General features: G+C 42.9%; 5 protein-coding genes and 1 long non-coding RNA gene across 12 annotated transcripts in view; 3 read left to right on the forward strand and 3 right to left on the reverse strand.

Annotated features, from left to right (window-relative positions):
- Positions 1 to 14,199: 14,199 nt before the first annotated feature.
- Positions 14,200 to 20,449, reverse strand: LSM3 (LSM3 homolog, U6 small nuclear RNA and mRNA degradation associated). Its single transcript, XM_008168026.4, has 4 exons — positions 20,253 to 20,449; positions 18,194 to 18,304; positions 14,977 to 15,072; positions 14,200 to 14,615 (listed from the first exon to the last, which is right to left on the reverse strand). The coding sequence occupies exons 1-4, from the start codon at positions 20,271 to 20,273 to the stop codon at positions 14,535 to 14,537; spliced, it is 309 nt and encodes a 102-aa protein (XP_008166248.1). The 5' UTR covers positions 20,274 to 20,449; the 3' UTR covers positions 14,200 to 14,534.
- Positions 20,450 to 21,034: 585 nt separating this feature from the next.
- Positions 21,035 to 42,277, forward strand: XPC (XPC complex subunit, DNA damage recognition and repair factor). Of its 4 annotated transcripts, none has more exons than XM_008168025.2 (16): positions 21,035 to 21,251; positions 25,117 to 25,324; positions 26,398 to 26,522; positions 28,119 to 28,242; positions 29,641 to 29,725; positions 31,235 to 31,392; positions 31,617 to 31,737; positions 33,366 to 33,455; positions 34,548 to 35,441; positions 35,951 to 36,111; positions 36,248 to 36,329; positions 36,823 to 36,957; positions 37,640 to 37,809; positions 38,185 to 38,278; positions 39,081 to 39,170; positions 40,604 to 42,277. In XM_008168025.2, the coding sequence occupies exons 1-16, from the start codon at positions 21,035 to 21,037 to the stop codon at positions 40,814 to 40,816; spliced, it is 2,967 nt and encodes a 988-aa protein (XP_008166247.2). In that variant the 3' UTR covers positions 40,817 to 42,277. The 4 variants fall into 4 exon arrangements, with proteins under 4 accessions (XP_008166247.2, XP_042705784.2, XP_005288490.2 ...); XM_005288433.3 differs by lacking the exon at positions 21,035 to 21,251 and adding an exon at positions 21,429 to 21,567; XM_042849850.2 differs by lacking the exon at positions 36,823 to 36,957.
- A 1,232-nt stretch (positions 42,278 to 43,509) lies between these two features.
- TMEM43 (transmembrane protein 43) lies at positions 43,510 to 61,241 on the reverse strand. Of its 2 annotated transcripts, none has more exons than XM_008168024.4 (12): positions 60,659 to 61,241; positions 59,574 to 59,723; positions 57,742 to 57,876; positions 56,694 to 56,788; positions 54,208 to 54,257; positions 52,735 to 52,804; positions 50,583 to 50,653; positions 50,245 to 50,366; positions 49,416 to 49,490; positions 49,222 to 49,323; positions 47,195 to 47,312; positions 43,510 to 45,998 (listed from the first exon to the last, which is right to left on the reverse strand). In XM_008168024.4, exons 1-12 carry the CDS (start codon positions 60,668 to 60,670, stop codon positions 45,796 to 45,798), a joined length of 1,203 nt encoding a protein of 400 aa, XP_008166246.2. In that variant the 5' UTR covers positions 60,671 to 61,241; the 3' UTR covers positions 43,510 to 45,795. The 2 variants fall into 2 exon arrangements, with proteins under 2 accessions (XP_008166246.2, XP_023960759.2); XM_024104991.3 differs by having other exon boundaries at positions 60,653 to 60,894.
- Positions 61,190 to 81,060, forward strand: CHCHD4 (coiled-coil-helix-coiled-coil-helix domain containing 4). Its single transcript, XM_005288431.4, has 3 exons — positions 61,190 to 61,410; positions 67,861 to 67,959; positions 79,884 to 81,060. Exons 1-3 carry the CDS (start codon positions 61,389 to 61,391, stop codon positions 80,174 to 80,176), a joined length of 414 nt encoding a protein of 137 aa, XP_005288488.1. The 5' UTR covers positions 61,190 to 61,388; the 3' UTR covers positions 80,177 to 81,060.
- Positions 81,061 to 96,345: 15,285 nt separating this feature from the next.
- Positions 96,346 to 143,508, reverse strand: part of LOC101947474 (netrin-4-like) — a 70,324-nt gene continuing 23,161 nt past the window's right edge. The window contains exons 3-10 of one of the 3 annotated variants that reach the window (XM_005288428.5): positions 136,706 to 136,969; positions 123,079 to 123,205; positions 120,713 to 120,901; positions 111,060 to 111,273; positions 109,508 to 109,641; positions 107,820 to 107,888; positions 104,025 to 104,195; positions 96,346 to 96,965 (exon numbers count right to left, since the gene is read on the reverse strand). In XM_005288428.5, coding sequence (XP_005288485.1) covers positions 96,829 to 96,965; positions 104,025 to 104,195; positions 107,820 to 107,888; positions 109,508 to 109,641; positions 111,060 to 111,273; positions 120,713 to 120,901; positions 123,079 to 123,205; positions 136,706 to 136,969 — 1,305 coding nt within the window. In that variant the 3' untranslated portion in view covers positions 96,346 to 96,828. Of the gene's footprint in view, positions 96,966 to 98,037; positions 98,223 to 104,024; positions 104,196 to 107,819; positions 107,889 to 109,507; positions 109,642 to 111,059; positions 111,274 to 120,712; positions 120,902 to 123,078; positions 123,206 to 136,705; positions 136,970 to 143,508 lie in introns of those variants that run through there. The other 2 variants (XM_042849845.2, XM_008168023.4) reach the window with 2 other exon arrangements.
- Positions 124,860 to 143,508, forward strand: part of LOC135972547 (uncharacterized) — a 31,221-nt gene continuing 12,572 nt past the window's right edge. Inside the window, exon 1 of the long non-coding RNA XR_010589040.1 lies at positions 124,860 to 124,992. This is a non-coding gene — a long non-coding RNA (uncharacterized LOC135972547). The remainder of the gene's footprint in view (positions 124,993 to 143,508) is intronic.

A 143,508-nucleotide genomic window follows, 5' to 3' on the forward strand; every position in this document is an offset into this window, starting at 1 on the left:
AAACAACAAGGAGTCTGGTGGCACCTTAAAGACTAACAGATTTATTGGGCATAAGTTTTCGTGGGTAAAAAAACGCACTTCCTCAGATGCAATCTGCTACATTTTACTGCACTTAGACAACCAAGTACTGCCATTGATTTCAGTGGGAGCAGCACTGCTCCCTAGGTGTGAACCAGAGATAGCTACCAAGGTGCTCAGAGGGCTCTTAGTTGCACTAAGTTTGCTGCCCTGTAACATACATTTTCACCCTTTAGTCCACTGATTCTTCGTATGTGCTGCATATTTATGAAGCCTTAGCATGCCAGAACCTCTTTGTTGGTGCACCAGCTTCATCCATGATATTGGTACAGACGTTCAAATAGCATTTGTGAGTTTATTGCCACTGTAGAACCAAAAGGAATGGATAAAAGATTGTAATGTTGTAGGGTCTAAAATATTGCATATTGTAATTTCTCTGCAAATGTATGGGGCTAAAAAAATGTGAGTTGTGGTCTTACAGTATTTTAGTAGTGTGGGAAGAAAAAAATTGTGTGTTATTTTGTCCTTATAATTGGTTCCTTGAGGCATTAAAATGCCCATGAAAATTATAAACATAAATACAAATGCAGATTTATTCAGCTTTATTTGGGTTGTTATGGAATCCAAAGTATCAACCCTCCCGTAAAGGAATGTAAACAGATATAGCCAAGAGATTACTAAAGATCAGAAATTTTCATCTGGTACTGTAAATTAAATATTATTTCAGAGGTAGCTTGGAGGGTACTAGAAATGACCCTCCCCCCTTGCAAAATTTGGATCTAGATGTAAATTTCCTCAGTGTTTAGAGGTGGTCCAGATTTTCAATTCTGGCCTATCTATATAGAAAATATCTGACATTATGTCAAAAGGGATAAGCAGTTAGACAATTCCTGTGCTGCAGAAGAAGTGTTTTTCTCCACTCTCATAGAATCATAGAAATGCAGGGCTGGAAGGGACCCGAGGAGGCCATCTAGTCCATCCCTCTGTGCTGAGGTAGGACCAAGTATATCTAGACTATCCCTGACAGGTGTTTGTCTAATCTTTTATTAAAAACCTCAAATGACAGGGATTACAAACCTCCTTAGGTCACCTGTTCCAGTGCTTAACTATCCTTAGGCTTGGCAGGATTTTATTTTATTTTTATATATTTTTTTGTAATTTCAACAGATATCAATATTTATTTGTATTTTGTAATCAATTTAAATATTCATGGTTTCATAGGAGGGGCTAAAGGGGGATCCTGGTGCAGCTGTGGGGCCAGTGAAAGTGGGGTTTGCAGGGGGCTCCCTGTGCAGCTGAGGGGCCCAGTTTACTGTATCCCTGCAGCTGCTAGGTACAGGGGAGGCTGGGCTCTCCAGAGAAGCGGAGACCCTGTTTGATTACTACTGATGGATTTTTTTTCACTGATTCATCTATTTCTGTGTGTGAAATTGATGTTTAAAGATGATTAATGGTACAAATCGAATCCTACCAAGCCTAACTATCTTTGTATTTAGAAAGTTTTTCCTAATATCAAACTTAAATCTCCTTTGCTGCAAACTAAGCTGATTCTTCTTGTCCTACCCTCAGTGGACATAGCAACAATTGATCACCACCCTCCTTATACCAACCTTTTACATATTTGAAGACTTATGTCCCACCTCAGCCATCTCTTGTTTAGACTAAACATGCCTAGTTCTTTCAACCTTTCTTCATAGGTCATGTTGTCTAAACCTCTTGTCATTTTTTTTATTGCTTTCCCCTGGTCTCTTTCCACTTGCTTAATATCTTTCTTAAAGTTTGGTGCTTAAAACTGAACACAGTACTTCAGCTGAGGCCACCAGTGCCAAGTAGAGCGGAAAATTACCTTCCACATCTTACATACAACACTCCGGCTACTACATAACAGAATGACATTTGCCTTTTTCTGAGCAGCATTGCACAGTTGACATTCTATTTGTCATCCACTACAACCCCCAGATCCTTTTCTGCAGTACTGCTGCCTAACTAGTTATTCACCATTTTGTATTTGTGCATTTTAATTTTCCTTCCTACACGTAGCACTTGGCACTTGTCTTTATTGAATTTTATCATATTGATTTTGTACCTATTCTCCAGTTTATCAAGATCTTGAATTCTAATCTTGTCCTCTAAAGTGCTTGCAACCCCTCCTAGCCTAGTGTCATCCACAAATTTTATAAACATACTCTCCTCTCCATCAACCACGTCATTAATGAAAATATTGAACAGTACCAGACCCAAGACAAACCCCTGCAGGTCCCCACTTGATATGTCCTCTCAGCTTGACAGTGAACCATTGGTAACTACTTTTTGAGTATGATCTTCCAAGCAGTTGCACACCCACCTCATAGTAATTTCATCTAGACCATATTTCCCTAGTTTGCTTAGGAGAATGTCATGTGTGACAGTGTCAAAAGCCTTAATAAAGTTCAGTTGTATCACATCTACTGCTTCCTCCAGCCACTATTGTGGTTACTCTGTAAAAGAAGGCAATTATATTAGTTTGGCATGATTGGTTATTGACAAATCCATGTTAGCTATTACTTATCTTCCAGGTTTGAACAATTGATTGTTTAATAATTTATTCCAGTATCTTTCCAACTTAGGCTGAGTGGTCTGTAACTCCCAAGGTGCTCCTTCTCCCCTTTTGGATGACCCTGTTTAGGACCATGTCTGCCTTTCATGAGTTATCAAAAATAATCGCTAACGGCTCAGAGTGCTTCAGCTAGTTTATCTATACTCTAGGGTGAATTTCATCAGGCCCTGCCAACTTAAGAACGTCTAACTTATCTAAGTATTCTTTCATTTGTTCTTTCCTTGTTTTGACGTGAGATCCTTCTCCCTTGTTAATATTAATTGTGCTAAGCATAGGGTCATCATTAATTTTTTTTTTAATGCAAAGCTGAGCACTTCACGTCAGCATCTTCTATGTGATCTGTTATTAGCTCTCCTTCCCTCATTAAATAAGGGACCTACACTTTCCCCCATTATTCTCTTACTCCGAATGTATTTATAGAACCTATTCTTTTCCTTGCTAGGTGTAAGTCTTTTTTTGCCTTTAGCCTTTCTGATTTTGTCCTTACCTGCTTGTGCGATTCATTTATACCCATTCTTAGCAATTGTCATTGTTTCCACTTTTTTATTATTTTTTTTATTTTCAGGTCCGTAAAGAGCTCTTGACGCAGCCATATTGATGATTTCTTATCATTCTTCCTATCTTTCTTTTGCATGGGGCTAGTTAGAGACGATGTAGAAGAGGAGGAGAAAGGGTTGCCCAGCACAATCCACACAGATGTAGCTGGAAGACAGAATTTTCTGCTGTTTCATTTGCATGACAAGTTTCACCACTAACAGACTTTTGATAGACAAATTAACACTTGAAAATTGAGGTTCAGAGTTCTGATTCCAAAACAGATCAGTTACCTTAAAAGAGATCTGCAAAATAGGCAGGGCTAGCTCTTGAACAACCTCGGCTCCAGTACCATGGTATCTGTCTGCCAACTGAAGCTCTAATACAAAATCGTGGCCTCTGTAATTTGTAAGGAGTGTAGCTCCAGGTCCTTTAAATTCCACAATGACTCACACAGGACCTGATAATGCAGCCCTTACATGTAAGACTCAGTGGGACTCCTCTTGAGGAAGGCAGTGTGGTGCCAATTATGGACACTGGCTCTGGGTTCTACTCCCAGCTCTGCCACTGATTCACTATGTGATTTTGGGCAAGTCCTTTAATCTCTGTGCTTCATTTACCCCATCTATAAAAACGGAGATAATGAGGCTTATCTTTGTAAAATGCTTTCATGTTTACAGATGAAGTGTGCTTAAGTCCTCAGTATTATTATTCACATGAGGGCTCGTCATCTCTGTAAACTGGCTGCTACTCTAGTCTAGCATTCTGCTGAGCAATCTAAAACTGAGAAGAAACCCCTCCAAGGTACGAGATGATGGTCAGGAATTGTCTCTATCCGTCGGATGATTTAATACCAAAGCAAGAGGTGAGACAATCTTGCTGCCCCTTGCCCTGAGCCAGACAGCATCAGGCTTGCAGTGTAGCAAAACACAGAGTATATCCCATTCTTATGCAAACTCACAAAAAAAAAAAAATCTTTATTTGTAGGAAACTTAGGCTAGTGACCCAGTGGAGACCAGCCCCTGCTACTCTGCCTGCTATTGCCTCAAACTCAAACCTCTCAAAATTTCCAAGGGCCTGCTGGTCCCTTAAAGTGGAAAATGTTCTGATTAATTCCTCACAAATATCCAGCTCATACACACAAGAGCCACACTGAAGGGAACAGTTATGCAACAAGGCCTTATGGAGGAGAAAAAGTGCTCAAGGCAAATTGGCCATTTACATCATAAATTTTCATGCTCTGTTTGTAATATCTTGCTGCAAGATTTTCACATTTCTGTTGCAACTAGAGATGGGTGAATAGGTTTGGATGAAATAAATAAAAATACCTTACCTGAACCTTCACCCCACACTTAATTTGAACAATTTACTTTTAAAGCTCAAACACATTTGGTGATTTCTGCATTTTTTTAGGTCATGTGCCCTCAATATCGTGGTTTCAAGTGGCAAAATTTGGTTTGATTTCAAATTTCCCCAAAATGCCGGGAGGTGTGTGAGTGGGAGGGAGCGTTGGCCTCATCTCTAACTAGAAGCAGAAGCAGCAAGAAATCTATTTCTGTAGTATCAATGGCTCTTGCAAGGAAGCCAGATTTCCAAGCTGGAGGCTCAGAGAGGCTTCCAAAAATCTGGATATTCTTTGGAACTGAAATGCCACAGCTTCAGAGATTCACCCATCATTAACTATAACCAGAGGAAAAAAGTGTTAAAAGGCTAAAGTATTAACGAGATATGATGGCTGCTGCCACAGGGTAGGGCTACTTTAAGCACAAGCCAAGCAATCTGAGAGCTGCTGGTTCAATGCATGTTCTACAACTCAGTGGCAGGTCACATCTCCCTTTGGAGCAGCTAAAAGAAAGTTGACACCTCTCACTCCCTCATCTTCTCTTTTAGTATCAGAAAGGGACTGGGGAGGCAATCTACTGGCTGATCTCTTCTTTAGCAACAGGATCAGAGAAGGCAGCTTGTTACATAATTCCTTCCCTTCCCCACTGTGGCAGATTGGAGTCCTGCTTTTGCTTGGGGCCCCATGAACGTCAGACCAGCCTCATGCATCGCCTTTCAGTGCGCAAGTATTATGTTCAGATTGAGAAAGCAGTTGTGTCTTACGTATATAGTTTAAATAGCGCTTCAGAGATTTGCTTAATGTGATAGATCTAGGCTGCCCATGATTCCCACTCCATCAGACATCACTTCTTTGAAATTAATGCAGTGTCCATAGAAACTTGACAAACATCTGCATATTGATCAAGTGCTTACTGATGCTTATGATTGCTCTCCCTTCTTGGCTGCTTATGAGTCAGAAGAGTGAGAAGCACAAATGAATGACTACATCTGTTGCAATGTAGAATATGCTGCAGCTGACAACACTCTTACTAGCCTTTGGCTACAACAGAAAGAGCCAGAGAGATTAGTTCAATGTTTTTGTTTACTTTCTTAAAAGCTCTTCTCTGTTAATCAGACAAGAGAATCACTAGTATTGAATAAGGTGAAGGATTTGCCTCCTTTTCAAATAGGAATTAGAGATTACAAGATGCTGTATTATACTAAAGGACGCAGCAGCATAGTCCAGTGGATAAGGCACCGGATTGGGAATCAGCAGATCTTTGCTTTCTACATTGACTCTGACCTATGGCAAGTTACTTCATCTCTTTGTGCTGCGGTTTCACCAGCAGTAGAAGGAGAACAACTACGTGGGTGAAACAAACCAATCACTACGCTCTCGAATGAACTCACACAGAAAAATTATAAAAGACATAACCACCATATCACCTGTGGGTGCATGCTTTTAATACAGTGATCAATCTCTATCTGAGCTCTCGTTCTCATCCTCAAAGGAGACCTACACAACATCTTCAAAAGATGAGCTTGGAAGCTTAAATTCATAACTTGGCTAGATGCTAGTGTGACAAAGTCAGGCTGGGCAGCTATAAGAGGGTGGTAGAAGGCATATATATTAGCCCCAGAATGATAAAGGCTCTTTTCCCTATAAGTTGAGAAGGGGTTACCTCAGGCCGATTCAGGACTCCCGAATCCAATTAAGGGCTGCCTGAGACCTTTTAAAAACTCTTCCTCAGGTGAGAGGGGGGGATAGCAAGACAAGCTGCTGCGGAGCTAGTAGCAATAAGGAAGAAAGGCTGCTCCAGGGTGGAGGGCTGCTCTCTTCCCTACAGGGGAAGCTACAAAACAGACTGACTGTCTGGGGGAAGGGCTGGCACCCCAGGGCCAATAACAAGGCCACCCACCCTAGTGAGGGGAGGGAAAGGTATTTTCCCTTGTCTTCAGTTGGAATTGGTTTCCTTTTGTTTTGGGGTTGGGTTATTTTTGGCAGAGGGGCATTCCCTCAAGCCCACCCCAGGCTTCTCTGGAGAATACTGGGAAATAAACTGCCAAGTGGGAGAGTAAACACTGTCCAGAGTGGAGGCCGACTTACCCCAGGCCCTCACTGCCAGAGAGGGAAGCACTGAGCCTCTGAGCCAGAGGAGGTGCCTTGCCACACTGGATACTAAAAATCATGGACTGAATGAAGACACAGGATTTATGTTTATTACAACAATCTATAATCCACTTACCCCTGCCCTCCAAACTCCCACCCCCTCATTTCCCCCTACGACTGGAGAGGCATTTGCAGATGACTTCACCTTGAATGGTCCCTTGAAATATGTAAGCTCAAAAGTTTGTCTCTCTCACTGCAGAAGTTGATCCAATAAAATATTACCTCACCCACATTATCACACATGAAAGAAAAGACAGACATGGTAGTTGGCTCTTGGATTAAAGAGTGACTGGAGCACTCATGCCTAGAGGATGTCACAAATCTGTGGGCTGCACATATGCAACCACAATGGTTTTCATTTAAGATTACAGATGTGGTTTGGGGACTGAAATCAGGACAAGCAATTGCCACAAACCTTACCATTTGACCATAAGGAGAATTTCCATTTACCATACCAGTATTAAGTCGTTTAGCATATATGTAGGGCAGCCATTAGAAAGCAACATAACACTTGAGCAGGTCTGAATTGCACCAGCAGAGGGCAATAGTGATCATCTATGGCAGGGGTGGGCAAACTACAGCCTGCAGGCCGGATCCGGCCCCTCGGGGCTTTGGATCTGGCCTGCGGGATTGCCCCCCCGTGGCGCCGTGGGCCCCACACCACTCTCAGAAGCGGCCTGCATCACCTCCCTGTGGCCCCCGGGCGGGGGGGCAGAGGGCTCCGTGCATTGTCCTTGCCTCCAGGCACTGCCCCCCGCAGCTCCCGTTGGCCGGGAACAGGGAACCGCAGCCAATGGGAGCGTCGGGGGAGGTACTTGGAGGCGCAGCAAGAGCAGCACATGCGGAGCCCTCTGCCCCCCCTACCCCCAGGGGCCGCAGCGTTTCCTGGAGCGGCGTGGGGCCGGGGACAGGGCAAGCATGCAGGGGGCCTGCCCTAGCCCCAGTGCACGCCGCTGCCACCCTGGAGCCGCTTTAGGTAAGCGGCACCAGGCCAGCGGCTGAACCCCTCCTATACCCCACCCCCCAATTCCCTGCCTGAACCCCACACCCCACCTGCACCCCAACCCCCTACCTTGAGCCCCCTCCCACAGTCCGCACCCCTCCTGCACCCCTGTCCTGAGCCCCCTCCTGCACCCCAACCCCCCTCATGTACCCCACACACCTCCTCTGCCCCAATCCCTTGCCCTGAACCCCTTCCTGCACACCACACCCCCTCCCACACACCACACCCCAACCCCAGCCCTACATACAATTTCCCCATCCAGATGTGGCCCTTGGCCCAAAAAGTTTGCCCACCCCTGATCTACAGCTACTCTAACTAGTACATTATAAGGACCCTGTTAAGAACTACGTTTAATTTTAATATAGTATCTTCTGTTGGTTTGCACTGGAACTTCCTCTCTTGCCTTAATTAAGCAGGCAACTAAAATTTAGCTTGGAGGAATGTATCATAAACATATCAAATTTAAGACAAATCAGATTAGTTTCCATGCTTATTGTTAACACCTCAGTTCTTCTCCAAATTCTGCTGATCAGAAGCATGCAACATCTGTACACCGGGGAGTGGTAGCAATTTTACTTTAAAGTCCCGGAACTGGATGATCTAGAACATAGCAAATCATTTCACAGACTTTCTGACTGCAAGATCCACAGCCTTCGATGGAAGCCATCGTAATTATCTGAGGCAAAAAAATTAAATGATGTTCCTTTAAATTGTGCCTAATCTGTGTCACTGCTATGTAAAGAAAAGAAAAACAAACTGTCACTTTTATGATGTTAAAAAGAAACATGATTATAGCAATTAATCGTGAAGGATGAACATGACAAAGTCAGAGTCATCTGATGCAGAGACAATTTAAACAGCAGCTCAAGCATTAGTGCACCCTTTCCCTGGTTCAAGTTTTTTCCCTACAGTCATAATTGGAAAGGTCTGGAGGAAGACTGGGTACACAGCTACAGCTAGGCTGATGCTCAGAATTATAAGCCTTTTAAATTAAGAAAGTTTATAAAGGAGAGACTCTCAGTTTCAACAACAAAAAAAATCAAGGTTCTCTGTGATTTACATAGAGTGCAGTGGGGAAGCCATTAAGTGACTCGTTACAAAATTTTAGACAAGCATTTTGTGTTTGGTGTTGAGTGATGCACTCACAAACACATTTGGAATAATGATTTGTGTGGCATTTGTGATGATTTTGTTGCCCAAAGATCATAAAATGAAATTAGAGCAAAGGAAAATTTAAAAGAGCAAGGAAAGTGTCTCAGTTGTGAGGTCTGTTAGACAGTGAATGATGGAGAATCCCTTAATGCATTGGCACCCTTGACAGCTATAGGATTTTGCACCCTCCCAATCCCAAATTAGAGATCCTCCACCAAGAGAACACCTCCCCCGACCCCTTGCGTGCAGCAGCTGGAGAGAAATGGCCTGCTACTGGGAGACCAGGCCAGACCAGGGCTGCCATGAAGTTCCTTTAAATGAGGAGCCATATGCTGCCAGTGGCTAAGTCTGTGACTACAGTCAGTCCATAAAAAATATCCCCAAAGAAGTGGTGGAAGCCCCATTGGTTGAGTCATTTAAAAGTGGACTAGTAATTATTAGAGAATATATTGTAAAGAGCAATCCTGTATTGGCAGGGGGTTGGATTACATGATTCAACTGGCTATGATTGGAGGAAGTTATGCTTGTAAAGCACTCTGTTGCTAAGGTGTTAGATGAATAAAGTATAATAATAATGAAAAATTTGTTTTAAATTTTAAGAAACTAGAGATGCAGAATTATTATTTATATAGCATTAGGGTTGTAACAGGTATTAGACTAAGACAAGCTCTGTGCCCCCATAGAGTTCACAATCTAAAATATACAACAGCATATCTACAAAAATGTTATAGGGCCAGACCCTTAGCTTGCAAGAGTCAGATAAAGCTTCATTGAAGTCAGTAGTGCTATGCCAATTTACTGCAGCTGAGGATCTTGCCCACTGCAAAATATTTCAAACATCTCCAGAAATAAAATCATTTGGGGTCCAATAATGTTAATGCTTTCTTTTCAAAGTTTCAACTATTTTAGTAATTGCAATACGAATGTGTATTATGTGACTATAAAGCAGGGGTGGGCAAACTTTTTGAGCCGAGGGCCACATCTGGGTGGGGAAATTGTATGCAGGGCCGGGGCAGGGGGTTGGGGTGTGGGAGGGAGGGGGCGTGGTGTGCGGTGTGCAGGAAGAGGCTCAGGGCAAGGGATTGGGGCAGAGGAGGGGTGCGGGGTGCATGAGAGGGCTCAGGGCAGGGATGCAGGAGGGTGCAGACTGAGGAAGGGGGCTTAGGGCAGGTGGGAGGGGTGCGGCAAGGGGCTCACGGCAGGAGGTTGGGGTGCACAGGGAGCTCAGGGCAGGGGCTTGGGGTGCAGGAAGGATGCGCCAGGGGGCTCAGGTGCACAAGGTGCAGCAGGGAGCTCAGGGCAGGGAGTTGGGGTTCAGGAGGGGTGCGAGGTGTAGGCAGGGGGCTTAGCGCAGGGAGTTGGGGGGTGGGGTGTAGAAGGGATTCGGGCTCCGGCCCGACGCTGCAGGGGGCAATCCCGTGGACTGGATCCAAAGCCCTAAGGGGCTGAATCTGGCCCACAGGCTGTAGTTTGCCCACCCCTGCTATAAAGCATTATATGCACTAAGGGTCAAATTCCCCCTTCTGATTCACACAGTAGGTTTAGATTCCACTATCCTATTATCCTCTATGCATGGTGGAGTCAAGGTAAGTCCTGTGGATAGAAGAAGAAAATTTTGCCCCAAAGAAAGTGCTCATATGAATAAGTGATTACCACCAAACCTTTTCACAGGATTAGGCAGAATTTTCTGAAATTCCTTATTCTGCCCCCAGAGGCCAGGTGGTTCTGATCCGAAGTGGGTCCTTCTCTCATTCAAACATATTTAGGTAGCAATGCAAAATTTACCTCAGAAGCAGGTAACTGCACCTCTTTCCTTCAATAGTTTGTTTTGCTCTCCAGGCCACATCATCTAGTCCCTTCCTTTCACCCATCTTTGTTTCCCCCCTTCTTCCCCCATAAAAATTTGGATTATATAATCATCTTTTTTCATTTGAACTTTCTATTTGCCTTTCCCATTCTTTTTGTTTAGTATATAAAAGGAACATCCTCTTTAGAAACTTGGAGCACAGCATTGTGCAGCCGAGTGCTTTGCAAACTTCCCTGTTGTGGATGACATGCACATTTCTCCTTTGCTATTCCAGGCCTGAGCCCCTGCATAGCTCTGCCATTGCAGCACATTAACCCACCTGTAGTATATACCCTTACTATTCAAGCCAAATCTCTCCTTTGCAGGGAGAAGCAATCCTGCCATGATGATAATGAGGTAACAGGCTTAGCCCACCCAAACTCACATGTAATCTAACCCAGATTTGAGAAAAGGATATTTAAAAGATGAAGGCTACCATGCAGTTACCCTACCCATTGCCCCTCCCCACCTTAATTATCTCTAAGAGCATGGTGTGGAAACAGAGCCTACCTTAGATACAGAATGAGAAACTCTGTGAACCAAAACATAGACTATACAATCTGTAGGTAAGAGTTACAAACTGAATATTTAATGCTGGTCCTTCCTCCTGCAATTTAGCCAGATTTGATCCAAGTCACTTTCATTGGCTCAGAAAGAAAATAAAGAACAATATGGTGACCATAACTGGAAATAACAAGTGTTTGTCATGTTTTAAACAGAATTGGATACAGGCACATTCAGAAGCTTGACCTGTTTCTAATGCTGAACTTTAATCACATCAAGGCTGGTTTTCTACAGAATATTGAAGTCAATGGTAGCGACAGGCACAACTGGCACATGCATGCTTTCTGTGCTGCTGTTCTTCAAGGAGTGTTCAGCAGCAGCTGAGCGGTTAACCACAATTTTTTTTTTGAAATGGTGGTGTTTCACTGATGCTATTAGCAATGTAGCCAGCCAGGATTTCAGGAGTTTGAATCAGACATAATGCAGGCATGGACGGGAGGGATGGGACGTTGCCCCCTCCTCCTCCAGAACTGCAAACCTTGGGCAGCCATGGAATTTGCCCCCCATGCGTGGCCCCAGTGGCCTGACCGGAGCTGTCCCCCCCCCCCAAATATAGAAGTCAAACTACACCTATGAATGCAGGGCACATGTACTAAACTGTTTTATACTTACTCTGCCCCGAAGTCATTTGTGCCTATGTAAATATCAAGACATATTTGGATGTCTAACTCTACTGCTCAGCATAAGTAATTAGGATCACATTTGATGGCAGTTTTAAATTAAAAACAAATGACTAATTTGAGGAGTATAGGTACAGCTCAAACATACATCACCGATAAAATCAGGCAAGGTGAACCAAGCTTAAACCTGAGGGAACAGAGCACCATCTAGTGTTTCGAATGAGTTAAAATTCAAAGATCAGCTTCAAATTAATCTACACAGAAAAATCAGACAGAGATAGTCATGAAGGAAGAAGTAGTTGTAAACCTAATACCCATCCCACACCTCACCTATGGAGTAGAGGCTTTTTGGGGTCAATTGACAGGAAGTGCTGCACCTGTTTTGAAACACCGCATTAAATACCAGCAGCAGACAGAAATAAGACAGAGTTGCACTGCACCAGAAGAAGCTATTAAGTGAGGAAGTTTGGATGTTTACATGTTATGGGCATTTCCTAGTCTGCTGTGCTGAATGAGGTTTACCTGTTTCCTTGGAATGAGTTTCTCAAGGCAGGAAAGGTTTGAAAACCACAGTGGAAATGGGGCATATTACCTCCACTGTAGATCAGTAGTAAAAGGAAGCTGCAGCCTCTTCAGAAGAGGAGCTCTCCACAACTGCACATAGGAGCAGGGCATCCGAAGGAACTTTGGTGCCACTGGCGTCCTACACCTCATCAAAGGCAATACAGGTAGTGAATGGGAGTCAATGCAACTTGAACAGCATTAACTCTGGATGGATATGAGTGTAGGTCATGTGCTGCAGCTGCTCTCCTTACCTCACAACAGAATTGACTTAGAGCAGCAGAGCTTCCAAGGCAATAACCAAACACAGCATAGAGAGGGAAGCTTGCTACAAACTCACTGGTTCCCTGCTCCACCAACCTTGTTCTGCTCCCTTTCCCTTCAGTAGAAGAGAGCATATAAGGCTACATGAGGTGCCTAAAACACAAAAGCATTATTCTTAGATTAACTATTTTTACATGTGGAGAAGACTGGAACAATTTGCTTACCTAGCATGTTTTTTGCACCACATTCTAAAAGTTCTACTGCTTTCAACAGAAGGCTGTTATTTTTTAAATGGGATAATTAATGCACTGTTGTTATCTGCAGTAATTTGAACTTTGTTTCAGCAATTGTTTCCATTTCACAGAGTTGAAGATACATCTCTCACTGTAAATGTAGGAAAATCATACTAGAGCTCCTCATATTATGAAACATATAGAAAAGTTAAGTTGAGGTATTCCACTGAAACCATAACTGGCTTTCTACCCCGGTTGTCTTGAAATGAAGGGAGCAGAAACATACAGAACAGATGCAACGTGGAGGTTCTCGATCATCCTTGGCATAAAAGGGAGCATTTTCTCTTTTTAGAATACAAACCCAGAAGTAGAGTCTAACACATCTGGCACTCTTATTACTCTGGCCACACAAACTAGGGGTACTGTAGATCAGGAAGGGTGTTCACTTCTAGGAGAAAGCTATTCAGGACAGCAGCTTGTGCTGGCATTTATTACAAACTAAAATGCTAAACATGCACTATTTGAGAAACAGGCACAGTACAGAACCAGCATCCTCAATCTAGCCCAGAGAAATTTATTGAAATGGGAAATATACCCAATCAGATAGCTGGCATTTTATAACTCATTATAAATTGCATAGATACCTAGCTCTCAGGCAGTCCTTTTCAACAGTAGATCTCAAAGCGCTTTAAAAATTTGGTTGGTATCATGATTCCCATTGTACAGATGGGGATTAATGGTTTTGCAGAATCTGCTATGCACTGTGGCTTAAATGAAACCTCAATTTCAGACACAGATGCTATGATTCCCATGTGTCAGTGCTTGCTAGGTTTAAGAGTCTAAAGAAAGCAGGTTCCCATCAGCTACCAGGATCACACTTTCCAAATAGTCTGCAAGACATTGGTGACTACTTATACATATTGGTCAACACAAATGGTTGATGTTCAGAGAACAAACCTTGTCAAAACTGAATTTGGATAATAGTTACTAGGGCTGTCCCAGTGTAAAGCAGAAGACTCTATACTTTAGAAATCATGAACTGTATGTGCATACACAAGGATACATGTTAAGAGACTAGGCACAAAACAGCCATCTGTATCTGAGTGATACAACAGCGCCCTGTAAAGTGTCACTACAAGCTGCAACCCTTGCAAATTAGCAGAAACAAAGATGTAATGCAATATAAAAAAATATTAGCCTCCTCCATAAAATAACTATAAGTGCACTTAATTCCACAATAAGTTGTAACTTGTAAATATGATGCATGTTGAAGAGGTTATTTTTTATATACCAAAAATTGATGACAAATCAATAATCCAAAAGATAAACCATATTTATTAAAAAATTAGAACTCAGCAATTGCCAAGATTGTAAAACTGAAAAGATTAATTTACTGATTTGAGACACACCTGTATTATAGCATTTAAATTTACTCCTTGAAAACTAAACTGTCTCACACCATCCTTTCATCATTTTTGTCTGTTATTTTCAATGATCCACAAGCCAAGCAGGTGCAAAAAAACAAAAACAAAACACAAACCAACAATATCATATAAAAATATGCACAGAGTTTTGCACAGAAGTGTGATCTGAACGGGAGCCTTATCTCAAAGCGAGCAGCTTTCCAACCAGGGAAAATCCTTTATGGTTTCAGCCAACCCGCAATGGAGGAGCTACGAGCACAACGCCGTCACCTCTGACAAAGAGCATTGGAATATTCCTCTTGGTAGACTAAGCGGAAGGAAAGGAAAGCATGATTTATACAATGCATCTGAGAAATGTAACCAACTTTAAATTCATGTTCAAATAAATAGATATCAGAAGTTCATAAAAAGCAAGTTTTGAGGACATACAACTTAGAGTCTTATTCACACACTGAAAAGAGCAATACAGTTAGCAGGCAGGTTTGCTGTAGCTTTTACTTTGATAACAATTTGCCTGAAGTTGCTTTAACTCAAATCCTGCTCAAATCTAGCTATCAAAAATCAATTTTCATCTGTCACCCATTTTAAGTTTAACTAGATAAAACATTTAACTTAGAAAGCACTTTTAGTTTTTCTTTTCTCAACCATAAGTACATTTAAACCCTTACTTTATAAATCTCTTCATAGGTTTCCTCATCAATCTCTATTGTTGTCACAGTCTCTTCAACATCACCCAAAATCATATTTAAGTGCTGATCATAAGCCTGTGAGAATGAGACCAGTTTAAATTATTTTCTTTACAATCTGTACCACACACAACAAAAAAAAGTGTTTAAATATTTGTAGATCAAAGCAGTTCAAATACAAACTGATTAAAATGAAAGTACCTTTTCTCAGCGTATTTCAACTTGGACTCATGAATAATCAATTGCTTTGACCTTCAAATATACCAGTATTTTAACATTAGTGTTAATTTACTAGTGCACTAGTGAACACAGTACAACTTTTATTTTTACACATTAATTTTCTTTCAAATAGTTGTTACAGCTGTCACAAACTTTAACCAAATTATAGTAGCACAGGTTTAAGATTACTAAAGTTATATAGGTAGGGCCCTACCAAATTCATGTTCCATTTTGGTCAATTTCATGGTAATATGATTTTAAAAATAATAAATTAATTGGTTTCAAATATTTAAATCTGAAATTTCAGGGTGTTGTAACCGTGGGGGTTTCAACCCAAAATGGGATTGTGGGGGTGAGGTTGCAAGGCTATCGTAGGTGGTCGAGGTATTGCCAACCCTTACATCTGCGCTGCTGCCTTTGGAGCTGGGCAGCCGGAAGGCAGCTGCTGGCTGGGTGCCCAGGTCTGAAGGCAATGCTGCCACCAGCAGCAGTGCAGAAGTAAGGGTGGCAATACTGTATGATGCCACCGTCACTTCAGCAGTGCTGCCTTCAGAGTGCGGCTCCCAGCCAGCAGCTGCAGAGCTTCCTGTAGCCGGGGGAGGTTCCTAGAGGTGGGCCTAACCTGGCCCTGGAAGCGGCCCATGCAGGGGAAGACGAAGTCCTGTCCCTCCCCAGCCCATCCAGGACTAGCAACTGGAGCCCAGCGCACAGTAGGAAACCCTGGCTGGGGCATCCCCAGCCCTGACTGTACTCAGCTCCAGGCTCCGTGCTCAGGAATTAAAGGGGCCTTGAGCTGGCTGTGTGTGTGCAGGGGTGACCACAGTGCCCTGGGCAGTCGCCCACTCGCCCACCCTTTAGGCCAGCCCTGCCCCCCTTCAAGCAATGACCTTCTCCCCCCGTACCTTGCTACCCTCACTTCTGTGTTGCTGCTGGTGGCAGTGCTGTCTTCAGAACTGGACTCCCGGCCAGCAGCTGCTACTCTCCAGCTGCCCTATGTGAAATCAGGTCTCCGCTACAATAGCCAAATTTCACAGGGGAGACCAGATTTCACAGTCCATAACATGTGTTTCATGGCTGTGAATTTGGTAAGACCCTATATATAGGGCCTAATCTTGAAGGTTTCACCTAAGCCAAGATCCCCACAGAAGTAAATGAAAGCTTACAAGAGTAAGGCTGCAGGATTGGCAACCTAGTGTGGGTTTTGTGTGTGCACTGATCACAGATTGGACATAAGTGTGCGGTATCTGCAGGTTATTTTGCCCTGACACCGTCTCTAAGTGAAGGAACTCTTTCATGAACTATCATTTTCATGTGTATAGAACCTCACAGTAATGACGTGGTGGATGAACAACAGACAAAATGTTGACCCCTCACTTCCACCTTTAACTATCAGAGGGGTAGCCGTGTTAGTCTGGATCTGTAAAAAGCAACAGAGGGTCCTGTGGCACCTTTAAGACTAACAGATGTATTGGAGCATAAGCTTACGTGGGTGAATGCCCACTTCGTCGGATGCATGTAAGCTTATGCTCCAATACATCTGTTAGTCTTAAAGGTGCCACAGGACTCTCTGTTAGAATTACATAGTTAAAGGTATTTGAAGTATTCCTTAGAAAATTCAATGAGCTTTTTCCATTAAAAAGCCATCAAGGTAGAACTCAGCAGTACAATGACATAACGCCTATGTATTCATGAAATAAAAGTTCCTACAGGAAACAGATTTGAAGCTTTCAAGATGTCATAAAAGAACATAGGCAAAAGGCTTAATGTGACCTTTTTAATTTAGTCATTTATGAACAGTAAAAATCCACACAATCATCTCCAGTAGGGATGTAAATACTGTTTAAAAAGTTAAAGTTTAAATGATTTTAAAATATGTCATTTAAACAGTTAACTGTTTAAGTGGCTGGGGCCCATCAGGCCAGCATGGCTCAGGCCGCTCCGGGCAGGGAGTGCGGCTGGGCCTGCTCCGGCTGGCCGGGCCTAATGGTTAAGGCAGTTAACCAGTAAGACTATGCTTACCAGTTAACCTTTTACATCCCTAATCTCCAGTATGCCCACTGAAACTGCATCTACCTGGGGCCAACTCAATAAGCCACATAAGAATTTCAGCTAGCGTAGCACTCAGAAGGCCTAATCAGAGATGACCATTCCCAACACATTAAACCAACATGCCATGAACCACACTTGTGCTGAAGCCATTTCAAGGTTATTGTCCTTGGGATAGCCCGTTTGGGACTTTGAAGATGAGGACCATACCACATTGCAGTGTTCAGGAGGGATGCGCTTTGACAAAATGCCAGATATCTACTTGTGAGAGCAAGGAACAGGCCATTATCACTGAAAGTTGCTTGAATACAGAATAGACTTCTGTAGGATATCACCTTGATCCCAAATACCATTACTTTAAGAGAATGTTTCAATACCTACCTTTTATAAAGCTCTTTTCATCGGCAGATCTCAAAGTACTTTATAAAAAGGTTGGTATCATTATCCCTATTTTACAGATGGGAAACTGAGGTATAGAGAGTTGAAGTGACTTGCCCAAGGTCACTCAGGAGGTCAGTGGCAGAGGCAAGAAACAAACCTGGGTGTCTACTGAGTCCCAGTCCTGTGTTCTATCCACTAGGCAACATTGCTCTAAACTAGTTTAAGCTAGATTTCTCCTAACCATCATATTGTAAAGACAACTGGTAATGGCAGGAAAGAAAATCCAGCATCTTGTCATTCTAAGATAACAGAATAAAAGACAAGGATTTCTATCTTTTACCAGTACTGGTGCTCAGATACCAAGAAATGCTCAGATAACATGTCAGGCAGAAAAGAAATTTCTATACACTTTAAACAGACCATAAAAATGAACTTGAATGGAATACCACAAAGCAACCAACCTTTATGAGTATAAGTTGCCTTGACTTTTATATCTACTGTTTCATAGTTAAAAGTACACCAGTGTTAAATCTTGCCACAGTGTTTTACTTACATGTAATCTGCCTCGAAGTTCTCGGTCATTCCTCATTTTCACATAGATTCGTTCATCTAGACTGAGTCTGATCAGATCCAGTGGCTCCTCTACAGTATTTGTTGTTTGTTGCTAAAAAAAATAGAAAGCAGTTTTTGCAATATACACAAAAGCCTCTGAACTTTTATGTTCAAAAGCAGTCTCTCTCTCTCTCTCTCAGGGATAGGATAAAGTACCTTTCACCTTCAGGTCAGTTATTTGATCCTGCCCAAGCTGGTAGCAACCAAAAATCATTACCATAGGACGAGCATTTGGTGGCCTGTATGAAGTTACATGAATTTCAGTCCACACTACCATCACAATTGGTACCCTTTACTGGCAGTCTTAGTGGACAGGCCAGAAACCTGAACAGAAAGGGAACCAAATATGCCTTTCACTCTCAAAGTAGAGCTCACATGGTCAGGTCTGAGATACTTTGGCAGGGGATGTAGAGAAGTTTACATTGTCACTAACTATGCTGTTCTCATTGGTGGATAATTATTATTTGTATTATTATAGCACCTAGCAGCTCTAGTCGCGGACCAGGACCCCTCTGTCCTAAGCATTGTTCAAACAGAACAAAATGGTGGTCCTTGTCCCAAAGAGATAATATATTGGGGTCTCCGGGGTAAGTGTCCTGTATTTTATATTCCTTCACAATTATTCCTTCAGCTTCACTTTCAACAAAACAAACTGCAATAAAAATAGGAAACATAAAGCCATGCATCACTTAAGCTTGATAATAGCACTGACAATATTAAGGTTCCAGGAGACTTAAAACAGCACTGAAATGGCACTAAGACCACAAGGAACAATTCAAGTTAGATTTTTATTTTTTAATAAAGCAAAGATCATAGTAAAGACTGAAACAAAGGAAAAAGTTTTGATGTAAAATGCAGTAGTGAGAGTTTAAAGATTTGCTGTTCCATAAGGAACATGCAGTCTGCCTCACGTCAAAGGCTGCAGCTTTCTGCAATTGTTTTATGTCATGCCTCCACTCTGTCATAGAATCATAGAAAATTAGGGTTGGAAGAAACCTCAGGAGGTCATCTAGTCCAACCCCCTGCTCAAAGCAGGACCAATCCCAACTAAATCATCCCAGCCAGGGCTTTGTCAACCCGGGCTTTAAAAACCTCTATGGATGGAGATTCCACCACCTCCCTAGGTAACCCATTCTAGTGCTTCACCATCCTCCTAGTGAAATAGTTTTTCTTCCAATCTAGACTTCCCCCACTGCAACTTGAGACCATTGCTCCTTGTTCTGTCATCTGCCACCACTGAGAACAGCCTAGCTCCATCCTCTCTGGAACCTCCTTCATGTAGTTGAAGGCTACTGTCCTTTTCCTGCTCTGCCTTAGCTTACTAACCCAGGGAAAAGGAAGCATCTCGTGTCACTCTTGAGCAAGCCCCTCTGGCTGAGCTAGGACTGAGGAGTGGTGGAGGCATGCTCTAGAGTAGTGGTCACCAATCTCCCAGTTGATTGCGATCTCCGGTTACAACGGTCCCCGTGGACCAGGGGGGCGATTCTCCCTCCCCACGCTGCTCCTGCATGCAAGCACCACCCCCGAAGCTCCCATTGACTAGGAGCAGGGAGCGTTGGCCAATGGGAGCTGCAGGAGTGGTACTTGCAGAGAGGGGCAGCTCACAGAGCCATGTACCCCCACCCCCCCAGGGGCATGTTGACCCCTTCTGGGAGTGGTGTGAGGCCAGGATAGGCAGGGAGCCTGCCTTAGCTTTGCTGTGCCGCCGACTGGGAGCCACCCAAGGTAAGTGTTGCCTGGTGGGAGGCCACACCCCAACCTGCCTCCCGGAGCCAGCACCCCATACCCCCTCCTACCTCCCTATCCTCTACCCCAGCCTGACCCTCTCAGAGCCAGCACCCCACACCCCCTCAGGAACCCCAACACTCCGCCCCAGCCCAGAGCCCCCTCCCACACTGCAAACCCCTCAGCCCAGAGCCCGCACCCAAACCCCTGCTGGGAAGGGGGCGGGCCCCAAACGTGGCTCCCGCCAAACAGTAAGAAAGGGGCGAGTCGCTCACCTGGTCCACTTCGTCCGCCATCTTTCAAACGCGAGCCCCGCCTCCTCTCGCGCGAATCTGCCGCCCCTCGGCGAGCCGCCAGGAGCGCGGGCGAGTCGGCGCGTAAGAATGGAGGGTGGTGACGACACGCATTGCGTGAGGGAGGGGGCGTGGCTCGGTTTCCAAGCGAGGCTAGAGTGGCAGTAGCTGGCAGAGGCGGGGCCTGGCGGGAGGGGCGGGGCAGGCGCTGTCTGTGCCCCACAGGCAGGGTGGGGGCGAGAGGAGCTAGGGGTAGCCCGGGCTTGTTCTAGGTGGCTCCTCCCTCACCCGTTGTTCTGCCCTAGACGCTGTGGCTCAGTTTCCCCCTTCCCGTCACAGGGGGATGGGCAGGGTGAGCGCTGACTCCCAAAGGGCGCGGCGAAGACCCACGTTACAGATGGGCAAACTGAGGCACTGCCCGGTCGTACCCACAGGCTCCTTTGGAATTACTTTAGAATGGCCTCAGTAGGCGCGAGAGCTGCCAGCGTGGGTCAGCCCACGGCCTGTCTGCCCCGCAGTGACCGCGCCAGGTGCTTCAGCAGCGTTGCCCCCAGGCAGGCGCACGGGGCAGGGTGGTAGCAGGGCACGTGCTAGTGCCAGGCAGCCTCGGGGCTGGAAGCTGAGTGGCCCGTGGAGACAAGGAACTGGCACGTGTGACCGGGGTAGCTCGTCTAGCCCCTGCCCGCAGTCACTCCCGTCCCGGGGGGCACGTAACGGGGACACGGCGTTCGCCCAGCCTGGAGCACTGGGGCAGAGCGGGCACTATGGGAACAGCCGCTGCCAAGAAGGGGCAATTAGCGAGCGCTGTCCAACAGGCCTTTGCAGCGCCCCGCACAGAGCAACGGCAGCCCCGCGATCCGGCCCTAGGCAGCTCTGCACAAACGGGATGTGGCGGGCGCCGCCATCTCCCGCCCTTGCGGGCTGCAGCCCAGCCGGCTGGGACGGAAGAGACGTCAGGCAGAAGGGGAGGAGAGAACAGAGGTAGGAGCCGGCTGTGTCAGCCCAGCCTCCCCTGGGCTTTTCTGCAGCGACGGGAGGCCAGAGGGTGCACATGAGCGTGCAAAGGCCTTGCCAAAGGAAGGGGGGCTGCCTTCATCATCTCCGCCGTGTTTGCTTTGTGTCCCCCCACCAGTCTCTGCTTGCTGCTCCCCTTGACAGACGCAGCTGTGAAGAGGAAACAGCATGGGCAAGAAGCGCAAAGGTTCCCTGCAGCAAGAGGCTGCCAACAAGAAAGTCAAGGGAGAGCCTGCTGCAGCAGCCACCAGGGCCCCCCAAACTCACAGGCAAGAATCAGAGGGTGAGTGTAGAAATAGACTCTTTCTTGGGCCACAGTCTGTTACAAGCAGTTGCATAAGCATCACGGAGAATATAAAATCAAGGAGAAGCAGCCCCTGGCACCAGATTGCGGGAGGGAGATTCATTTGGAGGGAGTCAGGGAGATTTCCCCTTCCCCCAACATGCTCCTTTGGAATTACTTTAAAAATGACTTTTAAATGATCTATCTGTGCTGATGAAGGATTTTTTGTACCATATTTCTATAGGACATTTAAAATCTTACTTGATTTTTTGGACTTTCTCCTCATTTAAATGTTACTGTTTTTGCAAGCCTCTGGCCTGCTGTCCAAAGTGCATTTCTAATTAGATTGTGAAGAACAAACCAAATTTTCCCCCGTAGTGTTTATTTCTAGCTGCATTCATTCTGTGACTTCAGTTTTCCTGTAAGGTTTTTATAGGAGTTAAAAAAAAAAGGTAAAAGTTTATTTAGAATTGTTTTTGTCTCTATTTTTCTGTTTAAAGCTTAATAGAGCGTTTGGAATATTAAACAGCAGATATACCCCTTTAAAAACACAATCTGTTTTCATAGCCACTAAATAATGTAGTGTTTGTGTTTAACTCCATCTGCTGATATGTTGTCCCTTATACAATGTGTAATCATGTGATCATGACTGATTTAGCTTTTTTTGTACGCCTCATTTAAATTGTACAGATGTTACATAAGCAAGATAGTTTCCTCTCTAGAATTGAGAAAAGTTCTTAGTGCTGTCAGTAGACAATCCAAGATTTCCAAACCTTTCCTTTGTCACAATGAAAGAGGGCAGGATCAAATGAATTGGTCTGGCAGCTGCAGCTAAGAAAAATGAAAGGTTCTAGGGTAGATTGTGGTTGGTGGCTTTTAGTAAGTACAAATCATTTTAACAGATCTTTAGGGCATTATCTTATCTGTGTAAAATATAAGCATGGAATTCAGGCCATTCTTAATGCAAATAATAGAATTTGATTGATTGTACATCTGCTTGTGGAAAAGGCTAACTGAAAAAAACACTATAAACTCTTAAGGCCTGAGCCTATATTTCTTGTGCATCCAACACTCCGGCTCATAATTAATATTATACTATGGTATCGTCTGTTCCTTCACCACATCTTCCGTGCGTATTATTTCTCTCTGGATTTCACATAGGTGTAGAACAGGGATTCTCAAACTGGGGGTTGGGGCCACTCGGGGTCGCAAGGTTATTACATGGGGAGGTTGCGAGCTGTCAGCCTCCACCCCAAATCCCGCTTTGTCTCCAGCATTTATAATGGTGTTATAAATTAAAAACACTTGTTTATATATTTAAGGGGGGTCACACTCAGAGGCTTGCTATGTGAAAGGGGTCACCAGTACAATAGTCTGAGAACCACTGGTGTAGAAGATGATGTGGTGAGAGTTCCAAGCAGTCTATCATTCCTTAACGTGTGAGAGAGACCCTAAATTTTCACAGAGTACTGTCCTGCTTTTTTGTGACTGCTCTGTCCAACATATTGGATTTGGTCCTTCAAAGTGCTCAGCACCTTTAACTCCTGTTCAGTGAGAGTTGAGGATACCCAAAGAGCCTCAGAAAATCAGGCCTCTCATAAACTCACCATTTAAGAAATTATGGTTTTGGAATCAGTGTAGGCCTTGATAGAATGTTATTGGACCCTGGTGTCTATGTAAAACCCTATGAAAGACAGGAGGCTACTCTGTGGGCCCAGGAGTGTGGTGTTACAGAGCAGTTCACAGGATTGGGGCCTTTGTTTTTTTGTTTTTTTTTTTAAATGGAATGTTTAAAGTACAAAAGCCTCTCTCAGTAAATTTTCTCTTAAGGTTGCTTTTTAAAAATTTCATTGAATTTGAACCAATATTACTGGTCTCAGAATTGGGTCCATTGTGGATGCCCACCAACCATTGCAGTATTGCCAACCCCACATGTTCAAAACCATGACTCAGGCCCCCAGAATGCATGGTATTGTCTTAAAAATCATGAGACTGTAAAAACATAAGAAGGTCTTCTTGTTTGCCTTCTGAAGTGGTGGTGTTATTTATTATTTATCATACATTTGGGTCACATTTTCAAGTTTTGCTTGGCTGCCTATGTTATGCTGGGTGTCGTTCTAGCTTCCATAGCAGTCCAGTATGAAGAGGGTGCAAAGGAGGCACCTTAGACCCCCCTCATCCTCCCTCCGGTGTTGTGAGTTCTGCTGTGCCTTGAACAGCAGATACTGCAAGACTTGCAATAAAATCATAAGAGTTGGCAACTCTGCTTCTGATATATATTTACAACTGCACTGGTTTGCAATTGCTTGGTCGTGTATGTACTGACTTGAAATAAGAAAGCTTGTTTCAGTAAAATTAATAAACAGAGTCAACAGAGATCTCTCTAGTTTTCTTGCTTCTCTCAGACTTCCAGAAGCTGTAATTTTATAACTGATAATCTCTACTTATTAGGAAATAAAAATTAGGTCCTAATCCTGCAGCTAGCTCTATACATGCAGAGGATCTTAAAAGTGACCTTGAAAGCTTTCTTCAAGGTGGGATCATTACAAAGTAATGAGCTGAATATCAGATAGCCACAGGCAGAGGAATATTCAGCTAGTAAATTATTGTAAATGTAGCGTGGGGGGGGGGGGGGGGGAATCAGCTCCTTCAAAATTACATCGGCTGGTGTTTCTCTGCTATACTGACCCAGAATGCATTGATCTGTGGGCCTGATCCTGCAAACAGTTAGACACGTAAGTGTCTTCATGCAAATAGCCCTATTACTCATGCATTGACTTCAGAGGGGCTACATGCATGAGTAAAGTAACTTGTATATGTGAGTGTTTTCAGGAACAGTGTGTATGTCACTTGGACACCAGCAGCCTCCCTGGAACATGGAATAACCCATAAGGGATTAGGTAACTGACATTTTTTTCCTTACATAGAGTGGCTTTGGAAACCACTTATAGACATGAAATGACTATTCCTATATACTGGATACCAAATGAAATAAATTATGTGGAACCATGCCATATTCTAAAAAAGGAGGAAAACCTAGCACATTGCATGAGGGGATTGTGCCCATCAATCCAATCTCATATGTGTATAATGCACCCATCACAGTGGGCACAGTGGTTTCACCCAGGTGTGATGAGGAAAGCATCTTGCTATTGTTACGGGAGAATCTTCAGAAAAGAGGTGCTTTAAATCAGTCTTGCTAAATTCCACTTGTCTGGGGGAAAAAGCCTTTTGCAATAGGTGATTACAATATTTGTTTTTCATCCACCATCAAAGGTAAGGGTAGGTATTGTCTATCTTGTGTATTTTGGGCTGCCAAATTTCCCTGATGGTTTTGCTTCAAATGCACTTTTTGGTAAACACTTCACATTTGTTATTAAAATATTCTCATAGGCAGTATGTTCATTTTAAGCCTTCATTTTTCCCTGCAGCCTATGAGTGATATATGCTGGCTCCCTTGAAGTTGTTGGGAGTTTTATTATTGACTGAGTTCTGTGGAGCTAGGATTTCGCTCTTTGACATGTATTTTTCCCCTCTGATCCATTGCAGATGATTTTGAAGAGGAAAAGCCCAGTATGAAGAAGAATCTCTCAAAAGTTTCTGGTGGAAATAAGAAGAAGAAAGGAGATTGTGACACTGAAGTTCATAGCCTACCAGGTAGATCTTCAAGGCAAAAAGGAGCAAAATCAGTAGCGAAAGAGGAAAATAACATAGATGTAAAAAACAAAGGGAATCGTAACAAAGGGGAAATATGCAGGTAAGTTAATGTACAGCATCAGCATAACAGTCTGGAACAATATTGTATTCACTGTTAAATGTGTTTAGTTAGAGCCTGATCTTGCACATACGCACATGTTCCTTTACTCACACTAATAACCTCATAGTTCCAATATGCACTTGAGCATAATTATTCAGGTGCATGGTTGTTTGCAGGATCAGGACGTTGGAATTCATTCTGGGTGGAAAGCTAATATTTGAGACATTTCCAAGTTTTAGTGCAAATAATTGTAATTTTATATGGAAGTTGTCAAGTAATTTAGGTCAAAAATTCAGGTTTGTTTGTCTTTATATGAGGGTAGGGAGGAGGAATGTAACCTATGACAAGAAGAAATGGGCTTAAACTGCAACAAAGGAAGTAATAATCCTGCCTTCTGTGCAGGGGACTGGACTAGATGACCTATTGAGGTCCCTTCCAGTCCTACACTTCTATGATTCCATGACATTTTGTATTTAAAAATGTCAATAGATGCTTTTGTATGGACTAATAGCAGGAAGTGAAACTGATCAGTTTTGTTTCACTGGCCAACCTGAACAAAATTTACTAAAATAGCAAAACAGACACAGTTCTAATTCCTATTTTTTTTTATATTGATGAGGCTTCAGCAAGATTAACAGTTCAGTGCATGAATTCTGTGAGGCCCTGATCCTGCAAAATGTTATATGGAGACAGAACCTCTGCATCTATGTAGAGCCCCATTGATTTCCCTGGGATCTTTTGAGGGTGCAGATATCCATCTCCATGAAGATCCTTACAAGATGGGGACCTACATTACACACTGCACTGGGAAGAATATTTCCCCATATGTACTGTTCTCCCTCTATTTATGGCAGAGATGTTTTACTTTACAAGTACAGATATATTCTTTGCATTTGTGCTTTGCTTGTCAAATATTTTAAGGCTTTGCAGCTGTTATTTTTAATACAGATACATTGTATTTGTTTTTCTATTATTTTAATATTGTTTTCCTCCAATTTTTAAACAAACTAGCAAACAAACTACACACTGTAACTCTGAAAGCCTTTTTTTGTTGTCTTTTGTAATCTTTATAGTGCTTTACCGAGCCCCTCTCAGAAGGAGATGACTTTGAAGAGACAGTCAACTATTAAAAAAGAAATGGATGATGATGATGATGATGATGGAGATGGAAGTGAGGATGAGTGGGAGGATGTGGAAGGTAACAGTCTTTTACAGTGGCCCTATCAACTATTATGCTCTAAATATTGTCATATACTGTTCTCAGTGATGATTTATTTGATTTTGGTGCAACCTCTCTTGGATTCAGATAGTTTCTACAGTCACTATTACAGCTATAGATTTTTTTTATTGAATCTCTTATATAAATATTTATAAAGGATCTAATCTAATATACAGATCAAGATTTTGAACATCCCAGTGTTCATGGGTGTTTAAAGATGGGTCCAAACTAAAATCAATATACTTACCAACAGGTGGCATTTTAGCCTCATATTATTCATGCACAAACAGTGGATAAAGGGGCAGCCTTACCCCTTTTCTGGAATTTCCTTTACTGCTTACTTAAATAACACAAGGTTCCTAGCAGAATTTGCCCCTGAGTTTAGGATTGCTCCCTGCAGAACCTCTCTGTCTTGCCCCTCATTCAGTCTGCCTCAGAAAGACAGTAGGGACCCTTTTATGTATGGTAGTTGGTGTTACTAAGACCCACCTAGTTTGGCTGCCAGTGTCTGTGAGCAGAACAGCTCTGCATCTTTATGCACCTGATACCTATTAACATGTGTAGCAATGCTGCTACCCAATATGTGGCACTCTGAACTATTTGTAAATATGAAATATCACCTTATGCCGAGAGAAGCTTAGAATGAGTCCAACAGAAGAATCAGACTGTGATTTCCTAGAGATGGGGACTGGGCAAGTTAAGTCATTCAGTCAGATACCAGTTAGTTGGCCATCAAACCAGGCTGTGAAGACCAGAATTGTATTGTCTTGTAGCTGTAAATGTGTGCCTACTGAAGTGAACTCTCTACTTAAAAACACTCCTGAGTCTTGCCAGTCCTTTTGAACTGATACATTCAGGCTAAATCTTTCACTAAGACTAAGGCACCAAGGGAAGAGGAGCGCCAAAAGCCAGAGGGTGAAGTCGAGAATACCAAGGCTATGGTAGAATTTTGACATTGTTACCGTACGTAATAATATCTCTCTACCACAGGACACATGGTAGAGTCCCAGAACATGTTACTTTAAATAGGGCTGCAGCGCTGTAGAGAAGGCTGCATTCTCAGCTCCTACCTAATGTGGAGCACCCAGTCCACGAAAATATTAATGAAGATTATTTTACAAATAACTGTCTAAATGTAGTGTTCCTGTAAGGTGCCATAGAGACAGATCTGAAACCCAAGTGCTTTGTCCCCACAACAAACGCAGCATGGCCCATAGCAAGGCAAAGCTTCCCTTATGCTGCTCCACCAATGTTTCTCAACCCACTTCGGAAGTAATTATTTGTTCTTTCGACTTTCTGCTAAAGTGATGTGATTGTGATGGTAGTGTAGTGAAAGGGAGACCTGTCTGCTAGAAACTGGTCTGAGTCAATACCTTGATACTAAAGCGACTGGCATTCCATGAATACCTTAGATATAGAATATCCGCTCATTTAACATAGGTTACTGAAGAAACACCAAATGGCAGCGACTTTTGGCAGTCCAACTTTGGCTATGTTTGAACAGATGAACTTGAGAGGAGAGACTCCCCAGGGCCTTTGAGTCTATGGGTATTAATTTTAACTTTCCATTTCCAGAGCTCGAAGATCCTGTCCTGGATAAGTCAGGAGAAGCTGCTGCCCTTCCTGCACTGATGTTGCCCAGCAAACCAGTTGAGATAGAAATTGAAACTCCAGAGCAGGCAAAGAAAAGAGAGAGAAGGTAAAGATCAGTTATACAGGGGAGGCAGCATAGGACAGTGGGTAGAGCAGGAGGGACAGGAGTTGGGAGACCTCTCAGGTTCCAACTCTGATCACTGTCTAGCTGTATGACTTTATCATCAGCTGGGGTAAGTAAATGGTCATAGCTCCATTGACTTGAAGTCACTGGAGTTATGACCATTTAGACCATCTGAGGATCTGTCCTCTGATCTTTAGATGTGCTGAGCATCCAAAACTTGAACTGAAGTCAATGGGAACTCACGGTGCACAGCACCTTAGAAAATCAAGCCCTTAACTTTACTGTGCCTTTGTGTGTCCCCAGGTATAAAATAGGGATAAGGATACTTTTATAAAGCGATTTGAGATCTGTGGCTGTTGTAATGTAATTATACAGTACTATAACTGTATATATCGGGGTGGCCAACCTGAGCCTGAGAAGGAGCCAGAATTTACGAATGTACATTGCCGAAGAGCCACAGTAATACATCAGCAGCCCCCCATCACTTACCCCCCTTCTAGCGCCTCCCACCCACTGGCAGCTCCCAGCACCTCCCGCTCCATCCCCGCACCTTCTGATCAGTTGTTCTGTGGTGTGCAGGAGGCTCTGCGGGGGAAGAGCGAGGGCACTGCAGGCTCCGGGGAGGGCACGGGAAGGGGTGGAGTGAGGGCAGGACCTGTGGCAGAGCCAGGGTTGAGCAATGAGCATCCCCCGGCACATTGGAAAGTTGGCACCTGTAGCTCCAGCCCCAGAGTCAGTGCCTATACAAGGAGCCACATATTAACTTCTGAAGAGCCACGTGGCTCTGGAGCCAGAGGTTGGCCACCCCTGGTATATACCTCCTTTGTCTTTTCCCATTTCCATAAGATTTTTTTAATATAGTAGTACCCCGTCAGTAAATTCAGTTAGGAACAGCCCTCTTAGATCCTGTCACAAATTCGGGTAGCCAGGCTAAGAATTTACATCTGGTCTTATAGATCTATGAATACTAGTTACAGGTAGAATCTTGTTACCTGTATGCTGAATTTTTCTTTCCTAATTCACATGGGTATTGGGAGAGATGAGTAGTTAGTTAGTTAATGAAAAGTGCTAAATAAGTACTAAGTATTTTTTATTGTTAGTTTGCTGTACCCCCTTACACTGACAGCTCTTTAAATTAAGGCACTAAGTCTCAGTAGTAAGGTATGTAGAGCTCACAGTTTTTTAATCACATCTGCACCTCATGACTGTTTGCATAGAATTGACTGAATTCTCCCAAAGCATGCACGGGTCTCCGTGTAAAACCCGGAATTGATTCTCTGACGCATTCTTTTTTTTGATTATTCAGAGTCCTGGTCAGAAACCTGGAATGGTAGGTCCATAGGGCATTACAGCATACATTTATTTTATAACACTTTGCAGAGAGAAAAGGAAAGCCGAGTTTGAGACCTATCTCCGGAGAATGATGAAACGCTTCAACAAGGAGGTTCATGAAGATACGCATAAGGTGAGGGTCACAGAAGCAACATGGCAGAGAGGGTACAGATCATGAAGACTTCAGAACAGTTGTGGTATGTGATTGAAAAGGCACAATGACATTTAGAGCCAATTCTGATCTGTATGATCCATGGGCATGCCTAGAAATTAAAAGGAAAAAGGAAAGTAAAGTTCCAATCAAATTCACATACAGGTTTCTCTCTGACCATCATTTGGAATTCCCTGCCGCTTGGAGAATCTGCATTACTGGAATTCAGGAACAAGATAGATGTCAGTGGTGTGTATATAGGATTAGCTACTGAACTGGGGTGATTCCTGCTCATATTCCTGGAGTTAAACTGTTCATCACATTTGGGGCTGGTGATACTGATGAGCACCAAAGGGATTTTGATCCAAATCCTCAAAGGTATGTAGGCACCTAACTTCTATTTACATCAATGGGAGTTAAGTACTTACATATCTTTGAGGATCAGGGCCTTTATCACCTTCCTCTGGAGCACTGAAGGGTAAGATGGCCTTGTGTTCAAGGCACTGGGGCTCAGGAGATTTGGGTTCAATTTCTGTTTTGACACAGATTTCCTCTATGCCTCAGGTCCCTATTGCTAGATCCAAGGATACGACTTTCCTACTTCACTAGAGTGTTACAAGAATAAACCCATTATTGTGTAGTGCACAGATATGGTGAAGGTAGCCAGATTATTACCTATATACATGGAGTTAAATTAGGAAGGCATATGTACATGATTTTATCATTGTTTTGTTATTGGCGGATCTCCTTCCAGCTTCTGTTTCCGTACTGGCTATGGGAAAAGGGTGGGAAATCCAGTACAATGAAAAGTATTTAAAATAAGGACTAGCTTTTGACTTTGAAATTGCCTTTGGAGATTAATATTGCTTCTGCTCTCAGGTGAAGCAATGACAGTTGTTTCAAATGAACAAGACACAAAGTTGGTTTTGTATCTGTTTTGTGCCTAGTCCTAGAAAACAAATGATGGGAAGTGTTTAAAACAAAGCTCATCAGTGTTTCCAGATGGTAGATGGATGCATGGCTGTCAAAAAGGGAACTTAACTGGCATTTCATTTTGCATTAATTTCAGGTATAGTTTAAAATTTGCTCCTCCTATTTTAGCTATCGTTATTTCACTTCCCTAATAATTGTGTCATGGAGAGGGAATTGAAACAAAAATCTTAGAACTGATCATTTGAAAGACAGAATTTATGCTGTTCCAACGGAGGCTACAGAAATTGTAGTCACAAAAGGCCACGTTCTCCTCTGGCTTACATGGCCACAACTCCTTTGAGAATCTTGGCATCTCCTTCCTCATATAGCTATCGGGTCAGATTCATGCTGGTATGTTAACTGTAATGGTGTTGCACCTGAATTAATATGGCTTGTTGTATTAGCTGAAGAGCCTTTGGATTTGCCCTATCCCTGGCTGTTGATGGAGGAGTAAAGTCATTAACTGTACCAAAAACACTGGCTGTTTCAATCTTAAAACCTATTTTCTATCTCCTCCAGGTTCACCTACTATGTTTGCTAGCAAATGGTTTCTATAGGAACAAGGTCTGCAACCAGCCAGATCTTCAGGCTATTGGCCTTTCCATCATCCCCACCCACTTCACTAAAGTGCCTGCAGGTCGTGTAGACCTTCTCTACCTCTCCAACTTGGTGAAATGGTAAGAATCTCCCTTATAAACCAGCTCTCTCATGTTAATTTTTGATGCAGCACAAGGAGAGAGATCAGGGTTGATGAGTGTAGTCACCCAAGCTCAAGTGATTTATCTTGTTAAATACTAGTTTGGGGAAAATCCCCCCCCCCCTTTTTATTTTTTTAGGGGGGTGAACTATGAAGAAGTTATTCAGGAAACTGGACAGTAAGGTGAATTTGTCATTCTTCAAGGTTTGTTGCAACCTTCACTATCAACACTGAACTCTCTGTTGATGATCGAGAGAGCCTGCAGTCCACTTTAGAGAGACGCTTCGCCATCTACGCTGCAAGAGATGATGAAGAGTTGGTCCATGTGAGTGACTTGAAGTCTGGAAGCTCCCATGGTTGCTTGCTGGGTTTGGATGCCAGATCACTGGGGCAGTATTGCTGCTGTAGAGGTCGCAGGTTAGGCTCAAGGGGTGGGGCTGGATTTGAAGAAAACTGATAGATCATCTCTGGGCCTCGACTTTCTCTTTATTTTTTTCTGTTTTGAACGTAGCCTCTGTGCTTTGAATGACATATGTGCCTTATAACCTGAACAAGCACCCACTGGGGTTCTGCTGTGATTAGGCCCTGGTTCTAAGCTGTACCCAACTGAAGGCCTGGTGATTTTGACCCTCTGTTCTAGGCAATATCCAAGTGGGTTAGTGTAATTGGTCCTGATGCTGGTGGCTTCACAGATAAGTATGTGCATTTGTTCAAAATCATTACCCCCGAGTCTGCTCTGGCAGTGCAAAGCAACTACAGAGACAAATTAACCAGCTCCCTAAGGATTCCTCTTTTGTAAAGCGATTCCTGGGGTCACACAGCCCCTTCTTGGTCCCTGGTTTAAGGGGTTTACCTGAAAAAACAGTTGTGATCAAGGTGTCACTGCATTGAGGCAATCCTCAGCAGTCAGAATGACCCCTTGAGGCCAAGGCAGCCAGGTGTGATTTAGAGCAGCCTGAAGGCTTTAACTGACAACTGTTTTTTAAGGCATCTGGCAATAAGTCAGCCTGTGACTTTGGAACTGGGGTAGGGGGGCAAACTAGAGTCATGTCTTTCCAGTTCACATAGGGGTTGCTGGTTAAAGAAAAATAATTCATGAGTATAAAACTGAACATTGAGGGAAGGTTTCCCATTCTTTGGGAGAGCAGCATGTGAACTGCCATTTTGCAGGCATTCTGCCCCCAAGTCCATCATGGTCCTTGGAAACCTGGGAAATTGCAGCCTTGATCTAGTTGTAGAATGTCTTTACTGTGGCTGGAGATGTAGAAGTACCTCTAGCTAGGAACTGAGGAATCATGTTTACATACATTGGCGGGAGAGGAGCACAGACAAAGTGAACCATGCCTAAATTTGAATGCTTCTGGTTTGAATTTATCTGTTCTTGCCCATTTCTGCTGAACTCCCACATAACACAACAGTCAGCAGGTCACCACTGATACTAGGTTACAGTTACTAAATTACCATTGCAGTGTCCACATGAATGGCAGATGTTTCTGTATAGTAACATCTTGTTAGCATACATAATTTACTCAATCCGTCCTTGAAAGAGGTGCCACTTTGTCTTCTTTCATTCCGTTTACCTCAGGAATGAGGAACAACGGTTCAGTGTTGGAGCTCTAAACTAGGACTTGGGAGAACAGGGTGCAAGGCCCTGCTTCACCACAGACTTCCTTTGTAATCTTGGGCAAGTTATTTAATCTCTTTGTGCCTCTGTTCCCCATCTATAACATGAGGATAAACACATATATTGTGAGACATTGACATTGTGGTAATGGGCGCAATGTAAGTACCAGAAATGAATCTTTATCAGCACACATGGAAAGATCTGGATGAAACTGACTTTTGGGTTAAAATCTGGCTCCAATGTGGTTTTAAGCTGGCTGTTCATACTTAAAAAAAACCAACCCCCTCTCCCCACCCCCAACCTCAAGTCTTTTCTTTTTTCTTAAATAGATGTTTTTACTTATTCTACGAGCGTTACAGTTGCTGTGCCGGCTTGTGCTGTCTATGCGACCCATTCCCCTGAAAGAGCCAGCGGGAAAGGTAGGGTTCATTGGGATTGTGAAAGAAAGGAATTGACTATTTTAGGGGTCCACTCTCTGGCCCAGAGGATGATCGTTTGGAGTCACATGATGTTAATGAAGAAGAAAAAATTAGGCTGAATATCAGAAAAATCTTTGACAATGAGCTGTATTAGGGCAGAGTTGCCAGGGTTTACCTTAAGGTGTGATGTTAAACTGATTTAGCTAACAGTAAAGGCTGTGTGGACACTCTCTCTTATTTTGGTTTGAATGTCTTATTTCAGTTTAGCTTATACATGTTTCTATTCAAATTAAGATGAATAGAAATAAGCCAGGTTTAAACTGAAGTAAGAGTGTCCACACAGCCTTTGCACCAGTATAAATTAAATCAGTTTAAAGCCACACCTCAAGTTGAACTGGTGCGATTGAGACAAGGATTTAAGCTGTAGAATGTCTTCCACCACTTTTCTTTGGAGACCAAGTTGCTTGGGACTTTTAAAACTAGGCTGGATGAAACACTAGAGTTGGACTGAATGATTGAATAGGTCTTTTCCATCTCTGACATCTGTGATGGAGACTAAGGCCTGGTCCACACTAACCCCCCACTTCAAACTAAGGTACACAAATTCAGCTACGTTAATAACGTAGCTGAATTCGAAATACCTTAATTCGAACTTACCGCGGGTCCAGACGCGGCAGGCAGGCTCCCCCGTCGATGCCGCGTACTCCTCTCGCCGAGCTGGAGTACCTGCGTCGACGGCGAACACTTCCGGGATCGATCCCAGAAGATCGATTGCTTACCGCCGGACCCGGAGGTAAGTGTAGACCTACCCTAATTAACAAGCTCAGATCCTTTAAAGCCAGCCAGCCCGTGTATCTAGCCAGTGTTTTCTTCTCTGGGATTAGGAACACAGAGCACAGCCTCTTGAAGCTCACCAAATGGCCCTCCCCAGCTGTTTGACTTATGGTTCCCTAAAACCTGCATATTAACAGCAGTGTACTGTACTCACAAAGCTTTGTTCCGCTTCCACCTACCCCAGTTAGTAGAAGTTGGAGTTTGTCTAACAAACGTTATTTACTCTAGAAAAATCAAGATCACCTCTTTTGTTTTCAGGGCAAGAGCTCCTGCAAGAAGCACTCTGCCAAAAACCCTAAGGCTCCATCAAGAAAAAGCTCCTGCAAAGGAGCCAAGCAACAGGAGAGTGTGTCAGGGAGTGAAGGAGCTGACAAGGAATCAAACACCTCTGGAACCAAAAGGAAAAGTAAGTCAAAGGTGATCAAGGATTGCCAGGAACAAAAGGAATCCAGTGATGATGAAAGCAACCTCGGGGAAGAGGAAGGAGCGCACAGGCCCAGAAACAGTTGCCGACGAAGAGTGACCTTGAAAGTGTCTTACAAAGAGGAGAGTGGAAGTGATGAGGGCAGTGATTCTGAGTTTGAGGCTTCGGAGGAGGAGGACAGTCATTTCTCTGATGAGGATTTTGAAACTGTGTCTAAGAAGCAGAAAAGATCATCGGAGCCCCATAAAGCAAGGATAGCGGTTGAAAACAGCAGGAAAACCAGGTCTTTGGAATCAAAGGGGCCCAAGAATTCAGGTGGAAATGAGCAATTGCTGGCAAAAGCAGCTTCTCCAGGCTCTTCTAATACACCCAGGAAGAGGAACAAAATCATATCTAGTGACGATGATGGGGAGCAGGAGGTGGTGAAAGTGACAGGCACAGATCAGTGGCTGGAAATCTTTGTTGAGCGGGAAGACAGGTGGGTGTGTGTGGACTGCGTTCGTGGCATCGTTGGCCAGCCCTCTATGTGTTTCAAATATGCCACCAAGCCAGTTTCCTATATTGTGGGGATTGACAGCAACGGGCACGTAAAGGATGTAACACAAAGGTATGACCCAGCATGGATGACTTCGACAAGGAAATGTCGTGTGGATCCCCAGTGGTGGGAAGACACGCTGGAACCATATAGAAGCCCCTTTGTGGAAAGAGAGAAGAAGGAAGAAAGGGAGGTAAATGAACACCAGATATTCGGGTCATTTCATACCAAGAGCCAAATCCTGACATCCTGAATCTGGCAAAACTCCCTGGGAGATTTTCCCTGAGAAGGGATGCTGGGATTTGGTGCCAGAATATTTGCTGTATTCATATCTGGGTGTTTTAAATCTGGGATCACTAAGGGGAACATATATATGTTAGTTACAAGAAATAAAATAAAATGGAGGCTGTTTAGGAGAGAATCTGGGGAGAACAAATGCAGAGGACAGACCCATTTGTAATTTGTCGCATAGAACAGCATTGCCCTTGTCGTTAAACACTTTGGACCAAGTTCATCTGTGGTGTAATTCCATCAACACCAAAGGAGATACACCAGGGATGCCTTTGGTCATTTGGATTACCTGCTTTTGTATGGGTTTCTGATTCTTTTTGGGATCAAGTTTATAAAACAATCTTTCTTCTTTTTGTAAAATGCTGGTGCAAAAGACCATTGAATTCACTATTATTTGCATGGGTCATGCAGTTTCTAGTTAAGCTTCAAGACCAACCGCTGCCGACAGCCATTGGAGAGTACAAAAATCACCCTCTTTATGCATTGAAGAGGCATATCCTGAAATATGAGGCCATCTATCCTGAGACTGCTGCTATCCTAGGATACTGCAGAGGAGAGGCAGTATATTCCAGGTGAGACAGACATGATTGTCATATTGTAAAAATTATATAGGTAGCTAAATTGATTGAACATCAGCAAGAGAGTTCTGTGTATTTTTGCAATCCATTGAAAGAGTGTAGACGGTTGCTTTTGTTCTGGCCTCTTTAGAGACTGTGTGCACACACTGCACTCCCGGGACACCTGGCTGAAGCAAGCTCGAGTGGTGAGGATTGGGGAAGTGCCCTATAAGGTAAGGAAGCTTGGAATCACGTCCTTGCACTGCCCTCTCTGGATAAATAGTCATTGCTTTTATACCTTTTACACAGACAAGATTTGCACTGGGGGCGGGATTCTTTCTCTCCAGGCTGCAGGGAGCTGCCCAGCTGCTGTGGATCCATCAGCCAGCCATGCGCCAGCTCTAACCAGAACTCCACTATGTGCTCTTCACACTCTCAGGGACCATCCCTGTTTGGAGGCCTCCTGCCTAGCAGAACTGCACTCGTTAGATTCTGTTCAGAGCCTTCAGGATCCTTCCTTGAATTGGAGGATTTGGCCCCAACTTGCTCACAACGTGCCTAGGTGCATCAAGCATAAGCTATAAGTTACAGATGTCAAAGCTATAGAATGAGCGCTCCTTTCCTCCCATACCCTTCTCTTTCGGTCTCCCAAATAAAATCTGAGATCCCTGATTAGTGTCCGTTTGTTTCTAAAGTGTGACAAATGCAGCCATTGTGTTTACACAGATGGTGAAAGGATATTCCAACCAGGCAAGGAAAGCACGACTGGCAGAGCCTTCAAACAGGGAGAAAGACGATTTGGGGCTGTTTGGCCTGTGGCAGACAGAGGAGTACCAGCCTCCTGTGGCAGTGGATGGAAGGGTAGGCAGGAGGGAAGAGAGGGTGGTGTGTGGGGTGAATGCAAAAATCTGGAATGAAGACACAGGCTTTAGTTTTCTAGAGCATCTTTATGTGTTCGAGGTAGATCAGTCTGCAGCTTCTGGATCCCAAAGTTCTGGGATTTGTAGATTATATTGGTTAACTGCCCAAATTTTAGTCACACCTTAAGTAGGCCTCCATTTTTATGATTGGAAATAATTATGGAGTTCTGTGCCTGTAATTCAGGGCTTGCAAACATGGGGAGTTATTCTCGATTAACTTTAGAAGTGAATTAAGTTAATTTGGAATAAGGCAGTCTTGTTCCGGTGTAAGAGCATCCACCTATGGAGAAAATTGGAAATCGTTAATCTGCTTGAAATTCACACCCCACCATATTCTGGATTAATTTTTATTTTTAATTTTCAAGCCCTTAGTTACGAAGCACAGATGGTAACCATAAACCAGGGTTATCAGTGTAGTTGCAAAGTGTAGGCCAATGCCTGAAAATATGGCTTGTGTCCTGAATATTAAAGAATTGTTGCCAGGTGTCGCTAATCAGACATTCAGAATAAGGATCACTAAGCAGACACTCGTAATGTATCTATTTCTGAATGAGAGGAGAAATTTCCATTCATCTTCTGACTGAGCATGAGCGTCACTTTTTATTTTCATTTTTCAAAAACAGGTTCCCCGGAATGAATATGGAAACGTGTATCTCTTCCTGCCCTGTATGTTACCAATAGGCTGTGTGCAGCTAAAGCTTCCCAACCTGCATAGAGTGGCACGGAAACTGGACATTGACTGTGTTCAAGCCATCACTGGATTTGATTTTCACGGTGGCTACTCACACCCAGTGTATGTGATGTGCCTGCTTTCTGGTTTGTTTGATTTGTGAGGATTTTGTAAACTGCATGGTGGGTGCTCCATGCTAAGGGGCTATACCATGCCATTTTCACTGTCCGCTGCTGTAGAGGCAGAACACCTCAGAGCAAGCTGTGGCACGTGACATCACAGAATTCAGCTCAACAGCCTGTCCTTTCATTTCCATTAGCAGCCTGCTCTTGCTCTGGAAGAGTAGGGAAACCACCCTTGCAGATGCATCATGTGAGATACTCTGCTTTCTCTGTCTATGATGCATCAATATGTATTGGCTGGCTTCCTTTCTTCCTCTAGCACTTGGCCTGTTTTGCGGATGCATAAACTGATAGATGAATGTATTCTCCTTTTCAGTACTGATGGCTACATAGTCTGTGAAGAATACAAAGAGGTGCTCATCGCAGCCTGGGAGAATGAACAGGCGGAGATAGAAAAGAGGGAAAAGGAGGTGAGAATTATTTTCATGGAGTCTTTATTTTTATATTGAACAATAAGTTACCTTCACTTACAGTTATGTAAAGTAACAGTCAAACGTGGGGGCTATTCAAGCATTAAACACAGAGCTGAGCCAATGTAAATGTGTAGTGGTCACAGTCTTACATTTCAATAGAACCACTTGTCCAGCTGGATCCCAAAGCACTTTAGTCTGTCCATACCCTGGCTAAATTTTAGGCACAATATAATTCCCCAAGTTGGAATTTGCCAGGGAACGAGGGCCAGCATCCCTGCTCATTCAAAAATAGTTATGAATGGCCATGACACCAGTGTTGTATTTAATCCAAATGATGGCCCCTCCAGCAGCCCTGGTTAGTGGGGCATTGATTCAGTACTTACTTTGAGAAAAGTGCCCAATTCAGTATTGACTCAGAGATGAATGCCCCATATCCTGCAGCATCTATTGACATGTTCTTTTGGGGCTTCCTATATAAGTACTGGCCAATCCTGACACTGCTGGGCTTGTGAGATGTGACATTGCAAAAAGCCATACTGGCTGCTGATAGTGAGTAAAATGGTATAAAGTTATATGATGGAATAAATACAATGATTCCTGTACAAACAGATACCTCTTAAAATATAATGATGATTGGTTAATAGGCCTACTGAATGCGCAGGAGTGATGCAATACATTTAAATTAATATACAGAATTTTTCTGTTTTGTTTAAACACCAAAGACTGTTTATATGGGTCTGAATATATCAGAATTCCTGACTTTAAGGATTTATTTTTTTGAAATAATAATTGCACATAGAAAAGAGAGAAGAGAGCACTGGGGAACTGGAAATTGCTGGCTAAAGGACTTCTCATAAGAGAGAGACTGAAGCAACGCTACTGCAGAAAGGTAAGAATCTGTGTGTATATCTGCTACTAGTAAGGACTAAGGAAAATGATAGCAGTAGAATTTGCACTGGATTCTTGAGTCTATTTTTTTTCCCCTCAGTTCTTACAATCTCTTCTTGTTCATGGGACAGCTCAAATGATTAATGTGAGCAGGCTTTGACCCTTCTGAATGTCAAAGGTGGGGAGGGGTAAGAAGCCCAACTAAATGCTTCCTCGATTCATTTTAAAATATATCTAACATTGTAATTTGTCTAGTGCTCCCTTTGGCCTTTCCATGTGTTAGTTGCAGCCTGTGAAAATACTTCTGGGCTTGTCATAGCAGATGAAGCTAACCGAGCACCATTGCTGTCCTCTCTATTAATGCAGCCTAATTACATCTCTTTCAACACAGCTGCTGGTGGTCAAGATCACTACATGCTTAGTCATTTGATGGATGACGCATGTAATCTTTAGCAGCGTTTGACCCTGTCTTGCTTTATACCCAAAATCTTAAATTTTCAATTGATACATCAGAGAACTTCCAAAATCTCTTCACGCAAAGCTCTCTTCCCCTCTTCTCACACTAACTTTGAATAGGAGTTCATACTGGGTTTTGAACAAGAATTCAGCTCAATCATGTCAGTTGAAATCTCATCCCTATTTAACATAAGATGAGCACTCCGCAACCAGGCAACATGGTTTTATATTATGGCCCTATTCTTCTGACATAGCCACTTCATATTTTGGATTTCTTAGTCCAAACCACACATGTAGTTTTCAGAGGAGCAAAGTGACCTGTGTTGGTTTGGGTTATGAAGTGAAATGATTCTGTCCTTAAATATGTTTTTCCTCATGCTTGGTGATAAGTCAGATTTTAAAGCCGGTTTATTCTTACACTATCTTGACTAGTGAATATTCTTTCTGAACTTGAATTAATGCTGCACATATGAGACATGGACTGATACTGCTTTGTGTAGAGAATTACATAAAATGTACCACTTGTCTGTTAAAGATAACTCCTGCTAACTACAGCAGCATGTTCCATGGTGTTGAGACTATATTATGACAAAAAAGACCCTTAAAAAACACCACCTAACCACAGTTGCCAACTTTCATGTGGTAAATAAGCACCCAGACTTTCACAATAAGCCAAAAAATCAAGCTAATCCCGTTTCAAAACAAGGCCCAAATAAGCCAATCCCTAAGAACCCCAATACTCTATGTGACTAGATCCCCCGCAGGGTGCAGTGTGGGACTGTGGTGGGCCTGCACCCCAGATTCCCTCCCCCTCCTTGCCAGGAGCCGATCGGGGGGAAAAAAAAAAAAAAAGCTACAAGCCAAAAACTAGGCAACAACAACTCACAAGCCAATTAAGCCAAAAACAAACCCAATTTCTGTGGGTTTTTTTGTGGGTTTGGCATGTCTGCCCCTAATATTCATGCTTATTTTTTCCAGAGTGAGGCATCCGGCTCCATGATGGAGAAAGGAGCTGGATTTTCTTCTGATGAAGAAGGGGAGCCAAGTTCAGAGACTCCAGCCGAAGATGTGGTTGTTTCTTGGCCTCAGAATCGGCAAGTGGATGAACAAAGAAAAGAGAAAAAAGGCAGAAAGAGCAAGCGTGAAAAGAAAGGAGAAGTAGCACACTTGTTCCCCTTTGAGAAGTTGTGACCAGAACTGAGTGCTAAACCCTTTGCATTCAATTTCCCGATGCAAGGATGAAGGTGGCTGGCTTCTTTAAAACCATCTTGTAAATAATTTCAGAGCTAGAAAATGTTTGATGTTTTCTACTAGTTGTCTACTTGGGACTGAATGAGTCATAATTATATAATTAGAGCAAAGAGCAGATGTGGCGGTAGATAAAAATACATCACAACAGGAGCATACCAGCCGGTGTGTGTTTTCAGCCCTCCAGTGTATAAGCATTTCTGGTGGTCAGAGGTGGACTCTCTCCATAGTGTAATCTCAAGCCTCTCTCTCTTATCCAGCATTAAGAGTTCTAAAAATATGAAACTGGATTTATTTCTTTTGGAGTCAAGGTAACCTTTTTATTTGTGGAGTTTTGAGGAACAGACTTGTAGATATCATATACCTTCTGAGAAGAGTGACCCATTGCAGCTGTTCTTCCCCTTTGACAAGTATTGTCACCCCTGCAGTATACCTAGTTCTGCATCACTTTCACGATCTCCTTCCCCCAAGTCTTGTTTACTGACAAACAGAAGCATGTGTAGCTGCTATTCAGGAGTCCCTTGTGTACTCTATTATTGGCCTATTATCGCTATAGGTAGTTAACCCATCTTGTTTCAAATCAGCAGTGCAAGATTCTTTTATTCACATTTGTAGTCCATCATCACAAGGGAGGAAATGTAAAGAATCAAGTAGCACCTCAGAACCTGGCAGATCCCTAAGATTTACATGTTTTGCAAAGGACAGAGATTTCTTAAGCGTAGTTTTGACTTATTTTACTTTCCCTGCCTCCATAATCCTTTCTAGAGAGAGAGAGAAAAGTCTTGAGATAACTTGGGACACTGTCATGTTGCATTTTTTTAAAGATTTTTTTTATATTGTCACCACCTTATTAAACTAAAATAACTAACTTGTCACCCTTAATGTTTATTCACTGTCTGTATATGGCATAGCTTAGACAATGAGAGCAGACAAGGAACGTTTAGTTTGGTGCAAAATTTGCAAGAGCACCATTGCCAGAAGTAAAAGTCAGTGGGACTTGGGCACTTTTGAAACTGTTACCCACGATCTATAGCAAGTTTCACTTTCTCTGCAGCACCGTGTTGGGTTTGTATTCTAAACACTGTAAGGGAATGTTTAAATCCATGCAAACTGTTTATGGGATTTTTAAAAAAAGTGAAATGATAGATTGTAATTATTTTTTAGAAAACCTATAGTTAGGCTTAAATGGACCTAAATTTCTCTTTAAGGAAACTCCTAGTTATGGTGGGAATACAGTAATGTTAAGAGCCTGCTGCTTCCTTGCCTTATGCCACAAGTTCAAACTCATTGTAATCCTAGTGGAGAGGCTAAAAATGCAAGAAAAAAAGCTTTAGTACTTATGTATATTTAGAAAAATATTTTTATACTGAATTTTTGGAAAAATAAAGTGTTTGCAAAGATCAATCTTGTGTATGGTCCCTGTTATTTCTATGGGTCATTTATCTGTATTCCCAATGAACAATTATTAAAGGAAAAAAGCAGTGACCCTCAGGTAGCTTAGTTATCACACTTTTGTATTACATCAGCAGTATCACCAGTCCTAAGTGTTCAAAACATGTAAATTTGGGTTTTTTTACATTCTGCTCTTGAAGCTTTTAGGGTTCATATTAAGCTTTTTTAAAACAAAGATTAAAAACTTTTTTTAAATGAAAGCTGAGATTCTCAGGTAATTACTTGACTGCAGATGAGGCTTCAAGAAAAACTATGTATTGCAAGATTTGACAATACTGCAGTAATTACCAGAGGGCCCCTTCAGGGTCTGGGTCCTCCTGTGCAAATACATATGAGGACATGCTCACACTCTGAACCATTTTCAGTGTAAGGGCTAGAATCCAACTCTAACTGAAATTCTGGAGTCTTTCCCTTGCTTTAAATGGGTCTGAAATGGAGTGACAGCTAGGCATAAATGGAAGATTGAATTTTGGACTGCATCGCTGGTGGAGGTTCCTAGCCTGTACAACCAGCATAAGAGAAATTGTATTGCTGCAGTTGTTAGAATAGAAACCTTGGCTGTATATATGCAATGAAAGCACCAATTCTGGCTATGTTGTTTAAAAAGAAAATGCACCTCCCATTACATGGAGTTTTGCTTCACGTTATTTGTGAACAAAGTAAGCTATTGGGGATCCATACTTAAAACTGTTCTGATCGTAGAATTAAGCCCAAAGCCCTTAAATATTTAATCCAATGGAACTAGAACCATTACAATAGTTCTAGTTCCATTGTATAATACCTTTCAAAGAGCTGTGGTGGAGATAGAAATATATGCCAAGGTTTAAGCAACTTGCTGAAGGCCTCACAGCAAGTCTGTGGCAAACTAGGAAACAGACCGTGTCTCCAAGTTCTAGTGCTCTTAAACCACTCCACCATGCTGCCTCTAGTATAGATAAAGTACCTTACCATGGATACTAGTAATTCAGGTAATATGAACATGTCTCCTGATACTGAAATATTTGAATGCAAATCTACAATTAAACAGTTGCCTTTCTCTTCAGTGTCGTTTTAGTAATGAGCTCGTTTGTCTGCAAGCTGTATGTCTCACTGTATTTAACAATCTCCAGAAGAGTTTGGACCAGCTATGGTTACAGCATCTTTAGCATCAAAGCCCAGTTACAAAACCGAAACACACACTTAACCATCTGAGAAACTTTTTTTAATAAAAACATACAAAAGTTCAGCACTTTGACAGAAAACTGTTTCAAGAGTCTCCATTGTACAGTAGCTGAATGCAGGTTGGGGTTTAAGTTTTAATATATGGAGATATACCTATCTCAGAACTGGAAGGGACCCCAAAAGGTCATCGAGTCCAGCCCCCTTTCACAAGCAAGACCAAGTACTGATTTTTGCCCCAGATCCCTAAGTGGCCCCCTCCAGGACTGAACTCACAACCCTGGGTTTAGCAGGCCAATGCTCAAACCATTGAGCATTGTTAAACACATTGTTCCCTAAAAGGAAAACACAATTTGAGGTACTGGAAGATATACTGCAATGATTAAGTAGCAGACAAACACTGCGTAAGTTTATTAATAGACTATTTGTATATCCAGGCAACCTACCTAAGAGCCTGTTCCAATTGACTTCATTGGGAGCAGAAGAGGGTCCTAGAGACTTGAAACTGAACCAACACTGGCTGGATACCAACAGGAATAAAAGGGCACCACTTAATTATTGTTCAGTCAAGAAGCAGCAACTGCCCAAAGTTAATTTTACAAGCCATTCTATTTTGTGCAAAAAAACCCAAAACACTTTCACAAATTGCCCCCTCACTAAAGCCTTGGATTCTTATCGTGTAGTCAACTTTTAAATAGGCCTTGGGCTGTTAGATAAGTTACTAATGCTAATAAACCTAGTACCTACAGAAATTGATTTTAAAAATCACATGGCCTGATTTCTTAAACATGTCAACTGTATGTGTTAAGTGGAGTTAAGGACTATGCCTTTCACATTCCTCAGCTTTGGTGTAGTTTCTCCTGTTTAAGATCCCAAGCAAGCAAAATCCCCTTCTTCATCCGTTAGATATCTTCAAGTAAAATAGTGTAGCAAGGGGAAGGAAGCTTTCTTGAAGTTCTTAACTGGACTTTAAGGGATAAGATTTTGAAAATCAAGGTTGAGGTCCGTGAGCTGCCACGTTCCCGCTTTGTGCATGGAATTAGGTATTCTTCTTAAACATCAGTTGTGCTTACAAAAGTGGAAGCATAGGAAAAGCCAGGCTGAAAGACAGCCCCAAGTTGTTAGAAGCAAATGCACTTTTTAAAATAATACAGAAGGGGTTCCAAAAACAAATACTGGTGTTAGCAGAAAAATGTAAACATGACTCAGTGAGAGGTTAGATGTGGAGTTGCTTCCCCCCTAACATGACAAAGCTGAATATTTAGGTTACTAAAGTTTACAAAACATTAACTAATTTTGTAATGATTTAATTTCAATTAAGGTGTTTAAGTATGAGGCAGTTGCAAACCCTGCAAGAGAGTGTTTAAATCCAAACACTACAGCTTATACAAGTACTCAGTTTGTCTCTGATGCATCTTTCATTAGCCAAATGAAGTGAAATAAATGGGAAAACATTACATCAGTTTTTAAGTACAGGAGTTTACACTAGTTTTACAGGTTACATCAGTTCTTCGTTTCAAGCTGTTATGATTTTTGACCTTAGACTATCCCTTTAAGCAGGTGGAATTTGAAATCAGTTTTCAAGTTTTACAAAACAAGGTAGACATGCTAGCAACTTGAAGCTGTCTCATTTGGGCACCCAAAGGGTTCTGATTCTGAGTAGGTGAAGGCTTTCTGAAAATCAGGCCCCTTTAAAATGTAACAAGTTGAGCAGTCAAAATCACTAATTACTTTTGAAAACCTTACACATTATACGTGGCTTTCTAACTACTGAAAACAAATTAAATGCATAACACAGCTTTCACTCAGATGCAAGCAGCATTTTGTCTACGAACACGTATTTCAAAACATTGTCAACATAAGACTATTTCTCTGTGTACATAAGAAAATAGAGGGAATAGTTAAATGAGAGGCAGGCACACAAAATCTGCTAGAGATTGCACATCATGGATTGCTTAATTAAATCTGTCCCTATTCCCGTGTAAATAGCACACACCACTGTTCTTTTAACAAGTAAGGATTGGCAAATAATTAAGTAACAAATGCTGTTTCCTCCCCTAAATACACAGAATATCACCCACTCCAAACTGCAGCTTCTACAGTTACATTTTCTCATGGATGTATAATAAGCATAAAAAAATTGCATCTTGGTCTCCTACTGGACTCTCTAGTGCAGGGAGTCAAGATTCTGAACTGTAATGTGCCTTAAGCATGTCGTAATAGCTTGAAACATGATAAATGCACTGGGCTTCAAAGGATAATAAAAAAAAACAGGATTCAAGTGCAAGGGAAAAAAAGGAATTCTTCCATCTTCACTGATGCTTCTTTGGTGGAACCCGGGATTTTGCAATCACAATAGGAACGGCAGACAGCAACCCAATCAGTAGAGCCCATAGTGGGCGGTAGAAGAGCCACCCCACCGAAATAGTTAGCAGGGAGAGTGAGGTGGCTATACAAAAGGCAAAAGCTTTAAGTCCAATATCAACCAGATCTCGAACAACAGGAAACCAATCCACTGTGGTTAGGAAGAAAAATTAAACAGAAAATGAAACATTTGAGAAAGTGAACAGCTGTAAGATTTAATACTGCTAAAAATTTGTGGTTAGAGTCCCCATACAACTGCCAGTGAAATCAACGGAAAGACTCCCATCCACTTCAATGAACAATGGATAAGGTCTTTCCACAGTCCTTTCAATCAGAGGATCTCAGATCACTTTACAAACATTGACAAGGAAAGCCTCAACGTCTCTGGGAGGCAGCTATGGGTCATTCCCCTTCTCTTCAGATAGGGAAAGTCAGGCAAAGTAGTTAAATACCTGTTCCAAGATACAACAGTAATTGTATAGCAGAGCTGGGACTAGAATCCAAAGCCTCCTAGTGGCCAAGCCTGTCCCATATCTACAAGGCCATCCTTCTGCTTATGTTTAAAATACATAGGATAGATGTGTGTGAAAGGCACAAGAGGAAAGACTAGGTATAACTGGTCACATTTCACTGAGAACTGGAAATTGCATAAACTTCCTGGAAGAGTCTCAAGTACCATGAATGTTTTTCTCAAAATATGGGATAGATGCTATTTCAGAACAAGAGGTAGCTCTGGAATTCAATTTATGCAAGTTTAATGTAAAAAACGCTCTTTTGCCAAGTTTCTTCTTGTAACATTTGCCTTAAACTAAAATACAAATAATTCAAGGACCATTTTTTTGTTCTGTGTTTGTACAGCGCCTAGCACAGTGGTGGCCTGGGACTCAAGGCATTACTGCAATACAAATAATCACAACAATTCAGACTTCAGACATGGCAGTTCTGTATTTGGAAACAATAGCAGGTCTGATAGAGATGCATGGGGAAAGTCTTTAAAGAACCTGCCCAGCTTGTGTTATCAGTCTCTGACTTTGGTAAGCACCCGCTGGGGACTAGACTGAGAGACGAGACCATGAATTGTGACCTAATCCACATTTTAAATTACATGGGTTCAAGTCTCAAAGTTCTGATCCAGATTTCATATACCCACAAAGCAGACGTTTGGATCTGGGATTTTGGGTCTGATCATTATCGATTTAGAGGCCAATAGCAAAGTTCAGATCCCGATTCAAATTCTCCTCCCCACAAAAATTCATTTGTTTGTGTTGGTTATTTTATCATTAGGATCCAGTGTTTTGAGTCCGCTCCCATCTCTAAACCGAGCTCCGTTTCTAGTAACAGACTTACCCAAAGTGTAAAGGATTCTGGTCATAAGGTTGATGCCTACAAACATCGCCAGCCAGCCAGCTGCACGGAGACCCCAGGTCTTCATGGTGTTACTTTCATGCTCTTTTTGAAACACCTCCTGAAACCCAAACACTGTTATACATTGCCCATTTCTGGGTTCCTCCAAGCCCCAAATCCTGCTGCTTCCTGAACCTTATGAATAAACACATCACAGCTGATCATGCTTGGAAATATTAATGCTTCCCAAGAGATACAGGGCCATTTGCAATACTATATTGGCTGCTAAAAGTGTGGCTTTTTTTCCTAGCCCAACATGTTACAGCAGTGGCCAAACGGCAGGGCCAAGGGCATCTTTGTGGAGTCCTAACTTGGTTCCCAAAATTTTCTGTCACACCTTGTGACTAAAGGTGAGGACACACCTGAAAAGTGCACAATTGTTGTTGCTGATGAACTCAAATAAGGAGCATCCATTTCCCTATCAAGAGAGAATCAGATAACCATTTAATCAAAAACTAGTGTGCTTACACCTCTGTAAAGATTGCTGCCTTCTCTCTCTCCTTATTCAGACACGCACTAAAATCAGCAACCTCCATTGGGACCAGGGAAAATTGTAAAAGAGCTGCATATTAATTCATTTTGTTGTTTTTATTCAGAAGAGATACGTGTGTTTTGCTGACTAGAAATGTGGGCATGTTTCAAAAACAAGACACTGCCTAGCAAACAGTTTTAGTAAAGGAGATTTTCAGAACCACATGTACTACATTAATGAATTAAGTTCACACATGCTTTGAGATGCTCTGCAACTGCTTATAAAGATTTTATAGTAGTAAGACATCTCCTGGAAACTACTTGTATCCTGTTTGGACCAATTTCTACATTGGTGGTGTCTCTGTTTCTGCTGAAGTAAAAATATATTAAGGTTCACATCTTACAATGAAAGTTGTTACTATTTCTTATCTCTTTCCAGATCAGCCTGAAGCAAGAGCCAAGTATCAGGGGGTAGCCGTGTTAGTCTGTATCTACAAAAACAACAAGGAGTCTGGTGGCACCTTAAAGACTAACAGATTTATTTGGGCATAAGCTTTCGTGAGTAAAAACCTCACTTCTTCGGATGCAGGAGCCAGTTCACCTGCTTTTGGGAACTCAAATACTTGGCATCAAGGATCTTTGCAGCAGGGCACAAAACCATCACTAATGGGAGCCAACCTGCCAGGGGAGTAAGTGAATCACCAAACTGCTGGAACATGCAGGGTTTATTGGAACCCAGTTAGTTGCCTGAGGGTTCCTATCCAACTTTACTAACAAATTGTATTTAATGTCTAGGTCCCTTAAAAAGGAAGGATTTTGGAAGGGGTGGGGGTGGAATTACAGGCTTTAATTAAAGAACTAACTTTTTTAAAATATCACCTTCAGAAAGTATTTGGGTGATCATGAAACAAACAGATGGCAAACAATGGGGTGGGGGCTAAGAATTTACAACAGAGTTGTTGTAGCTGAGTTGGTCTCAGGACATGAGAGAGGCAAGGTGGGTGAGGTAATCTCTTAGGTCCACTAACAGACATTACTGTACCCACAGTCACTCTCTCATTTACAGCAGAAGTAAGCAGTAGCAGAAGGAAGTTATTTTGTTTGGTAACTTTAGCCACAAATCACTATTTAATGAGCAAGAATGAAACAGCCAAACTGGCTACTGCTAATAGGGTAAGAGTACACAGAGTTTGCAATCTTCTGAGACAGAGCAAAGGTTAGGCATACACAAAGACCAGGGTGAGGGGGAATGAGGGAGGTGGACACAGGCTCACAACTTTCTTGCCCTCCAGCAGTGAGATTAGAGGCAGGAAAGGCAATACTCAGACCAGATTTCTCCTGTCCAGTAGCAGACTGGTAACTTACCACCTGATCTTTCCCCTGCAAATGGAATGTGAAGAGGGAGGCAACTCACTGTCCCATTCCCTGCTTCTTGCTACCTCCTCTAGTTTCAATGCTAGCTGTCTCCAATAGTTTACTCATGCTGCGGGATAACTCACCTCAGCAGAGAGATCGCCAGGATAAAGAATCTGCAGAATGTCTCCAGACTTGGTTTGGTATGAAACCAACTGGTCCCCTCGCTGACGAGCAATCACGGTCACCTTACAAGAGGCAGAGGAACCAATCAAAGGGCTTTACTTATTACAGCACTGGGGCCTTAGGGAGAACATTACTGGAGAACCTGAAGATTTACCACATCTGCTGGGTCCCGGTGGGACTTGTCTCCACTCAGACCCGCATAGAAGAATGAAACACGAAGGTCTCCCACCTGAAAATAGGGAAATCATCATAAGTTAATAAAGATTTACTTCAATAAAAGATTCCCAGTGAAGCCACTCTGCACGGGAACGTCATGGGAGGATGCTGTGCCATAGGCTTTGCACCAGCATGTGAGACAGCCAGGTAGGATTCCTGGGTTGTGATTTTTCCAGGCTGGGTTGGCAGAAGGGGAAGGCTGCAGAGACAGCACAGCTCAAGTCCCAAAGGAGAGCAAGCTTTATGCCACTTTCCCCTCTGTCTGATTTAGGAGTGGCAAGGATGGGCTCCCAAAGAGAGTTACAGCTAGCTCTCCTCAGCCGCAGGCAAGCAGTGCCAGCCAGCATCAACCTGGCTCACTCATTACTACGCTCAGTTCACTTGCACTGAGCAGACCTAACTCAGACAGACCAGTTAGACACCGATGAAACCCACCTATGTGAGAATAGCAGTAGCCCTGCTCCTGTTTCTTTAAATTTAAAAGCATCTTCTTAGCCTGTCAGTCTAACAAGCAGGAAGAAGACACTCAAGAAAAAGAGGAGGGTGAGGGCAGGATCAGAAGTTCCTTTGATATACAGAAATTAATCACTCTTCCATTAACTCTGCAGTCAGAGCTAAGTTGACAAACTGCTCAGCATTATGACTTCCATTGATTTCAATGGGAGACGAGAGTGGCGTGCAGCTTGCAGGATAAAACCCTACTTTTTCTTCGATGAATAGATTTTAGTGGCTGCCTTGATGGTCTTTGCAAAGCCCCTTCATCTTACTTCTGGACGCCCGGGATTCTCGCTGTGATAAAAGTAATCTCCTCTTCGAGTAATGTCAGCATGCGGATCCTCCAATTTCGACAGGCTCATCTGCTTAAAACTGTCAATTTTCTCAACAAGACCTGAGCAGAATAAAGAGCCAAATGTAGGTCTCAGGTGGCGCATTGACTTCAGGATCCATTTTGTTAGCCCTAGACAGCCATTTAAAAGTCCGCCATCCCAAAAGAGAATGAACCAAAAGCCATCCGCAGTGCAACGCCAGTGAACTTAATGGTGTTACACCAGTGATGAACTTGACCCAGTGTGTATTTGTTATACAAGTAAAAAACATCCCTTACCTTTTGAAAGAAAGAAACTGCCCACCTGGACATCAGGAGCAATTGCAGTGAAAGATTCCACAGCCATGGCACTTGGGGGGAAGAAATAACCTCTGTATAAATTCTAGTATTATGAGCACACTCTTGTCCAACAATATAGAATACACAGAAGCACAAAATACTATACGCATGCTGATAGAGACAGACAAAGACCTGTGAGTGTGAGAGTGTCCCTGTGAGTTAAATAACTGCCATGATGTAAAGATAAATACATTAGAAGATTGTTAGGTGCTCAGATACGACAGTAATAGGACCATTAGTAGTTACTAAGGTCAGAAGGGGCAATTATGATCATCTGGCCTCATTCCTGCATAACACAGGTCAGAGAATTATACCAGGTGATTTTTCACATCTAGCCCATAACTTCTAGTTGAGCTAGAGCATCTCTTTTAAAAAGCCATTTAAGACGTCACATGATGAAGAATCCATCACATCCCTAAGTAACTTGGTCCAAGGGTTAATTACCATTATGGTATAAAAAATGAATCTTATTTCTAAGTCTGAATTTGCCTAGCTTTAGTTTCCAGCCACTGGATCTTGCTATGCCTTTGTGTCTGGTAAATTAAAGAGCCCTCTATCAGAAATCTTCTCCCCAAGTTGGGACTTAAAAACCATGATCAAGTTATAGTAGTAGCAGAAGCCCCAGTAGTTCTGGAAGCACTTACACATGTGCTTAACTTTACTACCATGAATAGTTCCATTGATAACTCATGATAGTAAAGCAAACAAACATGCATAATAAGTGTTTGAAGGATCAAAGCCCAAGATACATATAGAGAGAGCACCCTATAAAAGAAAGAATAAATTCAAAGACCATATCTTTTCCCTACAAACTTGTTTCTTAGAGTTTGAGTCTCTTACACTTATAATAGTTAATGAGGGGATAAGGCACTTTGACACATTTAAAACCGACTTGAAAGACATAGGTTCCCATCAGAAAGGCATGAACTGTAAATTTTAGTGTTCAAATTGGTGGGTTTGAGTCAGGCATGTAACTCATTTACAATTGCATTCACAGCTTTTATGGCTTGCACCATTTGACTCTGGGCTGCTACATATTTTATTGTTATTCCTGTGGCAGTCCTACAAGCAGAATGTGATTTGCTTTCAAATAATAATCTTAATGGTAGATCTGGTTGGAAAATGTCAATAAAAAAATAAAGGAAAACTGACACAACAGTCCCTCCACCCTGCCATGTTTTCTGACCAGCTCTAAGTTATTCGTATTGCTCATGGTGCCAATTTGTTAAAAATACATTGAATATATTGGAAACAAAATTCCACTTGCATAAAAATGCTTCAGTTTATGGGACATTTGTGAAAGTCCAAATCTCCAAAACAAAGACGCAGAGATTTTGCAAAATCCCAAATGTCCGTTTTCCCACCTATCCTTATAGACATTCTTTGCCACATCACACCACTGGAAAATGCTCAGATACTACCATGTTTAGGGTAGTATAAGAACCTTTATGTAATATTATTTGTATTACCATAGTGCTTAGGAGCTTCTAAATCAGAACCCCACTGTGCTAGGCACTGTACAAACACAGGACAAAAAGAAGGTCCCTACCCCAAGGATCTCACAAGAATAACTCAAAAGTTAATAACTCAATAAGTCAAAATGTGGCAGCAAGGAGTAATTAAAAATAAATTATGTCTTGAGTGACTGACACAAACCAATCTGTGATCTTGCATATACGCTGTCAAAAGATGCGTGCACTATTGCATCTGGCATGACAATCACACGGGATGTCATTCTATTTTTGTATTTTTAATAGCTCCATGCTTCACTGATGGATTATGAAAGTCAGAAAGGAATCCTTTCTAGTTTTCATACTTGTAGGCAGCTCACTCCAGGGGCACAAGAATACAGTTGGAAGTCAGGAAGACCCCCTGCCTATTAATTATTAGTTATAATATAAATAACTTAATCTTGGCTCCACTGTTGATTCACTGTGATACCCTTGGGCAAATCCCCTCCCCCACCGTGTTTGTATCTCAGTTTCCCCACCTATAAAATAGCAATAATTCTCACTACCTCACAGAGTGCTGTAAGGATTAGTCAGTTAGCATGTGTATCAAATTCAAAATATTATATTAAAGTCAGAATTACCTGGGGTTTTTATGGCCAATCTCTCGATCAAAGTTTCTGCTGTTCACAACTTCTGATTTCCATTCAGTGTCTAAGGAAAATGGGACAGAAGTTGGGAAGAGAAGAGAAGAGTTAAAAACACTAAAATCAGGAATGTTCTGCTTAAATGCCACAGACGGAGACAAGCTTTAGGCAAGGTGCCTTATACTTGCAGTAACATTCTTTACACCAAGATGTACATTTAAAAAGGTTCCCTATGTACACCTACGTCTCATGACATATTTATAAAGGAATGGAAGGATTTAGGGAAAGACTACCTGGTGTGAAATCCTGGCTCCTCTAAAGTCAAGGGGAGTTTTGACACGGACTTTAGTGAAGCCAGGATTCCACCCCGGTTCCCATCACTGGATGATTTCTGGCTGGCTGAGAAGGGATAACTGTTCTGCTGGAACAAGCTGGTTCAGTGTGGAGATCCAGCAGACAGAGAGGGGAAGAAGCCCCAGTAGGACACAAAGTTGTGCTACTGTCTTCACCGCAAAGAAACACAAAGCAGCTTCTTGAGATGCTCAGTATTGGCTCTGGCAGCTTCCTTCTTACTCCTGCAGCATTATCATCTCTTCCCTCTTCTTTGTGCAGCTCATCTGCTAAATAAGGAAAGCTCCATGTTTCCATGCAGGGACAAAGACAAAGCAAGGGATCCACATTAAAGGGTGAAGTGGGGGTGCTTGCATGGAATGCTCTCTTGTATGACCTACTGACAACTATTGGATGGAAAACACCGGTCCAGTCTATATTAGTTCCCTTCTAATGTAGGGCAGCTCCTTTAGCTCACAGCCACCAGTTCTGCTCCTGATATATCTCCATATCAGGGAGCTCTATATTCCAATAGGCTGATGGTATTTTTTATAATCATGCACATGCATTGTTACATACCCACATTACATGCCCATGTGCTTGAATCAGGGACAAATGAGGCTCAGAGACTAATCTCCTGAGATGTGATGACTCAGAGTCAGAGTATTTATTTTCTGCCAGCGGGTAGCTCAGAATAAGAGGAAAATAATCCTCTCTATTGCTTCTGCCAGATGTGCATTATAGTTTTTGCCAAATGCTTGTCAAAAGGCGGAGGCACTCAAGATACTGGGCGTTTCCACTGGCTGACACCAGTGCCTGAGCAGTCTCTCAATACATCACATATACAGTATGAAGTACACATGCCGCTCCTCCCAGTCACCCGCTCTGACTATCCAAGCCTGAAGACATTTTGGGATTTCTCGGTTATTCATGAACAGCGTCCCAGTTTGGTCCTCATCTCAATTACCTCATGGAACAAAGTCTCTGCCATTTGCTAAGGGAGCATGGAATGAATCTTTCCCTGTTCCTCCAAACCCCATTCCTCTCTTCCTAGTAGGGCACTATAGGACTTATTTTTAAATCAGCATGCAAACCACATTTTGAATTCAAAGGGGGAGTACTGTGCATTGATAAACTTACTATAAGAATATCTTGTTTCTTTCTTAACTTCGCCGTTCTCCTCATATTCTCTGCAGGAAAAAAAACACACACAGCATGAAGGTCAGGACAGGGCCCACTGTACAAGTGAAACTTAAGGAAGCCCATGAGAAACCAAGCACAAGCCAAACTTACCTTTAGAATGAAGTGAACATTTCCCTAAATAATGGATTCTGAACAGCAAGGTCAGGGGGGAATCCTGCAGACAGGTATCATGAAGTGGCACACACCCTGCCCTTCCCATAGAGCTAACTGGAAGGGAGGTGTCCACTAGATTAGTGGTGGGGAGCCCGATATGGGAAGGACTGAGAACCACTGCCCTAAACCAAGGACTCTTACTGCCATTAGCATCATATGCATATTATAGGTAGTTACTCTGATGGCAGTGTGTAGAGTACAGACACCTACTCTAGAATAGAGACAGTACCCAGCTAGCACAGGTATACGTAGCGGAGTAGACAGTGAGGCACAGCTTTGGTGAGTAGAGTAGAGATTCCTACATCCCTGAACCCTACAGTATATACCCCACATAGCTCTATACCACACCCAACCAATGCCTCCCATGTCTACACTGCTGCCTCCCTGCTGCCAGAGCCTTTCCCTCCTGCAGTGAAAGGCTCCAGCAGCGGGGAAAGGCTCTGGCAGAGGGGAGCTGACTGTGAAGCCCTGGAATGTGGCGCGCTACACACTGCAGTGACAAGTGCGGCTGTAGCTGCCTTTCACTGTGGCGTATAGCTACACGTGTGGTGCCCATACTTTACACAGTGCTGTAAATGTAGACATTCTCTAAATTGGGGACCTCTTGTTTTCTGCATCTTCATAATTTTCTAGATGATTGTTTTCTGAGTGTTATAACAGTTTCCCAAATAGTGAGTCCTGATTCCATACCCAAAGCTACAGACATCCATAACAAGTTTTTATGATAACAAATTCTGTTGTTGTTTAAATGTCAGTAAAATAATCAGTAAATAATAATAATAATAATGCTTTGCTCTTCCATTGCACTGGTCAGCAAAGCAGCTAAAAGACCTTTCCTACATTCACTCTTGAAAGTTTCACAGCCCACTGGGACGAAGGTGCCACTAAGATTATTACAGGCAAACTCCAATGAACTGAAAGTTTTGGATGACCCCGAGACATTTAAGAAACTGGAATTTACAGAAATTAATTTTGTTTTTTTATATGACTGTTGACATTGGGGGGGGAAGGGTAGAAAAAGTTTGGATAATCCAAAATTCAGATACTGTTTTTCTCGTGTAGCCATTTTATAGATGGGCGAATTGAGACAGAGGAAATTAAGTGACTTGCCCAAGGCCACATACTGAGTCACGGCTGTTGGCAGGGCTGAGAATATAACCCATGAATCTGGATTCCCAGGCCTCTGTTCTAACCAGTATATCATACTAAATATATTTTAAAACATTTTAGGTTATGTTAAGATTATGGTATTGATTAGACACTTTCACAGAGTTTAAGGCCAGAAGGGACCCTTAGATTATCTAATCTGATTAAGTTTCACCTAGTTACCCATTCACGGCATTCCAGCCAATGATCAAGGGCTGTAGTTTACCACAGAATTCACATCTTAAATTGTGGGTTTTACTTGTTCTAAGAAAGTTCATCATCATTAAGGGGAGGAAAGAAAGAATCCATGTTTAACATGGAGAGGTTTCCAGATCCACCAGAAGCCATTTAAAATGTGTTTACTTTCTGGCAAAGGAGGTCAAAAATGAGCTTGTGCCGCCATTCTCGAGTTTGAGAGCTCAACAGTGGGGAGGGTTCAGCAGGGCGATACCAGAAAGCGTTCTCTACTCTGCAGCTAGACTTTGCATTTAAAAAACTTAAGACATCAGGAGCAAATGCTTCGAGATTATGGGCTGCAAAATGATCAATGCAGGGAGAAGTCTTAGGCAATACTGAGCCATAGAGACTCATGAGAGTCAGCAGGGTTCCGCAGGGGCACATCCACGTTGATCAGTCTGTACGATCCTTAGTGCTACTTTAAAAAAATATCATGATTTCTATACTTTTTAGAAAAGTGTATTCAACCATTTTTGTAAATTATTATAAATTATGCATGTGTGGATTCTACGGACATCAACAAATTAATATTCCAGGAGCCTATGGAATTGTATCAGAAAATAAAAGGTAAAAGCCACAGCTGTATCTTAGATTTCAAGAGGTCTGATATAGTATTATATGAGGTTAGGGGATGGGGAAAACATTTCACATACTGCTGGAGGTTGTTGGGATTCTCCTGCAATTGGATCCACCCGCATAGAGCTCATTACGGGATTGGGGCCATAATCACTAAACCAAAATTAAATGTAGGGAAAATTAAATGAAATTGTGAAAACCCAAGGGCTCTAGGGCCATCACATTATCAAAAAAGGTAATTAGCCAGCGCCTTTTCCTTAAATTGTGATTGGATTCTGGTAAGAAGTCAAAATAATGAGCCTATGACTTACTTGGAGTCTTCATACTCTACCCATTGATACATTTCCACCTGACGTTTCAGTTTGACAGCCTGGATGGAGAGCCCATAGCTGGGATCAAACAAAGGCTATAGGATATAAATAAAATACAAGTCAGTCTAAAAAGCTGCATCTCAGACAACTCCAAACTGCATTTTTTCATTATCGATTCCAGCAGAGCAGATACTTGTGAATTTATCTTGGGGAGAGCTCACTTTATTGTGATGAAAAAGTAAGGGGCTGTCATGTAAAATTTTTCCTTCCAAAACACTCTGAAATAAAAAGAAAAAGGCCCCAGTGACATACAGCAAGACAGATGATGGAATAAAAGTATAACAACGCCTCAGGAAAAGTTATTTCTCTGAATTTCTAAGCTGTAGCTTCTTTCATCTGAGGATTTTGAAGAATTTTACACACATTAATTAAGCTTCCCAAAAACCACATGATAAGAACGTATCTCCATTTTGTGGATGGGACACCACATTTATCACTGTCAAAAGTATGTGAAATTTCATGAAGCCACAGAGATATCTCAGTGATGGATAGGATGTAAAAACCTTTAAAAACCGGGAGGCCTACACCCTATCTGCTTATACCACTGGTGAATTTGACCTGAAGAATCCAAGACAGCAAGTCATTGGCACAGCAAGGAAATTGAGCCAGGATTCCTGGTTCTCACTTCTAACCATTAAACCATGCATGAACCCATTTGAAGATAACCTTTTATTCTTTTCTGCTGGCCGCTATTCCATCACATTCTCTCTTGCAAAAAGAGCTGACCACAAACATCACCACTATCTCTGGAATAACCCAGAAGATGCACAGCCTCTGCAGCATAAGATTCTCAGGAGTTGTGTCTTCAGGAATGCACAGCTGGCTCCCAAACACACAGCACAGGAATGGGGAGGAACATTTCCAGATGGGAGGTTTACAGCCCACAGTAGTATTTCATATCAAGCAAGTATAGATTTAATCTGGCAGTAAAGAGTTTTCCTTCCTTTTAGTTCAAGCATTATTTTCAAACCAACTATTGTTTATTTACCTTTGATGTTCTAAGGGCACCTGACAAGTGCACTAGTTTTCCCTCATTCTGTTGAAACACGCTGTGAATATTGTCAAGAGGGACCACAAGAGAAAGCCCCTCATCAAGGGAAGTGGCCGTCTTCAAAGCTCGTCCCTGTAGTCAATTAAAAGAGAAAAAAGAACATGTGGAGGTACAGTCACAGAGGGCCACTTTGTTAGTTTAGTAGGAGTTGGGGCCACAGCTTCCATGAGGTGCTAATAGGTTCAGCCTCCATGCATGTAACCAAGGAACACATCTGCATTTCCAAGCTGTCACAATCTTATGTCTGATACTTAAGAGAGTAGTACTTATGTGTGAAACTAACCCCACCAATGTTAATGGAACTACTCATGTGCACAGGGATTACTCCCATGAGTAAGAGTTTGTGGGATAATCAGACTAGCAATAACAGGTGGCACCCTTAAAAAAACCCACTACCCACACATGTAGTTCTACTGAAGAAAACAGAACTGCTCTTGATTTACACTAGCATGAGAGCTCAATCCAGCAATCCTTATGCATGTAACACTCACAATGACTTTGATGGATGTTGCAGGCACATACAAGTTGCAGACTAGGACCCTGAAATTACTCTCTCTCACCTTTTACCTTACCTGTTGTTTTTGAATAACTGTAATGGTGGTACTATCGTGACTCTGTTCCACTGTCCAATTGTTCTGATTTACTATCTAGCCATTTTTTCTTCCCTTATTTTCAGATTATTGTTCCTTGTCCTACCATCTCCTAAACCTGTGAACAGTTCCCTTCCTTCATTTATATAGCGATGGTTAGAAACTGTAGATGAAAATCTGAAATACAATTTCACAAAATTCTGCTCCCACCCCAAAGTTTCCAACCAGCGCTAAGTATAAAGACCTTCAGGATAACAGATTATGGCCTCAATCCCGCAAACTCTTACGCATGCACTTAACTTTACTACCTATGAGTAGTCCTGTTGATTTCAATGGGACTTCCCATGGTAGTAAAATTGAGAACATAATCAGACTAGGAATGAATTAAAATAGACGGTTTGACATAATGCATTAAATAACCTTAAGGATAATTTATCTGCCCAGTTTGGCTAGATGTATTCAGTTCCTTTCATGTAAGCAGAATCAAGCTAACTGAAAATTCAGCCTTGCAATATACCAAGAGAATGAGGAAGCAATGAGAGAATAAAAACCAGGCTAGATCAAAATGATCACCCCGCTCGCTAATGGTAAACCATTTTCTGAGACTGGTGACACAAGTCAGCTAGTCATTCTGTGCTCCTGCAGCACATCAGCTCCCTCCTCACTACAACTGCCTCTCAGCTGTGCAGCACGGAGCAGAAATTATGTACACAAATGAGGTGCACTAGCACACAGCACACACATGCAAGTGCATGCAAACTCTTCCAACCACACTCGTCATGTGCTGTTGACCCACCTTTCTCTGCACTTCCCAGTCAATCCACTCCACTGCCAATGGATCTTATCTTACTCAGTCATATTCTCTCTCTACTCTCCACACTCAGTTCTAGATAAAATCTCCATATATGGCTCTACCATCCCATCTCATATCCCGCTGTAACACTCCCATCTTCTAGGGGGTGTTGCAGGACCAGCCTGCAATTCAGGCTCTCCACATACAGGCCACCTCTCTCAAGTGTAAATTACTAATGAATCCTGGAGACAATCTGAACAGCTCAGCAACATAGTGTTACAAACATTGTAGCAAGAAGAGCTTTGTCTTGAAGAGCACTGGACTTTGGGCATAGAGGTAAACATGGACTTGAAAAGAAAATCAAAAGTCAATAGTGTTTCACTTACCTCATTGGTAAAAATAAGGTAGAAAGAGAGAGAAAATGCCGCAAGTCCAATTAGCATCCCTCCAGCAGTGTCACTGAGTCTCTCCAGAAACCCTGGCTTGGGCTCACTTGTGATTTTAACATTTTCTTTCTTGCTGCTTGTGTCAGAGAACTGGTAAAGAAAAACAAACACTAAATAACTTCTTAGCTAAGGCAGAAATTGCTTTGCCACTTACGGGGTCCCTGTTTAAAAGGCACATCTCCTAATTTAGAGCAAACCTGATCTCTGTCCCAGTTAAACATTTGTCTCATCTCACTTTTATTACTTTTAGTTATTTATACCAGAAAAACTGTAAATAAACTGAGGTTTATTGAATGAGGTAATTTACACAATAATAGTCCGGTGTATTCTTTAAAGGTTCTTGAGCTATGTTTTGTTAGGTTTCTTATTTTGTGTCAGTAGCACATATTTGGGCGTTGGCAGGTTAAATTATATTCCTGGCACCTCTACCACATAAAAGTGGAGCTGTGACTAACAGACAATATTTTACATTACTATGGGATAACTGACAGTATTTTTCAAAAGTAAAGACCACTCTCCCTCTTATGAAGCATCTTGGGCAATAAATGGAGACAGCCGATTTGATCTAAACAAATATTATTCTATTGTCTTCAGATTAAAAGCAAGATAATATTGGAGTGGAGGCACTCGGTAGTTATATGGGTGGTGAGGAATAGCTAGAAATAGTTGTATAATTGCTTTAGGTAGCTAAATAAGATTTGCAGGTTTGGGGATTTTTTTTAGAAAATGCTCAGGAAGGGAGTGACCGTCCCACCACTTTTTGTTCCAATGTGAGCATTGCATGTAGGATATAAAAATTGTGTTATAGCCAAACTGCCTCTTACAACCACACACACACTTCCCGCAGCACCACGAAGCTACCCAGTTAAAATACTACACGGTAGAGGGGCGGGGAGACTACGAGGTGCCACCGCGTCCCGGAGGGAGAAGCAGCCAGCGGGCAGGAGCGATTCAGCAGCGCAGGGAGGTGGTAACGTGAGTTATTCCCGGACAGACGAAGGCTCCCTACCCGGACTCACACTTACATGCCCGGACATCTTCAGCCTCAGCGGGCGCGGCTTAAGCCCGGGCTAACGCAGCGAAGACAGACACCCGCGCTGAGCTCGCCCCGCCAGGCTCCCAACCCCGCACCGCCCCAGAGACCCCTCCACTGCCCCGCTCCCCGATGCACAGACTCCGAGCGCAGCGCAGCGAGAAAGTTGCCGCCCTAGGGCTACACTGTTGCACATAGAACTTTAGCCCGGCAGCTGAGCCCCAGAGCAAGGCATGCTGGGAAATGTGGTTCTAAACTGTGAGTTGGCGTAGGGCATGCTGGGAAATGTAGTCCATGCGTTGGTTCGGGCAATCGAATCCGAGCCCTGACAGAAGCTCGCTGTCCCAGGGCACGATGGGAAATGCAGTCCTGTGTCTGTAAAAAGCGCGGCAAAACCCAAAGCACGCCGGGATAGGCAGAAGGGTGGCCCGCAAAGCTCCTGGTCTTTGCTGTGGCCCCCGCTTTCCTAACTGCTCCTCCGTGGAGCTGCGGCCAATAGAGGGCACCCTCTTCGCAGCCATCAGGGTCTTGAATACGGCTCTCAATCAGGCGCGGTGCAGGGCAGCCCGGGGTCCTTCGGGGAGCGGGGTGAGAGGTCGCAGTGTGGCGCGCCGGCTGCCGCTGGTTCAGGCGCTGGCGGGGACGGACGGGTCGCTGGCAGGGTCAGTCAGTCAGTCAGTCGCCGCGGGCCGGAGCTGCGGAGAGATCACCCATCCCTCACCATGTCCTACTGCAGGGAAGAAGGTGCGTGCGCGGGGGAAGGGGCGGGCGGGCGGGCGCGGGTGAGAAGGGCCTGTTCTCAGGGGCAGGTGGGGCCGGGCCGGCGGTGGTTTGGGGGCTGCGGGCTAGTGGAGAGTGGGGAGGGGCTGGGGAAAGAGAGCACGGGTGGGGGGAGGGGAATCACAGCAACCAGGGACCCAGCGTGGGGTAGCGGCCACCCGGCGCTGCCTTCCTGCCAGCGCATGGGGACAGGCGGCGCCCTGCACCGCCATCAAGGGCAGTACTCCTGCGGGAGCCATAACTAACGGGTGCAGTGCGGCTCGCCTCAGGGGTTGTACAAATCAGGAGCCTTTTCTCCCTCCGTGTTTGCGTTCTGGTTTTTGAGCCTTTAGGGCTTGCTCGTGTCCCATTTTTATGCTTCCTTCCCCCTCCCTCTCAGTCATGACAGCTAGGAGCTTCTTTTATAACAAATACAGTTGAATCTTTTCATTCCAACAATGGCGGTGTTAAGAAATACATCAAATATAATGAGATTTGTGATAAAATAATGAGAGTTGACAACTCACTGGCACAAGATGTCTCTGAGGCCAAGAGTTTAGTAGGCATCGAATAAGGCTTAGGCACACATAGGCATGGTAAAAATACCCAGTTATGTTAGACTGTACTAACCCTTGTACTTTGCAGCATACGCCATTTTATAGCAGGGGTTAAGTAAGAACCTCTCAGGGCTCATCTACAGGTGCCTCGGGCCTGCCAACATTCTGCCTTCAGCACTTTAGGATTCACATCCCTCTAGTGCGCATTGCCACCCTGTGTAGATAAGACTTAATTGTCCACTGTCAGGTTACCTTGTACCTTCCTATGAAGGGCTGGTGCTGTCTGTGCTGGAGATCTAATACTGGGTTATATGACCACTCATTAAATCTGGCATGGTAATTTCTGTGTCTTGTAGCCAGATTGCACTGTGGTTGTGCTAGATTTCACTATCTGAGCTGGGTCAGTGCTCAGATGGGAGAACAAGGAAAACCCCAAAGCTGCACAGGATGGTGTGTAAGACATACTGGGAGCATGCCTGTTTGGCTCCACGTTGACTCGGATATCCTAGGGTGGTGCTACTGGGTATTGTGCTGTATGAGGCATTTCAGAGACCTGACCACTCATCGCTAGGGTTGCCAACTTTCTAGTTGCACAAAACTGAACACCCTAACCCTGCCCCTTCCCTGAGGCCCCACTCCTGCTCATTACATTCCCCCTCCCTTGGTGGTTTGCTCTTCCCCCACCGTCACTGGGCTGGGGCAGGGGGTTGGGTTGCGGGAGGGGGTAAGAGCTCTAACTGGGAGTGTGGGCTCCAGGGTGGGGATGGAGATGATGGGTTTGGGGTATAGGAGGGGGGCTCCAGGCTGGGAGATGGGGCTGAAGGATTTGGAGTGCGGGTTGAGGCAGGGGGTTGGGGTATGGGAGGGGCTGGGGCTGAGGATGGGGGTTCAGGGTGTGGGAGGGAGCTCTGGGTTGGGGGTGTGGGCGCTGAGGTGGGGCTAGGGATGAGGGTTTTGGGGTGCAGGAGGGTGCTCTGGGTTGGGGGGGCTCAGGGGTTGGGGTGTAGGCTTATCTCAGATGGCTCCCAGTCAGGGGCACAGCGGTGGTGCTAAGGTAGGTTTCCTGCCCGTCCTGGCACCGAGGACCACGCTGCGCCCCGGAAGTGGCCAGCAGAAGGTTCTGCTCCTAGGAGGAGGCTCACAAGCAGCTCTGTGTGGCTGTTGCCCGCAGGCGTGCGCGCACACACCCAGCTCGTGTAAAGTGCAGAACTGGTGCTTGGGGTGGGGGCAGTGCACGGAGCCCCGTAGCCTCCCCGCCTAGGAGCCCGACCTGCTGCTGGCCACTCAGCTCTGAAGGCAGCACAGAGGTAAGGATGGCAATATCACAACTTCCCTACAATAGCCAGATTTCACAGTGTGTGACATGTTTTTCATGACCAGGAATTTGATAGGGCCCTGTATATCACACCTACTACTTCACTGCTATTCACTAGGCCAGTAATCCTGTCAAGGAAGGAAATTAGGTTGTTTTGGCATGATTTTTTCTTGAAAAATCCATGCTGGCTGTTCCTTATAACCCTGTTATCCTCTAGGGGTTTACAAATTGATTGATAATTTGTTAGAGTATTATTCATGGCTGCAAAGTTTGCTTGACAGGGTGGAGTGTTTGCAGTCATGCACGCTACAGTGTTTGAAATAGCAGTTGCCATGCTTCACGCATTTAACTGGTATATTTCAGACACATCGAAATGAACATTAGTAAATGTTTCACCAAACCATATACATCTTGGGATTTGTATGTGTCCACTGATGGCAATCACGTTACCAATAGCCAGGAAAGCCTTAATTTCTAATCCCACTCTCCCTGTTGACTCACTGGTAGCTTCATGGAAATGTGAGACAGAAGAGAGGCTATCGTATATCACCCTTTCTCTTCCCTCCTAAATAAGGATTGTTTCCCAATGAAGTTTCTGACACTCCTTTTGGGAGACTATTCTTCAGTCTCATAGACTTCAGTTAGAAAAATTTACTTTGAGAATCATCCTAAATTTCCCCTAAACTTTCCATTACTCTAGTTGTATACCCTTGGACCATCATAGTGAGTTCTACCTTTGTAGTGTTTACACCCCACAAATCTTATGCAGACTGTATTTTTCTATCCTTGGTAGTGTTCACAGCACTTCCCAATTTAATATAATCTGCAAATTTAATATGCTCTTTACTTGTTCATTTAAATCACTAACAAAAATATTGAATCCATCCCTAATATAGACCCCCCCTCAATAGCCTACTAGACATTTGCCTGGAATTCAACACATGTGCCATTTATCAGTACTCTTTGTTTGTGTCCCTTTAGCCAACTCTCAATCCATTTGATGGTTTTGCTCTCCAAGCCAGTTTTGAATTACTATAACTTTTAATCTTCCCTGATTTTCAGTGAAGTGAGCTGTGACCTTGGATTATAAATTAAGAGCTGACAGTTTCCTGTTTAACTAGATTTTAAACAGGATATATACAGAACTGCACCTGAGTTTTAGTTCTTATGGTAACTCAATTGCAAAAATAAATAAATTTTGACAAGTCACAGTTAAGACTGCCTAAAAGTGCTACCTGCCCTGTAGCAAATTACCTTACATGCATGCTAGAAAGACACTTCTCCCCTGTAGAGCATCAGAGGGGTAGCCGTGTTAGTCTGAATCTGTAAAAAGCAACAGAGGGTCCTGTGGCATCTTTAAGACTAACAGAAGTATTGGGAGCAGTAATTCTTCTAGGTCACCTTGACAGTAGCTGTGCCTGCCAAGATAAGACTAATCACTTCGAATGCTTCAGGGCATAAAATAAACTCCTTCCTAACCCCTGTGGTGTCTGCCCTACATCAACCCCCAGCTCCAAACGTACATCATTGTGCAACTCTACTCCAGTGATGTGCACCTTAATAAAATCTAGCTACAACTGATTAGATATATTATGGGGTTTTCTAGCTTCCTCTGTTGGAGGAGGAATATTGGACTATGTGAATAAATGGTGTAATGTTGTACATAGTTTCTTAGTAATTGACTGGTCATTGTTTTTTTTCTATGCTAAACTTTAACCAGTGCTAGCTAGTTAATATTTTGAAAGACTATAAAAAAAGTTATCTGGTGTTTGATGTGTGAGAAAGATCAGTGGGAAGCTAGTTACTTTGCTTTTAAATTATGTTGTATCTGTATATGTGGCAAGTGCAGAGGGGGTTTGCAGGTGTTCTTAGCAAGCCAATGGTGCCTTATGGCGTTGACCTTTAAAGTTCACCTGAAATTAGCCAAATATTTGCCATTTTTAGCTGCCTTAGTATATTCTAGCGGAAATTCTGCCTATATGCATCAAGAGAATATGGTTTGGGTCCTGTCTTTATTGTCTAATGAGACACTGAAGTCCATTGCGGAGAAACTAAATGAATTCTTTGCATCAGTCTTCACGGATGAGGATGTGGGGGAGATTCCCAAACCTGAGCCGTTCTTTTTAGGTGACAAATCCGAGGAACTGTCCCAGATTGAGGTGTCGTTAAAGGAGGTTTTGGAACAAATTGATAAATTGAACAGTAATAAGTCACCAGGACCACATGGTATTCACCCAAGAGTTCTGAAGGAACTCAAATGTGAAATTGCAGAACTACTAACTGTGGTATGTAACCAGATTCTGTACCAGATGACTGGAGAATAGCTAATGTGATGCCAATTTTTTTAAAAGGCTCCAGAGGTGATCCTGGCAATTACAGGCCAATAAACCTAACTTCAGTACCAGTCAAATTGGTTGAAACTATGGTAAAGAACAGAATCATCAGACACATAGATGAACACGATTTGTTGGGGGAAGAGTCAACACGGTTTTTGTAAAGGGAAATCATGCCTCGCCAATCTGCTAGAATTCTTGAGGGGGGTCAACAAGCATGTGGAAAAGAGTGATCCATTGGATATATTGTACTTGGATTTTCAGAAAGCTTTTGACAAGGTCCCTCACCAAAGGCTCTTAAGCAAAGTAAGCTGTCATGGGGTAAGAGGGAAGGTCCTCTCATGGATCAGTAACTGGTTAAAAGATAGGAAACAAAGGGTAAGAATAAATGTTCAGTTTTCAGAATGGACAGAGGTAAATAGTGGTGTCCCCCAGGGGTCTATACTGGGACCAGTACTGTTCACATATAAATGATCTGGAAAAGGGTGTACACAGTGAAGTGGCAAAGTTTGCAGATGGTACAAAACTTCTCAAAGTAGTTAAGTCCCAGGCAGACTGTGAAGAGTTGCAAAGGGATTTCAAAAAACTGGATGACTGGGCAACAAAATGGCAGATGAAATTCAGTGTTAAAAAATGAAAAGTAATGCACCTTGGAAAACATAATCCCAACTACACATATAAAATGATGGGGTCTAAATTAGCTGTTACAACTCAAGAAAGAGATCTTGGAGTCATTGTGGATAGTTCTCTGAAAACATCCACTCAATGTGCAGCAGCAGTCAAAAAAACTGACAATGTTGGGAATCATTAGGAAAGGGATAGGTAATAAGACAGAAAATATCATATTGCCTCTATATAAATCCATGGTATGCCCACATCTTGAATACTGCGTGCAGATGTGGTCGCCCCATCTCAGAAAAGGTACCAAAAAGGGAAACAAAAATGATTAGGGGTATGGAACAGCTTCCATGTGAAGAGAGAGTAATAAGACTGGGACTCTTCAGCTTGGAAAAGAGACGATTAAAGGGGAATATGATAGAGGTCTATAAAATCATGACTGGTGTGGAGAAAGTAAATAAGGAAGTGCTGTTTACTCCTCCTCATAACACAAGAACTACGGGTCACCAAATAAAATTAATAGGCAGCAGGTTTAAAACAAACAAAAGGAAGTGTTTCTTTACATAATGCACCATCAACCTGTGGAACTCTTTGCCAGAGGATACTGTGAAGGCCAAGACTATAACAGGGTTCAAAAAGAACTAGATAAGTTCGTGGAGGATAGGTCCATCAATGGCTACTAGCTAGGATGGGCAGGAATGGTGTCCCTAGCCTCTGCTTGCCAGAAGCTGGGGAATGGGCGACGGGATGGATCACTTGATGATTATCTGTTCTGTTCATTCCCTCTGAAGCCCCTGGCATTGGCCACTGTCGGAAGACAGGATACTGGGCTAGATGGACTATTGGCCATACTGGGTCAGACCATTGTTATGTTCTTTTATAACTTTAATTCTGAAAGGTTTTTTTGCATAAAGGGTCACTAATTTTTTTATTGTGGTTCCTAGGTTTCGCTGAAATAAAATAATAGTGGGTCCCAGAGTAATTTCTAACCCCAATTCCATGAATCCTAGCAGTTGACTCCGAATCTCTGATAGATGGACATCTATGGTAGCCATGAATCCCTTCAATGAGGACCCCTCTACATCTCCCCTGGCATCAAGTTCTATTGCCTAACTGCTCTTATAAAGATGTGAATATTTTTCCTAAATTACCCTGCTGTATCTTAAGCTCATTATGTCTTGTTCTGTCCTTGTTGATTAATTAGAATAATTGATCCCTGTCCTCTTCATACCATCTTTTATGTATTTGTAGACAATTATCCTGTCTCACCTCAGTCATCTTTTTTTCTAGACTGAACATAGCCTGATTCTCTTAACCTTTCCTTCTAGGTCTTATTTTCCAAAACCTTTTTGTCATTTTTTAGCGGCTCTCCTCTGAACACTCTCCAATTTGTCTTTTTTAAAAAGTGATGCCCAAAACCAAACACTGCTCCAATTGAAGCCTAACCAGGGCCAAGTAGATCAGACTCATTAGCTCTTAAAATGAATGCATCTGTTTACATGCACAACAGTTCAAAAGCTTGTACTGTGCAGCGGCTTTGTAAATGGCTTGTTTTGTCTCAGCTTAATCCTTTTTCTGAACTCTTGCTTTTTGTCTTTCCTTAAAATGTTAGGAAAAGACAGAATTATATTCGTGACCAAAGAGGACCATGAGACGCCAAGCAGTGCAGAACTGGTAGCAGATGACCCCAATGACCCTTATGAAGACCAAGGTCAGTAACATTTGGTAAGAGGATGGTAAGACATATATTTAACAATGTAATATATTTGTGTGGCTCTCATTCAAATTAGTGGAGTAGGTCCTCAGAGAATCTCTAAAAGCTAGGTCAATCTCTTTCCTAAGGCAGTACCATTAAACTTACTTGTAACTTTACTTTAACTTACTTTTTACTTTTAAACTGAGACCTAATCCTTGTCTAGATGTGTGACATTCCCCTTTGGTGTTATCTGGACCGTTGATCTGCTAGGTCACTCCAATCCTTGACTCTGGGAGCCAGCCTTACCCCGCTCTGCTGTGAGAATCCCCACTCCTAGGCTGTTCACACACAGCATCTAGTATATAAGCTGCTCCTTGGATTGTGCAACCAAATGACACTAGCCAATATCTCTGGCCCCAGACACAACCCTAGGAACCTCCGTCTTGCAGTGTCCAGTTATGCCTGCTGGACGTTGCAAGCTTATATGAGTTCGTCAATTTAACAAAGAAATTGATGCGCACCAGGCTTGTTATCCCAAGGGGAGTCTCTGACATGCTTCAAACCAAGCACACTGCTTCAGGTAGAACAAACAAACAGATTTATTAACTACAAAGATAGATTTTAAGTGATAGGTAAAAAGTCAGAGCCGTTACCAAAATAAAATAAAACATAAACACGCAGTCTAAACTCTCAACCCTATTAGACTGGGCAACATCTAGATTAAGCAGTTTTTCTCACCCCACTGAATATTTCAGTCCTTAATATACAGGTTTGTTCCTTAAACCTGGGCCACTCTCCTCTGTTGCAGTCTTGTCTTCTCAGTGTCTTAGTTGCTTGCAGCGAAGGTGGGGGCAGGAGAAGGGCCCAGTATGTGTCCACTCTGTCTGTTTTATACCGTCAGTCCATGTGCTTGGGGAGCACAAGTCCAGGCTTGTCTGGGGGCATTGCTGAGTCTCTCCAAGCAAGGTTGAGCAATTCCCCTGCTGTGGCCTCATGCAGGTGAGTCATTGCATTGTGGTTCCCTTGCTGGACAATGGCTGTTGATGGGTTGTTTGACACCCCGCCTGGGTGTTGGTTACTTTCCTTGCTGTTGCCTCTGGGGAGCTGATATCTGGCTGATTCCCCAATTTGCAGCATGTTTTAGTGACTACCATACAACACAATTCTCATAACTTCATATGCATTAATGATACATGTAAATGAATAGAGAAATGACTTTCAGCAGATCATAACCTTTCCCCTAATACCTTACAAGGCATGCTTTATACATAAGATCACAATTATATGAAAATGAGGAATAGGGGGGTACAGTATGCTCCCTCAAGGTATAGAATGTCACAGTATGACCATAGTTTATTTGCCATTTTGGCAAACAGTCAACAAACTTTCTGTAATTCCACAATTTAATTCTTTCTGAAGAAACCAAAGACAGTTAATCATGTTTTGAACAGGTCTAAGAGGAGGAGTTAACACAGTTTAATTCCATACAGTAGCTTAGTGTTTCTGTAACTTCTTTATTCTGCATGTTTTCTAATGGTCCCACCTTCAGCTTCAACTACTTCAGTCCCTCTCTAGTCCTTCAAAATGTTTAATTCTGCAGTCTATCACACATGCAGTTTGTTGCAGTAGTAGTCTGAGATTTTTCAGAAATCTCAATTAGTGTGAAAGTGACTTACACCCATGACCTTGTCATGTTCTGCACCCAGTAACCTATTTCAACAAGTACCAAAACTATTTTCCTCCTCCTGTCACATAATGACAACTCTAAAGGGATCCAATTATCACTAATGCCTTAAGAGGCAAGTAACTTAACATTTGCAGTTTGGAACTGAAGTTTGCCAAATTATCAAGCAAGATAAACCAGTACTGATGCTAAACAGTTCACATCTGCAAGTGAACAAATTTAAGAACTCTCTGCTTTTACTATTGCTATTTATTATCTTTTTTGCGAGACAGAATAACAGGGGATTAAGCCTTGTAAAATCGTGGTTGCCTCGGGCAAGTAATTTTTTTTTTTTCTTAAAATCGGTGAGTAAAATATCTTAGTTTATAGTCATGGTAAAACCTGAGTGGATAGATTTTGACCCAGGCTAATAAATGTCCATGAAAATTTAAGACTGGATTTGGGATTTATTGGATTGCTTTTATGTTCACCAGGCACAAAAGGCAACTGTTTGAAATATGAGTCCCTAAATGGAAACAATCTCATTTTTAGAGGTGCTGAGATTCACAGCTCCTGTTGAAATCAATTGAAACTGTGGACGTTCAAGCAATTCTGAAAACTGGTCGCTTTTATTTGGGTGCATGAGTTCAGGTATTCCAGTTTGAAATTTGGCTATAGTGTCTACTTCAGTTTGCATGAATTGAGGCATATTAAGTCTCAACTCTTGTTGCCTCCAACTTTGACTGAAGTTGAGCTAAGTTGTTTCTTTTCCCAGTTGAAAATCTGTTAAACATACAATAGTTAACAGAAACTCTGCCCCAGCATTGTAATCTCTAGGGGGCAGTATTCATGCATCATTTAGCACCCAGAAAAGGATATTGGTGATGATATGTTAACAAACAAACATACAGTACACAGTCTAATTTGAGCCATCTTGTCTTGTATAATTAAACTCTTTTTTTGTTTTCGTACATAGATTTGTGCTAAAATGAGCATGCATCACCTACCTGCACAGATTCTGAACCTGTTTACAGCAGTATTCAGAGTGAACAGTTGTATCTGACCACATCCTCACCTTGGATCCTTTGACTTTTGTAATGATCTAAATGAAAATTGGGACAAGGGATTAGAGAAAGCTTTCATGACTTTAGATGCCACATGTATGTCAGGTGAACAGATTTCTTTCAGGTAGCACAGTAACTTATCAGACTCCTTCCCATAGCATGCTTGATTCAAAGTCAAAAATTTATCTTGAAGCTTAGGACAGTATGGTGAGAGATGCTCTGTACCCTACTCTCTCGGCTATCAATCAGTTCAGCTACTCAGAAGGCTGCTAGAATCTATGAAGTGAAGCGATATTCTGGGGCATTGCTCAATAAGGATGTGATAGCATATGTATGTTAGAAGAACATTTAACCCTGATGTGTGTGGTTGTTTAACCCAAGACATTATTAGTATTAGCCCAATATCTGGGAATTTAAGACTGTGTTATGTTTAGGGGGTAGGTTGAGAGAACAGTCCATGTGGAACTTCTTGTGAAAGCAAGTAATAAAAGATGATTAAACATAACTTCACAGTAACAAATAAGTAGAAACAGACATTCTTACACAGTACTTGATGATATACCTCAGATATGGTGCTCAAAATAAGTTTAATTGGCTTTCTCAATATATGGGACTGGCAGGCTTGGTGTGATTGAGGTTAACCGTACACCCTTTCTGAGATGAAAAGAAATAGCTGGTTCCCCCCTTAAACTTTCCAGTGTGTGTGTCTTATTTCAGAAAGATGTGTAGAAGCTAAAGTTTAGTGTCTGTCAGGAGTTCCTTTACCCCTCGTATTTTCAGGCAGGATGTGTTATTGGCTAAGAGCCAATGCTCAAACAGCAGATTTGTTTTCACCAATCTGCACAATAAGATTTCTCAGCATTTCCACTTTGAAAGCAGTGCATCGGATGCTAAAGATTTCAGGTAGAATCTGGTACTGGCCATGAAATCCAAACTGTATTTGCATCTGTTTTCTTCTCAATTTATGTCTGTATATACAACTTCCTGACTATAGAGAGGAGACTAGAGCCCACAGTATCTACAAATAGTCAGTTCTGTAGTACAGTTGACCCTTCTATGAAAAGCATTTTCTGAGAGAAGTTTATCTGATCAGCCAGTTATTGTACTCTGTGGGAAAAACAATGAAGAAACATATTTAAATGCTGTTTCAAACATTTTAGAAAAATCTGTTTTCTCTTATAGTGTTAATAGCCTGTGATGGGTGATCTTTTTCATTGATCAGTATGGTGGTGGTAAGATCCCAACTCCCGTCTGCCTGGCCTGTCTCTCTTCTGCAAAACTAGACTGCCGAAAATAAAGATCCCACCACAACCTCACATCCGGAGAATATAAGCGCTTGGAGATGTTATAATGCATTTTAACAGTTCATAGAATGAAAAATCACCTTAAGTGGTGTAAAAAGAACAGGAGTACTTGTGGCACCTTAGAGACTAATAAATTTATTAGAGCATAAGCTTTCGTGGGCTACAGCCCACTTCTTCGGATGCATATAGAATGGAACATATATTGAGGAGATATATATACAGAGAGCATGAACAGGTGGGAGTTGTCGTAAGTGGTGTGCAACTGAACAAAAAAGACTCCTGCTTATATTGGCAAATTCTAACATTCATGCAGTCCTGGGTTATAGGAAGTTGCTTCAAGTCTTAGAATATCTCCCATTATCATTGTAAAGACAGTGTGTTGGAATTTTTTTAAAGTGACACTTCTGTTCTGAACTGGAAGTCATGTCTTCAACAACCAGGGCTTCTCTAGTAATGGGGTGTGTGAATGTAAACTTATCTCATTGGAACTGAGCCACAACAGTTCGTGATATTTTGAGTTATATTAATAATTATGGTCAGCAAGCCAGTCAGGTTTGCTGTATTGTCAGTGCCAGATCAAAAGAGGGAAGGAAAGGATCTCTTGGCATTGGTGTGACACAGATACAAGTGATTCGAACATGAACTCTGAGCATAGTTCTTCTCTTGGGACCTGTAAGGACAAGTTGCTTTGTTATTCTTTCATGGCAGTGGTTGCATAAATGAAGTTAGCATGTCATAGAATCTAGTTCCTTTCCCAGTTGGACAGCCTGGGCAGAATTTGAAGATGGCCAAGACAACTCATGTGGAAGGGCCAGTGAAATGCCATGTTTATGTTGGATGTGGAAGGGCTTTGGTGGGAGGGAGATCTGTATCCTCTCACAAAGCAGTAATTCCAGCACTTTAGACCACCAGCTTGCTGTACTCTGGATTTATATTCCCAATTTGGCCTTTCCAGGCCTATTATGGGTGGGGGAGGAGAGTGAAAAGGCTAGAAGCTAGTTATGTTGGGGAAATCTTGCAATGAAAAGGACATCTTATCCCTGTCCTTTCCATTAGAAATACATACGATCCAACGTGAAAATGGGTTTTTGCATTAAATACTGTAGTATGGTTTTTTTGAACATGCCATGAGTTGCTGCCACATTTTAAGGGTTTTCTCAAAGTTTCTCACTTCAGCTGTCCAAAGCTACAACACAGCAAATCAAAAAATGATAAACAATTCACATATCACAGATTGCAGTTGTATCCGAGGGGAGGGAAATCTATGGAGGGGAAAGACATGGGCAAAACATTTTGAAGCATTGTAGGGCAGAAGCTCTAGTTTACTGTGTGATTTTTATTTAAAAGAAAATTGGAAAAGACTTTATGAACGGCTAAAGAAACATGCAGGTTTTTTTAATTTAGCTTATACTTTGAACAGGAGATCTGATTTCCAGTATTCAACTTCCGTGACATAATTCACAGTAATGGCCCTTTTGATCTTTTTTTACTGTACTATACACAGAATAATCACATTTAAGGAGGAATATGCTTATTATATAAATGCCTTACTCTGCACTTAGTCCTAATATAATGTAAACCTTTAAATTTATGCCGAATGTGATCATTATTTTGCAGCCCTCCTGACACTTGGTATTATAATGCAAAACAATTGTTGTAGCTCTAGTTGTTAAATTCCTCTTTTACATCAAAGATTATCTTTATTAAGTTTCTAATCAATAGATTGCATAGGAAAATCCTAATTATCGAGTTATTTCTCTTGGGTAAGATCATAGAATATCGGGGTTGGAATGGACCTCAGGAGGTCATCTAGTCCAACCCCCTGCTCAAAGCAGGACCAATCCCCAACTAAAAGAACAGGAGTACTTGTGGCACCTTAGAGACTAACAAATTAAGGTGCCACAAGTACTCCTGTTCTTTTTGCGGATACAGACTAACACGGCTGCTACTCTAAATCCCCAACTAAATCATCCCAACCAGGGCTTTGTCAAGCCTGACCTTAAAAACCTCTAAGGAAGGAGATTCCACCACCTCCATATATCTGGAGCCCACTTTCTAAGCCAGAAGTATTAAAAGTACAATGGGCAAAGTTACAGCTGATTCCCTGCTAAGTGGGATGGCAAACTGAGATAGATTTAAATTAGTACAGCTTTTATGTTCTAAAAGCTGTAAAGTTACATTGTGACTCTCATTATAACATCCTCTCTTTGCAGGGATGGGCTGGGAAAATTGCCTAAGAATCTCTTCATCTGCTTTTGAATTACAGAAAGATGAAAAAATATTTTTCGCAATTTAAGACTTTGCTTTTTGCTTCCACGGTGCAAACAGATGAACATCACAGGTGTTGAATTTTTCAGGGTGACTATTCCTAACTGAGGACCTGTTTCTATTACTTGCAATATATATATATACTTTAAAATTAAGAAACCTCTTATAATTGTTTTTAAATATTTTGTGCATGCCAGGTGACTTTTGTGAATGTTACAGCACTGTTAGCATAACCAATGTTTTAAGTAGAAGGCATTAATCACAAAAGATTCTCAATAAATAGATTTCAGTGTGAAAGCAGGTTCTGTATTGAAATCATTGTCTAGTGGCAGGAGTGGTTCCCAAAACTGCTAGTGAAGGCACAGGCTCTTCCCTGAAACTTCCCATTATACAACAAATGAGGACCAGAAACGGACTCCCAAAAAGATGTTGGCGGAAGGAAAGGATACTACAAGATCACGTAGAGTACATGTCTTGACAGTTCCATTAACTTTAGTGCTTTTGTGGGGTTTTTAAACTTTCCATAGGTGAGACAGTAGAAGAGAGTTTTGAGGATACATTTAAATGGGGGGGATGACTTGACTTCCTCTTTGCACTGCAAGAGAGAATTGTGTGGCTTTCCAGGCTTGCTAAAGAAACTAGCAGAGCTTGTAAGCTCCCAGTCTTCAATAACGTAATTTTGAAGGGCCTACAAGTTCCTCAAGGCTAATTGTTTTGGGGTTTTCCTGAGGTTTTTTGAATGGGGAGCATGCCTGAATAGGATTGAGAAACTGAAATGTTAATATTCTGAATTTAAAATGTTCAAAAGTAAAGAAGTTAAAACAAAGGTTCTCTTAAGAATGCTAGTTCAGCATCATTGCACCTTTTGCAATTTATACTCCTGTGTTTTAAATATGTACAAAACATAAATGTTAAGTGTCCTTATCAAATATACAGGATGTGCCAAACTAATCTTTACTTCTTGCATTCTGGGTATTTTAAATTTGTAGATTCCAATGCCAGAAGGGACCATTGTGATCATACAGGCTCACCTCTGTATAACACAGGCCATAGAACTTTCTCAATATAATTCCTAGAGTAGATCTTTTAGAAAAACATCTAATATTAATTTTTAAATTGCCAGTAATGGAGAATCAACCATGACCCTTGGTAAATTGTTCCAAGGTTAATTATACTCACCCTTAAAAATGTATGCCTTATTTCCAGTCTGAGTTTTTGTCTAGCTTCAACTTCTGGCCATTGGATCATGTTATATGTTTGCAAGATTGAAGTACCCATTATCAAATATTTGTTCCCCATGTAGTAGTTATAAACTATGATCAGGTCACCTCATAACCTTCTCTATGTTAAGTTACATAAATTGAGTTCCCTTAGTCTGTCACTATAAGGTGTGTTTTCTAATTCTTTAATTATTCTCATGGCTCTTCTGTGAACCCTCTCCAATTTATCAACACCCTTTTTGAACTGTGGACACCAAAACTGAACACAGTATTCCAGCAGAGATGTCACCAGTGCCAAATACAGAAGTGAAATAACTCTCTTCTACTCAAAATTCCCGTTTATGCATCCAAGAATCGCATTAGCCCTCTTGGCCATAGGATCGCACTGGAAGTGCGCATGCAGTGACTCTATCACAACCCCCAAATCTTTTTCAGAGTCACTGCTTCCCAGGATAGAGTCCCCCATTGTGTAAGTGTGGCCTACATTCTTTGTTCCTAGATATATACTTAGCTGTAGTAAGACACATATTGTTTGCTTGCGTCCAGATTACCAAGTGATCCCATTCGTGCTGTACCAGTGACCTGTCCTCTTCAGCTTATACCATTCCCCCGATTATTGTGTCATCTGCAAAGTTTGTCAGTGATGATTTTATGATTTCTTCCAGGTCACTGATAAAAATGTTCAATAGCCAACAACCAATCTTTGTGGGACCCTACTAGAAACACATCTGCTGGATAATGATTCCTGGTTTGCAGTTCGAGACCTATAAGTTAGCCAGTTTTTAATCCATTTAATGGGTGCCAGGTTCGTTTTATATCAGTCACATTTCTTAATCAAAATGTCATGCAGTACCAAGTCAAATGCCTTAAAAAAAGCGAACAGAATGTTGGGAATCATTAAGAAAGGGATAGATAATAAGACAGAAAATATCATATTGCCTCTATATAAATCCACGGTACGCCCACATCTTGAATACTGCGTGTAGATGCGGTTCCCCCATCTCAAAAAAGATATATTGGGACTTGGAAAAGGTTCAGAAAAGAGCAACAAAAATGATTAGGGGTATAGAATGACTGTTGTATGAGAAGACATTAATAAGACTCGGACTTTTCAGCTTGGAAAAGAGATGACTAAGGGGGGATATGATAGAGGTCTATAAAATCATGACTGGTGTGGAGAAAGTACATAAGTGTTAGTTACTCCTTCTCATAACACAAGAACTAGGGGCCACCAAATGAAATTTATAGGCAGCAGGTTTAAAACAAACAAAAGGAAGTATTTTTTCACACAATGCACAGTCAACCTGTGGAACTCTTTGTCAGAGGATGTTGTGAAGGCCAAGACTATAACAGGGTTCAAAAAAGAACTAGATAAATTCATGGAGGATAGGTCCATCATTGGCTATTAGCCATGATGGGCAGGGATGGTGTCCCTAGCCTCTGTTTGCCAGAAGCTGGAAATGGGCGACAGGATGGATCACTTGATAATTACCTGTTCTGTTCATTGCCTCTGGGGCGCCTGGCATTGGCCACTGTCGGAAGACAGGATACTGGGCTAGATGGACCTTTGGTCTGACCCCATATGGCCATTCTTATGTTCTTATAACACTGTTGGATGATTTTAAAAAGCTAATGCCCAGCAGAATGCCACTTAAAAGCATTAATAAAGGAAATACTTTAGAGGTGCAGTAGATGATAGATATACAAGCTCACATTACAAGCCAACTACAACAAAAGTCAATATTCCAAGAATGAATTTGTAATGTTAAAGGGAGTCCTAATGTAGATCTCTGCATCTCTGATACAACCTAATTATAGGCACTTAAATAGGTTAGAGAGGACAAAACAAGTATTGCCAGAAGTGCAGACATTTTTATTTGTGGCTGTGATATTATCAATTTCCGTTACCTAAGAGGGTTTAGGTTGGATGAGCTCTGCAATGAATTGCCAGTCTAAGCCCTGGACCTGTTATGATGCAAATTGAGTGGTTTTCGAGTGAGCCTCAACTAGTGCTTAACAGTAGGTCTGGATTAGAGGATCAATGTGCTGCAGACTACCTCCAGAAGAAAAAGTGCAACTTTCTGTTAGTTCAGAGATTTAAAAAAAAAGCCAATCCTGCCCACTTGCTTCATGTAAAAGGATGTCCTAGGTGACCCTAGAGGTGTCTTCCAGTTCTAATTGGGTAGAATTCTAGCTGATATACTAGATCACTTTTAGTGTAGGGAGACTTTTCTGTGCCTCTGGCCCACTGGGAACAAAGCTCTTACTCTTGTTCAGCTTTCTTTTAAAATTTGGTTTCTGTGTAGTTGGTATTAGAAGCTTGTGTCTTCTTAATGGTGAGATTAGTGGAGTTATACCTATTTTTCTACTTTTACAATATCCAGGAGTATGTGCCAAAGATTCATGTGTGGAAAGTCATAATTTACAGTTGAACTCTGTGTCACCATGCAGTCTTGAGTTTTAAAACTAATAATTTCTGTTTCAGATTGAGGATTATATGACCAGGAATTTTATTACTGCAATGCCCTGATCAGGTTAATTTCAGAAAACTTTTTCGATGCTCTTAAAGTATTTGAGACACAACCAGTCATTTTAACAGTTGATATTCCGTAATGTCCCTCAGTGACTTCAAATTCTAGTTTGGTCTGTTTACAAAGCAAAACCATATTTATTTTACACTGCAAGATCAACCTACGTTCTTTCTGCTTTATATCCTCCCTAGCAAGAGAGAGTCTGCAACAGGCTATCCACATTTTTTATGACCTCCTGCTTCTCCCCTCCTCCCCCCCTTGGATCCCAGCCATGGTTTGCCAAAGATGATGGACTGTACTAGCTACATCTTATCCATGAAAGAGATTTTGTCTGGCAGGATAAGTGACAATTCTGTGAGCATGTCCAAAAGACCTATGCATGACAGTGTTCCAGTCTTTGGGTAGTAAATAGCACTTCCAACACAGAAATGGTACGAAGGGGACTGTGCAGTTTACTGCTAGGCTTGGTGTAAAGCAGATAGTCAGAATTCAATGCCTTCTGGGGTGCTGAACCAAATGCACTTTGCTTCAGTTGTAAATGCTGTTTTCTTCTGACCTGATCTGGTTGAATGGAAGTGAACTCCAGAGACTCTCAAGATTCTTGAGCCAAAAATAGTAAACGTTTTAAGTGTGTATACTACAATGAGTGCTTAGCTATTGTTTTTCCTACTTTGTTCATTTTTGTTTTTAGAAATAAAATATGAATTGTGGCCCCCAAGCACTTGGGATAACATAACTAGTAGGCCCAGTGCAGAGAGAATTTTCAGAGATTTTAGATGTTAAAGGCCACTGCCCTACCAAATTTCAGGTCCCAGCTACAAACATGGGGGTCACTAGAGCTTTTCAAAGAAAAGGTCACCCAAATTTTTTAACATGGGCAAAACCTCTTTTCCTAGCCTTATTCTCAGCAATGGCTGAAGCTTTATGGCTTAAATTTTCAAAAAATAAATCCGACTGAGGCAGACATTCACTCACTAAGGAAAATTTCAGTCCAAACCGTTAAAGTTTGGCAACATAATAAGCGACTGAAAACAGGGTCTTATAGCGGTAAGTATCAGGCAACCTTAAGTTATCTTCTTGGGGGATGAAGGCTAGTAGCACAACCTATAATAACATTATCAATACACTTTATTTTATTTTTTTACAAGCTTACATTTCTTGATCTTGTTAAGCTGTTTAACTTCTTGCCTTCACGTTTTGTGTTTTCATTCCTAGAATAGATCCAGATATCTTTTTCCTGTGATGTTGTCATTGTGTCCTCTTTTCCTTATCAAACTGTCTGTACTGGGCTATCTTGATTATCACTTCAAAAGTTTTTTTTCCCTCTTACTTAATTGGCCTCTCAGAGTTGGTAAGACAACTCCCACCTTTTCATGCTCTCTGTATGTGTGTATATATATATATATATATATATATATATATATATATAATCCTCAATATATGTTCCATTCTATATGCATCCGAAGAAGTGGGCTGTAGCCCACGAAAGCTTATGCTTAAATAAATTTGTTAGCCTCTAAGGTGCCACAAGTACTGTTCTTTTTGCGGATACAGACTAACACGGCTGCTACTCTGAAAATTGTCTTCTCTGTTTCCTTCCCTATGATTTCTTTATTTTCCCAGAGCCTGAATTGGGCCATGAACTAACCTCTCCTCTTTCCCTTTCTCAGCAGTGAGTCATACAGGTCAGAGTTGAGGCACCTTGGCTAGGCAATACAAGGGTGGCTTGCATTGCCACTGATGCTGTACTGGTTTTGTGGATGTAATAAAGAACCTCAGACTTCAGTGCTGTCACCCAGTACATTTCATAGAACAAAATTCACCTAAAAACCAAGAAGACAACCTATAGGACACCTAATTTTTATTCTGTCTTTTGTCTTTTTGTTCAGGATTGATATTGCCTAATGGAGATATCAATTGGAATTGCCCGTGCCTTGGTGGAATGGCTAGTGGTCCCTGTGGGGAACAATTCAAATCGGCCTTTTCCTGTTTCCACTATAGCACAGAAGAAATAAAGGGATCGGACTGTGTGGACCAGTTCCGTGCCATGCAGGAGTGCATGCAGAAGTATCCAGACCTTTACCCTCAAGAAGACGATGAAGAGAGAGAAAATCAGAGCAAAGATTTGGAAACTACTCCTGCAGAGGCTGCGGTAGCCAAAGAGGAGAAGGGATCTAGCTAATGAAGATGCATGGAGGCTCTTGTCTCCACTCCTTAAAATCAGAGACATGGACGTTTTGAAAAGTGTCTGTCTTTTGAGTCTTCAAGAAGTGTTTCACCTTTAATGTTCTATACACTGTATTGTATGAAATAACTTATTACAGGAGCAGAGACCTCAGCCCTGTGGTCTTGCAAGTAAACACTGCAGGAAGAGCAAGTATATATGTAGGTACTGTGTAAAATGTTAGTGGGTACAGCCACTGCTTTAAAAAAAAAAAAATTCTCCAGTTCTCAGTTTGCATATTGGGTTGAATAATGTCTGTAAAAGTATAAAACATACTTTTTTCAACCAAAAAGTTCCATTAGCCAGTGTGTCAGGTCTATATCCATTTCAGTTCATTCTGATCAGTAGTTGTTCCTTTTCAATGTGTTCTGTGCTGTTGATAGGAAAAGCATTTTGTGGAATTTCTTAAAGCTTCTCTGCCAGAGAGTAGCCCTTAAAACGAGTGAAGCTTAGAAGTTGCAAACTCCATAATTTCAAATGGCACTAAAAGATATTGGCTGCATATACTACTGATTCCAGGTAAAGATTTCCTGAAAACTAAAGTTAAAATGTGTGGCTTTTTTAATTTTATGAACTGAATATGGCTCTTGCCTTTTGAAAATGGTGGTGTGTTGAGTTTTTGATAAAACTATCAAGTGAATGGGAAGAATGCTGATCACTGTGTTCCTTTGTTCTGAAAGCCCTGCTTTTGGGGTCCCTCTGTTAGCGCCTGTTCCTTCTGTATAGACAAGTTCTTACAATATGCCATTGACAATAAAATTGAAATGTTACCCGGAGTAACACCCTCAGAGCAGATACTGTGACTTGAGCACACATTAAAAAAGCAAAATCTTTTTACCTTGCTTAGAAGCCTGTCTCGTTGTTGTTGTTGTTTGTTTGTTTGTTTGTTTTAATTAGTAGTGCTTGGATTGAAAGTAAAGCCTGACATTCTCTTATATTGTAAAGAGATTTTGAACTCATCTGAAATTCCACTTAGGTTAAAGTAGTTGACTTTTGTATTTACCAGGTGTATGACTTATTCCTTCTTTCTCTGAGAAGCATGAGCAATGAAAGCACCTCCTCAGGCTGGAATGGGATGGGTACAGGACACATCTCAGAAGTCCATAGTGGCTATGAAGCCACAAGAACCTTTTGCCATAATCCTAGAATCATGTGAAGTTAAGTGTGTATATATAAAATGAAAGATATGATCTGCTTTAGACTTGTATATGGCCAGTCTAATATAAAAATTACATTGGATTACAACTTGCAGGTCAAAGGGATAATACATATACCACCCTCTCCACTAGCAAAAAGACGGCCATGATAGTCAGTGTGATACTGAAGCCTTGGGTAAGATCCCTTTCATAATATGCAAGTCCCATGTGTAACTTGCCTTCACACTCATTAATCAGTTGTTACCTAAATATAGCAAAGTACATTTTACAATAGCATTAATTCTCCCCAGCAGGTGTGATAATGTTTAGATACTTGCCTTGGTGGCTAAAAGCCTTTGGCTTCATCTCTCAACACTGCTGAGATGCCCTATATCAATACTTTGGTTTAGTGTTACTTGCTTATTAAGTTATTTCAGTGTAAATGGACCTATTTATTCTCTTCTGATAGCCTCTAAAGTGCTGTCTGCCCTCTTTGAATTCAGTAGTAGTTGAATCTTCATCCAGGATTAGGCAGTTGGTAATAACTCAGTCCTAGTGGGATGGATAGCAAGTACTCTGGGCAGACTTTGCATTTAAAAGGAGCAAAGTGTGCGAAAGTTTCAGTCTGTGCATGAAACAGTCAGCAAAACAGATGCCAAATAAACAACTGAGAAAGTGGGCACAAAAGTGACAGTGATTAAACCTTGACGACTAGGCAATTGGGCCATGGAGAAATGAAATCTCTGGCAAACAGATAAATACTGAGCACTGATAACGAATCACGTGTACCTGAACCTTTGTTTTCAAAAGGAAACCCAGCTTGCGATTTGTTAAAGGAATACCACAGTGTGAAGGAGTGCTCTGTTCTAAGAACTGCTTGCCTGTTGTGCTTGTGTGGTGTGCTTTTCTTTCCCACGCTGCCTTGTCACCTTGCTACTTTAGGATTTATTATCTGTAACTGAGTATTTGGAGCATCTGTGTTCTGAATACAGAATGCATGAGTTCTAGCCTTGTATTTGTGTTGCATCTCAATCCATACTTCAGTCCCTTGTCAGCGTGTCCCATATTGTCAAAAATCATTATGTATTTGTTCTTAGTTGTGCCTTCTGTATGCTGTACAAACAGGAAGGAGCATATAGTCCTTTCCTCAGAGAGCTTACACTTTTAATTTCCTAACCAAAACAATGTCAACTTTCGGTATACAATTTTACAACTAAGAGTAGATTAAAACTAAGTTGCCTCCTGCTATTTCTAATGGCATTCTAATGCCATTTCCATTGTTCGTAATTTCTTGTTCCAGACTGTGTGCACTGTCGATCAGTTACCGTATTCTACCCCAGATCTGTCTGCATTACACGGGATGATGAAAGGATTCTTGTATTTACACCATATAGCTTAACATACTTTAGGGTTCCTTTTTGCCTAAATTATTTGTAGTGAGAGAGTGCCTAGGAGTTCCAGTCATGGACCAGGACCCCATTGTGCTAGGTGCTGTATGAACGGAAGAAAAGGATGGTCCCAGCATCAAACAATCTAAGTAAAAATTATGAAAGTTTCTATATGTACACAGGATGTGTAGATAACCACTTTTAAAACCTCTTGAGTATTTTATAAAAGGGAATTCTGGAATTGCAGGAGATGATGGTTTACCTTTTAAAGATAACTCAATAGAAGTTTCATTCTTAACCAAAAATCTAGAAATTAGTGGCTAAAACAATTGAGCCACCACGCATTTGTCATACTGTCCCTTAAAATGCAATAACACTTTGAAAAGTGGCTTTAAAAATGGAATAATGACATTTTTATTTTTCAGTGACTTGCAGATCAGTTCTGCTAATTTCCAAAATTTTCCTTTTTTTTGACCATTTCTAACTGCTAGCTCTACAAACTTCACTTGAGACCTAAAAGTCTGCTAAAAGCTTATTTAGTGGAGAGTGATGCACAAGCCAAAATATAGTATGCAGTTCATTCTGTGTAGGTTCTTGCACTGCTCTTGTCATGGTATGTGGGCACAGTACTCTGCTGTGTTAACAGGAGTAAAACAGTGTAAAAAACCCCTTGCTTTTGGGATATAAAATCCATTAGTCATATAATGTTTTTTGCACTTTTATATAAGGTGGTATGGGGACTCACTAACAGAGCAGATGCTTAAATATTACCATTTTACAGCTGAAACAATTGAGGCACAGAGAGGCTAGCTGACTTACCCATAGTCCTGTTGTCACTGGTGATTGCAACTAGAATCAGTCTCCAGAACAGTTCTGTCTTCTGATTAATATCCATGTCCTTAGAAAAATTGTATGAAGATGCTGCCTGCTCAGGATAGGAAGGAAACTTCCTAGTTTTAAATGGCTGATTTCCACTTGATTATCTGTTCTGTTCATTCCCTCTGAAGCACTGGCATTGGGTCATTTTCAGAAGACAGGATGGTAGGCTAGATGGACCTTTGGTCTCACCCAGTATGGCCGTTCTTATGAGGAGAGGGGGACAGATAAAAGAAACAACTGAGTGTTACTGGGCTAGAGATTGTTGCTATAACCTTTCCTTTACATGTTAATATGGGTATTTGTGCAAGGCTGGTACAACTCCATCATACTACACCTTCATCAGCACTACCTTTTGTTGGTGCTGTTTCTCTTTTATACATGCAAGTTCCAATTTAAACCTATAATCAATCAAGGCTATTTTAACAAGTAACAGATGATAAAATGCTTCCCAACATTATGTGGCAGGCTGTTGAAATTGTAGACAAGGGGTCATTTTTATTAGTTGCCGGAGATGGAATGTAAACCTGCATGTGGCAAATATTGCTGCTTTTTCAATTTCTTTTGTTTACTACTTTTAACAAGATGTACTGGATCTCTGCCACAAACATATCTTATTGTTTTAAAGTGGCAGATCTTCAGTGTCTGGTCTTGGGATAGTCCTGAGTTTGTTTTGCAGGGGCCTAAAGGAACTATGGACAAGTTCTATGTAAATGTATTGCATTACTTTCACATTTATCTTGATTAACAACATAAAGAGCTTATGAGTCAGACAGTAAAGACGACGAAGTGAAGCTGCTGATCTAACCTACACATGAATAAAGGTTTATGCTTGTCCACCTGGACTGCTGACATCTGACTTAGGGTTTTAGGTATGACCCACTTCCTTAGTGTCTTCCTTGAAAAATTATTTTAAAATATAATAAACAATTATTGATTCAATTAACCCTTTTTAAAATCTTTGTGAGAGACATAACAATACACCTAAACATTTGGAATGAATTGCCTGTTAAAGGGTTGCCAATAATTGCATCAGTTTTATGCAGTCTTAACCAGACAAAATCTAGGTCAAAAAGCAAAAAGAACAGGTAATTATCAAGTGATCCATCCCGTCGCCCATTTCCCCTCACCACAAAGGGATGCAGTGCTCAAGGTACAAATTGTAGTTACTCTACTAAAATCTGAACTCCAATCTCCTACCATAGTGCTCACATACACTCACAGCAAGTAGGTAGCCCTACACTAGCAGCAAGAGCAGTATTTGTCACATGGTAAATGAGTGGATCTAGGGTGCCGGAGGGCCAACTCAGCCTGGCTGGGTAGGGAGTTTTCCCAACAAAACTATATATTGGTGAGTCATCTTGAACGGGGAAAGAACCAAGCTTAAGGCTATTGCTGCCAGGGCCGGCCCCAGGCACCAGCCTACCAAGCATGTGCTTGGGGCGGCACCTGCAGTGGGGTGGCGCTCAGGGTTGGTTTTTGTTTTTGTTTTTTTTAAACATGGGGGCGCCCGGCAGCACTCCAGCCCAAAAGCGGGGTCCCGGCTGGGCTCGCCGCCCTCCTCGTGGCACTCCGGCCGGGGAGAGCAGGGCCACAGGCGGGCTCGGCACCCTCCCCTGCCGCGCTCCCCGCCGAGGGGTGGGGGGCAGCGGAAGGCTTTTTTGCCTGGGGTGGCAAAAAAGCCAGAGCCGGCCAGATTGGTGCCAGGTACCCAGAGACCAGTTCTCAGGGGCACCCTGCATGCAGCCCTGGGACTCAGGACCTCACCACACAGCAAGTCCTGCTTTTGCAGTGACTGGTTCCCGACTCCTCCAAAATGGCTTCTCCCCTCTCCAGTGCTTCCAAGGCAGGACATCTCGCTTCCTATTGATCAAGCTAGCTCTTCTTACCAGGCTTTTTTCCCCCTCAATCATTTGACTCTACCCCCCTTCCTTTTTCTCAGTCACTGCTCCTCCTCTTAGCAGGCATACTGGTGGCTATACAGGCACCCTGCTATCCTCCCTCAACCCAAGGTGTGCTCCTGCCTCTCCAAATAGTGTCTTTCCTCTCCTCCTTGGTTGCCTAGCAGACTGAGTCTGCCTTTGGCCCCCCTTCCTCCCAGGAACAGCATGCCTCTCCCTGAGTTACAAGCACAGCCAGCCAGGAACCAAGTAAGCTCCTTGGGGGTTACAGTGGGACTTTTGAGGTTTATTTAATCATATCCTTTTTAGAACATTGTAAATAGGTATTCCTTTTTAAAATATGAAGATAGTATCAAAAGCCTAGATATATCAAATATATGGCTTTCTTCCTACCCACAAGGCTTGCTACCCTGTGGTTTGACATGATTTGTTTCTGACAAATCCACATTGACTGTTATTTATCACATTATTTTTAGGTGCTTACAAATTGATTGTTTGTTTGCTCCATTATCTTTCTGGGCACTGAAGTTAAGATGACTGGTCTATAATTCCCTGCCTTGTCCTTTTCCCCCTTTTTATAGATAGGTACTATAGTTTCCCTTTTCCAGTCCTCTGGGATCTCTCCATTCTCCATCAATTCTCAAAGATAATGGCAAATGGCGCAGAGATCTCTTCAGCCAGTGCCCTAATTATTCTAGCATGTATTTAATCAGGCCCTGCCAATGTGAAGACATCTAACTTGTCTAATTAATTCTTAACTTGTTCTTTCCCTGTTTTAGCCGCAGATCCTACCCTACTTACCTTGATGTTCTCTATGTTCATCGTCCAATCACTGCTAACTTTTTTGGTGAAAACCGAAACAAAAAAGGCATTTAACACTTTGCCCATTGTTGTGTTTTCTGTTGTTGTCTTTCCTTCCTCATTGAGTAATGGGACTACCCTGTTCTTGGTCTTCCTCTTGCTTCTAATGTCTTTGTAAAATGTTTTCTAGTTACCCTTTATGTCCCTAGCTTGTTTAATCTTGTTTTGTGTCTTGGCCTTTCTAATTTTGTCCCTAGATGCTAGTGTTATTTTTTTATATTCATTATTCTAATTTGACCTAGTTTCCATTTTTTGAGTTTCAAGTCATTGAAGATCTCGTGGTTAAACCAGGGTGGTCTCTTAACGCACTTCCGATCTTTCCTACGCATTAGGGTAGTTTGGTTTTGTCCCCTTAATAATGTCTCTTTAAAAAAACTGCCAACTCTCCTGAAGTTTTTTTTTCCTCTTCGACTTTCTTCCCATGGGATCTTACCTACCAGTTCTGAGTTTGCTAAAGGCTGCCTTCTTGAAGTCTATTGTCTTTAATCTGTTGTTTTCCCTCCTACCATTCCTTAGAATCCTGAACTCATCATTTCATGATCATTTTTACTCAAGCTGCCTTCCACATTCAAATTCTCAACCAGTTCCTCGCTATTTGTCAGAATACAATCTAGACCAGCCTCCTCCAGCTGCTTTCTCAACCTTCTGCATTAAAACGTGGTTTCACCCACCTCTCCATGTTCTGGACTTATCTGGGGGCTTTTGTCACCTGCCCCATTAGGGTTGCCAGGTGTTCTATTTTTGACCAGAAAGTCTGGTCAAAAAGGGGACCTGTCAGTGTCCGGTCAAATGTACTGACTGAACACCAAAAGTCCAGTTACCGCAGGCAGGGGAGGGAGGCGCTAGGTCATCAACCAGCCCCTGCTCAGTAGCCCTTCTTCTTGGAACAGCAAAATGGGGAAGGGACGGGGGCAGAGAGGCTCACCAATTTAATATGTGCCTGGTTTTGAACAGTAGAAAGTAAGCAACTGCAATGCATGGTTATTTTTACTAGTGGACTTTTAAAAGCTCAGACTACTATTAACATGTTAATAGTATCAGTAAAAGGCTGCAGTCGGCTTTGTACCCGCCGCCACCAGAAGCACAAGGGTTTGTTTGGAGTACTCCATGCATTCAGCCAACGGTTCAAGCCAAAGCAATTTTTTTCATACATTTTGATCTACTAGAGGAGCCTGTGTAGCGCATTAAAATGCTTGGAATGTTGCTTTATTTCCTGTCATTTGCTGATTTAATTGAAATAATTAATAATGGGCCTTTTGTCCTATTTGTTGGGGTGAGTGCAGTGTTGTTGCTTTAAAAAAACACTTTTGCAATTCAAAGAAATTAGACTTTGGAGTTGGCAGTTTTCCACCACTGGTGTCAAGGGGTAATGTCTGATAGAGGCTTCCTAATAGTGAACTGTCAGCTTCTCCTTTCTGTTATTAACTTTATTTTCTGCTAGTATTGTTGGCCTTTATTTTTCTTTCTCGCTCTCTTTCTCCTGGCTCGAATTCCCTATCCTTTGCATAAACCGCACTCAGATGCCGAACATAAAGAGACCAAAGGAAGAGGCATTCTCTAAAACAAGAGTAAATGCAAAATAAAAGAAAAGCGTGTTACAGATTAGTGTCGATATATCAGTGAGCAGACAGCTCATGAAGGCTTCGTGGCAGCCAACACAAAAAGCATCGGAAGATTTGTAGTGATTGCTTATTGACGATTAGCTCGGATCCCATAGCAGTGATGTGAAAGGGAAAGTGGGAGTAGGATTTGCTGTACCAAATCAGATTGTTGGTCCAGCAGATTTGGTGTCCTATCTCTGGAAGTTACAAAAACCCGATACTTTGTAGGAAGCTGGAAAAAAAACAACAACACCCCACTCATAATACACTTACCCACTTGTTTACTAGTGTATGTGGAAGGGGGGACAAGAACAAACATCCAAGTGATCAGTTTACATCCTGAAGCATCTCCATGACATTATTATTGTAGCTGGCATGGCTACAAAAGTTAATAGGCATTGTATCTCCTCAGTTAAAAATGGAAAAGTCCTTAATGCCTATGCTCTTTACTCTCTCTTTAAAAAGTTATTACAAATGCATTAAGTAGATATGAGTTTGAGCCACAAAGCACAGACCCAGATCTGAGCTTCTCTGAAATGTTCAGAGACTGTGTTGAGACGCTTTTTTTTATAGATGCTGAAGCTGTTTGTATTATAATGCACCACATTGTTCCTGTAATTTAAATTCAGTTAACGAAGGAGAGTCATGTACTTGTACAACTGTAACACATGGAACTACTTTAGTTAAAGGTGTATATACTGTACAACTGTACTGTACTTAAGGGAGTATATATTATATAGTACTATTGGAACCACTTCTGTTGGTGATAGAGAGACAAGCTTTCAAGCGACACAGAGCTCGAAAACTTGTGTCTCTGACCAACAGAAGTTGGTCCAATAAAAGATATTATGTCACCGCTACTGGTCTCTCTAATATCTTGGGACCAGCCTACTACACTACATATAGTACTACTTTTAGATACATAGGCACAATTCCCATTGCAAAATTCTGCTTTGGTAAATCAGCTACCATTAGCTTTAATGGGAGTCACACCTGTCTAGGCAGAATTGATTTTATTGTAATAAATCCCCTGCAGTCTATGCCAGCAATGACTATTGCCCCACAGTTCAAAAGGTCGCCTCCTTATTAAAATATTATGTTAATGTCAATAAGACGTGGATTGACACCTCAGTGGTGGTGTGTATTGTGTTAATCATCTGCACACAGAGTAGGGCCCACTGAGAATGGAGGTGTAAGCATCTCAGTAGGAGGACCTGCAAGGATCCTATGAACTCATAACATGTCCCAAAGAGCTAGCACAAAATCAATGCCAAGGTCACAATGCCAAGTCTCTGTGATGCATTTATTTTTGTTTATTAAAAGCAAAAGTAATTATGAACCAAAAAAAGTAGTAGTTTTAAGTCTACATAAGTTTTGGGCAGACAGAGTCAAGGCTTCTCCACCCACCTTGAACTCATAGTTTGTTGTGCCTGATGTCTGGTGTGGGCAATAATGAGGCTCCAGGGAGTGATTTTGGAATGTAGTGATGAGCTTTAAGGTCCCAAACTTGCAAGCATTTATACATGTGTAATGTTATGCTCCTAAGTGCCACTCATATTAGTAAAGTTAAATACACATATAAGGTTTTGAAGGACCTGGGCTGAAATTCTGAATTAATATGCTGTTGATACAAGTCATCAGAATCTATTTTTGACACCTTCTTTTGTGTTTTTATTATACATACAAAATATACTTATATCTTCTATTTGCTACATATTAGTTTTTGATAGTGAGAATTAGCTCGCTAGGAAAATTATGTTTGGTACAATTTCCTTCTTAGCTAAATTCTTTCCTCTGTTTCTTCTACTCTGTGCAAAACTATTGAATCAAGAGTTTGATGTCTGGAATGTTTCAGGTTTATTAACTTCAACAGAACTAGTGTAATTGTGGCTTGAAAATCACATAGTTTAAAACATAAAAACCCAAACAAACCCAAAGTCAAGATCAATATACATTTCTATGAGTATTTTTAATCAAAGTTTTAAGTACAAAAAAGAAAATGTGCACAACACGTTACGAATAACACAATCACTTTTCCAGGTCCGAGGAACCCTGGAGAGAACACCATGTGAATTATATAAATTCAAGGAAAGCTTACATCAAGCGGCACTGAAACAATCTGAGATACACAGATGGAGAACACCTTGCTCTGTATAGCAGTTACAAGAATGAGCCATTCTTGCCAAAGCAATACAATATTGTACGTAGGTCTGTTTACCTTCCTTCTGCCTCCTTCCTCCTATCTGCTTGCTGTACCAGTGTGTAAGAGCAGAAGATGCAGAAGCATGATAATATGCAAGGTTGCTATGTTGTATTTAGAGTTCAGCACTCACAAAGAACTACCTAGTGAACTATTTTGATCCTTTTAAAGTTCCCTACAAAGACTAGGACAGAGGTGGCCACATTTTATTTGATACATGAGCTGCACAGCTCTCACAGATAGTTGTTCTGACTTGAAACTGTTCTAATGGTGCTGCTGCCTCCTCTCTACATACGCGGCTGCATTCAGCCATTGCCTGTTTGCTTCCCTATCCCAGTGTAACTCTTCCAGAGCTTTCCATACTTTTTTGGGGGGTAAACACTATTATTTCATCATTAGGCAGGGCCTACCAGCTGCCCGTGCTACTTCTTGGCATGTGATAACAGCCAGTGATAGGGCAATCTGTCAGCTATGGTGCGGGTTGCATTGTTCATATGACCATTTTCAGTACTGATGCTGATGACCGGTCTGTGTTGCCTTCCTGCTTATTGCTTCCTGCTCCTTGTTTCTGTTTGTTTCCTGGTTCCCGCTCCCTGAATTCAGTGTTCCATTTCCTGTTCTGTGTGTGGGAGTGTGCGCACATGTGTGTATGTACACATAGCGTTGCGTGTGTGCAGTTACGCTGAGCCTGCTGCTACATATCTGCCATTTGGACTGTTGCTGACTTAACTGGTTTAGGGTTTGACCACCTACCTGTGTGTCTTGCTTTGATTTCCTGGTGTTTGGGGCTACTGTTTGGGGTGCATCAGAATGCAACACAGCTGCCTTGTCTTTGCTACTTTTTGGCAAAGCTGATGGTAGGACAACCTGTCAACTACTATATGGACTGGATTGTTCTTGTGAACATTTTCAGTACTGCCCTGGGCCCATGGTAGAAAGTACTGGAGAGCTGTATTCTCTCCAGTGAGAGAGCAGGGAGAGCAACCCTGGACTAGGCCAACAGATTTCTTTTCCCATTTCAATAGGTGCATCCTCTTTGGCAGATCCTCTTGTTAGTTCTGTAGGGCCTTGTTTGTTCTGGTTACAGGAAATACATTGCAGTTATTTCTGAGAAGTATTGATAGTGTCATGCAGTCTCACAATAATCTTCTGAGCCATCACAGTATATGAAAAAGTTCCCCATACCCAAGATAACCATCCCTTTATACAGTCTTAATTCCATTGCAAATAGTGAACACTGTTCTCACTCAAATCTGTGGAGTTCATTTGTACTTTGGATGTTCAATTTCAGGCAGGCTACATGCTTTATAGCACTGCAGAGGGTGCTGGTACTATCGTTTGGCTAGACACTATAGTTCTGCATAATTCGCAGTTTTGTTCCCCATTCTTTGACTTTTTTAGGCTACTTAATCAGAGATCTCATGAGCAGCTGGTAGTAATAGCAACAAAAAGTCAACTTGCTCTTAGGCTGACCATATCTGGCTTCCATTCTGTACTTTCAAACTGTAGGCTCACCAGTCTCTCACACTGGTGGGTATCTGCTTACCCTGAATGATTGCAAAGCAGAAGCCATCAGACATTAGTTAGCCTGACAGTCAAAATGCAATGTGTAGTATTTCTAAGTAATGGAGATTTTAGAATAGGAAGTAGACTCAGCTCTACAGCCACCATCCAATAGGATGAAAGGGAGGGAGGGGAAAAAGAAACTAGTTGTGTTTTTTCACATTTGTCCTCACTTGTTCCCCACTCCTTACACATTATTGTATGTGAGCAGATTCACTTTTGGAAACATTTGGCTACACAATGGAGAACGCACCTGAATGCAAAAAAAAAATTGTTAGCCTGATTGTTTTTATTACAATGGATCCTAAGGGACGTGATAGAGATTATAGAAGAACCCTTGTTTCAAATCTCCCATCGAATATTGATAGCTAGAAACACTTGGGAATGACATTAATGAATATTTTTCATGATGAGACAGATCACTGGTTATAAGAAATGGCTGCAATAGATTCAGTAACATAGTAGCTTGACCATTAGTGACATAAATGTGTTGGTCCCACTCTGGTTTCCAGTGGGCATTTGCATATACCACAAAGTCACCACCGTCTGGCACAAATGGATGAATATGCTCGGGAATCACCCAGTTGAAAGTTGGCATTAAGGTGCATTGCAAAGCTGTATGTATAAGCTTGTGATGGAGTGTTCATTCCACACATCACCTGGGAGAGTTAAGGTGGCTGGGAAGGGCTAATTAACCTAGTAGACTGCACCTGGGAGAGAATTAGGCTGGCCAGGCAATCCCTATTAGAGGATGAATTTCAGCTGAGCAGGTATAGGCTGGTCTGATACAAAGCCAGCAAGCTGAGAACAGAATGGGTTGTAGGAGGAGTAGTCTACAGTCACTTCCTGGGAGGAGGAAAGTGTGTTTGGATTATAGATTGGCAAGAAACTGAAAGGAGTGAAATAGCAGAGGGAGCTCTACTGATAACCGGGGGTGGGGGCAGAGCGAGGGAAGAAGAGCAGGGAAATAGCAATGAGGTCTGGGGTAAGTGGACCATAGTTGCTGAACAGAGACCCTGTGCTGGAATCTGGAGTAATAGGCAGGCCAGGGTCCTCTACCTGCTCACTGAGGAAAGTAGCATTGTCTTGAATTAAAGGATGGCTTGGGATGGCAACTGGACAGTTGATCTGGAGAGACTTTGGTATTCTGGAAGGGGAAACATATAGTGACCTGGGCCAAGTCATGCAGAGGGGATATGCTGAGTCCCAGAGAGTAGGAGGGGCCACGGTGAGAGCAAACAATGGGGCATCAGATGTGGATGGAGCTAATCACCTGAATGGCCCGGAGGAGGCACCCTAGCAGTGAGTGAACCCCATTACAAAGCTACACATACAAGATTAGGCACATTGAAACTCTGTAAGCGTGGCATTTGTATCCCCTTGAAAGGGTAGCACAAAGCCCTCTGAGCTGGTGATTCCCCACTTCCTGCAGTAGTCCTGCACAGAGTGGGTAGGTAGGCTGAGTGGATGCTGCATGATGGGCTCCTACTGATGCCAAATAAACTGGCACAGAGGAGTGTATGGGTGGCAAATCAGAAGAAGGGCTTGACTGGACTATGTGGATTCAGCAGCCCTCACGCTGAAAAGAACAAAGGCACTGGTCACTATCCTAGCCCATAACCTGCAATGGTCACTGCAAGGGGTTCCTATCTCCATTTCCCACAAAAAGGGTGAGTTTCACCCCTGGAAAGTAAAACAGTTGGGGTGGGGGAACCTTCTAGTCCTGTGATTTACACCCTGTGCAATGCCCTTTAGCTCAACGGTATAGCACTTGGGTAAATGAGACCAGAATATGACCCTCAGCAGATAAGATGCACACACAATGGTAAATATAAATGCATTTGTTATAAAGAGTGCCCTTGAACACATTCTTTCACCCCAGGCTTTACTTTATTGAAATTCTTCCTAACAGGCCCTTTGAGAATGGACTGTAAAGTCATCTAAACACATTGTTACTTTGAATAGTCTTTAAAAGAAGATGACTAGCTAATCCTTGTAGTAAGTCTATTTCTGGACACAGGAATGAAAACAATATCACTTGATTGCTAGTCTTCTAACTTAATGAGCTGACATTTTAAAGAAAGCCACTTTAGTGGTGCATAGTGTTTTATTACATTAATTAAATGTCTGATCAGAGATGCCAAATTCTTGGTTACTGCTTTAGGTAGCAACAAATGGATAATAGAGGCTTTTTTCCTCCTGACATTATAGGAAAAAGAAAACACAGCGTTTGTGCTCTTGAAGAGAAAACAAATTTTGGAGATGGGGTGGGGTCAAAGTATATGATCAGATGGGAACCTCTATCCATATCATGTGTCCCATGAACAATTCTAGTTGTTAACTGTGAAGTGGAGATGACAAGTTCTATGCTAGTTTCAATGTGAACAGGACACACTTCTAGGCTGGGAATCTGCAAAGGTGCCCAAGGAAATTAGGCTCTGATGTGCCACTTCATTTCTATGGGAACTGAGTGCCTGGTTCCTTTGAAAATCCAAATAAAGGAATCCCCAAGGTACCATGTATATTTACTTAAAAGCATAGAAATCTAAAACAACTAACTACTGAACTAACCATGTGGCGTTTCCTTTCCCACGGGATCGCTTTAAAACTGGAACAAGCCTATAGTTAAGTGACAATATCCAAGGGCAGTTAGATCCACTTGTGTGTGAGGCAATATACTGTATGGACCTGATTTTGAAAGGAACTTCTATTCAGCTCCCCATTTTGTGCCTGCAAATTCAAAGGTTTCACCAAAGTTATTTGCAACCAAACAGTTTGACATCTAAGTGATTACACTTGCACTTACAAAACTGCAGGCACAAAATGGAAAGTTGCTTTTAACAGGGCCATTGTAGGAGCAATAATGGGTTTGGGAATATTTGATCAGACCAGCCAGCTACCATACTGACCATCCTTTGAACTCACAGCCAAACATAGGATGATGTCATGTTGGCCTGAGACAATATATAGTACATCCATAGATTGAGGGGGTAGGGTGGAGGGAGGAGAGAGAGGTTGTTTATGTAAACACACACTGGGTCAATTCAAGTTGATGTCCAATCCAGAATTTCCCCCAAGCTGTGAATGGCTGGAAGAATATTCCAAGAAATTTCTGCTGGTCTTCTCTTTGTAAATAATCTGAAATGTGTCCTTTTGCTGTTCTGATATGCATCAGACCCTTCCTTTTATGTAGAGTCTGATGCATAACAAACAATGGTAATAAAAAAGTAGCTCTGGCATTCTGGGATCCCTGGTCTTCAGATACTGGTCACCCAACTGCATTAATTGAACATGCTGATAGTTTATCTCTTTCTCATCAGACACTTCATAACCCAGACCTACCACTTTCTTTTCATGGCTGTTGGACTATCTGAGATTCCTTCATGTTACAGTGACTAAGTGGCACGCAGATCAAACCCCATCTCCTCTTCCTGTAGGCATAGACAACGATGGGCAAAAGCAGCATATATGAAGTTGTGTGCCCCTACACCAGTGATTCTCAAACTTTTGTACTGGTGATCCCTTTCAGATAGCAAGCCTCTGAGTGTGACCCCCCCCCCTTATAAATTAAAAACACTTTTTAATATATTTAACACCATTATAAATGCTGGAGGCAAAGCGGGGTTTGGGGTGGAGGCTGACAGCTTGTGACCCGCCCTGCATAATAACCTCACAACCCCCTAAGGGGTCCTGACCCCCAGTTTGAGAACCCCTGCTCTACATAAACAAAAAAAAAGGATATCTTTGAACAAAGTTCTGATTTATGCTTTACTTATCAATGGAACATACTCCTTACCCTCTCAGTTTGGTCATGAGTTTCCTGTCACTCGGGCAGAGACCGGTAGGAGATCATTCCCTTCCCCCCACGGTACTCTGAGGAACTCACATTTCCACAGACTAGCTTCTTACTAACTGTGGAATAGACTAAAATAATTCTATGGGGACTCCTGCTGCAGAACAGCAGGACTTTATTTAGAGTGGAGATGCTACCACCCCTACTCCTCATGCTAAATAAACTTCAAGCACAACTGGAAGGTAACTTCACTTGACTATTACAACACACAAAGGGGGCAAGAGTAACAGCAGAGTGAAAATGGTAGTGACAATTAAATAATGAGCATGGCCTCAAGGGCATTGATCAGAATAACAAGGTAGCTGCCCTGTCAGTCATCAACACCTTGCTTAAGCCTCAAATTGGTACAGCCTACTGCCCCTTCACACCTCTACCTATTGTAGCGTCACAAACTCAAATAAGGGCCAGTTTCCATCACCACCTCCTATAGGTCTGGAGCTGTAGCTTGACGCTACTCTACTGGCACAAGACCCTTTAGCAGCAGTCAATCTGAAACCTGTTGTGTGACAGTACTAATAGCAGTGTTACAACAGCAAAGAGAAGACCTTTGATAGAACAGATGAGTCAGCAGTGATTTTGCATTAGGCATTGACTGACAACTCCCATCTATAGAGGCCCTCACCAGATAAAGTTCCAGTGTTAGTCTCTGTGCAGCAATGTGATATTTTCACTCTAGAAAGCAGCATGTCTTATATTGATCTAACTGCAGTTTGCTTGATAAATAAAAATAGCTCTTTTCAAACAAATCAAGTGTCATTTGACATGCTGACTGTTTAATATTTTGCCACCTGCAAAGCTGAATTTTTTTGGCCCATTAATGGCCACTTTAATAAAGAAAATGACATCCGAGTAATGAATGCACTATGCAAGCGGTTTATGGGTATCGATACCAGATTAATTCCTGAAGAGTGGAAACACATAAACCATAGCTTCTGCTTCTCCCATGACAGTGAATTTCTGGGAGCTGTGAAAATGGCTTCAAGCTAAGAACTGTGATTTGTAACCTACATGTGATGTGTTGGTTAATTTCATATAAGACAGTGTGCATTTATGGAAGAAAAGTCATGTCCAAGGATTCCTGGTTTAAACACATAATGCGGGACAGGAGGGTAAGTCCACTCTTGTCCCCTTAGCTAGGAACGTGTTGCATGGTAATATATGAACTAGCTACACCTTTCTCCACAGTGTTATTAAAGTATAAAGTTCATGACTTTAACTTCTGAAGAAGAAATTATTTGCATCCAGTTCGAAGAATGTCTGCTACTTGTTTTCCCAAATACGCCTTCCAGGGTTTCACCAGACTGTTCATATTCACGAGGAGTTTGCTGGTCCTTGAGTCCTCCTGACCTGCTATCAGGTAGTCTGTTCCTGGTTAAAAAAATAATTACTTAAATAAATAAAACAGGAGTATATACTTAATATCTGCACTCCCCAGGGAGTCAGGATCTTGCACCATAGCTAGCTTCAGCCTGTTTTTAAAATGATTATTCTAGGTTGTTTGCATACAGTTTTATGTGCATTCATTTTCTGTGCACTAATTCCTCTGTACACCCGCAATACATTCTAACATGCATGTGCACATATTAGGGTTTGTGTGTGAAGGTTCTATTTGTCCCAAGGGGTTTAACTCTTTCAAAATCTAACACTTGCACCAGCAAGTGATTGGGCTTGATTCTGATCTCCCTGACAGTTTTTTTGTTGTGGTGGTGTTTGGGGTTTGTTTTTGTCTTTACACCAATTTAACTCCATAGGTTTCAGTGGAACTACTCCTTCTTTGCACAGGTATAAGTGACAGCAGAATCAGGTCTTGCCGGGTGTGGGCTGGTTTTGAATGTGAGAATTCTAAAGCATCCCTGTTAGATTATCATCTGCACACGCAACTGCTAGTGCACAGAAAATGTGTGCGCAGATATTAGTTCATGCACAATTGTACACCTTCAAGGAAAGGCCAGATTGAGGTGCCACTGAAAATCAGGATGTTTTGCATTAAACACAGGTGGGTTTTTTTCGTGTATTATATCCGGTATGATACGTAAAATTCCCTTACTGTTCAGAGGCCTTTGTAACAGCTAAGCACCTTGGGGCAGGTTATGGAGGGAGCTGTCCCCCTCTGAAGTTTTCTTGATTTTGTTGGTTTAATAGCACAAAACACAAGCAGAAGGTGCAAATTCTTTAAAACACAACGAAGAAACATCCCCCAACTGAAAAGGATGGCTAGATTTTGGCTGGCAATTTACAGTCTTATTTTCAGCAACGTGTGAGTGTTCCTATCCATATGTCTGGTGTGTGTGCATTTCTTATTGAGTATCCATTGTCTGCTGTGTCTTGTTTCTCTTTTGCGTTTGTGCCTTATTTCATATGGCTGTTGTATGGTATCTGGTTGCTTGTGTATTTGTGTCATGTGTATGTGATTGCTTGATTTTTAATTGAAATGAAGCTTGGACATCCAACCTGGGGAGCTTGGGGCGGTGGGAGATTGGCAGCCTTTCTAGATCCATCCTGTTAATATCCAAAGTTTAATTCTTCGGGTTCAGTGTGTGGAACAAAACTTCTGGATGATAGACAAAGGGGGGTGCGGGGGGAAAGGTACAGATCTTGCCCTCCCTCCCCTATCATAGCTGAAACCTGCAGCAACAGAAAGACCACATTGTCAGTCAGTATTTTCTGGTGAGGAACAAAGTAAACACCATTATTAAAGCGCCTGAGCTGAGGCAGCGTTTCGATTGGCTGGTGAGCAGTCTAAAGGGCTAGATTAATCTGTGTGCGCCACACAGATTAGCTGAAATGGCTGTTTGACATGACAACTGCCAGCTCTGTATTCTTCTGGTACAACAATGCACATTCTCCTCACACAATAAGGATCTTTAACAGCAGCTCAGACAACTCCAGGAAATGTAACCACCACATCCCCATAGGATTAGAGGCATAACCACAGAGGTGAGACACTCTACTGTGATCAGTTCATTAGCAAGACACAGATACTGCTAATGATTTATTACTCAAGCAGACAAACCCCACTCTTATACTATAAAATTTATTAAAAACACAGGGCCGAATCCCCTAACACCCCCAAGTATGTGTAGTGGTGAAAGGGGATTCTGAGGGATTATACATTCTCTATGTACCCTACTCAGCAGCCCTGCAATTTCAGAAGAGGCTACTGTTGCAACCCCGCTCCCTAAGAAAGACTGAGGCTAATGGCTATGGGAGTCACTGGCCTTGTCTCACTCCTCCCTTCCCCCAAATCCTGCTGTGCAACCCCTTGCACAGTGAAAGCTCACCAATTTCGTTGCAGGCAGAGCCCTCCACAGCCCTGGTAGGGGAAAGAGAGGACCGTCTTTACCCCAAAATTATACTTCTTCAGTCTTTACAAATCCTGAGGTTTCCTATGCTTTTTAAAAAAAATGCTAGTTCATGTGCAAAGCAGAGGGCAGCTCAATAGTTTATTCTGGCTAGGAGTTACTAATATGGAAAGCAGGGGGGGTCTTTCTTTAGTCTCCATATAGCAAATCCATTCGGTAGCTCCATAAGTAAAGTTTTATGATTAAACTCTAAAGGCCATGAGATTAAATATGGACTTCCTGTCGTCAGCCAGGGAAGAACATACAATACAATGCTGCAGAGACGATTGGGCAGGAAGCCAGACCACCCTGCACAGCAGAAAGCCCTGCTGACGACAGTGGCAGTTTGGACTGGCATTGGTGGCTGCTGCTTACCCCTTACTCCAGCTTTTTTGCCACCCCAAGCGGCGAAGCGGGAAAAAAAAATACAAAAAATCCGCGATCAACGGCAGCTCTACCACACCACTTTATTCTTCGGCGGCAATTCGGCAGCGGGCCCTTCCCTCCGGGAGGGACTGAGGGACCTGCCGCCGAATTGCCGCCGAAGACCCGGACATGCCGCCCCTTTCCATTGGTCGCCCCAAGCACCTGCTTCCTTCGCTGGTGCCTAGGGTTACCATCCGTCCGTATTTCCCCGGACATGTCCGGATTTTGCGTCTCTAAATAGCCGTCCGGGAGGAATTGGTAACATGGTTAAAATGTCCGGGGAGGTTTTCTCCCTCCCTCCCTTCCATGCAGAGTGTGGCTGCTGATTGGGCGGCTAGGCCGATTGACCCACTCCCATTGGCCTCCAGCAGCCAGAGCCCTCCCCTGCTCCCCCCTCCCTCTCTCTGTAGTCCTGTGTAACACACAAACCGACCCACGTGGAGCCAGAATGGTAAGAGGAGTGGGGGGGGCAGTCAGGGAGCGGGGGAGTGTTGGATGGGTCCCCAGCCTCCACCTGCCACCCCCCCCGCACGTCCCCCCCTCCGTGGGTCCCCCCGTCCCTGTCTGCCTCTCGCTTGTCTGGGTGTACTGCCAGAGCCAGCAGCAACTGCTGTCTGCTGCCCCCGGGTCCTAGCGTCCCCCATCCACTAATGGGAAGACAGGCTGCCCTTACCCTGCCCTTCCACCCTAGCCCTGAGCCTCTCCAACACCCCAACCCCCCCAGCCCCAGCCCTCATCCCCACACACCCTAATCCTCTGCTCCATCCCTGAGCCCCCTCCTGCATCATGAACCCCTCATCCCCAGACCCACAGCCCTCACCCCTGCATCCCCTCCTATCCCCAAACTCCCTCCCAATCCCCCTCCCTCTTCCCACACACCCCCTCCTGCCCTCAAACTTCCTCCCAAAGCCTGCACCCCCTCCCTTTGCACCGCCTCTCACCCCCAAACTCCATCCCAGAGCCTGCACCCCTCACCCCCTCCTGCACACACACACCCTGCCCCAGCCCGAAGCCTGCACCCAGCACCCAAACTGTATCCCAGAACCTGCACCCCTCCTGCACCCTAATCCCCAGCCCAGGACCTGCACCCCAGACCTCCTCCCCCCACCCAACCCCCCTCCCAGAGCCTTAGGCAGGTGGGGTGGGGGGTTCTGGGCACCACCAAAATTTCTACAACCCTGCCACCCATGCGAGTGGATAAGGGTCAGGACAGTCAGGGGACAGGTAGGGTCCTGGGGGGGGGGGCAGTTAGGGTAAGGGGTTCTCAGCAGGGGGCAGTGAGGGGACAAGAAGCAGGGGGGGTTGGGGTTCTGAGGGGAGCAGTCAGGGGGTGGGAAGTGGGAGGGAGTGGATGGGGCGGGGCTAGGGCGGGGCTTCCCCCCCCCCCAGTGTCCTCTTTTTTGTTTGTGGAAATATGGTAGCCCTACTGGTGCCTGGAACCGGCCCTGCGAATAAAAGCAGGGATCTCAACAGTGAAATTCTCAGTGGGTAGAAAAAGGCATAGAAACCTGACGTCAATAGAACTATGCTGATTTACACCACTTGTGAATCTAGTGCATCATTTTGTGACGAGAATCTAGTTTGTATGGTGAAGAACTGGCTAGTGTGCAGGTGCACCACTGCAGGGACACTGGCTAGCGTCAGACCTGCACAATAGTGTTTCATGGGCCCCATACTCCTAACAGCTAAAGAGAGACAAGGGGGCAGGACTTCTTATGCCCTCTCCCCTCCTTGAGCTCCTGTGAAGGGTCAACCACAGTCTAACCCTATATTAAACACATACTTCACCCACCCTGACCTACAGCTCCAACTGCTGGGCGGGGAGCCCAGCAGCTGTTTAGTGGTCCACAGCTATACCATAAAAGAATGTAGGACAGGAAGTGTAAGAGAATACCATAACCATTTGCACCACAGTCAGCAAAATGTATTTGACCAAGTTTGAGTTACATTGCTGAAGTACAGCTCTCAGAGACCATATACTGCATCCCTGCAAATTCAAACCCAAGTCCTCACCTGGTGGTACAGACGATGCAAGACCCAAATCATTTTTGAGAGGGCACAAATCATTTTGGGTTGGCTGGAAGAATTCACACTGGATTTGACTGGACTCAGCCAACCCCAGAACAATTGGCTCTTTTGTATGTGGCTGATTTCAGATGAGAACTTGCCTCAGAGGTCAGGGTAAGCCTTAGATTTCAGAGCAAATACAAGGAATTCTTTCACTCAGTGCGGAAGTGTGTTTAATCTATTCAGAGGAAAACACATAGGGTAACTTATCTAACAAGTTTTTGTTTTAGAATGTGGATAAGTCCCCACTCTCTGTGGTGTAATGCACAATAGTGAAACATGATCCTTGGGGATGCTGTTTAGTTCATCCTAAAGAAAACCAAGTTACCTGTCTCATTCAGGGCCTGATCCCAAGTGGTGCTGAACACCTGCAGCCTTTACTGAAGTGAATGGGAGCTGTGGGTGCTCATCACCTCTCAGGATCAAGCCCTTGCTGCCTACTTGGATGAAAAAAAAGGAAGCCGGGTCCAAAAGATATTTCCAGACTCCAATTAGCACAGTTAAAGGCACTTACATGGGCTCTATAGCTCATCTCCCCATAATTATCCACATGGGATTTCAACTGGGGTAATACACGTATTTCTGTCTCCTGTCCACTAAATTGCTTGATGGGAAAGAAGGCAGTAGTGAGGACTCTGCTTAAAAATCCATCCCTTCAGCTACTAATAACGTTGCTTAGCACCTATCTGGCATAGGCACCAACTCTGTGGGCGCTCAGGGGCTCAAGCACCCCCCCCCCAAAAATAGTGGGTGCTCAGCACCCACCAGCCACTGATCAGCTGTTTGGTGGGAAGTGCTTGGAGGAAGGTGGAGAGCAGCGAGTGGTGGGTGGGCGGGGGACTTTGGGGGAAAGGGGTGGAGCAGGGGCGGGAAGAGTCAGAGCAAGGGCGGGGCCTCGGGAGGGAGCAGAGCAGGGGTGGGACGAGGCGGGGCAAGGGCTGGGCCTCAGGGGAGGAGGTGGAGTGGGGGCGTGAAGAGGCAGAGCGAGGGCGGGGTCTCGGGGGAAGGGGCGGAATGGGGGCTGGGCCTCTGGGCAGAGTAGGGGTGGAGCACCCACTGGGAAAAATAAAAATCAGTGCCAAAGTGCTTTTCAACTTCAAGTGGCATTGGAGAGATTAAGTTGTGCAGTGCTGCTCCAGGAGCAGGCTAGGAATCACCCTGTGCCTCCAAGTCATCATTTGGTTCCTATTGCCCCCTTGTCCTGCAGGGAAGTAATATGTACCAGCCCTTTTGCTGGCACATGTTACTTCCCCTTCTGTGCCGTCTTGGGTGTGGTATTCAGAGGTATGGGGTGGCTCTACTCCCTCCCTGCCTACTGAGGGGGAGGGGAATAGCTGCTAGCAGCGGCTGCTCTCCCCACATCATAAGCTCTGGTGGTGTGACTAGTTCATACAAAGTCCCTCCCCTGTGCAGGTGCACAGAAGGCTCACAGTTGTGCCCTAACTAATTAATCCTCAAAGTCCCCTGTGAAGTAGATAAGTTCTGATAAACATTAGCTCCACTTGACACGTGAAGAAATTGTGGCAGAGGGTTTCTCATGCCCACAGAGGGAGTCATTGTGAGATGGGATTCAAGGAGTTCCTGGACCAAAGTCTGTGTGTAAACCACTAGACAACACCTCCCTCTCTACCTCTCTCTCTCTTTTTCTGTATAGTCACAAGCGTAAATCTAATGTAGTAATTAACTGAAATGTCAGATCTGGATTTATTTACATTCTAGGGCTGCATTATTGTTAACAGTGAGATTGCATTTCATTTTCTCTGTGCATACTGTATATGATGCAAGGCATGGATGCAATGGCAGTTTTGCCCTAGATTCTATGGCACTCTGGTAGGAATTCTGCGGTGGCTACAGAGAAATGTTTAAAAGGGATGTTTTTACTGAATTAAATCTAAAGACGAATAATCCAATCAGCACCAAAGCTCCTGTCTCATTTATTGTGACATTAAATTCATTTATTGTATGTTAGCCCCATATATTGAGTTTCCCATATGCTGCAAATTGTGAGCTTTACATTTCAAAGTACCAATACATTAAGATGCATGGGGCAGGTCACACCTTACAGCTATTGTTTCAGGCTGTCTTCAAACTCAGAAGGGCATCACTGAACCAGTTTGAAGCTGCCAGACCTGCTGGCAGGACTAACTGCTGCCCAGCCCTGCACTCCCCAGCTCTGGGAAACAGATTATGCCTGGTCACAGTGCAGATGCTTGGGCAGCGAAGGGAGAATGGGTCTCTGTGCCCACTCCCCTGTAGCACATGGGGAGGCATAGTTCATCCCTAACTGTTTGAATAAAGGATTTCTCGATTCTGTTTCTCTCTTTAATACTCCAATAAGAGTACCAGGTTTACCCTGCTAATCCGTTCATTCGCTTTATGTTAACTGGACCAGCTTTTCCTCAATGGATTATTCCAGCAGTATGGTCAACTAGTGTGGGTCTCACATAGGTTCCAATGCAATTTCACTAGCTTCAATAGAGTTACTCCTGATTTACGTTAGTGAAAGTGAGATAAGAATTGGGAACATTAATACCTTAACAACCCACATTGCCTTTTTCCAACAGAATTCATGCCATAAGCATTTAATACTTACCAGGATTGAGAATGGGACATGTACATCCCCTGTTGGTCCAGGACTCCGGATAGATACTTCTGTTACTCCGGGCAATTTTCACTTTGCCTGATTTCAGGACCTTCTTTACCTTCACTACAACTTCCGCATGGGTTCCTTTGTCATGAGCCGATAGGATTCTTGCTTTTATCACTGCCAGAAAACACACACAGGGACACAGACCAATAGAATCATAGAATATCAGGGTTGGGAGGGACCTCAGGAGGTCATCTAGTCCAACCCCCTGCTCAAAGCAGGACCAATCCCCAACTAAATCATCCCAGCCAGGGCTTTGTCAAGCCTGACCTTAAAAACATCTAAGGAAGGAAATTCCACCACGTCCCTAGGTGACCTATTCCAGTGCTTCACCACCCTCCTAGTGAAAAAGTTTTTCCTAATATCCAACCTAAACCTCCCCGACTGCAACTTGAGACCATTACTCCTTGTTCTGTCATCTGGTACCACTGAGAACAGTCTAGATCCATCCTCTTTAGAACCCCCTTTCAGGTAGTTGAAAGCAGCTATCAAATCCCCCCTCATTTTTCTCTTCTGCAGACTAAACAATCCCAGTTCCCTCAGCCTCTCCTTATAAGTCATGTGCTCTAGCCCCCTAATCATTTTTGTTGCCCGCCACAGGACTCTTTCCAATTTTTCCACATCCTTCTTGTAGTGTGGGGCCCAAAACTGGACACAGTACTCCAGATGAGGCCTCACCAATGTCGAATAGAGGGGAATGATCACGTCCCTTGATCTGCTGGCAATGCCCCTACTTATACAGCCCAAAATGCCGTTAGCCATCTTGGCAGCAAGGGCACACTGTCGACTCATATCCAGCTTCTCGTCCACTGTAACCCCTTCGTCCTTTTCTGCAGAACTCCTGCCTAGCCATTCGGTCCCTAGACTGTAGCAGTGCATAGGATTCTTCCGTTCTAAGTGCAGGACTCTGCACTTGTCCTTGTTGAACCTCATCAGGTTTTTTTTGGCCCAATCCTCTAATTTGTCTAGGTCCCTCTGTATCCGATCCCTACCTTCCAGCGTATCTACCACTCCTCCCAGTTTAGTGTCATCCTCAAACTTGCTGAGGGTGCAGTCCACGACATCCTCCAGATCATTAATGAAGATATTGAACAAAACCGGCCCCAGGACTGGCCCTTGGGGCACTCCGCTTGATAACGACTGCCAATTAGACATGGAGCCATTGATCACTATCTGTTGAGCCCGACAATCTAGCCAGCTTTCTATCCACCTTATAGTCCATTCATCCAGCCCATACTTCTTTAACTTGCCAGCAAGAATACTGTGGGAAACCGTATCAAAAGCTTTGCTAAAGTCAAGGAATAACACATCCACTGCTTTCCCCTCATCCACAGAGCCAGGTATCCCGTCATAGAAGGCAATTAGGTTAGTCAGGCATGACTTGCCCTTGGTGAATCCATGCTGACTGTTCCTCATCACTTTCCTCTCCTCTAAGTGCTTCAGAATTGATTCCTTGAGGACCGGCTCCATGATTTTTCCAGGGACTCAAGTGAGGCTGACTGGCCTGTAGTTCCCCAGATCCTCCTCCTTCCCTTTTTTAAAGATGGGCACTACATTAGCCTTTTTCCAATCATCCGGGACCTCCCCCGATCGCCATGAGTTTTCAAAGATAGTGGCCAATGGCTCTGCAATCACATCCGCCAACTCCTTTAGCACCTTCGGATGCAGCGCATCCGGCCCCATGGACTTGTGCTCATCCAGCTTTTCTAAATAGTCCTGAATCACTTCTTTCTCCACAGAGGGCTGGTCACCTCCTCCCCATGCTATGCTTTGAAATAATTCATTTCAAAGTAAGCAGTGGTATTTTCCTTATACTGCTAGAGGGTAGAATGTTAGGGACTATTGGATGAGGCACAAAGAATCATGACAGGATACTGGCACTTGGACAGGGACACATGAGCATTCTGGTTCAATCACTGCTCCCATTTAAATGAATCTGGGGAAGGAATGCTGGATTTTTTCAATTTAGACAGTTAACTAATCCCTTCCCAATTTTATCAGCTCATCTCCAATGGGTTGCTGCCAACAGCTTGAAAGTTTTAGGAAACCACTAGGGTATGTATAGGGTGATGGGGTGTCTGCCCCACACAGGAGTGGAAGGGGTTAGTGGAGGCTTCATGGTCCTACCATGCCCTGCCTCAGAGTGGAGCAGTGGAGGTGAGTCCTCCAAGCAGCCTAGAGCAGCTGCTTGGGGTGCAGCCAATCAGAGAAGAGCTTCAGGGAGCAACCAATCTGGGTCCAACAAGGCCATATAAGAGGAGCTACAAGGTAGAATAGGTTAATGGCTGCTGGGAGCTCAAGGAGTGAGGACTGTGTCCCTAGCAGTCTGAGGGAACTGTAGCACCCTGGACAGAGCTGGCAGGGACTGGGGGAGCAAGAGGGAGCTCCTGGCTGGCTGCTGGGACTGAGGGGCCCTGAGGTGAGAGCGAAGGAGATATTGGGGCTGTGGCCCAGGGAAACGTAGCAGCATTGGGAGAAGTTAAAGAGTCACAGCAGGAGGTTGCTATCTACAGGGTCCCTGGGTCAGGACCAGGAGCAGTGGGAGGGCCTGGGTTTCCCCCATCAGCCACTGGGGAAGTGGCCTAAATATTGATACACCCCAGAAGGGGGAAACACTGATGGTGACCCAGTCGAAGGGCCAAGTCATGAAGGGGACGCTCCAGTTCCTGGAGTGATGCAGATCTGCAGGCAGAGACAATGACAGGAGAGGTACCTCCAGAAGAGGGCACACCAACTGGCAGAGCTAATCCCCAGGATGGCCAGCAGAAGGCGCCACTGTGGTGAGTGGAACCCGTGATAATAGGAATGCCATAAAAAACAAAAACAAAGAAAGAACAGCAGCCAACAGTATGATCTTAAGCAAACTGACTCAGAGCCTTGGCAGGTTTTAGTTTGGACATTGGAAGGCCTGCATTAGATTTACATAACTACAATCCTGAGCCTTTAAAATTCCTCCTGCCCGCTGTACAAAAATTCAGTGTTAAGCAATGGAATTCCCCCTGTCAGGCAGGAAATTTCCTACTGGAGTGCAGGAATGCCACATGACTAGAATTCTAAGATGATAATGATAAGCTGGAAAAAAGCTACTTTGATTTGTGCCCTGACAGGGTTGCCACTCCTGATTTTGCAAGATCATCCAACTTTCAGCAGGCTAATCCCACAAATAGGCTTTGTTCATCACAATGTGATTGTGTCGAGTCAAAACGTGGTGTTTTTTGGTGGCCGTGACCCTTCACAGAGCGATGACATAGTTGCTTATTCGCCAGGGTGATAAATAAGGTGTTGACAAACAGACACAGCAAGTTTATCCTGCAGGGCAAACTGCAAAAGGGTGGCAATCCTACTGCAAGACCTATAGAATGGGTTCTGAACCTCAGGGTGATGGGAGTATTAGGCAGGTGTCAGGGGATCCTGACCACCCTGCCCTTCCTCTATTGCTAAATGGGAGGGAGGTGCTATGTAGACAGAAGAGGAGCACCAGAGGAAAAAGGAGTCCTGGCATGGACTGCTGGTCTACAGCACATGCTCAGATAGGTGTAAGCGTGTGCCTGAGCTCATGAAGGCCATGTTGATTTGCTTGGCATTGAAGAAATCATTACGGGAAGTATGCTGTCCTCTGATCAACTCTTCCCAGGACTGGGAGGTATCACTAGACAAAAAAGGAAGAAATCTATGATTTCACAGGTACCCGCTACGAAAATACTGGAATGATCATACCATGAAGGCACATCAGCCACTTACCATATGCATATTTCATCTGGCAGAAATCAGTGACACTTCCGAGCACTTTCTCTTTGCACACACACTTTTCTAGTACAGGAACCGGAGACCACAAGGGGTTGGAGAAGGGCCAGAGCATGAAAGAGAAAAGAAAATCAAATGATGTTCATTCATATATACTCATACACATCTATGTCTAAAAGTTGCTCCAATTATCTGAATAAACATAGATGGTTAAAGAAGATTTCAGAGTGAGCTCAGTTATTTGCAAAGCTGGTTCTTGTTAAACAATACACAAATGGTTCTGAAATCTGGTCTGCATTGTGAAGTAAAAAGCGGTCTGCACTGGGTCCATTACACAGTTAATAAACTGATGCTAACAAAAGATAAATCAGAATCAGATCCAGGTGTGAATAATATAATATAAATAAGGCTCTTGTTAGATGTCATAAGATAAGCAATATTAAGCTTTATCAGTACTTAGATGGAAGTCCTCTAAGGAAAATCCCTGGTGCTTCAGGACATGTTGGGGATTCAACAGGAGGCACATTTTCCTCTGAGTCAGTATAGAAACAGCGATGAACTAACTGGTGCTGTCTGTCATATGCTATGTAAAACTGAGGTCTTGACCACTTTTAGGCATTAAAGGTTCCACTATATTCTGTTGGACTAATTTCTCTCTTACTTTAGCTGAATACAATATGCTTCTTTACTGCCTGTCCTGAATTGTTCCATAGTGTGACCATGTGCTGTTCTTAAAAGCACCTACATTCCATTCCAGAGGTGACTGCCCTTCAGTAATGAGTCAAATGATCAGCATTTGTAGTTCTACAAAGTGATTGAAAGCTTTCAAAGGGTGCTATGTAAATCAATGAATGATACAAATGGGAAGCGCATTTTTCATAGAGATTTTATTTAAATTATGACTTTTTCATTTCTTGACCGCAAAGCCAAAGTTGGATAGTTCAACCTGCACTGGAAAATACAGTGCAAAACCAACAATACCCAGCACAGTTCAGATCTCTCCTTGAACTCATCCTGGAGTGTCTTGCCAAATAATCAGAACGGTGTGCCGAGAAGTCTCAGACCTATTCCTGGGATGCTCACATTTGCCTCCACATTTGAATAACTTATGATGACACCCTCATACTTTGACATCTGCAAATATGCAGGAGCAGTTTGGGTAGGATACCAGGGGAAATGGTGCAGGGAATAGTTCTACAAAGATGCAAAGGATCAGACTGGACAGCTACATGTGGGTCAGCTATATTGTGGCTGAAAGTTTCTGAAGAGTGCAGTAAGGCTGCACAGCAGTGGGACTCTGGAAAGCACAGGCTGATGCAACAGCCTCATTCTTCCCTTCCTTCACCCTCTCCTGAGCTGCTGTCCTGTGTATTGTCTTGTGTTAGATCCTCCATCCCAGAGAGTTTGCAGTCTACCTTAGCGATCTTTTTACTCTCTTCGCTCAAGTGGAGGGAAGACTTATATTTCATAGGCAGTCCTTTGTTTATGTTGTGATTTTTAAGGTCTGAGATATACACCCAGAACACTAGATGGACACCTACATTTTAGAAATGTGAAGAAACAAATCATAAATAAAATAAACATACGTATTTGGTCAAAAGCCGTGCATATTTCTGGCATTCTATAAGAATTATTTATTTATTTAATAAACACTGAGTGATGAATTTTAGAACGCTAAACCATACCTGGATGTCTCAAAGCAGAAAATCCCTGCTCATGATCATTCCATTTCCACTCATCGCTTTCATTGGCTGGCGTTTGTAGGAGGTCAGGGATTCGCCCACCCATGGGGATGTTGAAAAATGGCTCATTGTCATAACTAGGGAGGAGATAGACAGAGAAGAAAAATCTCATGTTAGGATTTCTGATGTTTAGCAGGGAGGAAGCTACTACCACATGCCAGCAGCATTCAGTGCCAGAAAGGAACATGGCCTCAAAGGTCATGATGAGCAAACTTAATCACACATCTAGTCTTGAATGCAAATAAGAGCAAAACCCTAGCTCAGTGCTCTGTAGATAGACCGCAGTATCTGGGCTTATACTTCAACTTCACTGATTCACACTTCCCTTTTTTTTTTTACATTTTTTTTTTTTTTACAATTACTGGGCCAAACCTGCCCGTTGTTGAGCACCCAATGATGTTGTTAGGAATTGAGGGCACTCAGAGGATTGGGCCCATTGAAATAAATGGGAGCTGTAGGTACCGAGCACTTCACAGGATTTGGAACACCATATTTGTGCTGGTGAAAGGTACCAGACTGATGGTCCCTGGGACTGAGGTCCTGCAGTTATCTTTAGAAAATGACCTGCACTGGTAGCATCTGTGCAGGCTTCCTCACACCACCAGTGATCTATGGATGGAAGAGTACTTCAGACTCTGTGGGCCACTCAGGCTTGGCCTTTGCTCAGACTGTCACCAATTAGTTACGTGTGTGTGTGTGTTTTATGTAATAAGAACATTTGCACACTAGGAATTGGAGTGAGACTCTCCAACTTGTTTCACCTAGGCCATGGAGCACAGATGCTTCCATTTACTTTTTCTAAAGCAAACAGTAGTTTCACAGACACCAGCAGGGTCATGGAGTTACCTATTATAACTAGAAAAGACCTTTGCTTCAGAACTGTTTTTAAAGAGTATTATGGATGTACTTACATGCAGGCAGTCAAATGGCATCTGAATGACCCAGTGCTGCAATCCATTCAAATTCAGGTGGATGCAGACAACTGTCTTGTTCAGGGCCGGCTCCAGGCACCAGCATTCCAAGCAGGTGCTTGGGGTGGCAATCTGCAAGGGGCGGCAGTCTGTGTGTTTTTGCTGCCCCAAGCAGCGCGCCCAATTGCCACCGTGGACGGCGGGGGCAGTCTGTGTGCCATTAGGGCGGCACGCGCGTTTCCGCGGTGGCGGCAATTCGGCGGCAGCTTCTATGTTCAGCTGCCCGCGGCGGCAATTCGGCGGCTTCTGTCTTCCGGCTGAAGACAGAAGCTACCGCCGAGGAAACGCGCGTGCCGCCCTAACGGCACAGGGACTGCCCCCGCCGTCCGCGGCGGCAATTCGGCGCGCTGCTTGGGGTGGCAAAAACAGTAGAGCCGGCCCTGGTCTTGTTTCCCCTAATACCTCCCCCCACTTCCTTGATTTTATGCCATCTGTGCAGGATTCCAAGTGTTAATCTGAGTTTCATATTAAAGGGCAAAAAGTGACTCAAAGGATTATCTTCCCATAAAAGAGGCCTTGTTTACCCATTGAAACAGTTTCCAGTGTGCGGGTCGCAGTCTCTGGCACAGTCACAAGGACGACAGCCATTTTCTCCAAGGCCCCAGTATCCCATAAGGCATCTGTCACAGTTCGGGCCTGCCACGCCTGGCTTGCAGTAACAGAACCCCGTCTTTGGGTGGCACCGCCAGCTTCTGCTGAAGGTTGCATTGGCCGATCCCATAGGCTGACAGGAGCAAGCTAACAAGACATAAGAAGTGATTGAGATGATATGCCAAGGGTCAGCAGTTTAGGTGATGTTTCTGCAAGGCTGATAACCTCCATGGGTCCCACTCATTCCCAACAGCCAGTCATTTTACATCAGCACTGAGAAGCATTGTATTCTCAGGCAGCCGGGGTTCAAAATGGAAATGTAATTTTTAAGTATTGGTGGGGTGTTGTCTCATTGAGCATTGCAATGGATTCAAAATAAAACCCAAACTGCTAAATGCTCACCTGAGACCGATGCATGTGCTAGCACCATTTCCTGTGGGCCAAATCCTTGCCCCTACACCGATCTCAAATAAAGAGCGTTCTGCAGCTATGCAGTAGCTGGTGTTACTAGTGTGGATTCACTCTGCAAGGAGGAGGGAGGGGCTGGCACATGAATTTGTAAAACACCCGACTGGGCTACCATGGACGGGGCCCCAAGGTGCATACGTCGCCAGAGTGGGCTTCCCATTATGCCCATCTGTGAACTTGCCTTTTGGTACGTGGCCGTAGGGTGTGGGTGGGAAGGATTTGCCCGTTGTGTGTCTATATAATAAAATTAGATAAATCAGTCACAGTCTTCCTGTGTAGGCACAAAGACCTCTCAGGTGCCTGCTGTGCTGCACACTTGCACCATAAGGGTCAGGGATATGTTTACAACCCTGGGCAGTATAATAGTGCCCAAACATTTAGAGAGTGAGAGGGAGCATTTGCAAAGAGCAGGGCCGGCTCGAGGCACCAGCAAAACAAGCTGGTGCTTGGGGTGGCACATTTTTAGGGGCGGCATTCTGGCGCGGGCCATGCCGCCCCTAAAAATGTGCCCCGGCCGCCCTAACTCACCTCCGCTGCTGCCGCTCGCGCGCTGCTGCTCGCCCTCCCTCCCAGGCTCTCAAACCCGGGAGGGAGGGGGAGATCCCGAGCGGCTGTGGCGCGCGAAACAGCAGATTCGTGCGCCGTGGCTGCTCAGGATCTCCCCCTCCCTCCCGGGTTTGAGAGCCTGGGAGGGAGGGGGAGACCCTGAGTGGCCGTGGCGCATGCGCTGCTTCTCCCTCTCCCTCCCTCCCTCCTAGGCTTGAGAGCCTGGGGGGAGGCGGCAGGGCTGGGGATTTGGGGAAGGGGTGGAGTTGAGGCGGGGCCGGGGGTGGGGTAAGAAAAAAATGGGGGTCGGGGGGGCGGCCAAAATTGTTTTCGCTTGGGGCGGCAAAAATCCTAGAGCCGGCCCTGGCAAAGAGAGAGGGGATTTGCTAGTGTGATACACGAGGGGATGCTCAAAGCAATGAGATGAAAACAAGAAGGAAATAATTTAGGCTGAAGATCAGGATAAACAGGCTCCCCAGGGTAGTGTTGGAATTCCTACTGCCAGGTATACTTAAAACTAAACTGGACAAAACGCTAGTAAAAGTACAACATGAAAAGCAAGACCAGACAACCGGATAAGCCTTTTCCAGCTCTAGATTTGAGGAGTCCGTGATTCTGTTTTAGTGTGAGATGTAGGACTGAAGGTTCTCTTCCCAATGTGAACTTGTAGTTTGCAGGCACACATCAGTGGATATATTACAAGAGGGAGGGGGCGAGAGAGATCTCCAAACCCACTGGGTATATTTCAGCTATGACCATTATCTGCTGAGTGCAGCGAGAGAGGGGACAGAAGGGCCAGGTGCAGCTCCCTGATTCTGGTGCCATTTCAACACCAGCCCTGCCATACGTCAGAGTAGTCTGGAGGCTGCTGTAAAGTACAGCAGCTGCTCTATGGCCTCCAGGGGCTACTACGCCAGCTAAGACAATTTGGAGCTCAGTGATGTTCTGGCCAAACCGCTAACAAAGTCTCTAGGCCAGAGGCATGGGGAGTGGGTGAGGCCAGAGCTGACTGTGCAGGCTCTGCATTCGCTGGGACACCTCTCCCCCAGGGGAATTCTCAACTGGGGAGATCCTGCAGACTGCCAGCCCCTTTGTACTGTCAGGGCAGCTCTACCAGGCTGGATCACAAGAGAGGATCTGGCCTGCTGACGTCAGATGCTTGAATAGGTTTGGACAAATGAGCTGAATCTTCACCTCAAACTCAGGACCAGCTCATATTTTAGCTCCTTCTCATTTCTGTGGCACCTCTTGATTTCTGCTGGCACCAAAGCCTGAAGTGCCAAGATGTCACAATTTCATCCACCTGCAAGAAGAAGAAACAAAAATCTTGGGGATAAGCCCTGTCCTAACAGGGATTTCCAGTCAGATGTTGGACACACAAGATGTTTGGCTCAGGGGCCAGATTTCGAAGGTTGCCCATCACTACTGCTGATCAAACAACTTTTCTTCCTGAGCTCACAGATAAGAGACCAAATGAACACACTGATTCCACATATCCCTGTCGAAGAAGGGAGCTCTATGAAGAAGGATAATGGCAGTGATGATGGATTTACTTTCATGTGCATCATCATGTTTGTTCTTTAGAAAGGAAAATCTCTTTTGGGAATACTAATACGTGAAAAAGCAGTGCCCGGCAGTTTGTGTAATGGACATTTTCCTTGTGATCTTCCATTAGATATTATATTTTCACCCTGTCCTGGCTGTGTACTTCACGTCAACATTTTTAATAATATTGTTATACTGTGTTGCAGAAGGATCCTATACAGTTGTTTTCAAGGGAACATTAGCACAATAGCCTAAAGACAGAAAACAAGCATACTATAATGAGCAATGTATTCCACACAATGAGCTTGTTGGCTGGTGGCACAATAGCATCAGGATCTGCTGCGGCTGCCACACAGGAGTCTTGCGCCTGGGAGCAATCTGAGGGTTGTTGTTCACCAGGATTTGAAAATCAGGTGTAACATCACAGTGCACATTTGCACCAACATTTCAAAAGTCTCGGCCGATTTTTGGAGTTCAGCTTGAGAAACTGTGGCCCAGATTTTCAGACGTGCCAAACGCCACTCCAAAAATGGAGGTATCTAATATTAGTTGACATTTTTGAAAATGTTGTCCTTGGTCTTTGGACCTGGGAAATGGGTGCTTTCCTCATTAGAGATAGGTCTGAGACAAAAAGATCCAAACTTTGCCACAGTCCGGGTTTGTCTGAATCCTTGTTCTTGATTTCCCTACTATATCATTAGGATCCAGCCTTCCCAAAGTTCACTGGTGTTTGGATCGGGAGTTTTAGTTTGGATTTATCTCTATTCTTTACAGATTGTTCGGTCTCATCTCTTGTCTTTCCAGGTTTCCGTATCTGGAGACAGGTCCTCAGCTGGTGTAAATCAGTGTAGCTCCAATGAAGCTATGCTAGCTTACTCTAGCTGAGGACAGGATGTCAGATATGTGACGAATATGAATTTCACCATCCCAGCCAAAGGGAAAGTGCTCCAGTGAGTAGTGATTTATAGCTGAGGCCAAGGAGGGAGGTAGAGAAAAAAGTGCATATATTTAGTTCAGGGACATAAGTAAGGAAAGTTGATGGTCCAAAAATGAAAAGCAGGCATTGTCTCCAGTTAGAAGCTTTGGCAGCTCTTGACGGGTCATAAAGCAAAACTGAACAAATAAATGCATGACACTTTCAGATGAGTTACACAAGTAGCTCACGAACACTTCCCTCAGTTTGCGTTTATTTAGCGTATCAGGTCAGGTGTGTGCATTGTCTGACTTCCAGAGTATTATGACCAAACTCCCAATTCTGTAGCTAAGGTAACTCCCAAAATATGAATCTGTGTGTCACATGCTGAAGGGCAGCTGTTGATGACCAGGTTTTCTCTGGCAAATAACAATAGATTTGAAGATAAACCTCATGATTAAAGAGTCATAAGTAAGTTCTTACAAGCTGAGTTTTTTGTATTTACCAGTGTTTGTAAATAAAATGTCTTTCTCTGCTGATTTTTGCTCTTTTCCTTTTTGGTAAACCCTAGTTTTCTCTCCATCCACCTCTTTCTAATGAAACACAAACCAATGTGACAATGGATGCATTACCTTCTTTTTGTCAAGGGATGTTAGGGACAGTAGATAGACCATTCTGGTACAGAGCTAGATAGTTTATTTGTAGGGCCCTACCAAATTCACAGCCATGAAAAACAAATCACAGACCGTGTAATCTGGTCTTTTCTGTGCTTTTACTCTATGCTATACAGATTTCACAAGGGAAACGGTTTCTCAAATTGGGAATCCTGACCCAAAAGGGAGTTGCAGGGGGGTTTCCAGGTTATTTTAGGTGGGTCACGGTATTACCACCCTTATTTCTGCGCTGCTTTCACAGCTGGGTGGCTGGAGAGCGGCAGCTATTGGCCGGGTGCCCAGCTTTGAAGGCAGCGCCATGCAGAAGTAAAGGGTGGCAATACCATACCATGCCACCCTTACTTCTGCGCTGCTGTTGGCAGTGGCTCTGCCTCCAGAGTTGGGCTCCCGGCCAGCAGCCACCACTCTCCAGCTGCCCAGCTCTGAAGGCAGCGCCACCATAGAAGCCGCGCAGAAGTAAGGGTAGCAATACTACAACCTTCCTCCCCCTACAATAACCTTGTGACCCCCCACAAGAGTCAAAATCTCCCTACAATTACAACATTGTGAAATTTGAGATTTAAATAGCTGAAATCATGAACTTTCTGATTTTTAAAATCCTATGAAACTGACCCAAATGGACTGTGAACTTGGTAGGGCCCTATTTATTTGGGTTCTCCCCTTCGCAGCAGCAAAATATTTACACTACAAAATATTACATGGTTGTGTCTTAGAGGTGGCTGTTGTTGGTCACTGAAGTATCACAAATGTCCACTTGGATTTTTATTGGCAGCTGCTGTTATAAGACTTTTGCCAGGGTGCTGCTGACAACCAAGGAATGAAAACAGTCATAAAGCAGATAAATCTTTGTCTGCTCTCAGCACAGCTGTCTCCAGCTGTATCTTAATTAGATACAGATGTAAACTATAATATTAGTTGCAACAATGTGGTTCCAACCAACATGAATATAGCAGGCATGTAGTACTCCAATTAACCCACATGTAAGAGACTCTCATGGTATGTCGACAGTGCTATTAAAACCCCACGGCTGGCCCATGCCAGTGGACTTGGGGTTGCGGGGCTTGGGCTATAAGGGGATGCTTAATTGCAGCGTTAGATGCTTGGGCTAGAACCTGGGCTCTAGGACTCTGCAAGGTGGGAGGGTCTCAGGGCTTGAGCTGTAGCCTGAGCCGGAACATCTACACCACAGATAAACAGCCCCTTAGCCTGAGCCCTGTGGGCCCGAGTCAGCTGGCATGGGCCAGCTGTGGGTTTCTGGTTGCAGCTTAGACATACCGACAGAGATAATTAACCTTTCGTTTCTGTCCAAACTACGGTGCAAAACACAGTTAACCGCAGAGTCAATCTTTTCCAAATTTAAAAACAAACCAAAGGTTTTGGAATCTGGAATATAATCCCCACCAAATTCGAACAATTTTTAAAGCAGGTCAAATTTGGGGCCCAAACCACTCAACAATGTCCCGTAAATCAAGGAAATTGGATACACTACAGTCTGTGTGGGTGCGGTCACCATCTGTGTGGCCGATTGAAATAGTGACTCTGACAAAGATGCGATTAATCCCAAATATTACAAGTGGGAGGTTCACAGATCTGTCTAGAGCGGAAAGAAGGGAAGGGAAGGGGCAGCTTTGTTGATGGGGTGTGTGTGCACATTTTCATTTTCAAGCTGATTGCTAGAGTAAAAATCCCATTTCCCTGAAGACTTTGGCCTGATGGTCCTACATACTTGCTTTTTTTTTATTTTTGGATAAGCAAAGGCTGAGTACAAAAGATGGTGTCAGTTCAGAAGTATCCTTTAAGCCTCCAAATAAGCCACAGGAAAGAGCCAAGGATACAGCAGCTTTTCTGACCACTGGTTGGGAAACGATTAGGCTTCACAAAGCTTCTGACTCAAAGCTCCTAGACAAGCCTATATCCAAACCGTTTAATCCTGTGTTGTCACCCGCAGTAACAAGCAGGTGTGTGCTGTGCTCTGTGGCTCTTTTCATGTCCTTTTCTTTTTTTTTTAATCTAAGCGGTGTCAAAACAAGGCTCTGTGCATGACCTGGCTCTCATTCATCCCCAGCTGCTAGGAACGGCAGAAGCGAAGCGGTCAGAGACGGGCGATCTCTCCAGATGAAAAGAAATGGCAGAATCATATTTACGTGTTAAATCTCAGCTGGGATTTTTTTTTTTAAAGCAATTGTCTTTTCAGTCTCGTAAATGGAGAAGTCAGGGAACGGGGATCTGGATAGCACCAGTGCAGCCAGTTGTTAAACAACCCCGTTTTCCCCCTAGCAGTGATTAAGAGAGAATGCTGCTGATTATTATGACTAATGCCTAAAGATTCCTTCTGGGCCTTAGCAGAGCCCTGCTAACTTTCTGGGAGCTGGAGGGGGCTGTCATAGCTTAACCTAGACTTTGCTCTGAATGGAAGAGCACTCTCTTAAAGCATGATTACTCAAAGGGCTTAACACAGCATTTCATCCAGCTTTTTCATCATCTTTTAGTTCCCAGCTCAGTGTCTACTGTAAATACGTGGTGAGTTTTAATTCCCTGTATTTCTTCCCCCTTCCTCACCAATGTGAAGCCAAGAACCACGTTGCTCACACCAAAAGCATCTGTGCAGTCTGCCACGATCAATTTATTATGGCTCTCTTCATCATTTCCCAAGAACATTTAGTTATTTAATATTAAGTATCCGAGGGGTAGCCGTGTTAGTCTGGATCTGTAAAAGGCAACAAAGAGTCCTGTGGCACCTTATAGACTAACAGACGTATTAGAGCATAAGCTTTCGTGGGTGAATACCCACTTCGTCAGACACATGTCAACATTATTTAATGTTGTGACTCTGGTACTATCTGCAAGGTTTTCTCAGCCAAAATGAGTGGATGTGTAGGAGGTGGCATGCCCAATCCTTCACAAAGCTATTCACCCAGACCTGGTAGTTCTTCAGGTCATGATCGGCACGCTGAGGTGTGACTAGGGTGACCAGATAGCAAGTGTGAAAAATCAGGATGGGGTGGGGGGTAATAGGTGCCTATGTAAGAAAAAGCTCCAAAAATTGGGACTGTCCCTATAAAATCAGGACATCTGGTCACCCTAGGTGTGACAGAAATGCACCTCCATGGGTTAAAGTTCACTATGGGATAAGTCTTTAACCCTGTGCCAAGCTTCAGTAAATGCACTTGTGTCAGGGGGGATCCTGTGGGATGAATCTTTCCCCCGCACCAAACCTACTTTTACTCCACCCGGCACAATGCTTCTCCTCCCCACAACTGCTGCATCGGTGGAGTATGGGGGCTCTATCTACATCAGTGCTTTTACAGGTGCTGTCACTGGTAGAGTTAAACAGTGATATCAGAACAGTGGGAGATTTCCTGAAAATTACCTGTGTAGATGCAGCATTTTATACGTGCACCCACTGACCCACACCCCTCTCTGGGAAATTTCTGGGGCTCAGCTCTCAGCTTCAAAAAGCTGCCCATTTAGATAACCAACTGAATGTCTTTGCAGGAATTCTCCCCTTCATCTTTAAATAAGATAGAAAAGGGCATAGACTAATGCCCAGTGAAAATATGTCTCTCTGAACAGGCTCTGAAGACTGAATGTTTCTCCCTGCTCCACACAAATGCAACCACAATTCACAAATCAGCCATGAAAGCTAGGGGGGTTCTCTAGAGAGGAAAGTGCCTACTGTTCCTTAGGTCAGGATCCAGCAAACAGTTAAGCACTGTGCGTGACTTTAAGTGCGTGAGTGGTCTCATTGACTTCAGTCCCAAGTGCCTAAAGTCATGCATATGTGCATAAGTGCTATACAGCATTGGAGTCTTAATGCAGAAGTTCTACATGATGGGAACAGTTGCAGGGAGCCTTCTATTGGCATTAACCATCTTGCTGGGGAAAATGCTATTACTTATAATGCTGCCACCACAGGAGTAGTTCTGTTTGAACAGGGTATATTTCCGCTTGTTCGACTGCATCCTTCTGAAATGTTTTCCTGTTCGTTTTGCAGAGTATTGGCAAGATGTGCCGAGAAGGCGGTAGCCAGACCAGACAAAAGACGTGTAGTTAGGCTCAGGGTCCGATTTCACCCGGGCAGCCTGTTCTAGGGTTTCCTCACAGATAGGCTGTATTTTTAAATAATGTTTTCTCTTCTCTGCTACTCTTCAATGTTCCTAGACTTCAATGATTATCTTATTACACACACTGCTGGTTACTACACTGTCATCTTGCTGTCAAATACAAGAGCCTGTACATTGATTCCTTCAGGTGCCATAAGACTTGAAATCTAATCTACTGGAACAAGAATTTATTCTCATTACAAATCTTTGCATACGGCAAGTCCTCTCAGAGCAGAAACAAACCAGCAGAAAAATCCCTGGAAAGCTGGGCACCATCAAACACAATTGGGAACACTGCCAAGGAAGCCCTGCCTCCTCCCCTGATCAAGGAGCTTTGTTGCAAGGTTCAAAAAATCAAAAAGAAAGAATTGGGAGGAGACAGAGCTGGCTCTAAGATCCAATGAAAGGTGAATACAAAGGATCAGAAACATAGGGCATGTTGTGCACTGAAAGTTTAAGCGCTATCGCAGGCCAGCTGGTCCCAGCAAGAAGCGCACGTGTAACCCGAGTGTCTAGAGGAACCTTGATCAGGCCGGTCAAAGGGTCAGGAGAACTTCAGAAGCAATGGCTGACAATGGGAATGAACACAGGTGACAAAGGAGTCAGTTCTTCTGTGTTGATGACTGCGTGGACGGGGGTGGGGGAGGAATCATGATTGCATAGGGGAGAGAACAAGCTTCATCCAGAGGCAGAGAAAGGGAAGTATCCGGGCGGGGGAGGGAGACAGGAGGAGACGCACGAAATGATGGATTGTTACAAACAGAAACCTTCCTGGGGAATACTAGGTGGGATCAAAGGTGTGAGATGTGGGAGGGAGCTCAGCGGCTCAAACTCCCTACCCATCCCCCTGCAGCCAATATCATTCATATTTGTCTGTGGAGAGAATGCAAAATCAACCTGTGGCTCATTGGAGCCTCACAGCAGTTAGACCATACACACACAGATGCTGTCGGCCCCTTTTGGGTGAGATACAGATAAACCCAACTAAATAAAATGTGTGCCTCACTAGGATAGGAGCATTTTAAATGCAAACGCAACCAGAATAAAACTTTCCCTAAAAATAAAATTGCTTCAGAGAATTTTTTTTTTTTAAATCAGACCATTCCACAATCCCACATAGAAATCAGACTTTGATGGCAGGATCAGGAGGAAAATGTCCTTGATCAGGAAACCAGAGCTTGGAAACAAGGGTCGGAGGAAAGGATAATGTATTTATGATGTATTTCCACAAGATACCTGTAGATCCTTTTAATGGGCTGGATGGCTCAGCTCACTCTGTAATGTGTAGCCCTAAACAGCTTTCACCATTCATTTGTACTGTATTATATTGGACTTACGTTTGCAGACCTCTGGGGAAGACATAGGTTTTCCCCTATCTCTGTAAAATCCTGGTTTGCACCTTTGACATCGATGTCCCTCCGTGTTGTGTTTGCAGTTGTCACATACTCCACCGCTGTGTTTCCCAGATGCCAGCCAAACACTCAGGTTGAAGTGGCAGCTATCAGCATGGTTGTGACAGCGGCACTCTATTAGGGAGCAGGGAAATGCATTTCTCACTCACGTTTATAAAGCACGGAGCCTACAGTATCACTTGTGTGACAGTTTCATTGCAATGAACTTAGGACCAAATTAATTTATGCCAAACATTTTTCTTTTGCCTGCCTTCCTGGGTTTGTATGGGAAGACTTTGGCAAACCAGTAAAGTGGGTTGAAAGAACCCCGGGTAACAGGTTTACATTAAAAACAGAAATGTCAAAGCAGAATGAGACTCCTAGTAAATCCTAAGAAAGACTGACAGTCAGGTGAAAAAGCCAGTTGTCACGAACTATATATCTTATCGAAGTATCTAAATTAAATTACAGGTGGGCCTGGACCAAAACCCCAGATCTGAACACTGCCTAACTTTGGGAAAGCTAAGATCCAAATCTAGATCTAAACTATGTGGCTTGGACCATCTCTACTTTTAGTGTTGTCCTGTTTATTTCCACCTATAGAACTGAGCCCTTTGGGCCATAACAGATTTATCACTACTACGGCTAGTTGAAAATTTCCTGTCAAAACTGGCTTGGGACAGAAAATTGTGTTTTCAACTACATTTTTTTTAAAGTGTCTGTTTTTGTCAAAAAACCAAATGCCTGAAAACAGAAATATTTTGGCCCAAACCCCAGAATTTAGATTCATATATGCTGCCGCAGTGCCTTATGAAACTTGTAGTTCAGTTCACTCATATCCCCATTCTCTATGGCTGGGTTCCTCAGCTGGACTTCATCTTCCATGATGCACCATAGACATATGACTCCCAGGATACACCACTTCTCAACAAGAGGGAAAACCATGAGGCACCATGGAGAGGCAGTCCAACCAGGGAGCCATCCTGTAGAAAAGAAAGGGAACATGAGACAACTGAACTACAACTCACACGAGACACCATGACAGCATTTTGGAATAAAAATATTTCAATATTTGGTTGAAACGTTTTGTTTTTTGGCCAAAATATTTTAGTTTTTGGCTGAAAGATTTCAGATTTTGATTTTTTGCCATATTGTCAAAATTTTCCGCAGAACCTCCCCTGTGTTCTAACCAGTTCTAGGCACTCATAATTTTGCTTTTGCAATGCAAATATAATAACAGAAAGATAAAGACTTTTCAGGATTGTTTCAATGTCCTGCAGTTCTAGCTTGACGCATGCAATCTGATCCTATAAAATTAGTATATGTTATAACAAACCTGTAGCCATCATTAGTAAACTTGAAAGTCCACTTTATTTTCCTACATTGATCAACTACGACTCTGTCTGTTCTGCTCCAATTAGAATCTCCCACTTGGAAACCCCGTTGGCTTTTTTCCCATCCAGTTTAGACTGTAAACTGTTTGGAGCAGCAATTCTATACTTCGTGTTTTGTAAAGCACCGTGCACACCTTTAGTGCTGGATGAGAAAAAAAATAGAGATGGACAGATCTGATCCAGAGTTGGACTTCACTCCAAGGTTCTGGGGTGTTTGGATCCAGGGTTTTGGACGAGTCCACCATATAGAAATCAAACCTCCCTAAGCCTCCAAGTGCTCAGAACTGGGGTGTTGTTTCAGGACACTATATAAACAGGCGTCGCCTGTGAAATTTAGATCCAGATCCAAGTTTGGATTCTGATTCTCATCACACAAATGCCCAAGTTTGTTTGGATTGGGGAAGGGGGGGAGGGGGGTGGAGGTTGGTTGAAATAAATTTCTAGTTATTAATAAATACATAATATAATTATATCTCATAATAAATATAGAGTTGGAATCAACTCAAATCAAAACATTCCTGAAACCTTGTTCCCATGCACATGCCAAGGACAGAGATCACTGAACCTTACTTTTCCCCCCATTAAACTTATCTCCTTAAGCTTTCTTAGCCTACTACAGCTCTGTAGAGACTCATGCTTGGGAATGGTGAAATGAATGAGGGAATGTTTCTCTTTGAAGAGCAGAATTCTGCCTTGTATGTTCTATATTGCAATAGATCAAATAGACCAGCTACATTAAAAAATACTTTGATTGAAAGGATTTCCTAGCAGTTACCTAGCAATTCATTCCCCATCTGTTGCAAGAGCACCATAAATCCAAACTGGGTGAATTGTCTATTATAGAGCCTTGCCTACTTGGACGGTGATTTATTGCCCTGACACCCTGAATCATTAAGCTCCCCCCTGCCCCCCACTTACTTCTGCATTCATTTGGTGCCCCAGTTTTTCCATCTCCTGGCTTCCAAGGCTGGTCATTGTATAATGGTTCACACCTTTCACAGTGGTTCCCTGCTGTGTTGTGTCTGCACACACACTTCCCATGGACCTGTCAGGGGAAGGAGAATATGTTCAAGCAGCTGAAAAAATTAACAGGACAGAGCACAGCACAGCCTCTGAGTGAGGAGGATTTCTCCTGCACAGTTCCTTCTCACAGCTCCCCAGCACTCTCACAAAGCCTACACCCGTCTAGAATTCCTACACATGCAGCTTTATTGCCTCATGAAGTCTCTAATAATGTGGGTTTGTTCTCTGCCCTCCTGTAATTTTGGGGTCAGATTCTGAATGGGTGATGAGGTGTGCCAGGCATTTAATGCCCCCTGCTGGAATAATAATACCTGGCTCTTATATAGAGCTTTTCACCATAGATCTCAAAGTGCTTTACAAAGGTGGTCAGTCAGTATCCTTATCTTCATTTTACCCATGGGGAAACTAAGGCACATAGCAGGTTGGTGATTTGTCCAAGACCACCAGCAGAACCAAGAAAAGAACCCAGGCCCCCTTGATCCTAGTGTAGTGCTCTAGCTACTAGGTCATGCTGCTTGGGGTGTAGAAGGTAAGGTACAAAAGGGTGGGATGCTTCTTCCAGGAGGGCAGTCCTGAGTGAAGCAGGGACAGGGGAGGAAGGATCTCCCCTGTCTTAATCCAAAAGCATAGCTGGTCAGAGGCCTAACTGACTGCTTATTTTGATTGAACCAGTGAATAGAGTCATAGAATATCAGGATTGGAAGGGACCTCAGGAGGTCATCTAGTCCAACCCCTGCTCAAAACAGGACCAGTCCCCAGACAGATTTTTGCCCCAGATCCCTAAATGGCCCCCTCAAAGATTGAACTCACAATGCTGGGTTTAGTAGGCCAATGCTCAAACCACTGAGCTATCCCTCCTCCCGTTGAAGCCCTCCTGCCTTGGCACACCCTGCCCACTTTTTGGGTGAAAAGAGCAGTGAGTTTAGTCCTCCAAGAGCTCATAGAGAGGCCACCCAGGATCAGCTGCTAGTGGAACCAACAATAATTGGTCCAGCAGCAGCTAGAAGGGCTGGAAGCAGGCAGAAGCCAATCAGAGCCCAGCGGGCAAGGTAAAAAGGGCTGGCTGCTTCCTCTAAAGGAAGGAAGGAAGGTTGTCTGTCTGAATCCAAATGCCCAGCTTGGTCAGGGGCCTAACTTTGACTGCATCTTTTAGTGGAATCAGGAAAATATTGTTTTGTTTTACAGGGTTGAATTTAAAGCCCTGAGTTGGATATCAGTTGAGTGCTGTAAAATTAAAGGGAGCTTGCTTTGCAAGTTGCTCTGTTAGTTCAAGCGAACCTCTGACAGATGGCAACAAAGCTCTCATTCTGGGTACCCAGTTGGCAAAGTTATTACTAGGCTAATGTGAATAGCAAAACTGTATATTCACTTTGGGAGGTGTGAGCGGAAGAGAAGAGCTTCCCTCAGAATAAGAGATGCTAGTATAAGTGTTCCAAGTAACCTCACAGTACAGTATCAGATTGTGGCAAATGCATAGAGGAAAGGCTTTGCCCTCCACTATTTAACAGGACAGTAGTACAGTGGAATATCTGATAAGCAGGCAAAGAAGACAAGAAGCCCCTTGGCTCCCATTACTGGTTGTTGTTTAATGCACAATGGCTGAGTGCATCCAAGAACTGTTAATACCTGAGCACACAGGACTCTACAAATCTAGTTTCTTGAGAACTTTTGTGACAGAAGAGGGCCTTTTTAAACAGGAGATCCAAGTTCTCTGCTTGCATGGAAGGAAGGAAGATTATTACTTTTGGAAGAATGAATCTCCTTCAGGAAGCGCCTGATATTTGGCCTAGGAGGCAGGAGATGGAAAAGGTAAGTTCACATTCTGCTTTTCCACCTGTCAGGCTAGTGGCTATCCATCACTGAGATGTACATCATGAGAAATGGTCTTAACAGCAGGGCAGGCACACTGGTGACTAAGCCCTATAGTCACATGGTCACAACTCTGGCCCAGTGCACGTGACACACAAAGTGAAGACTGAGATTTCATTTTTGCCTGAAGTGTGAATCTAGTTTTATTCTTTAATCTCACTGCTAATGTGAGTTATGATTTTCCATAGCCTTTCCCGAAAGTCAGATTTTATATTTGAACTCCTCCATCCCCCAACCTCATCGGTGTAGGTAATTTGAGATTATGGAAGAATGTTAAAAATAACTGTTACCTTAGCATTCTCTCCTATCCCAACCCCAACTCCAGCTCCCTGCAGCAATTTGCTCCCTACTCCTCCAGTTTCTAATCCTCTCAGACCAGCTATTTCATGCAGCTAGCAGAGGGGACAGGCTGCAGCTGATGCCACTGCTCCTGTAAAGCCAGCTGGCAGATTGACCGCCTCACAGAGCGGTTGGCTGCCTCCTCACGGAAGACTGAACACAGACTTCAGGGTATGCATTTCTCTCTCAGAACTCAACACCAGTAATCCTCAGGGAGATGCGATATCGAGCACATTATGTGGTGTCTCTCCAGAACAGGATGCAAGATGGTCAACCATGTCAAACCCCTAAATCTGATTACAGAAGGATCTATTATGATCATTTAGTTTGACCTCCGGCATGACAAAGGCCACAAAATTACATCCCGTGATTCCTGAACTGAGCCCAGTAACTTACAGTTGAATCATAGCATATCTATTAGAAAGACACAGAGCTTGACTGAAAGCCCCCAAGTGACCATTAGAGACTTTCATACTTTACCTGCCCAATATCAAGTATCACCCTCACATATCATTGTCATGGGCAGTTGAGAAAAAGAGAGATTGAGAGAGAGAGATTTACCCAATAGGTCTTTCCCCTCTTTAATTTCTCTGATTCTTTAATTCCTGAACCCTAACCATACATATCTGATGTTAGCAGACATAAAATGATTAATAAAGAGCATGCAAACCACACTTGACGAGAGAATTCTAAGTGTCTGGAACCATTATGTAAAGCAGAATATGCATAGTATTTCCATTCAGTTCTACATCATACCTCACTCTTTTTTTTATTTTTCCCTCTCTGGTTGAGCTCTTTTATCTTTTTAGTAATTGTTGTTGTTTTTGCTGCTGCTGTTTCTTGGCTGCTGTCAGTGTATTTCATTATTTTGCTACTGAATGAAGGTTAAGTTTGGAAGCCATCCAGAACCGAGCAACTGTTGCTGATTCGGAGAAAATGTTTGTCTTCGGGCTGTGTATTCACTTTGTAGTGTCGCCAGAACAGTTTTGGACATAGCAGTTTGCAACCATGTCAGCAGCAAGTCACTTACAGGCTTTTAGGAAGGGGACCATTTATGGGTAGTTGTCATTGGTCTCATGAGAAACAGTGAAACACTCCTCTGCCCGTGTCTGCCTCAAACTAATCCCTGTTGTCCTTATGACCTCCCCAAATTGAGAGGTGCTTGCATGCTCTCTGGTTCCCCAAAGGGATTTTTGGCTATATCAGATGTCTGTGATTTCTGATATCAATATTTGATCCTTAGAGGGAAATTCATGAACCTGTTCAATCATTTTGTGTGGTCAAATGAAAAGACTATTTCAACTTTTTCAAGCATTCAAAGCCCTAGAGGACTGAATGGCAGAAGGGATTACTGATGGGTTGCAGTACTTTCCACATTTAGGTCACCAGTTCAAATCCTGACAAGGTTAGGAGTGACTGACGGCTATTACCCATTCATGTTATGTGGTGTTGGTCTATGTGATCTGAGTAGGTGGGTCTAAGTTCATGTGTCTGTATTACCCCTCTCATCATGACTGTTACCCTTGTAGGCATTGTCTGAGGAGAATGAATGTCCATCTCATTCCAAGGAGCTTCTGTAAAACAGGATTGAGAGATCCTGGCAAGGGAAGGTGGGTTAGGCAGTGTGGCACCTGCTCTGTGGATAAACAGAGGGCTTCAGTCTCCTGGACGGCTAATGAATCAGCTTTCCCCAAGTTCGCTAGAGAACAACAATGAAGAAAGTCAGTAATGTGGCAGTAATGAGTTAGGTGAATCCACAGGCTGGCCAGACCAAGTCACTTTCTGAACAGTGACAAAGGCATAATGTAGGGAATGCTGCTCATGATCTCACAAAGAGACAAAATTCATACATTACAACAAAGGGATGTCAAAGTGAGCTGGGCCTTGGGGACTTGAAACCCTCAAATCTGGCCTTTGTCTGGTACTCAATCTCCTGTGACTGCAAGTCAGGCCTAGTGGGGGATATTTGAGAGCTGTCTGTCGCTCTGTTGCCCAATGCATCAAGCATCAACGTCTTGTCTGCACCTTCAATCTCATGCATGACTCCGCCCAGCCAACATCTCAATCTGGTTTCATATTTTCTGTCTCAGTGCAGGCTTGACTTTTCTGTGTCTTTGGGCAGGGCTGCCCTCTTCTGTCTTGTATAGCGGTGAGCATATTGTCAGTGCCTACCAAATAGCATGCAAATAATAGCTGCTGTGTTGACATAAAGCCTGAGGAACATAGGACATTACAATTACAGTACTTCTGAGATGCAGTAGGTCACCTGGTTCCAATGATTACCCCATTGAATGGAGACTAGCTATTTCAAGTGAGGAAGAGGAAGGAGGCTCAGTATATTACTGGGTCAATGCATTAACCTGAACTTTTACCACAGTTCAAAGCTACTCAGATCAAATGGTGAAAATGAGTTTGGTGGTCACATCCTAGATTCTTTTGGTCCACATCACAAAAGCACCAAACAGTTTGGCATGAGTGGCCAGTTCTGCTGGGGAGAGACCCAGAACTGGCTTTCAGGAGAGAGGAGAAGTGGTTTCTGTAAGTCAGACCTAAAGTACATTAACAGAGATCTTTGGATTCCCAGCATAGACATTACAGGTTAAAACCAGGGAGCCCTGCCATGGCTGTGTAATGGAGAAGCTTCAACACCATCTGTTCACACCAGTGGGCCAAATTCTCCTGTCACTTATACTAGTGTGTAAATCTGATGTAACTCCACCGACTAATGGAATTACTTGGGATTTACAGTGGTCAATCCAATGTTTGTGGCTATAAATTCCTTCCTTTATCTCATTTTACAGTACTCAGTTCATATTAACTACTGATAATGATAAACAGTAAAGTACATTCTGGGTGATATTGTTATTTTTAGTTGGCGTATGAGGCTCATGTAGCAGAGTGCAGGGAGCTCAGCAGCTGGTATACTTACATCGTTACGGTGGATATTCACCTGTACAAAAAAACTGCCATGACCCTGGGATTTGCTAGAGTATCAGTGGCTTGAATCAAGTCTAATTCTGGACAGCTTGTAACGAATGGAAACCAAATAAACACCCTCTGAGATTGGCTGTACTTGAATCTTTGGGAGAGATGTTGGCCTCAAATGGTCTTTGATAGTTTTAAACAGATCTGATTATTTATTCCCCCTCTCCTTAATCTTTAAAAAGAAAAACAACCTCCTGAAGGCAATATAAGGAACATTAAACCATTTTACCAGCCCTAAGTGTATTTCCAAGTGCTTCCAATCAAAGGTTTCTACTGGCAGATGAGTGTGGTTCTTCAGCAATTAAGTGATTAAAATAACAAAACAAAACAAAAAAACCCCACCAACCTACCAGTAATTAACCAGTTAAGCAATAAAATGAGACTACTTTTGAATGGTTTACATTTCATTCTTAACCATTACATTTAATAAAAGGCTGTGATTAAAAGTTAATAAAGTCTCAGATAGGGAGTTAGTTTGTAACCCCATCACACAAAATAGTTTAAAGTCAAAAGTGGAGTAGAAATGTTGCTTCCTACAAAAATTGTGTGTGTAACATAGAATGCTCTTTCAGGCCTTGATTCGGGAAAGCACTGAAACAGCCTTCCTGAATAGGTAAGTTTCTTGATTCAGAGCCTTAATTAGTAAAAGATTTTCAAGACATTAATAAGATTAATTCAGCACTACATGTGGCAGAGGGATGTGGGAAAGTATATTTTACTTGAATTTACAATCCTAGACTACATGCTCACTGTATGATAACATGGTCACCAAGGGCTTTATCATATTTGCTGCTATGCTGTACACCACAGCCACTCAAAACTTCACACTGACCGCATGGACAGAACTCAGATCCTCCTGCTTCAAAAGCACAATCCCTATTTCAGCTAATGGAGAATCTCCATTAGATGTTAGCAATACAGGATCAATGACCCTCAGGTTGAGTAGTTCTGATTCTAACCAGCAGAGGGCAGCTGACACATAAAGATGCAGTACATTACAGTATATTTTCAGGGTATAGTGAATAATAATAGTATGGGCACAGCAAGTTAGCCTCCTTTGTAAGAAGGAATGGGGCTAACAGCCTAATTTCATTCAGAGCTCAACAGTAGAATGGGTGCGTTCCAAAAATTAGGGCGGTGTGAATCAATCTGGATAAAGAACTGACCTGAACCCTCACCCAAAATGCAAACCCAAACATTGGTGATTCTAAAAAGTTTGGTTAACTACTTTATTCATTAAATTTTCATTTTTAAGTGCCCCCACAATTGTAGCTGGACGTTAAAGTGTCAAAATACCACTGGGCTGGCTTTTCTCATGGTATTCTCGCCCATCTGGGATTAGGAAGTAGTAGAAATCCTCTCAGGGTGCCTGCTCTTTGAGACTTTGAGCTCAATTTTGGAGACCCAAGAAATTCGGAGACTTCAGAAATATTTTGCAGAAGAACTCAAACTATTGGGTCCTTATTTGAACTGAAATGAACCTCTGAAACCTGAGAGATCTGCTTACCATGACCCTTTTAGTGCTGCTGGATGTACTAGCAGGGAGTAGTCCACAAGAAATTCATACCAGGACAAATGCACTTTCCAGACTGGGATGGTGTCAGTCCCAAAGTTGGAGAGTATTTGAATCTGGGGTTTAGGCTTTGCCCATAATAAAGACGAGACAATTTAGAACATTCTGGCCTGAATCTCAAACAACTCCAAAGTTTAGTGATGCTGAGTTTTGGTTTGGGCCCTGTTTCTAGTGCCAGGCAACAGAGATTTAGCTTAACGTAGGAATGTTCCTCACTGTCTACATGAGCTAACAGCAACAACAAAAACTTGAGCCAAGTCCAGAAGCCCTTACTCAGATTTTACTCGGTCATTACTTAGGCAATATACCCATTGATTTTAGTGGAAGTTTTGCCTAAGAAAGAAATTCTGGATTTGGCCTTTTAGATGGGTTTGAATATTCATCTCTAGCCTTAGTTTAGATAATTTTGGGGAACTTGACTGTCACTCAGGGTATGTCTACACTGCAATTAAACATCCACAGCTGGCTTGTGTCAGCTGACTTGGGCTCACGGGGCTATTTGACTGTGGTGTAGACACTTGGATTTGGGCCCTGCAAGCCCGAGTCAGCTGACACAGGCCAGCTACGGGTGTTTAACTGCAGTGTAAACATACCCTCAAAGCCAGAGTTTTGAAGTCGGTTCTCATCTGTGGCTCATTGGGCACCATACTGCATGGAGCCCTCTGCTCTACCACAGGTGCTCCTGAGCAAATCCAAGTGAACCGATCTGTGATGCGAGCTATGGCAGCTTCTCTCTCAGACAATATCTGAAACTTAGCCATCTTTCTTCATCCAACGCTCCAGCAGGGAGTCCTGGAAAAACCTTGAATCTAACAGGGCTAGCAAAGATGCCAGGGATAGAATGTTCTTTACATGTGGTCCATGAAACTTAAACAAACTACTTATTGTTACATAGTCGGTGTTATCTCTTCCTGTTCTTTCGAATGGGGAGCGCCAGACCCTGGAGTCCTAACTCAGGCCTTATTCAGGCAAAACATTAGAGCGACCCTAGAACTCATTCTGAGGTGGCCTACAATACATTAACATTCCTGATGATAGTCACCTAACTGAGGCTAATTTCCCCCCACAGCAAAAACTGCTTTTTGAATTGCCATCTTCAACAGAGAGTAGCTCCTGGCAGCACTGAGTCTTGGAGGTCACATAGTCTGGCACAACTTGGATCCATCAGAGACTGTGGAAACTTAGTTAGAGGATTATCAGTGGAACAGCACAAGGTATTTTTTTAGGAGATAATATTTGCAAAAGGGGGATGACAGCCAAGTCACCAAGCAAAGTGCTGTAGAAAAACAAGTTTTACCTTATGTGACCCTTGTTTCAACTCCCCCTTACCCCAAACAAGAAACTGCAATAGGGCCAGATCCTTTTCCCATTTAAATCAATGGGAAAATTCCCTTTGGCTGCAATTGTGTAGGATCAGGCCCAGAAAAAAGTACAATTCCTCTCTGTAAACAAGGTAATAAAGAAGAGGAACTGATGTCTGAGGCAATTCATGTGAATTTCCTGGCAATGAGGGCACCAAAAACAAACAAAACGCCCCCCCCCCCAACACTTGTCAACAGCCAGTGGTTCTGCACTGAGTTTTATAAATCACTTTTTGGATACACAATGACCTTCCTTTGTCCCATATTTATTATTGTTTCATTTGCACTAAAGAAAGAATTGGGAAATATTTGGCAAATGGACTGGAAGCTTGTCTAGAAGCTATTCACTGTCTGTGCTCTCTGTCTGCGCTCTAAGCTCCTTTGTATGTTCTAGATGTACGCTAGGAAAAAAGTTGGGCTTAGCTACCAAATGTTAGCTAACTGCAACCTAAACTTGACTGCTGTTCCTTGTGCCCTACAGAGTCCTACAGCAAGGCCCTCAGCACATCACAACAGATATCCTTGCACCTCCCACAGAAATGGGGGGGAGGAGGGAGGGGCTATTTTCCACTATGTCCAACAATTAAAAAAACCACAGAACATAAGAATGGCCGTACTGGGTCGGACCAAAGGTCCATCTAGCCCAGTATCCTGTCTTCTGGCAGTGGCCAATGCCAGGTGCCACAGAGGGAATGAACAGAACAGGTAATCATCGAGTGATCCATACTCTGTCGCCCATTCCCAGCTTCTGGCAAATAGAAGCTAGGGACACCATCCCTGTCCATCTTGGCTAATAGCCATTGATGGACCTATCCTCCAAGAACTTATCTAGTTCTTTTTTGAACCCTGTTATAGTCTTGGCTTTCACAACATCCTCTAGCAAGAAGGAACACAGATGTGCCTAGTCAGGCCATTCATTCCTTTCCAAACTGATGCCCATGTCCTACACTTACAATAAAATGCTCCTCTGTAATTTTCATGGCATCGCCCAGCTTCAGTAAGTATTTCTCCTTCACTGACCTCCAGGAAAGATCTACTCACATAGGGTAGGGTGACCAGATGTCCCGATTTTTATAGGAACAGTCCCTATATTTAGGGCTTTGTCTTGTATAGGCGCATATTACTCCCCACCCTCTGTCCTGATTTTTCTCTTACACTGTCATGTCACCATAATGTAGGGAGAACCAAATGTTGTAGCCCATGCAGAACTGAGAGGAGAATTCTGCCCTTTGAGTGTAAACCTAAGGATACTACAAGATGATGCATAAATCATGTTTCATATCTTTGCAGCATCTCCCAAATGACTTGGTGGTAAGAGAGGACAAAGGGAAAACAAGAAAAAGGGTCATTGCTGCTGCAAGAAAACCCCAAATTTGAGATGATTGCCCATAGATTTCTTGGCCATCACTTTTTTCTCCTTTTTACTTTCTGCATTGAAATGGAAGAATGCCCAAAAGAGCTGGATCTAGGCTTTTCACCTAGTCTTGTGTCCCGCCTATTTGACTAAGGAGGGAATTTACAGGAACTTTGTACAGAGAAATATGAGCGTAGTTATAGAGATGCTAAATTTAACCTAGGAAATATCAGCTGCTGCCAGACAAAAATACCAATGAAATAATCCATAAAAAGCAAAACCCAGCATTGAGAGAGAGAGTTTATTTAAAATGCTCGTATGCTTTGCATTTCCTAGAAGTACCATTTTATTAAATAATCAAAAGGTTTAAAAGGGCATAACAATCTTAAATCTCAAGATGCCCATTGATTTGTTTCTTAATATGTTCTATAAAACATCTTCGGCCACATGATGGGCATTGCGCCTTCAGGGGAAGTGATACAGGGATCCTGAAGCCCGTCCTCAGTTCTTATTGAGTCCTTACCCAGGCAAAACACTAACCCTTGTCTCCGTGTAAGTGCTAGGATACATACTCCTTATTGTCTCCTGGGGTATGAATCACTCATGAAATCTATTTCAACAAAACTATTTCACCTTCTGCCCTGTGAAGTCATCTGATGGCACAAAACCCCTGTTCCATTGAGACTAATGGAAAAAAATAAGAGACATCCAGTCATAGTTTACAATGACTGTGCCAACAGCATGGACAATATTGTGTTTTCCCTTTTGATGGGCAGTGTTTATTCTTCTACCAGCTGTATTCGTTTAATGTGTTTGTTACTCATCTATTCTATTTCACCACTTGTATATTTAGCAGTTTGCAATAGAGAATGTGTTCTTTAAACTGTTTTTTCTACAGTTATGTCTTAAATGGGTCCACATTTACGGGGGTGGATAACATCACCCAATGCTAGCATACATGAGATGCTAGATTTATACCACGGCTGGTAGTGATTCAGAAAAAATATTTTAAATATTGTGAAATTCATATGGTCTTTATTTAGTGTACAATATCTAACTCTAAAAGTAGAAAACTTAAGACACCTAAGAATATCCATTCCAGAAAAAAAAAAAAAACAGAATAACACATGCACCATATACCTATATGGACATGAAATTAGTTGTGGAACGGGTTTCTTTAGTCTAGAATGTCAGAGTGTATCACGAATAAAGCATTTATGGCTGCTTTTGTTTTCAGATTCCATTATAGAGACAGAAAGCCTTATGGAAAACCACAGACCTGTTGACCTGTGTTGCTGCTCCTGGTTAAATGGCTTGAATTCTTGGCCTGGGATAGAACTTTTTTGATGTCCTTAGATAACACACTACATTTGGTTAACATAATTTTCCCATGACTGTTGTTATGGTTACTCCATACAATATGTACAGCTGAATCAGTATTTAGACAGTAATGGGGGCATCATTGGTAGTGAAGTCTGAATAGCAGCATTCGAACACCCTGCCCAGGTTTAAGGCCTCAATTCAGGAACATGTCCTGATTCAGGAACGCACTAAAGCACATACTGCAGTGTAAGTATGGGCTTTCCTAAGTCAAGGCCTAGAATTTTATTCCAAAGTGACTGCTGAAGATTACATTAATTATTAATCTCTTCACTGTTCAGCCAATTAACATTCTACTGAAAATGACAACACATGGTATCGTAACTGCTCTAGTTGGACTGGAGGTGCATCCAGCTACCTGTACCTGGCATGTATAACAGCAGTGAAAAAGTTAGGAGTTTGAATCTGGCCTCCTCATAAAATGTAAAGGGCTACTGTGAACTAGGATAGTGTCAGTTAAAGGGCACATGGAACCTTTTGAAGGGAATTCAGGCTTAGCACCGTTCATAGAATGTCAGAGTTGGAAGGGACTTCAGGAGGTCATCTAGTGCAACCCCCTACTCAAAGCAGGACCAATCTCCAGACAGACTTTTGCCCCAGATTCCCTAAATGGCCCCCTCAAGGATTGAGCTGACAACCCTGGGTTTAGCAGGCCAATGCTCAAACCACTGAGCTATCCCTCCCCCCTCAAGAGTGAACTTTCAGTATGTATGACAGATCCATTTTTATCCTAACTTGTTTTAAGCTGAGTGGAGGGGGAAAGAGAATTACCTTTACTTTCTTAACCTTGCTCTACAAGAAGGTAAAGTAACAAGAAAAATCTTACCAGAAACTTGGTAAATTTGTACTCATTCTATTTTTCCCCCCCAAGTTTAGTTACAAATCTTATCACAAGCTGATCCAAATGTGTTGCAAAGGCATAACTAAGCTCTTTGCAAACCTGGCTTTTCTCTAGAAGTAGAGACAAGGCAGGGCTGGAGACCACCTGCATTTCTGTTGAGACTTCCATTTCCTCTCTAGTCCATTGTCCAGAAAACAGAAGGGCTGTCATGCCTGATTTTTCAGTCACTGAACTCCCACAGATCCCTTTGACTTCAGTCGGAAGATTTAAATGCTCAGCACCTCTCATAATCAAGCCCAATAGTTTACACACGTGAGTGCACGTGGGTGTGCAGAAGAAGAAGAAATCCCTCCAGATTGAAACTTGGGACACAGTGTCAGCACTAGAGCAAATTGTTGGTACAAGTGCCTAAAAACAGCCAGGTAGATATTAAAATTAAAAAGTGATCTGAGTTTATTACAATCAAATATGTTCTAGGGCCACATTTTGAACCACCAGCCCCACAACTGTGCCCAGAAAACATACGTGCACATAAATAACTGCACTGGCAAAACCGTCGTTTTCTTTTTCTTTTCTTCTTTTTACCCTTTTTCTGTTCCCTTTTATAGAGAATATTTTCTATTAGTCACAAATGAGTAACAAACTATTTGTACATAAGACCATTATATATCAAGACAAAGATTAGATTGCATGGGTCAAGCTAAGACCTTCCAAAAAACCCAATAGAACATTGACTAATCTGCTGTGATTCAAGAGAAGGAACAACAAGACCGATCATGCCTCTTTTTTTGAGCCCTGGTATCTAGAGTCAAACTCTGCCGTGCCTAATCAAGCAAAATTTTCATTGAAAATAATTGAAGTTTTCCACAATTATGAATTTGGTTGTAGGGCTCTATAATTAAACCACTCGCAGAATCTTCTTCTTCCACCAATAACGCTTAGCATCTGGCTGAACCAACAAAACCCAGGAAATTGAGTCAAAAGCTGAAATCATAACCATAACACAACTGCTTGTGCCTACCAAATTCAAAAGTCTCCAGTGGTGGGGATCTCAGCTATAATTTGCACTCTAATACAGTGCAAAGGAAAAACGGAATTTCAAGCAATACTTTTAATGTCCTAGCTTGTGGTAAATGAGATTCTTTGCATTGTTTAAAGAGATTTCCTTATGTCATTTAAGATGGATAACTAGAACAGATTTTAAGTATCAGAGGGGTAGCCGTGTTAGTCAGGATCTGTTCTAAGCAACAGAGTCCTGTGGCACCTTTAAGACTAACAAATGTATTGGAGCATAAGCTTTCGTGGGTGAAAACCCACTTCGTCATGCGTCTGACGAAGTGAGTATTCACCCACAAAAGTTTATGCTCCAATACATTTGTTAGTCTTAAAGGTGCCACAGGACTCTGTTGCTTAGAACAGATTTTGAAATCCCAAAATTTCACGGGCAATGTTTGGGTCCAAGGTTTTAGTTTATCTCCCTGCTGAGATACAAGAAGATGTATAATATCAGCCACTATATTTGGATCTGGATCCCAGTTCAGATTTTAAACATCTCCATGAAGTGTGGGTATGTTCAGATCCAAGATTTTGGTTCAGGCCTATCTCTAACAAAAGATCATTTTTGGAACAGCTGTTAGTGTTATATAGCCCCTTCCATACTAAGAAGCAGGTTTAGGTTTCATTGATGTGGATTATCAGTGGTACCCTATTTTTAACTGTTTTGGTGAAGGTGGACAGGGTCTTATGGAGAAGTCTCTGTTTGACTCAGGAAGCACAAACAAGTACAAATTGAAGTAAACTAGTGAATTTCAAGAACTCACCACGTTCTCTGTGTTCCCTGTCCCATTGGCAAGCTGGCATTCTTCTGCATGACCATTACAGAAGCAACTTCCCCGGACAATCAGATCATAGATAGCATAGTGGGCAAACCTCTGGGGTTTCTCCAACAATCCCAAGCCTTGGCAGGGACACTCCTGCCTTTTTAATAAAAGGAGGCGCAGGTTGGTGAGTTTCAGGAGGTCTTGGGCCTCAGGACCATATGGGTCTTCGATCTTGTTGGTTGGAGTTAAGGCACGATAGATCACCTAGGAGGCAAACAGAAAACACATCCCTGAGAAGATGCAGCACCCCTGTGTATGTGCAATCCAGACAAACGGGATGCTCAGGAAAGAATAATATTCGCCATTTGGGAGGCTCCTCACAGACTTAGTCATGGTTGACAGGTATGAGGCACCAGGTGGTGGCGGACTGTGACAACTCAGAGGAATACTGGTGTCGTAAATACAATACTGTCCACTTTTCTACACCACTTTCCACCTGAGCATCTCAAAGCATTTTAAAAAAATACCTTCAGCCTCCCAATACCTCTGTGAGGTAGATAGTCTCACCATTCTAGAGTAGTATAAACTGAGGCACAGGGAGGTAAGGTGATCTGCTCAAAGCCACACAACTGGTCTGTGATAAAGCTGAAAACAGAAGCCAGGAATCATGAGTCAGTCCCCGAAACTAACGACCAGAAAACACAGCCTGTCACACCACTGTTAAACATTAGGATAAGCAGATTGTTTTAAAGACTGAGCCAAATTATTAATTAGGAGGGGTGAGAGAGAGAGAATCGGCAGTGTTCCAACAGTTCAGATGCAGGAATGAAGGCATCCTAGAACTGCTGGACATAAGAGGCAAGGTTATTGTTTGTTTGGAGTTTCCATGTTGCTGAGAGAGGCAATTCATGTTACAGATTACAGAATCCCAAAGGAGTAATCGTTTTTTTTTCTTGGTATCAATGCTCTGATTTTGTGTTTAACAAAGGCTGCAGGAATATGTCCTATTTAACTTGGATTCCACTTTGACTCTTCCTCTCTTCAGGATCTTTTCTTTTTATTGTGAGGGTGGGTGGTGGAGATAGAGGGGTGACAGGGAACTAGAGAGCTGGTTGCATTAGTTCCCAGGCTGAGGTTCCCTTTATAGATGTGCTGTCTCTGATTTGAGAGCTATTTTCTCCTCTGGCTGAGTTTCGCCATCATAGCAGAGGTACTTGCCCTCGGGGTTCTTTGGCCCCGCTTTATGGGCAGTGACAGTCTCTGTCTGACTAACTCTATCCGTGGAGTGAAAGCTTTGTTTCCATAGGGATTCCCTCTCTCTCTCTCTCTGGATTTTCTTTTTTAGTGGACAGACAAGTTTAAATACTTGCTGTGTGTAAAATATTTCTTCCGTTCCTTTTTGTTTGCAGGGGCCAGAAAAGAGCTGGTGGTTTGTGCCTAATAGATAACTCTGTTGTGTGTCGATGGCACATGGGAGATAAACCCCCTTAAAATAACAGTCAGCTTCCTGTCTCAGTAGCAGACCTACACCTGACAGAATTATGCCACAGTGCCAGCAGCACATTTCATGCCTTTCCACAGCATTTTCTATTTTATAACTTTCCCTTTTTTTTATTCTCTTCTTTTATTCTGCAGAGCCATCCACAGAGTTGCAAATGACCCTGTCTGCTCAGACCAGAGATGTCCACATTCCCTTGTTCAATGGAGCTATGGGCAGATTGCCCAGCCTGTGCAACCCAGGTGCCTACATTCCCCTGATCAATGGAGCCATGATAAAATAGCCTAGTCCTTTCTGCCCAGATGTCCACATTCCCCTGATCAATGGAACCATAAGCAAATGACCCATTCAGTTTAGTCCATGGGCCCAACATTCCCCTGATCGATGGAGCCATAGGTCAATGACCAAATCTCTTTAGAACTGGATCCTACATTTGCTTATCAATGCAGTCATAGGCAAATGACCCAGTCTGATCGATCCAAAGATCAACATTTTTAGACTGCTAGAGCCATGTGGGAATATACTGGTGTATTCACTCCTAGTTCTTAATTATACCATGTGCAAACATAATACTTGACACTTCTATAGAGCCTTCCAACATGAATTGTCTCAAAGCAAGTTATAAATAATAACATATGAAGCCCTGAAACAACCCTCTGAGGGTCTCTCACACTGGCACAAGGGAGCCGAGGCCCCAAAAAAGTTGATCAGTCTGTTTAATCTATGTTCTCGTCGTCCCTGTACAAGCTCCATTCTTCATGCTTACCATCAAGCCACCAGGACACCCGAGAGACCACAAGTTTGAGGAAAAAAATATTTTAGTGGCATCTTGCACTGTGACATGTCAGCTGAGGAATACTGACTGGCGTGGGTTTAAGAGCTGGAAGATCTGGATTCTAGTCCCAGCTCTGCCACTGACCTCCTGTACAAACATGGGCAAAACATTTAATCTCTCTGTACCTCAGATTCCCTATCTGTAAAATAGGGAATCATAATACTGATCTACATCACAGGGTAGGTTGTGAAGTTTAATTCATTAATGTTTGTGCAAAGATTTGGGATTTTCAATAGAAAAGTGCTATAGAAGGATCAAAGCAGTATTTTTACTATTATTACATATACCTCTAGATGTAACGCGACCCGATATAACACGAATTCGGATATAATGCGGTAAAGCAGTGTTCGGGGGGGTGGGGCTGCGCACGCCAGTGGATCAAAGCAAGTTCAATATAACGCAGTTTCACCTATAACGTGGTAAGATTTTTTTGGCTCCCGAGGACAGCGTTGTATCGAGGTAGAGGTGTATCTTGAATCATATTTAAATCTGAGGGAAATAGAAGTGCATTGGCATATGCTAGCAATAAATTTGGCCCTGTGTAGTGTAATATTAGCAATCTTTTTATATATTAGTGTAAGCCACATTTTTCAGGTAGTGATTAGTGATTTGGGTATCCAGTTAATTGCCCATCCTCTCCAGATATTAATAGGTATCCTACGTAGCAGTGAGTTCTTTAGGCTGAAAGAACGGCTACAGGGTGCTAAGCTCTCACTACTGTTCTGCCTGCTGTCATGAAGGTGTTTTGCATTTCCTTTCTTAACCTGCCAGCTTGGAAAATACTTGGACTCCTTGTGGATTTATTGTTTTGCAAATATTTTCATTTCAGGCCTTGCATCTCTTCAGGGGAGTTGCTCTGATATTTCCAAATCCTCTTAGAGCTCCGAGTACCTACCCATCACCAGAGATGTTAATAGCCTTGGAAGTCCCATGGCCTCCATTTACGGAACAGCAATATTCCGTTCCATTTGAGACACAAGAATTTGCTTACATGATTAATTCATGATGTATTTCTGCTTTTTAGAATCAGCTCAATGGTGAGATTAGAGTTGTTTATCCTGATCTTTCCCAATGAAAGATTTTTACATTAAAACCTAATTCCAGTGACATAACACAAGTGAACTCATGTATATGTTCTTCCCGGCCTCAGCAATCACTGGCTCCTTGCTAGCCTTCACTATTACAAGAATCACAGAAACTGAAGGCTCCTTCCACACTAGGGAAATTTGCACCGGAGTGCTAACATAGACATGTTGCACTAATGCAAAGTGGAGTTTGAACTGGTGTGACTTACTCTGCAGTAAGTCAAAGAAGAGCAAGTCTTGCTTGACACTGGTGCAGTGTGTCGTTAAGGGTTTGCACAGGTGGCTGGAGTGAGTCACCTGAATGCATGCCCCATTTTGCACTGGTGGAGCACACCTGCATTAGTGTTTTGATTCCGTTTAGCTACACCAGTGCAAATTTCTCTAGTGTACACAGAGCCTGAGTTTCAGATTCTTCAATCCATCACACTGCCTGGAGGAGAACTATGGTCCTTGAAACCCTGAAGATAAAATCTGCTATAAACGAATGATTGTGTAGTGTAATTATTTTTTCTTTGTTGCCTATTATTATTTTTTTTCCTGACCTTGCTTACATTTTATTATTGTTTTATCATTAGTTGATCAATTGTTTTTTATATAAGTTATGATGAAGGACAGTAGGCATAATATAAAATACTGGTATTTATCAGGTGGGATCTGACATCTCATCTGATATATGCTTCCAGGAATAATTTATTAATAAATACAACATTCTACTAAAAATGTTTTTGCTAAAAAATAATGATAAAATTGTATTTGTTTGTTTTCATTCCATTGGAAGGAACGCTGCCCTAGTTAGAAGTCAAATATATCCAATGATTGTATATATCGCTTGTGTGCTGTATATAGATTTTTTTTGTGACTTAGGAAGACACTAAAGTCATTTCAATTAGTTACTCATTTCATAGGTCTGAGGAACTACAAAAAAAAGAGGCAAGGTGTTCTTGTGGCTAAAGAAAAGTTTGAGGAGATCTGGGTTTTAGTCAAAGCCCTGATGTAGACATCCTGCATAGCCTTAGGCAAGTCACTTAGAGACTGCTCCTGTTTAAATCCATGGGAACTTTCCCAGTGACATCAGTGACCTCAATCACTACATGCCTCAGTTTATCCACTGGTAAAATGGGGATAAGAACCCTTAGCTCCTTTACAGGAGAGTGAGGGGATTAATTCATTAATGTATGTAAAGTGCTTTGAGATTCCCAGATGGAAGATTAAGTGAAAAATATTAATTTTAACTATTATCATTATTTTTTAAAAGGTGGCCATCTAAATAATGTCTGTGCTGGTGGTTTGAAAGATCACTAGATTAGAAGTGGATCTAAGGCTTAATAAACTTATAATGCCCTGGGCCATGGAAAGAGACAGTCTACACTGAAAGCTCTCAAATTATCTGTTGCTCTGAGATCTGACCTTATCGTTAGTTTACAGGGCTGGGTTGTGCATTCTGAATTGCACGAGGCAGATTCTTGTCATACAAAGAGACATTTGACTTTTACATTTTGTTTACCTTACGGAAAACTTAATTTGATTATTAGCTTTCCCTGGGTCAGTTGCAAGTTTGGCATCCCGACAACGTTCCTGGAAAAAGGTCAGGAGAATGTAATAAACAAGTAATGGTGTTGTTCCTATTATTCTGATGCCAACTCTTGATCGGGATGATTCAAAGATGGCTTCCCAGTATGTGACATTCATCAGAAGGATATTCTATTCTATTTAAATCCACCAACGTGGTATCTGAGCCTTTCTGCTACCACACTTTCTGCCCTACATTTTTGAGTACCTGTCATAACTATAAAGGGAAGGGTAACAGCTGTCCTGTGTACAGTACTATAAAATCCCTCCTGGCCAGAGACTCCAAAATCCTTTTCCCTGTAAAGGGTTAAGAAGCTCAGGTAACCTGGCTGGCATCTGACCAAAGGACCAATAAGGGGACAAGATACTTTCAAATCTTGGGGAGGGGGGGGGGGAAGGCTTTTGTTTGTGTTCTTTGTTTGGGAGTGCGTTCGTTCTCGGGACTGAGAGGGACCAGACATCAATCCAGGTTCTCCACATCTTTCTAAACAAGTCTCTCCTATTTCAAACTTGTGAGTAAATAGCCAGGCAAGGCGTGTTAGTTTTCCTTTGTTTTCTCAACTTGTAAATGTACCTTTTACTAGAGTGTTTATCTTTGTTTGCTGTACTTTGAACCTAAGACTAGAGGGGAGTCCTCTGAGCTCTTTAAGTTTGATTACCCTGTAAGGTTAATTTCCATACTGATTTTACAGAGATGATTTTTACCTTTTTCTTTAATTAAAAGCCTTCTTTTTAAGAACCTCATTGATTTTTCCTTGTTTTAAGATCCAAGGGATTTGGATCTTGATTCACCAGGAGTTGGTGGGAGGAAGGAGGGGAATGGTTAATTTCTCCTTGTTTTAAGATCCAAGGGGTTTGGATCTGTATTCACCAGGGAATTGGTGAAGGTTTTTCAAGGCTTCCCAGGGAGGGAATCCATTGGAAATGGTGGCAGCGGACCAGGGCTAAGCTGGTAGTTAAGCTTAGAAGTTTTCATGCAGGCCCCTACATTTGTACCCTAAAGTTCAAAGTGGGGATACAGCCTTGACATGGTGGCAGAGCGGTGGGATCATTTTAAACCCAAAAGCCAGTGAGATTTTTTTTTCCTTCTAGCTGCTTGGAAAGCAGAGCTGGAGATAGATGCATATCTTATCTCTCCTTGCCTGAAGGCACAGGTGTTAAGTTTTTTTTAACAAGGTCCTTTGTTAAGAGAAGTGTTCAAATGAGCAAACAAAAGACAGGGTAAAGGGAATTTACAAGCTGAATTGTTTTTTTTCTTTTTACATCCTCGGGAGTAGCTAGTTAGAAAGTCTCTGTTAACTCAGCAGCAGCCAGAGCTGAGAGCTTTCCAGTTTCAGTCAACTGCAGAGGGGGTGACCCAGCACAAGAAAACAGGAAAATGACTACCAAAGAAGTAGCTAAAAAAATAGAACTGGCCAAACTAGAAGCAGAAGAAAATGAAAGAAAACATCAGAGACTGCTTCAATTAACAAAACTCGAGACAGAGCAGAGAGCAAGAGAAGAAAAAGCCAAAGAGGAGGCTCACAAGAGAACTATGGAGCTGAAAGAAAAAGAGATGGAGGAGAGAGAAAAAGAAAGGAAGCATGAACTGGAAGTAGCAAAGGCTAAGCAGGATGCACCAGCCAATCCTAACAACCCACCTCCAGGTACCACTTCCCATCCCAGAAAATTCCCCACCTACAAGGCAGGCGATGATACTGAGGCCTTCTTAGAAAATTTTGAAAGGGCCTGCCTTGGATACAGCATCGCTGCAGACCAGTACATGGTAGAGCTGAGGCCGCAGCTCAGTGGACCCTTAGCAGAGGTGGCGGCTGAA

Source organism: Chrysemys picta, chromosome 7 (genome assembly GCF_011386835.1).
Source record: "Chrysemys picta bellii isolate R12L10 chromosome 7, ASM1138683v2, whole genome shotgun sequence".
Lineage (NCBI taxonomy): Eukaryota > Metazoa > Chordata > Testudines > Emydidae > Chrysemys > Chrysemys picta.

Excerpts from the sequence above, each read along its gene's own strand:
- LSM3 (XM_008168026.4), bottom strand. The coding sequence starts at position 20,273 with ATGGCGGACGAAGTGGACCAG. Across the intron at positions 18,305-20,252 it reads TGGCGGACGAAGTGGACCAG|CAACAAACAACAAATACTGT; the intron begins GTGAGCGACTCG and ends TATTTTTTTTAG. Across the intron at positions 15,073-18,193 it reads AACTTCGAGGCAGATTACAT|GCTTATGATCAGCACTTAAA; the intron begins GTAAGTAAAACA and ends TCATTCTCACAG.
- XPC (XM_008168025.2), top strand. The coding sequence starts at position 21,035 with ATGGGAACAGCCGCTGCCAAGAAGGGGCAATTAGCGAGCGCTGTCCAA. Across the intron at positions 35,442-35,950 it reads AGAAGAAGGAAGAAAGGGAG|TTTCTAGTTAAGCTTCAAGA; the intron begins GTAAATGAACAC and ends TGGGTCATGCAG. Across the intron at positions 36,330-36,822 it reads TTGGGGAAGTGCCCTATAAG|ATGGTGAAAGGATATTCCAA; the intron begins GTAAGGAAGCTT and ends GTGTTTACACAG.
- TMEM43 (XM_024104991.3), bottom strand. Across the intron at positions 56,789-57,741 it reads GTGCCCTTAGAACATCAAAG|CCTTTGTTTGATCCCAGCTA; the intron begins GTAAATAAACAA and ends TATATCCTATAG. Across the intron at positions 52,805-54,207 it reads AGAAACAAGATATTCTTATA|ACACTGAATGGAAATCAGAA; the intron begins GTAAGTTTATCA and ends CATTTTCCTTAG.
- CHCHD4 (XM_005288431.4), top strand. The coding sequence starts at position 61,389 with ATGTCCTACTGCAGGGAAGAAG. Across the intron at positions 61,411-67,860 it reads GTCCTACTGCAGGGAAGAAG|GAAAAGACAGAATTATATTC; the intron begins GTGCGTGCGCGG and ends TTAAAATGTTAG. Across the intron at positions 67,960-79,883 it reads TGACCCTTATGAAGACCAAG|GATTGATATTGCCTAATGGA; the intron begins GTCAGTAACATT and ends CTTTTTGTTCAG.